At 41.8% G+C, this 115857-nt stretch overlaps 1 protein-coding gene across 1 annotated transcript; it reads left to right on the forward strand.

The window, feature by feature from the left end:
• The first annotated feature begins 26452 nt into the window (after positions 1 to 26452).
• LOC140203292 (cadherin-related family member 3-like) lies at positions 26453 to 103330 on the forward strand. The gene is made up of 16 exons (XM_072269305.1): positions 26453 to 26556; positions 29181 to 29377; positions 32901 to 33066; positions 42966 to 43060; positions 45547 to 45644; positions 46434 to 46538; positions 47287 to 47435; positions 50925 to 51114; positions 63871 to 64036; positions 73971 to 74073; positions 75317 to 75415; positions 84808 to 85046; positions 92567 to 92738; positions 95742 to 95989; positions 97133 to 97311; positions 103222 to 103330. The coding sequence occupies exons 1-16, from the start codon at positions 26490 to 26492 to the stop codon at positions 103328 to 103330; spliced, it is 2382 nt and encodes a 793-aa protein (XP_072125406.1). The 5' UTR covers positions 26453 to 26489.
• The last annotated feature ends 12527 nt before the right edge of the window (positions 103331 to 115857 follow it).

A 115857-nucleotide genomic window follows, 5' to 3' on the forward strand; every position in this document is an offset into this window, starting at 1 on the left:
GCATATCTCGCTCCTGTACGCCCTCTCATCTCCATCTGAGATTTTACCAACAAATCAAATACAAATAATGATTTTATCATCAGCAAATTTATAGATGGTATTTGAGATATGCCTAGCCACACAGTCATGGGTATAGAGAGAGTAGAGCAGTGGGCTAAACACACACCCCTCAGGTGCACCAGTGTTGATCATCAGCGAGGAGGAGATGGTATCACCAATCCGTACAGATTATGGTCTTCCAGTTAGGATTGTGGGAATGATGGTGTTAAATTCTGAGCTATAGTTGGTGAACAGCATCCTGACATAGGTGCTTGTATTGTCCATGCGGTCTAAGGCCATGTGAAGAGCCATTGAGATTGCATCTGCCGTTGACCTATTGTGACAGCAGGCAAATTGCAATGAGTCCAGGTCCTTGCTGAAGCAGGAGTTCAGTCTAGTCATAACCAACCTCAAAAGCATTTCATCACGGTAGATGTAAGTGCTACCGGGCGATAGTCATTAAGGCAGCTCACATTATTCTTCTTAGACACAGGTATAATTGTTGCCTTTTTGAAGTAAGTGGGAACTTCCGCCCGTAGCAGTGAGAGGTTGAAAATGTCCTTGAATACTCCTGCCAGTTGGTTGGCACAAGTTTTCAGAGCCTTACCAGGTACTCCATCGGGACCTTCTGCCTTGCGAGGGTTCACTCTCACTAAAGTCAGCCTAACATCGGCCTCTGAGACAGAGATCACAGGGTCACCGGGTGCAGCAGGGATCTTCACAGCTGTAGTTATGTTCTCCCTTTCAAAGCGGGCTTAGAAGGCATTGAGTTCATCTGGTAGTGAAGCATTGCTGCCATTCATGCTATTGGGTTTTGCCTTGTAGGAAGTAATGTCTTGCAAACCCTGCCAGTGTTGTCGTACGTCCAATGTCGCCTCCAACCTCATTCGAAATTGTCTCCTCACCCTTGAAATAGCCCTGCATAAATCATACCTGGCTTTCTTGTACAGGCCTGGGTCGCCAGACTTAAATGCCACAGATCTGGCCTTCAACAGACGACATACCTCCTGGTTCATCCACGGCTTTTGGTTTGGGAATGTACAGTAAATCTTTGTAGACACACACTCATCCACACAGGTTTTAATGAAGTTTGTAACAACTGCACCATACTCATCCAGATTCAAAGATGAATCCCTGAATACAGTCCAGTCCACAGATTCAAAGCTGTTCTGTAATTGCCCCTGTGCTTCCCTTGTCCAGACCTTCTTGGTCCTCACTACTGGTGCTGCAGTCTTCAGTCTCTGCCTATACTCAGGGAGTAGAAGTACAGCCAGGTGATCAGACTTCCCGAAGTGAGGGTGTGGATTAGCACGGTAGACATTCTTGATGGTGGTGTAGCAATGGTCTAGTGTGTTGTTTCCTCTGGTTTTGCAAGTGATCTGTTGATGGTAATTGCTTTGTGATTTTTTCAGACTGGCCTGGTTAAAATCCCCCAGAACCATGGTGAAGGTATTAGGGTGTGCTGTTTCATGCATGTTGATCCCATTGTTCAGATCATCTAAAGCCTGATTGACATTGGCCTGAGGTGGAATGTATACCGCTACCAAAATGATCCTGGAGATCTCCAGTGTTAGGTAAAAAGGACGGCACTTAACTGCTAGATATTCCCGGTCTGGTGAGCAGAATTGGGACAGCACTGATATATTTGTGCACCAAAAAGAGTTGATCATGAGGCATACTCCTCCACCTCTGCTTTTGAGAGACTCTATAGATCTATCCTGACGGTGTATAGTAAACCCGTTGATCTGAATCGTTGCTTCCAGTACAGAAGGGGTTAACCAGGATATGGTTAACACTTTAATAACATGACAACAACTCCTGCCTACATCCCAAACAAGACCAGTTTATAAACAGAGGGCAATTGTAATAAGCAACGGATATTTTACTTTACGCAGATAATAGTATCTACAGTCATAGAAAGGAGGACTTTGGTCCAGCTTCTCCATGTCAACCAGTTTGCTCATCCAAGCTCTTCCCGTGTGCCTGGATTTACCCCATATCACTCTCAACCTCTTCTATGCATGTACCTGTCCAATTGTCCTAAATGTCGTTACCGCACCTGTCTCAACTATTTCCTTTTTCAGCTTGTTCCATATGCATACTACTCTCTGTGTGAAGTTACTACACAGGCCCCGTTTATATTTTTCCTGTCATGCCTTAAAGATATGCCGCCTTGATCTCCTTCCCTGAGATAAAGACTGTGTGCCTTCACCCTATCTATGCCCCTGGTGATTTCACACATCTCTGTAAGGCCACCACTCGGTCCCTGTGCTCCAACGAATAAAGCAAGCCAGCCCAACCTCAGGCCTGCGAGACCTGACAACATTCTCATACACCTCTTTCCAGCTTAATCTTCTATTTCCTATAACAGGGTGACCAAAACCATACCCATTGCTCCAGGTGCGGCATCACTGACATCTTGTGCCTCTAACATAAATGTACATCCCAAAGCATTTCTGCTTGGTTCCTATACCCAAGAAGGTGACTCCATCTGAACTTAATGACTACAGACCGATTGTCCTCACATCTCAGGCGATGAAGGTGTTGGAGAGGTCATTCCTGCCTTACCTTGAACTGCAGGTGACATCTTCACTGGGCCCTCTACAGTTTGCCTACTAACCTCATGTGGGAGTGGATGATGCCATCATCTACCTATTGCAGAGAGCTCACTCCCATCTGGATGATGCTGGTGGCATTGTGAGAATCACAGTTTTTGATTTCTCTAGTGCCTTCAACACAATCCAACCACTTCTTCTGATCAAAAAGCTGCAAAGGATGGGCATAGACTATCTTCTGGACTACTGACTACCTGACAGATAGACCTCAGTTTGTATGGCTGGGTAGTTCTCTGTCTGAGATGGTGTTGAGTGGCACTGCAACACCACAAGGGACTGTCTTGTCTCCGTTTCTGTTCACACCTCAGACTTTCAGTGCAAATCTGAGACTTGTCACTTGCTGAAGTTATCTGATAACTCTGTAGTGGTTGAGTGTATCAGAGATGGGCAGGAGTCTAAGTACAGATAACTGGAGGCCAAGTTTGTGGCGTGGTGCTGGAGGAATCACCTGCTCCTGAATGTGGCCAAAACCAAGGAGATGGTGACTGATTTTAGGAGGAAGAGGACTGTGACGAGTCCTGTATACATTCTGGAAGAAGTTGCGGTGGTGGGGGAGTACAAATACTTGGGTGTTCACCTCGACAACAGTCTTGACTGGAAAACCAACACCAAGGCTGTTTACAAGAAGGGGATGAGCAGACTATTTTCTAAGGAACCTGAGATCCTTCAATGTGTGCAGCAGGATGTTGGAGATCTTTTACCAGTCTGTCGTAGCGAGTGCAGACTTCTTTGCGGCTTTATGTTGGGGGAGCCACATCGGTGCTGGTGATGCAAAAAGACTAAATACACTCATCAAAAAGGGTGGATTCATCCTTGGCTACAATCTGGACTCTCTGAGATAGTGGTGGAGAGGAGGTCACTAAACAAACCGTTATCCATTATGGACAATCTGGCACATTCTCGCCGTGATCTACTGAATAACCAGCGGAGCACCCTTTTGAACAGGCTCATTCAGCTCCATTGTCACAAGGATCATTACAGAAAATCTTACCAACTGCAATAAGCAGAACAACAGTTCATCTCTGTGCATCAGGAGAACACACATCACAGTACAATAGTCTCTGTTTTATTATTTTGTACATTATTATTGCACATTGGTAAATTATTGAATATTATTCTGTACTTAGTTAATATTATTATATTTATTGTTATTATTTATTATTGCTAAGTGTGTTTTAAATGTCGCTGCTGTAATGAAATAATTTCCCACTTAGTATCAATAAAGTACTTATTATTATTCTTATTATTTCACAAAATCATTATTGTATAAAATATACCATTCAACTACATAGGGAGCTATTAGTATAAATCACTAAAGGAAATAAGTTGTCAGGAAGTATTTGAAGGGCAGAGAGATGCAGTGAATTGTGAAGAAATTTCCAAACCTCAGGCCCACATTTACCAATGTTATTGACATCACTGGTGGAGAAATTAAATTTGAAGATGATCTAGATGTTGCAACAAGAGGAGTGCTGATATCCTGGAGGAAGAGATTACAGATACTGAAAGGAAGGGAGCCATAGAGAGAATTAAAGGTGTTGTTAAGTGGAAAGTAATGTAGATCTGCGAGCAGGTGGATGATAGAACATAGATGGGTACAGCACAGAAACAGACCCTTCAGCCCACAATTCTGTGCCAATCGTGATGCGAAATCAATCTAACTTTCTTCTGCCTGCACATGATCCATACCCTCCCATTCCTTTCCTGTCCCAAATTTTTGTATCTATTTTAGAAACCTCTTAAATGCCACTATCAGAGTCCACCACTGCCCTTGGCAGCCATTTCAGTCTCTCTGTAAAAAAAAAAAAAAAATCTTGCCTTACACATTTCCTTTGAACTTTCCTCCCCTCACCTTAAAGGTGTGTCATCTGGTATTTGGTGGGTGAACCAAACCTGGAAACTAAGTTATGGCTGATGGAACCTACTGAAGGTATATTGAAATAACTTAGCAAGGACTGTGCTGAAATTGATAGGGTTAGGCGATATAATGGCATGTCTGATGGTTTCAGACACAGGTGAGTGCAAATGGAGTAGGCAGGTGACACTTGGTGGATGTAGACACTCTTAGTGTTACTATGGATATGTTATCCAAAAGTCATCATAAGTTAAATATTTCACTAAAATTGCAAGAGTGATTCAACCTCACAAAGAATGGAGTCTTTGGAAAGGGAAAAGTCACAAAGGATGCCATTACAGACTTTAATAAAAGACATTTTGGTACTGTGATAAAGGCATGAGCAGAAATGCTCAAACAAAAAGATACAAGGACGATCCACAAACATGGAAAGGTATAAAATCTTGAAGACCTTGGAGAAGAAGGAAGGTACCTGTGCATTTGTACCAAAGTGTTGCACTTGTCCAGATATCTTGGTTCAGAAGGGATGCTTGTTACTAAGAATGAGTTACACTGAGAAATCTGGAATGTGGCAGAAGAGGTTAACTTTCATAGCATAGCAGTTAACACATCACTTTTCAGCTCCAGTTGTAAGATTGGGGTTCGATTCCTGCCACTGTCTGTGAGGAATTTGTACATTTTCCCTGTGACTGCATAGATTTTCTCCAGGTGCTCCGGTTTCCTCTCAGATTTCCTCCAGTTGCTCCAGTTTCCTCCAATGGTGTACGGTTAGGGTTAGTGAGTTGTGAGCATGCTATGCTGGCGCTAGAAGAATGGCGACACTTGTGAACTGCCCAGCACAATCCTTGCTGATTTGATTGATGGAAGCAGTGCTGTATGGTTCAATATACAGGTAACAAATAAAACTAATCTTTAAAATTGTTGGAGTTGAAATGTGGCCTGAAGGCCAAAAATTACGTCCTACCAAGCAATTCATTCTTAGTAACAAGCATGCCGGTTGAACCAAAATATCTGGGCAAGTACAACACCTTGACACAAATGAACAAAGAATGGAGTCTGTGCAAAGGGAAAAATCACAACAGATGCCATTAGGGTCTTCGGTAAGAGACATTTTGGTATTGTGATAAAGGACTAAACAGAAGGACTCAAGCAAAACTTGATGGCTGTAACCTGTCTTCTATTGGCATAACACTCTGCATGTATCGCTTAAGGCAGAGTAGAACACAGAGAGATGAAAAAACAGAATCTGAACAGACCTGGCAGCAGTAGGAGCACGTACAGTGACCAAGCTCTCATTGGAGATCCCACACAGAGTGTTTTGGGCAACTCAGAACCAGCTCCATTGGTGGCCAGCAAATAAGCATCCCCACTGAGCTGCTACTGGAGAAGCCACTAAGTTATGAAGGTCATCACCAAATTTGTCACTGGTTCATCCAGACATCCCACCTCTCCCGGAAGTTCCGGGAGTCTCCTGCATATTGATAGCGGCTCCCTGATGCCCGCAAATTATATACAATATCCCAGAGATTGATTTTTTTGAGAGCGAGAGAGAGAGTGCAAGAGCAAGAGAGAACGAGAGAGAGTGAGAGAGTGTGCGGGAGCGAGAGAGAGAGTGCCATGGCAGAGTGTTCCAAAAAAAGAAAATATAAAACGTACTTCACCGCAGACTACACTGAAGTGTACCCCTGCCTAATAGGGGTCAAAAATAATGACAGTGTTGCTCACTGCACTGTTTGCAACAGTGACTTTTCTATTGCCCATCGTGTGGGCACGTGGCCAAGTGCTTAAGGCATTGGACTAGCGACCCGAAGGTCGTGAGTTCGAGCCCCAGCCAAGGGAACGTGTTGTGTCCTTGAGCAAGGCACTTCATCACAAATTGCTCTGCGACGACACTGGTGCCAAGCTGTATGGGTCCTAATGCCCTTCCCTTGGACAACATTGGTGTCATGGAGAGGGGAGACTTGCAGCATAGGCAACTGCTAGTCTTCCATACAACCTTGCCTAGGCCTGTGCCCTGGAGAGTGAAGACTTTCCAGGCGCAGATCCATGGTCTCGCAAGACTAACGTGGGTTAAGATTGTAAAAGACATGTTGAGGTGAGTTTAATAGGTGTCATTCATTCATTAGCTAACGTTATTTAAACTAGCTAGCTAGCTGCCAAGGAGCTACTCTATTGCAGACATCCCTCCTCTCCCGGAAGTTCTGGGAGTCTCCCACAAATTGATGGTGCTACCTCCCTGAAACAAGTTTTTGCAGGGTGGGGGCTCATCAGATGAGCCAGCCTCCTGAGTTTGTGCTAAAGCATGACATGGACAATGGTGAGTCAGCAGACCATTTTGATCCTCTATTATTTTTTGATTATAAGCAAACAAAAATAGTGAGTTATGCAGAACAGGCTGCCAACTCATTACCCTTCTGATACTGGCCTGTTATTTCTCTGAATAGGCTCGCCAAATATTTGCACTGTACACGGAAACTTTACTGACTAAAGCTCACAGAATAAAAGATTGCAATTATTTTTTTAGTTTTGTCTATAAACAATGCACCCAGGTTGTTGAAACCAACTAGAACTTTATTTCGCTATATATTGCGAAGCCAGGACATGCACGGATGGGTCTGTGGTCTGTTGCTGGACATAGTTCTGTATCATTACACATTGTGCAAATAAATGAGTTCATTGTGTTAATTGCATGAAAGGAGAAGTAGCCTGATTTGTTTATAAGTCTGTGTCATAGATATTTGTGTGGATTTGAATAGAAGGAGATAGAGAAAAAGTACTTGTCGAAGTCACAATGTAAGTATTACAGACTTAAACTACAGAAAAGAGTAGAAATGACTATTGGAAGGGGATTATGGGGAAGAAGGGGAAGGATAATTGCTCTAATATTAGAAGACAATGTAAAATCAAGCTATAACCTGCAAAGGCCATATACTTGGAAAAATCGAGGTTTAGGAAGATATGTTGAATTCAGAATTGTACAGCATTGACTGATGTTCTCATATTGACTGCAAGCATGTGGTTAAATACATTGAAAACTAGGCTGAAAAATATGGGATTTTAACAGGCCTGAATTGACGTAGTGGTAGTAGTGAAATTTAGGTTTGACTCTCTTTTCCATTTCTCACTTAATTTGCTCTCTCATTCACTCCTTATTTACCATTCAGTTTTGTTTGGTTTCTTCTGCATTTGTTTTTTTCTTCATTCATTATTCCCTTAGTCTTCCCTCTAAGCATTGTTTGGCTTTGAGTCCTCTCTTTTTCTCTCCCTTTGCTCGCATTCTCTTTCCTTTACTTGTTTATTTCTAAATAATTCTTTTCTGAGTGCAAAGTAGATTTATTATCAAAGTACATACATGTCACCATAAACTACCTGAGATTCACTTTCTAGCAGCCATTCCTGGTAGATACAAAGAAACACAAAAGAATTGACTTCCCCTCATGAGTTTGTTCACTCCGCCCAATCCCACCATCCATGGCTCCCCCATCTTTATTTCCTGTTCCTTGATAGCCCCCTCATTTGGTTTCCCTCTTTTTATTCAGAAGTTTTGATGACTTTGTTCATTAACTGGTCATCATTCTTCATTGAGGGATATCGTTAATTAATGACGGGGAGAGTTCCAGTCCAAGCATCCAAGAGGTTGAATTTTCCAGGCTTGCTCTCCCTCAGTAGTGACTGCACACCTTAGTGCACAGGCAAGAGCTGAACGTTCATCTGCTGAAAAATGATCCAGTCACTTAAATCTGTGCTACAGCAAAGGATCTCACATGAGCCACAACCCTCCATTCCCTTTCATGTTCCCAAATTTTTTGTATTTATGTAAAAACCTCAAAAATTGGGGTGGCATGGTAGCCTAGCAGTTAGCACAGCACTATTACAGCGCCAGCGACCTGGTTTCCCACTGCTGTCTGTAAAGAGTTTGTACAGTCGGTCCATGAACATATGGGCTTTCTCTGGGTGCTCCAGTTTCCTCCCATGCGAGTGAGGAGGTTGATCAGTCACAAGGGTTTAACTGGGTAGCACAGTCTTGAGGGGCCAGTAGGGCCTCTTCCCATGCTGTCTCTCTAACTATCAGATCTGCTCCTCTGTGCATCTTCTGGTGTTTGACAGGTGAAGCCAATACGGGCAACTTATGTCACAATAAACTGATGGCCACGTGGTCACTCCACACTATCGGCTGCTTCGCTTTCTGCTGCAGCTCTGAGCTCATAAGGAATAGAAGCAGGAGTAGAGCACAGGTTCTGGACATAATTTCTACCATTCAATGTGGTTTGTTTTGACATGAGAAAATCCGCAGACGCTGGAAATCCAAACAACACACACAGAACTCAGGAGGAGCTCAGCAGGCCAGGCAGCATCTATGGAAAAGAGTGAACAGTTGACTTTTCGGGCTGAGACCCTTCATCAGGATTGGAAAAGAAGATGAGAAGTCAGAGCAAGAAGGTGGGGGGAGGGGAGGAAGAAGTACCAGGTGGTGGGTGATAGGTGAAGCTGGGAGAGGGGGAGGGGTGAAGTAAAGAGCTGGGAAGTTGATTGTTGAAAGAGATAAAGGGCTGGAGAAGGGGGAATCTAATAAGAGAGGATAGAAGACCATGGAAGAAAGGGAAGGGAGCGGAGAACCAGAGGAGGTAGGGAGATAAAGTGAGAGAGGGGAATGGGGCAATGGTGGGGGAAATTACTGGAAGTTCAAAAAATCAATGTTCATGCCATCAGGTTGGAGTTCTGAAAAAGCGAGATCTTCCGGTAGCCATCCATTCCCACTCCAACGTCAGTTCATGGCCTCCTCTACTACCGTGATAAGGCCACACTCAGGTTGGAGGAGCAACACCTTATATTCCGTCTAGGTAGCCTCCAACCTGATGGCATGAACATCATTTTCTCGAACCTCCCAGATCTTTACTACACCCCTCCCCCTCTCCCAGTTTCACCTATCACTGACCACCTTGTACTTCCTCCCTTCCCCCCACCTTCTTGCTCTGACTTCTCATCTGCTTTTTTCCATTCCTGATGAAGGGTGTCGGCCCAGAATGTCGACTGTTGACTCTTCCATAGATGCTGCCTGGCCTGCTGAGTTCCTCCAGCATTTTGTGTGTGTTATTTTATTTGAAACTCAGTACAATGAGGTGCAGGTGTAATGAATAACTTACTTTCAGCACATCACAGGCACATAGACCATAAGACCTAGGAGCAGAATTGGGCCATTCAGGCCATTGAGCCTGCTCTACTATTCCATCGTGGCTGATTTATTATCCATTTCAACCCCAGTTCAGAGGACGTGGAATATAAATTATATTAAAATGTAAATTGTTTTGTACTATAAATGCTTAAGGTGGCACCAGAGAGCTGTGACATTATGGAGGCAGCAGAACACTTTTATATTCTAATTCTGAACTTTAAAGCTCATTTGGTTGGAGAATTCCAAAGAACCATTACCCTCTGGGTGAAGAAATATTTTACCTCTTCAATTTGAAGCGGCTGACTTCCGGTTCCAAACAGCTGAGCCAACGGAAACATCTCTGTATCTACAATACTAGATCTGAGGTAGTCTTTTTCTCTGTCTGGTTTCTCAGAATAACAATATGTAAAAAAAAAAGGACATCTTCTATGCATGCCACAAATATGTCCTCTTTGCAATTAGTCTTGATATGATTTGCCAAGAACACATGTAGATTGAAATCCTCTCACATTACGTAGGTTAGGAAATCTAAGAGACAAATAAAATGGAACAAATAAATACTTAAATGATTTCAACCACCCTCCCAACCCACCCCCCCAGAAGCAATAAAAGTCTGCACTCCAAAGTAACTTAAATCACATGTGTTTTAGGAGAACCCACATACTTAATATTCCCAGGGAGCTGAGTTTTGAGCCAGCTGACAATAATTTCAATACAGAAATTCTAATTTGAATACTGTATGTTAAAATCACCATGCCATTTATCAGCCTATTGATTTGGCAGAGTGAGCAAAGAACCATACTTTAACCACAAGACCAGCAGTGTGAAGATTGCAAGATGAGAAATGCTGTTACATTCTTTACGAGAAATGCATGAAAAGACTTCTGATCTGAGGACATCATATATCATAAAGCTAGTGGGTTGAAGGTTATGGTTTAGTATTTACTACAGGTTGCATGGCATTGGGAGGGAAGCCAAGGCAATGTTACCCTGAAATTGGTTCCAGTGGTTTTACGCTCAAGTAACCATGACCTGGATAAGTTCAAATTTGTTTTATATCAGCACAAACAATGACTTAGCAGATCCTTTTGCTATTTGAGTGTGGAATACAAGCATGATGTTAAACAAGATGTTATTGAATCTAACACATACAATTTTTTAAGCACATTGTTCAGACACTCCATACCAAGTCAACCACTGGCTAAATAGATATGTTTCCAACATGAAAGGCACATCACCTAAGTACATTTAAACGGTGCCATCTGGAATGTGCGATCTGAAGCACAATGAACATTGTCAGATGAAAGATTTCTTGTTCCTGATCTGCACAATCCTTTCCTGGAGCAAATCGCTCCATGAAGAAATGAGGGGAGTGCAAATTGGTTTTCTTAACTCTAAAGGCTGGTAAAACAATTGGTTGCCAAACCTGCAACCCTACCTTCATAAAGTAAAGCAGGGCCTAGTCATGTCCTTCTTAAATTATAGAGAAAGAAGAAATTATCTCCAGGGAAGTTCTCTTTTCAAAAAGCCAGGGCAATGAGAATAAACAAGGAATGATGACAACCAATAACAAAAGGGAATATAAAGCAAGGGAGAGTCTTTAAAGATACCACAAGTTCCATAGAAAAACAAATGTTCAGTATAATCATATATATATATATATATATATATATATATATATATATATATATATATTGACTCAGCTGTGACTCATTTATGACCCTGCTTGTCTCTGAATCAAAAGGTTGCATGTTGCACCTATGAATAGCAAACAGTTCCAGTTTTATATTGAAAATATGCTACTTTTATCAGAGGTCTCCTCTTTCAGATGAGACTCTTTGCTCATGTATATGTGTAAGATCCCACTGCAGAATTAGAAGATATCAGGGAATTGCTCCAATATGCCTTGACTAGTATTTGTTCCTCAACTGAGGTCACTGAAACCAATTAACTGATCATGATCACATTACAATTTGTGGTGTCTAGGGTGGGAATTGGCTGTCATATTTCCCACATAACATCGACTACAATTCATATTGGCTGTATATTGGCTAAAATGCTTTATAGGACATCCTGAGATCATGACAACCATTAAGCAAATCCTTTAATGGGGTTCATACTGTTAGTTTAAAAACCTGATGAATATCTCCAATCCTAAATAGTGGTTGCTTTGAAAGTTAATTTCTGAATTGAGCTTCAGAAAGCAGAATATTGATGAACCAAAGCTGTAATGACCCTCCCCTCCTCTGTTAATGATTCATAGTAGACTAATGGGAGAATGATTTGATTGGGGTTGTCCTGGTTTTTATGGAAAGGGATTTTTCACTTTGACAAATGGCAATATTGCGGTTGTTCTGGACTAAATAGGTTGGAGTTGCAGCTAGTTCTGGAGCTAAATCCTCAGCACTTCAGCAAGGAATTTGTTTTGGTTGCAAGATTTTGAAGCATCTCGTGTGCTCACTTGATCTTGGGTACCATGTGAATTGAATCTGATTGGGTGAAGACATTTTTTAGTGTTGGCAAGGATGTAACCAAAGATGGATCATCATTTAATTTTTGTGCAGAAAAGGGCTGCAAAACTTTTAGCCTTATTTTGTGAGCTCAAGTGCTGAGATTCACTAAGACTTCCTTCTAGTGGTTGTTTAAATGTCTTGTGACATACATGTCCAGACACAGCTGGGCTGCAGAACATTTATCTTGGTTACAAAATCAAGTTACTAAAGAGCAGAATCATTTGCAACTTCATTTTCAGTCATTGAGACTTTATAAGGCATTGCTTAGAGCTCATTTGGAGTATTGTGAGCAGTTTTGGGCCATATATTTAAGAAAGAATGTGCTAGCATTGGAGAGGATCCAGAGGAGGTTTATGAAAATAATCCCAGGAATGAAAAAAATAACATGTGGAATGTTTGATGGTGCTGGGCCTGTATGATCCTGTGATTTCAGTTTCTGAAGCTGACATGAGAATATCCTTCAGGAGGGTGAACCTATGGAAAGCATCCAGCCCAGTTGGGGTACCTGTGCTGATCATCTGGCTGGAAAGTTCACTGAGATCTTTAACCTCTCGCTTCGGCAATCTGAGGTACCCACCTGCTTCAAGCAGGCTTCAACTATACCTGAGAAGTGACTGGGATCTGCTCCAATTTGTCTACTGTCACAACAGATCCAGAGCAGATGCCATTTTATTGACTCTTCGTTCAACTCTGGAACACCTGGACAGTGAAGATGTATACATCAGGATGTTTTTTATTGACTACAGCTCAGCATTCAATACTATTAACCTCTCAAAACTAATCAATAAGCTTCAAGTTTTTGCCTCAATACCTCCTTGTGCAATTGGATCCTTGATTTCCTCACTTGCAGACCCCAGTTTGGAATGGCAAATGCAAGTCCTCCACAATATCCATCAGCACAGATGCACCGCAAGGCTGTGGACTTCACCCCCTGCTCTACTCACATTATATTTATGACTGTGAGACTAAGCACAGCTCCAATGCCATATTTCAGTTTGCTGACAACACCGCCGTTGTTGGCCGAATCATAGTGGGTGACAAATTAGTATATGGGAGGTAGATTGAAAATCTGGAGTGGTGTCACAGCAATGACCTCTCACTCAAGTAAGACCAAGGAGCTGATTACTGACTTCAGGAGAGGGAAACCAGAGGCCCATGATCCAGTCCTCAGGGGGAGATCAGAGGTGGAGAGAGTCTGCGCCTTTAAATTCCTCGGTGTTATCATTTCAGAGGATCTGTCCTGGGCCCAGCACATAAGTGCCATTTCAAAGAAAGCTCAGCAGTACCTCTACTTCCTTAGAAGTTTGCAAAGATTTAGCATGACATCTAAAACTTTGACAAATTCCTATAGATGAACGGTGGAGAGTATGTTGATTGGCTGCATCACAGCCTGGTATGAAAACACCAATACCCTTGAACAGAAAACCCTACAAAAAGTAATGGATATTGCCCAGTTCTTCTTAGTTAAAACCCTCCCCACCATTGAGCAATATCTACATAGAGTGCTGTAGCAGGAAAACAGTATCAACCATCAAGGAACCCCATCACCGAGGTCATGCTCTCTTCGCGCTGCTGCCATCAGGACAAAAGTACAGGAGCCTCAGAACCCACACCTCCAGGTTCCAGGTTCAGGAACATTTATTACCCCTCAATCATCAAGCTCTTGAACCGGAAGGGATAACTTCACTCAACTTTACTTAACCCATCACTGAACTGTTTCCACAAACTATGGATTCGCTTTCAAGGACACTTAATCTCATGTTCTCAAGACTTATTGCTTATTCATGTATTATTATTATTTTTTTTTTCCTTTTGTAATTACACAGTTTGCTGTCTTTTGCACATTGGTTGTTTGTCCATCCTGTTGGGTGCGGTCTTTCACTGACTATATTGTGTTTCTTGGACTTACTGAGTATGCCTGCCAGTAAACAAATCTCAGGGTTGTATATGGTGACATATATGTACTTTGATAATAAATTTACTTTGAACTTTCTACTCTGTAAAGTGTAGAAAAATGGGAGGAGAATCTCATTGAAACTTACGAATATTGAAAAGCCTAGATAGAATGGACATGAAGAGGATATTTCTGTTGCAGATCATACACACACACACACACACACACACACACACACACACACACACACACACATATAAAACTTGGAAAGAATAGAAACAGCATGCTATTTTAAAAATTATTTACATGATAAACGCTCATTCATTGTCTCAAAACTTATTAAAAGCTTGAATTCTGCCGTTCTGAAAGAGCTGGTGAAAGATTTCTCTTCAGCAAAGCCAGATTCTGACCTAGCAACAACATAAAAGCAGAACACAGGGAGAAATCGGAAGTAAATTGGTCTTGGACCTGAACCGTTAGCTCTACAAGAAGCATTGAGATCTGACTTGATATTTCCAACATTTCCTGTTCTTATTTGCGATCATGAATTATCTTTCATGATCAAGTGAGAAATAAATGAAAGTAGTGAGGAAATTGTGACATCTTAAAAGAAGCCTCTTAAGCTGGTAAGCATTGTTGCTAATCATGATCTCTGGTCTAAAAAGGGAACAGGAAACTATTCTGTCTTATTTTTGCAAGTAATTTCACATTTTAACATGCTTTTACAAATTAGTACTTTATTGTGTTTATTTCTCTCTTAATTTATTCTCTTAATCTAAGCTATAATTCCTTCATTTCATTTTTCTCCTGTTCCTGTGTGACAGGAGTCCTTGACGAGGATGGCTTGAACCCAAATGATGGAGTATCTGAAGCAAGGATCGAGACACGGTATCAAACAGGATTGAGAACTGAGCACAAACAAACACTGGATTAAATCACTAGTAGGGCTTATGATTGAGCACCATACCCCAGTTCAGGTGTTCCTTAAATACTCAATTCTTGGTGTCCAAAGCATGATTGCCAATTAGCAGGACCATCTTGAAACCTTAAAAGGGCTGCACCAGCTATCCATACACCGGGGAATTAGAGTGTCTAAGTCCCAGAAGCTGGCGCGAATGCGTGCGTCTCATAACAGGACCCCCTCCCCTACGGTGACCCCTGACGGCCCTGGATGCTCGGAAAGGTGGTGATGGTAATCGTGGATGAGAACCAGATCCAAAATGTCTCTTTCAGGCACCCAGCACCTCGACTTGCATCCGATTCCTTCCTAGTCCACAAGGTATTGCCAAACACCTCGAATAGTATGCGAGTCCAAAAGTCTTCTCACTGCGAAGACCTAATTCCCCTTGATAAACCTGGGTGGGGGCAGGGCTGATGGTGGTGGGGCTAAGAAGCTGGGGCAGACAGGTTTTAATTTAGCGATGTGGAAGGTGGGATTGATCTTTAGGGTCTTGGGGAGCTGCAAGGTGTCAGGCACCGGGTTTACTTTCCTCAGGATTTTAAAGGGTCCAATGAACGTCAGCACCAAATTTCTAGATTCCACTTGGAGAGGTAAATCATGAGTGGACAGCCACATCTGTTGCCGAGGCTGTAAAGTGGGTCCCTGACTTCTCCTTTGGTTTGCCCTGATCTCCACTTTCTGGGCTAGAGGCCAGTAAAATCTCTCATACCCTAATCCATTTTTGCTTGCAGCTCTGGGTGGGGTCTTCAGCCGCAGGGACCCCAACCTTGATCTCTTGTTCCAGAGAGGTGGAGGGTAACCAAACTGGCACTCGAAAGGTGACATCCCGTACACCAAATGCTGTAAGGTGCTGTGGGTGACCTCTGCCCTCATCAGAAGTTCACACCACTCATCAGGTCTTTCCAAGGCCAGGCATCTTGGGGTAGGTTCTAAATCCTGGTTGGCCCACTCTACCTGGCCATTGGACTGCGGGTGAAACCCAAAGGAAAGAGTTGCTGTTGCCCCCTATCAGTTTACAGGACACCTCCAAAAATGTGATGTGAATTGTGGACCACAATCCAAGACAATGTCCACCAGGTATCCATGGATCCTGAAGACCTGCTCCAGGATAATTTCAACTGACTCCACCGCTAATGGTAGCTTCTCCAAGACAATGAACTTGCAGGCTTTCAAAAACCGACTGACAATTACTGACTTCCCCTTGGATGGCAGGAGACCCATGATAAAGTCCATGGAGATGTGTGACCAAGGTCTTTCCAGAACAGATAGGAGGTGGAGGGGCCCTTGAGGTCGGGTATGGGGCTCCTTGTTTTGGGTGCACATCTCGTATGTCTGCATGTACTGCCAAACCTCTTTTGTCATTCCAGGCCACCAACACCTATCTAAGAGTCTCTTAAAAGACCCTATTGTATCCGCTTCCGCCACCGCCGCAGGCAGTGCATTCCACCCACCCACCACTCTGTGTGAAAAACTTAACCCCTGACATCCCCTCTGTACCTACTTCCAAGCACCTGAAAACTATGACCCCTTGTGTTAACCATTTCAGCCCTAGGAACCGGGGTCACCACTGAATCTCTCTGGGGTTGGAAAATGGACTGGCACCACAGTGTGATCGACCGCCTCACCTGAACGACTTTGGCTTCCTCCCTGCAATAGCTGGCACACGGATCTCTAGGCTCTATCTTGTAACTTTCTTGCTGTGGTTGGCCACAGCTGCTGAAAGGCTCCAGTACCCCGCTGGGTCCATGTTGGCTCAATTGTACTGTGACAAGAGTCCTGGATGAGGACGGATTGGACCCAAATGCTGGAGTATCTGAAGCAAGGATTGAGACCCAGTATCAAACAGGATTGAGAACTGAGCGCAAAACAAATGCTAGACAAAGTCACAGTTAAAGCTTATGACAGAGCTCCAAACTTCAGTTCAGCAGTTCCTTAAATACTCAATTCTTGGCACCCAAAAGATGAATACCAATTAGCGGGACCGCCCTGAACCCTTAAGGGGGCTATAAACCCTCCAGGGAGGTAGAGCGACTAAATTCTGGAAGCTGGCATGGTTGGGAGTGTCTTGCAACATCCTGACATTATTCTTGTTGTCTATTTAATATTTAATATTTCAGTAATATTACAAATAAATTGAGTAAACATCCTTTGCTGTTTACATAATTCATTACGGGTTACATGTGCAAAGAATGTGAATGCAATACATCATTACATCACTACGTCATATTTGCACGGCTCGCTAAAGTAAAACAAAACTAAACACATGCATCCCGACTCTTGTGCTTTTCTTTCAATCAGTCTTCTGCTTTGATGTTATAAAATATAACATTGGCGACGAGTAAATTTTGAAATTAACCCGAGACAACTACCTGTTGAAGTGCAGCGTCTTTTTTCTTTGCAAGAGGAAAGACAGTCAAGTTTTTAAAAAACACAGCACAACTTCTAAAAGAAGGGAGACAATAGAGTTAAAAGAAAGGCAGAAAATGGACAAAGTTCTCAGATTCATAAACGGTGATAATGATAAATTTTAAAAAGCAAAAATGGCTGCCTACGTTGGAAAGATAGACCCGTTTGATTGCACAATACATAACTAGAATAAGTAGACTGAGTGAATTAAGCAGTATTTTGAAGCTAGTGAAATCGCCAATGCAAAACAAGTGCCAGTGCTACTGAGTGTAATGGGTGGAAAGCATACAGTCTGCTGAGAAGTTTAACTGCTCCAACCAAACCAGCCAAATAATCATTACTGATATCATGAACACAATTCAGGGACATTTAGAACCAAAACTACTGTTGACTACAGAACACTTTAGGTTTCATAAAACATAGAATATAGAACATAGAACATAGAAATCTACAGCACATTACAGGCCCTTTGGCCCACAATGTTGCGCTGACCATGTAACCTACTCTAGAAACTTCCTAGAATTTCCCTAGTGCTTAGCCCTCTATTTTTCTAAGCTCCATGTACCTATTTAAGAGGCTCTTAAAAGACCTTATCGTATCTGCTTCCTCCACCACCGCCGCCGGCAGTACATTCATTCCACGCACCTACCACTCTCTGTCAAAAACTTACCCCGACATCCCGTTGGTGCCTATTTCCAGGCACCTTAAAACTGCCCTCTAGTGTTAGTCATTTCAGTCCTAGGAAAAAGCCTCTGGCTATTCACACAATCAATGCCCCTCATCATCTTATACACCTCTATCAGGTCACCTCTCATCCTCTGTAGCTTGAAGGAGAAAATGCCAAGTTTACTCAACTTATTCTTATAAGGTACGCCCCCAATCCAGACAACTTCCTTGTAAATCTCTTCTGCACTTTCTCTATAATATCCACATCCTTCCTGTAGTAAGGTGACCAGAACTGAACACAGTACTCCAAGTGGGGTCTGACCAAGGTCTTGTATAGCTGTAACATTACCTCACAGCTCTTGAACTCACGGTTGATCAATACTAACACATCATACGCCTTCTTAACAGCACTGTCAATTTGCTCAGCAGCTTTGAGTGTCCTGTGGACACGGACCCCAAGATCTCTCAGATCCTCCACGCTACTAAGAGTCTTACCATTAATATTATATTCTGTCTTCAAATTTGACGTACCAAAATGAACCACTTCTCACTTACCTGCGTGGAACTCCATCTGCCACTTACAGCCCAGTTCTGCATCCTATCAATGTCCCACTGTAACCTCTGACAACCCTCCAGACTATCCACAACACCCCCAACCTTTGTGTCATCAGCAAGCTTCCTAACCTACCTTTATACTTCATTATCCAGGTCATTTATAAAAATCACAAAGAGAAGGGGTCCCAGAACAGATCCCTGAGGAACACCACTGATCACCGATCTCCATGTAGAATACAAACCATCTACAACCACCCTTTGCCTTCTGTGGACAAGCCAATTCTGGATCCACAAAGCAAGGTCTCCTTGGACTCCATGCCTCCTTACTTTCTCAATGAGCCTTGCATAGCAAACCATATCATAAGTGAAATCAAGATGAAGGGGAGTCCATTTCAGCATTGTTGGCTGGTGGCATAGTGGCATCAGTGCCGGACTCCAGAGTGAAGGCTCCCGAGTTCGAACCCAGCCGGCTCCCCAGGCACACTTTCCATCCGTGCTGGGTTGAACGCTGAGCTAGCAACTTGACCTCGTAAAAAAGAAATCATCTGCTACAGAAACATCAACAGCAAAAAGTTGATGGCCTATGCCTCTCATGAGTTTAAAAGGCAATTTCCTTTCCTTTCCATTTCAGCATATGTGGTTGAATTGGAGATATTGATGAGCATTATCAGCTCAGTGATGGGCTTACTGATGCATTGAGAGATCATTTAGTTTATGGAATATGGCTCCTAACTGAAGCACAACTCACATTTAAAGGGTGGTTGAAATTGCAGTATCAATGGAAATAGCAGACAGAGGCGCAATTGAATGGCAGTCAGGAATGAAAGTGAGACTGAACAAAATTGCAACATTTGATCAGAAGCCAGCCTGCCTGAACAAATTGTGCTACCATTGTGACAGGGGCTCAGGTACACCCAACCAAAGCAGGTTTAAAGGCGAAACTTGCAGAAAATCCAACCAAGTAGGAGACATACAAAGAGCATGTCAGGCAGACAAAAATAAACAGACTGTACAAGGAAGAGAAAAAGATCAAATGTCAAGTTGCAGTTTCAAAAAGAGCACAAATCTACATGCTGTAGATGAAAAATCAGATAATGAAGAGAGTGACACAGTACTGGATAGTCTTAAGATTTACAATATGAAAACTAATAATAGACAAGCAATATGGCTTACACTAAAAGTGAGCGGCAAGTTAATTAAAATGGAATTGGACACTGGCTCAGCTATGTCAGCCATTCCACAAAATGAGCTTGAACAGCATTTCAAAGATGCTGAACTGAAGCTTGTAGATATCCAACTAAGAACTTTTACTGGAGAAAAGATTATTTCTGTGGGAATGACATTCGTAACAGTGAAATACAACAACCAGCAAGCCACATTGGGATTGTATGTCGCAGAAACAGGGGGGACCAGCATTGTGGGGCCGTGATTGCCTGAGACAACTACAACTTGATTGAATATCCATCCACTATTTGCATGCCACATCCCCTGGAACTGAGTCAACCGAGAGTGAACTAATAAAGATACTGGATGATGCCAATCGTTTGCCTAGTGTTTGTCCTTCTATTCTTCTTTTTGCCTTCTCAGACTATTGCAGACATCCCACCTCTTCTGGAAGTTCCGGGAGTCTCCTGCATATTAATAGTGGCTCCCTGATGCCCGCAAATTATATACAATATCACGGAAATGAATTTTTTTGAGAGCAAGCGAGAGAAAAGAGAGAGCACGCGAGCGAGAGCGAAGGCAAGTGAGCGTGCGAGAAAGCGAGAGAGAGCGAGCGAGAAAGGAAGCAAGAGTGAAAGCAAGTGAGAGAGGGAGAGAGAGCAAGTGAGAGCGCTTGAGAGCGCGCAAGTGACCACAAGAGAAAGAGAGAGAGCGAGATGTGATTGACTGACAGAACCTTCTTCAATTCAACCATCCAACAGCAGCTGATTTGGTTTGGGCTCTATTAGGATGTTAGGAGGTTAAGGCCAAAAAGGAAAGTTAAATGTTGAACTGCCCTAAAAATAGCCAGTAGACATTTCTCACTGAAGCTTTGTTCAACTGGTGCAATAAACCAGAAGCATATGCAATTGGACCAAGACCATCATGCTGTTCTTGTAATAACACACTGGACAGTATATGACCATTTGCTGCTGCTTCCATGGCAGAGACAGTCATTGATTAGAACATAGAAATTTACAGCACATTACAGGCCCTGTGGCCCATAATGTTGTGCTGACCATGTAACCTGCTCTAGAAACTGCCTAGAATTTCCTTAGCACATAGCCCCTGTTTTTCCAAGCTCCATGTATCCATCTGAGAGGCTCTTAAACGACCCTTTTGTATCTGCTTCCACTACTGCCGCTGGCAGTGCATCCCACGCACCCACCACTCTGTGTGAAAAACTTACTCCTGATATCCCCTTGGTACCTATTTCCAAGCACCTTAAAACTACGTCCTCTCATGTTAGCCACTTCAGCCCTGGGAAAAAGCTTCTGGCTATATACACAATCAATGCCTCTCATCATCTTATTGGGGAACCAACATACTGGGGCTCTAACCAAAGCACATTTAAAATCAAAAATGGCCTATGTTTGATAGTCCAGTGCCAAGAGGTAATCTTTTTAAGTAATGCAAAGAGTGGTGATGTTTTCATGGAAAAACCATTGACATAGTTTTGACAATAACCAATTAACTCCAAAGATGAGCAGAGGGTAGGAACATGAGCAGAGAAGGAAAATTTAACAATAAATTGTTTGGCGACAATAAAGTATAAAGTATAATGTCCCGGCATTTCTGTCCAATGGCATGCTTCACTTTCGTGACAGGAATCTCCAAGTTTGAAACATGTGGGTTCATAATTTGAGCCCTGTTTGGGTAAATGTTTAACCTTAAGAAACACAGTAGTTGAAACAACTTTCTGAGCAAGGTCAAATGTTCTTCCTCCCTACCACTCTGTATTATTATGTCATCTACATAACGAAACAAGCACTGCAAACAAGAAAAAAGAACTTCCACCCTCAAACTGAGGGCGTGGCAAGGCTGAAAGTACAGCTGAGCCAAGATAAACCATTATCAATTTTATTTCCTTCTCGTTACTTAACCCATGCTGCACTTGCTGTTTGTCCAAAGCTTCCAAAAATTCATGTGGATTTTAGTACCACTCAGTGACTGAAAATGGGGCCTGATGATTCTCAGGGATTATCCTATCAGCCATATGGGGAACTTGTGCTTCTGCTTGAAAATCATTATATTCTCCTAATTTTTGGTTTACTTTCTCTATTTTTTTTCTGTGTTCTCTGCTAATTGTTTTTCTTGAGATTTTTTCTCTGCTTCAGTCTGATCCATAATCAAGTGTAACATATTCATTTTCTCTTTACTTTTCACCCTCTTCCACCAGGATTTATACTTTGAATTCTCATGCTGATATTTCTCATCTTGTTGCTTCAGTTTATAAACTTCTAGCTCTTTAACTTCTGATTCTGTTAACAAGCATACAACTGCAATTAATTTGTTTAATTCATTGTCTCTTCTACCCTCATTGTTTTGAGCCAGTTCCCAGAGCACATTCCCTGGGGATTCTGTCTTTGACAGATCTTCCTCAACCAAAATTTCTACCCATTTGTGCCACTTGTTATTTAAGTAGCTTGGCAGGACTGCTCACCACAATCTCTTAGCCTCCAACATTGCCTGATGCTTGTGGCCGTAATGTCATGCAAAACTATTCAAGGCCAGCAGCTGTAATACTCCTCCAACAAGGCAATTGTGATATAACTAGCCCAAGTTGGAATGCTTCAGATGGGCAGTTCAGCTCAAGATGTTTTAAAATCACTTCTTTTCAAATTCACCCAGGGACTGACAAACGTTCGCAATTAAATGCGGCACAAAACAAGCAGCACTAACAACTATTAACTATGAATTTTAGCTATTAGACTGTATTAATCGATTACTTCAATGCATGTGCATGTAATGAGAGCTGTATAACTCATCATTGATTACTTCAGACTGTGATTACTTCAAACAACTCCAATATTCACTACATAGTTTTAAACAAAACATTAGCTCTTCAGTTACTTGACTCTTCAGTTACTTAGCTCTGAAAGTTAGTTTCAACCCCCTAAAGCTCATTGATTCTATTCAGATATTATCAATATGGGTGGAGTTTGATGTGGTGAGTCTCTCTCCTAGACATAGACTTGGGGTTTTCTTCTGCAGTTGTTGGGCTTAAAGTTATTGCTGATGGTCATATCATGAAACACCTTTTTATGCATTTCTTTGTAAACTTTCCAGACATTGCTTTGAGTTTACAGTCAATTATACCACTATCAATTTCTTTCCCATATATATTTGGTGCTTTGATACTTACAAATTCCTGCTAGTTTCCATAATCAAACTTAAAGAGAAGAAGAATTTAACAGTTGTATACTTTAATAATGAATTAACCTTTGAATCCTTTGTAAGGGGGTTTCGTCTTTTATGTCTTTTAAGAGATGAGTTATACAGCTCTCATTACATGCACATGCATTTCAGCTCTTTGAGTGATAATGCAGAAAGTTTGAAGTTAGTATCTCATCTCCTTCTACCTTAGGCCACGAACTTATCAATCACCCCCGATGAGTTATTAACTGTATGCTTTTAAATCCAATGCACTCAGCAAAACTGGTACTTGTTTCTCATTGGCTATTCCATTTGCCTTAAAATACTGCTCAATCCATTTCGTATACAATATCCCAGTTATCTTCTGTGTAATCAAATGCATCAATCTTTCTGATGTAGCCAGCCATTTCTGCTCCTTTTTCTGATTATTATCACCTGGTACTCAGTATTTATGAATCCATGAATTATTCCGTTTTTGCTTTATTCTCCCTCGACGGTCTCTATCCATTTCTGAAGAAGCACGTGCTGCACTGGTTTTTTTTACTCAATCATTTTTTGCTGTGCTTTTTTTTATTTGAACATGCTGCACTTCAAAAAACCATGTTGAGTTCTTTTAAAACTTCCTCATCACCTCAGTCATGTTTCATAACTCCAAAGCTTTAAACTAATTGCAAGAAAAAGACAAAAGTCCAAGAGAATGGGTCTTACTGTAGTTTCATTGTTCCTTTAAGTAAAGTGCGTATGTATGACCTAATGACATCTTGATATATATGCAATTCATGTATTTTTACATATATCCCATATTGGGTTAGTTAAGTGAACAAGAATGCCTAATCAAACAAGATATTTAAAAGATTACTCAAGTATTTCTAAAATATTAAACGCACAACAATAACTGTTCCTGAACCTGGTGGTATAAGTCCTGAGGCTCCTGTACCTTCTCCCTGATGACAGCAGAGAGAAGAGAGCATGACTTGGATGGTGGGAGATGGTGCTTTCAGCTGTCTCAGCTGGAAAATGACAGCAGCTACATCCCCATATTGACACTAACCAGAAGTTCAAATGCCAATGTTACCCCATTTCACACTGTCCATTTATTTTCATGCTGGCCACATCTCTTTTGTTTTTTGCAGTTCTTCTACGTACACTCTTTATTCTCCTTAAATGTCTGCAGCACCCAGTGAAGTTGATCATCACCATAATGATTCTTCCAATTTTAACTGCTGATTGGATGCATACTTCAGACTTCAAATGCGCAATTGTTTTAACAGTCATAAGCCACTGGATGCTGTTTCAGTAACCAAATTTGATTTCTGAAGCTGACCAGTCAAGTATTGGTAGAAAGGTTGAGCATAGTACTTAGTTGAACTGCGTGATTCTCCAAGATAATAAGTAGCTCCCAGAAATCCCAATTTTCAGCATTGAAGCTGGAATCATGCACATGATGGCATAATCCACAGCATAAATCACAAATTAAATTTGTTTTCAGTGCATCGTTGAAAGCCAGATATAAATACCAAAGTCAATTTCAAAACATGCACAAATTCTAATGATTCTTAATGCTTTTCCATAAACTTGTGTGTTAAATGTCTTTCATGTGCTATTGGTGGAAAATGGGTGGTAATGGATCCAATATCGTACAAACTTTTGATAATAAAAGGGACATATAAAGCACAATTATTTCTTAAATACAAAAAGGAAAATGCACAGTAGACATTAAGACCTATTTGCACTGAGGGCTTCATAATGAACTATTGGCATATGCTTTACTTCAAAGAAACAAGTGAATTAATGAAAAGCTATTCTGTCATCTTTTTAACATCAGTTTCGCAGCAGTATCTCCAGAAGATGCTATAAATATTCAGCCGAAAAGGGCTATGTATTAGTACTAGTCAGTAATGTGGAGTAACATTGTAGATTACATTGCCCCCCATCTGTCATGCTGAACATTAGTAAGTGTGGCACAAAACTCTTGCATGTTAAATGCCTTTTGTTCAATGAGTTTCCCACTATTGGCAAGGTTTTGGAAATAGAAAAGTTTAGGAAGGCGGACCGAAAACTCAATTTAGAATTAGTCAGAAAAAAAGAAGAGAAGTTTTTGCCTCTTCTCCTCAGAGCTTCCAGCAGAAGCTACAGGATCACACCAGCAGGAAAAACAGAGCTCCATTGTACATCTTGAGAATCTGCTCACGTTTGGGGTTGAGATCCTGACCACATTGACAAATTTACCATGAATGTGCTACGTTCGATTGTGAAGTACATTACCAGATAGAAAATGAAGTGTACAGTTTCTAAAATAGGTTAATTATAATATTTTGCAAACAGTGACTTTATGACAACCACCCATACTTTAGCTGTGCAGTTGTTCTAGTTTTTACCTGTTATCTAGAATGTATAGTATGATAAAAACAGGTGCACCTTTTCTGGTAAATGATCACTGCAAACAATAGCCTGTACTTTCCCTGGCAGAGCTGAGCTTTTGAACTGCCCGTACAACCTGGTGATTTTGCAGTGTGAACTGATGGTGTTGGACACACCGTGGTGTGTATGGGTCGAATCGAGGTGGTGGGCTCTGAGACAAAGAGCAGCAAATGAGCCAATGTATGGCCATTGCTGGAGTGGGCTTGGAGGCAATTCAACGCAGCAGAACCAAGGCAAGGCAAGCGGAGGTGAGGCAGAGCCCAGGCCTGAGAGTGAGGAAAGACCCGAGGTTTGATCAATTTAAGCACCAGGCCAAATTGGAAAGATCGGATATAGGCAGAATTGAGGAGGCGGGGCTTGGGCCTGAGAGAATATTGAGGCAGCAGGGAACACCCAAGATTTCGATGATTTAAGCCCCGGGCCAGATTGAAAAGGTTAGGGTGTTGGGGCCGGAGGCAAGGTTCAGCTCACTACTTCGTGAGGTTTACTCATCTGTATGGTAAACTAAGGCTGTGGCCTGCAGCTAACGAGCTCCTGAAGCGACTGCAGTGACGCCTGGCTTCGAGTCTGTGACTCACTTCCGTGAACTTCAGTTCTAAATGCTATTTGCTTCCTTTAACTGTTTGCATGATTTGGTTTTTTTTCCCTGCACGTTGGCGGTGTTTAATGGTCTTCTTTTGTTTTAGTGGGGTCTATTGGGTTTCTTTGTTTTGTGGCTGCCTGTAAGGAGATGAATCTCTAGGAGGCATAAAATATACACTGAAAATAAGTGTACTTTGAACTTTTGAACAGCACCGATGAACGGTAAAACTAACATAAAGGAATTGAAAAGTGGCCAAGCTCATGGAGAACTGACTCCCTGATTAGGTCCTGTGGTTCACTGGGCTCACCCATGAATTAATTCAGACCAAATAAATGGGCCAAAAAGTCAGCACAACTCACAGGTTACTGGGGTTACTTCAGAGTTTCAGAGCAACCATCTCCAACACAAACACAAGGCAGAGGAAGTCTGGAGACCTGAGAATATTAACCATGAGCACTATTGCTAATTTCTTTATATTGTTCCTCGTTGTTAACTGCTATGTAGGAGAAATGCCAGGTAAGTTCCTTTCTGAGCTTTGCAACTATATTTTTTAATTTAAAATCTTCTAAAACCATTTTCCTTTTTTTTCCATTGAAATCTCTGCTGACCTTAATCAAGTCACTGTAAGTCACCAGCACTCAAGCTTGCTGCTGTTTGAGTGGTAGCCTGATTTTATAATTCCAATCTTTGATTTTAAATCCTTCCTTGAACTTGTTCAACTCAGTAAATTCATTCAGCCCTATAATTCCCATGATTTCTGTGCTGACTTAATGATAGCCTTTGGTTCATCCCCGATTTTAATTGACATTTGTGCTTTCAGCTGTCTGGGATTGAAGTTGTGAACTCGTTTCCTCAAACCCTCCATCTTGCTAGCATTTTCTCCGATAAAATATACATACCTCATTGAAAGGCTTTGTTTATATGTCCCATATCACGAAATGTAACTTGTTATAACTTTTTTTTCATGAAGTCCCTTGGTTTATTTTTACCCAGCTGAAAGCATTGAATCAAAATATTGTTGTGAATTCCACACTTGGAGAATTCATAAGGAAAATCAGAATGCAGTAGCTCCTTATTATTTATTTATAGATGATGGTTTCAACATAGAAATATACCTGCTCTCCACAATGGGTTCATAATGCTTGTACTTTGATGGGACAAGTATTAAAACTTGACAATATCAGCGGCGACCTGCACAGGCCAGTTCCAGTGCATAGTATGGTAGGCTACAGATGTGGTGGAAATCAATTTATCTTTACCGTTGGTTATAACAATTAATGCCAAATGTATCAATTAATGCATGAAATAACCTTTAGAGCAAACCATTATTCATGTGTAGATTTAAAACGTGTCAATTGTTAAGCTTTAATCCAGTTTATAAGTTAGATTTTATCCAATTGTGGGCTGGTCACAAAACTACACAGTTGACTGCTGGGATAAATATCCTAGTCATTTGAACATGGCTGCACTGAAGGGGGGAAAAAACCAACTTCTCATGATAAGCAACACACAAAATGCTGGAGGAACTTAGCAAGTCAACCAGCATCTATGGAAATGAATAAACAGTTGACGTTTTGGGCTGAGACCCTGCTTCAGGACTGGAAAGGAAGGGGGAAGATGCCATTGTGCTAAAACTACAGTCAGTAAACGGAAATACGGCGCTAGCCAAATTTAACATCTAGCAAAAGAGTCAAAGTCATCAAACAGGAATGCTCAGTCAACCTGTTAGATAATGCAGTGTCCTGCAGACAAGAGACCAAGCTGCATAGGAAATTTATCATACAATGCAAAATACCCTGACGATTCCTGCCTAAAGGCAGTGCTCTCCTCTGCACTGACGATTGGAAACCTGCTCTTCCAAAGATTATAAGAATCATACAGATTCTGACATTCTGTGTAAGGAAATTTAATCACTATTAAGAATTTATCAACATCTTGGAAAAGAGAAAGGCTGCACAAACACAAAGAAAATACACGACGAGCATTTATTAGAAACCTGGAAGGAATTAAAGAGCTGTGATAGAAAACAATCTACTGGAAGAATTCAATGGGTCAAGCCGCATTGGAGGAGGAAAGAAATAGCTGATATTTTGGGTCAAAACCCTGAATCGGGATGTTCGTCGATCCGCTGAGTTCCTCCATCAGATTGATTTTATGCTTCAGATTCAGCATTTGTGGCCTCTTGTGTCTTAAAAGCGCTGTGGTATCTTACTGGAATCTGTTCCCTGCACCAGTTGACAATGGGAAATGTTAATAAATGTCACTATATCTTATGAGAGCGCAGATAGGATGCCTTCCTTGTAGCAAGCAATAAGCTTTGAATCAGAATGCTTTGGAGTAATTTGTAAGAGTTAAAAAATGCAGGCTTGATGACAGCTATTCCTTCCATAATTAGTGTGGTGAAAATGAGATTAGTATTGGAAGTACACCATCTTGTTTTTCAGAAGGTAAAATCAACCACCCTTACTAAACCTCTCTACCACTTCTCTTCTGACAGTTCTCTTTGACTAAGATTCAAGGATTCCTTTCAAGTATCCACTGTTTTGTTTCAGATCAGAAGTTTTGCATTATGATGTTTCACTTTGTAGAAAGAAGCTTTCTAAGTACTTACCATCGTGGATGCATTGAAGACTTAACAGATGCTGTAATAAAGAGACTGACAAACTTCAAACTTTGGTCTGTACTTCAAAAACATATTTGTCCAAGGTTAAGTAGAAATCAGAATGTAAGCAGCAAACACACTGGTAGCATTAGTCAGATAATAATTTTTTTACACAATGCAGAATATGTATATAATCAATAGGGTACTGGGAAAGTATAGAAGTATAGTTTTTGGCAGAGTATATGCATTTGTAAACCATTGCGACTAAGTTCTTGCAGCAAGAAAGCAGCAATTTGGCCCAAATAGTCTCAAACCTGTGTTAATGCTGCACTTGAAATAATTGGACAATTTAGTCAATTTTTACAAAACACACCTTATCCCTAAGCAAAATGTTTTTTGTTTTGCTGGTCAGCGTGCCAGCATGGATACCATAATCTATTTAAAATACTGATGATTCAATTAATGTTAACAACTACACCAATGCTGAGTAAAGTAAGTGTAATGATATGTTTTTCTCAATTTTCCCGTTTCTCATGAGGTGTCAGTGGATTTATCAAAATTCTTCATCTACCTGCAACTGTAAAAACAGAAGAAGGAACACCTGCCGGAGTCTCTATCTTTAACTTTTCTGTGAACTCGACAATTAAAGATGTATCACTAGCTGCCAAAATAGCAGACAGCAATCCAGTCAACAACTTTTTTGCTGTCTCTGTAATGCTTGGTCTACAGTTGGAAGTAAGGAACTATTTTTAAAAGTACTTTTACACGAGATACTACAAGTGATGAAAGTCAGGAGTAAATTGATTTTAAAAAATTGTTATAAAAACATAGAAACATAGAAAACCTACAGCACAATACAGGCCCTTCCGCCCACAAAGCTGTGCTGAACATGTCCTTGCCTTAGAACTACCTAGACTTACCCACAGCCCTCTATTTTACTAAGCTCCATGTAGCCATCCAGGAGTCTCTTAAAAGACCCTATCGTTTCCGCCTCCACCACCGCTGCTGGCAGCCCATTCCACGCACTCACCACACTCTGCATAAAAAACTTACCCCTGACATCTCCTCTGTACCTACTGCCAAGCACCTTAAAACTATGCCCTCGCTGTCTTGCATTCTTTATGCTGGGACCAGGTTAAGTCTTCAGAGATCTTGACAGCCAGGAACTTGAAAATGTTCAGGCTCTCCACTTCTGATACCTCTATGAGGATTGGTGTGTGTTCCTTCATTTTACCCTTTCTGAAATCCACAATCAGCTCTTTCATCCTACTGACGATGAGCGCAAGGTTGTTGCTGTGACACCACTCCACTTGTTGGCAAATCTCGCGCCTGTACACCCTCTCACAACCACCTGAGATTCTACCAACAATGGTTGTATCACCAGCAAACTTATAGATGGTATTTGAGCTATGCCTAGCCACACAGTCATGGGTTTAGACAGAGTAGAGCAGTGGGCTAAGCATACACCCCTGAGGTGCACCAGTGTTGATCGTCAACGAGGAGGAGATATAATAACCAATCCGCACAGATTGTAGTTTTCAGGTTAGGAAGTCGAGGATCCAATTGCAGAGGGAGATACAGAGGCCCAGGTTCTGTAACTTCTCAATCAGGATGTGTGAGAATGATGGTGTTAAATGCTGAGCTATAGTTGATGAACAGCATCCTGACATAGGTGTTTGTCTAGGTGGTCTAAGGCCGTGTGAAGAACCATTGAGATTGCATCTGCCATTGACCTATTGTGGCAATAGGTAAATTGCAATGGGTCCAGTACCTTGCTGAGGCAGGAGTTCAGTCTAGCCGTGACCAACCTCTCAAAGCATTTCATCAATGTACTGTTGATGTGAGTGCAACTGGGCAATAGTCATTAAGGCAACTCACATTATTCTTCTTAGGCACTGGTATAATTGTTGCCTTTTTGAAGCAAGTGGGAACTTTTGCCCGTAGCAGTGAGAAGTTGAAAATGTCCTTGAATACTCCCACCAGTTGGTTGGCACAAGTTTTCAGAGCCTTCCCAGGTACTCCATCGGAACTATCTGCCTTGCAAGGGCTCACCCTCTTTAAAGACAGTCTAACATCAGCCTCTGAGACAGAGATCACAGGGTCACCGGGTGCAGCAGGGATCTTCACAGCTGTAGTTGTGTTCTCCCTTTTTTAAAAATTATTGACAACAGTGTCTATCACTGGATATACACCACTCACAAAATGCATTATAGTGTTTTGGAGCTAATTCCAGGATCTCTCTTTCACAATAATGCCTTGGTGATAAAAGTCAGGACACTGGCCAATCTACAAAAGGCAATTTCATAGCAATGTCAGAAGTACCTCGGAGGTACTTAATGAATACTTTGCTTCAGTATTCACCAGGGAAAAAGACCTTGGCAATTTTGGGGATGACTGACAGTGGACTGAAACTCTTGGGCGTATAGACATTAAGAAAAAGTATGTGCTGGAGCTTCTAAAAAAATATTAAGTTAGATAAGTCACCAGGACCAGATGAGATATACCCCAGACTACTGTAGGAAGTGAGGGAGGAGATTGCTGAGCCTCTTGTGATGATCTTTGCGTCATCAATAGGGACAGGAGAAGTATCGGAGAATTGGAGGGTTGCAAATGTTGATCCCTTGTCCAAGAAAGGGAGTAGAGATAATCCAGGAAATTATAGACCAGTGAGTCTGACTTCAGTGGTGGGCAAGTTGTTGGAGAAATCCTGAGAGGCAGGATTTATGAGCATTTGGAGAGACATAATCTGATTTGGGGCAGTCAGCATGGCTTTGTCAAGGGCAGTTCATGCTTTACGAGCCTGATTGAACTCTTTGAGGATGTAACAAAACGCATTGATGAAGAAAGAGCAGTGGATGTAGTGTATATATGTTTCAGTAAGGCATTTGATAAGGTTCCCCATGCGAGGCTCCTTCAAAAAGTAAGGAGGCATGGGATCCAAGGAGACCTTGCTTTGTGGATCCAGAATTGGTTTGCTCACAGAAGGCAAAGGCTGGTTGTAGATGCTTTGTATTCTGCATGGAGATTGGTGACCAGTGGTGTTTCGCAGGGATCTGTTCTCGGACCCCTCCTCTTTGTGATTTTTATAAGTGACCTGGATGAAGAAGTTGAAGGGTGGGTTAGTAAGTTTACTGATGACACAAAGGCTGGGGGTGTTGTGGATAGTCTGGAGGGCTGTCAGAGGTTACAGCAGGACATTGATAGGATGCAGAACTGGGCTGAGAAGTGGAAGATGGACTTCAACTCAGATAAGTGTGAAGTGGTTCATTTTGGTGGGTGCAATTTGAAGGCAGGATACAGTATAAATGGTAAGACTCTTGGCAGTTTGGAGGATCTGAGAGAACTTGGGGTCCATGTTGATAGGACACTCAAAGCTGCTGTGCATGTTGACAGTGTTGTTAAGAAGGCGTATGATGTGTTGGCCTTCATCAACCATGGGATTGAGTCCAAGCTCCGTGAGGTAATGTTACAGCTATATAGGACCCTGGTCAGACCCCACTTGGAATGCTGTGTTTAGGTCTGGTAGCCTCACTACAGGAAGGATGTGGAAACTATAGAAAGGGTGCAGAGAAGATTTACAAGGATGTTGCCTGGATTGGGGGGCATACCTTATGAGAATAGGTTGAGTGTACTTGGCCATTTCTACTTGAAGCGACGGAGGATAACAGGTGATCTAATAGAGGTGTATAAGATGATGGGGGCATTGATCATGCGGATAGCCAAAGGCTCTTCCCCAGGGCTGAAATGGCTAACACAAGGGGTCATAATTTTCAGGTGCTTGGAAGTACAGAAGGGATGTCAGGGGTAAGTTTTTCACACAGAGTGGTGGGTGCGTGGAATGCACTGCCCGCGGCGGTGGTGGAATCAGATACAATAGGGTCTTTTAAGAGACTCTTAGATAGGTACATGGAAAATAGAGAGCTCTGCAGTAGGGAAATTCTAGGCAGAGTCTAGAGTGGGTTACATGGTTGGCACAACATTGTGGGCCGAAGGGCCTGTAATGAGCTGTAAATTTCTATGTTCTATGTTCTATGAAATTCTGTGGGAATGTCATAACAGCTACAATGGTCAAATTGCTTTATTCTTACTTCAAGCCTTCCACCTAGTAAATCAGATTAAATTCACTTTTAGTTAAACTATGTAAAATGACCTCGAAGTTGTCGATGAGCTGCCTTCAAAATGCAAATTCTAACACTTAATTCAGTTCACTCCCAGTGAGCTACATGCGATTTAAAAAAAACATTTCCACTTGTTACAGGTGACAGTGTCACAAAATCCTGGACTGGACTACGAAACTCAGTCCACTTACGACTTACTGATCTTCGTTAAAGATAATAAGGGGAACACAGACTTTCAAACACTTACAGTTTTATTAGTTGATGTTAATGAGCCCCCAAGATTCCTGGATAATCTGGCAAATGGAGGTAGGTTGAGCAATTTTGACAACAAGGAAATGCGGAGTTCAAAGTTGCCAATCATGCAAGACAGGTACTTACAACATTTTTTCTAGGACATTTGAAGAACACGGCATTAAAGATATGAGGGAAGATTTTTGCATGAAAAAAGAACATCTTGCATTTATTTAGTACTTTTAGGAATCTCAGAGCGTTTCAGAGCTGAAGGAGTTTGGTCAATGCTGTAAGGTGGCGGACAATTTGCTCATGACAAGCAACGGGGTATTGCACAAATAATCTGTTTTAGCACTGTTGACTGGGTGTTAATATTTGATCTAGGTGCCAGAAAGAATTCTTCCACAACATTGGACAGGTGACCAGTGAAGTCCGAGATCCAGGCTCCATCTGACAGATGAATGAGTGGAAATGGGTGTCTGAGGTCGCCCAACAATTTTGGATCATAGCTATAAAGAACCAGCTAGGACAAGTGAGGAAAGAGGGGTGGCTGAAACTGATTGGAAGATTGGACAGAGAGTTAATGTAGGATGATTGGCTGATAAAGATCCAGACTAGCAATATCCTAATCATTAAAGTACAGTTCCGACCCACAGCTGCCAAATTGGTAGCACCCAGTTTGTGGGGTGGGAGATTGCTCTTGGTTGCTGCTTGAAATAGAAGTTTTGGGTACTTCAGGTACCAAGTGACAGACTTCTGTGAACGTTACAGTGAGCAAATTACCCAGGTCGACAGCTTAGGGAGGCTACCAATCTTAATTAGAGATTGCAGCGCTCCATCACTTGGCCAGCTGATAATTGGTCAAAGTGAACTTTAAAGCAATAAAACTCTTCAGATTTGCAAGCTGCACTTATTTCCACAGTGAAATGTGATCTGTGTTTCAGTGTTTCAAGTTGCTATTGATCCTGTGATTTCTGTGGAGCATTTCGGCTAAAATTCAGTTCTACATTGTGGGAGTGACAGCTCTCCAAAAATATTTCATTGGCAGTGAAAAGCTATCAAACATGTGGTGGTTGTGAGAGGTGCTACATCATTCTTCCAAAAGGAAACTAAGACCAATATAGCCTGCAAAATTTTAAGAGTTTTGAAAGTACGGAAAATTTGTGGAAAATAACTGGAAGCACTCAAGGAAAATAAAATAGGATTAATGCACAACTGTCCTTAATGGTTTGCAGTAAATCAGTTAACTCAAGGGCCTGTTTCCTAGCCATATGGCTTTATGACCCTCTCTCCAATTATTCTACCTAAGCTTAGGTCAAAGTTCAAAGTAAATTTATTATCAGAGTAAATTTGTTATCAGAGTATATACATATCACCACGTATATCCCTGAGATTCTTTTTCTGCAGTCATACTTGGTGCCACACATTATCATGAGCTGGGGGTAGGGTTTGGGGTAGGGTGAGACCCAAAAATCCATATTTGGAAAGAACGTGCACCAATTAATGGAAGACAAAGAAGGAAAGTGAATGTGTCTAGGTCTCCTTTCTTCCTTAGAGAAGGTAGAAGAGGACCCTTATTTGGTATGAAGTTCAGAAGAGAACTACAGCCATTAATTGTTTCCTGCTTATTCACCAGCCAATTGACTGCTCCAATTTGGTTAATGATTCGGTTTATAGTAGGAAGTAGATCCATTACCTTCAGTTTTGCTCAGTGCAAAATTTCAATTTCACCCAAGGGTTTGTAAAATTGAAAGCTAAAGTTCCCAGTCCTGATCGGAGATCAAATGGAGAAGACCATGGGGGAAAATATAGGTCTTTTTATGCATGGCTTCCTCAATTTTATTTGTGGGTTCATGGCAGGTAACACTTTCAGTTTAGTTCAGGTGAAGTGTGTGGAGATTTTTAATATAAGAATCTACGTCTATTCTCTTGGAAGAATTGATAAGATCTCAGGGCAGCAATTGAAAGGGCATCAAGAAAGTACTCGGGTGTTCTTTTATGCATCAATCAACATTACGAGAAATAGATTAGTTGATCATCCTTTATTTGTGGGGACTGATGACTGATATGTGCACATTATCTGTTAAACATGTAAGTTATTATACTTCACAAAGTTCCTCATTGGCTGTAGAGTGCTTTGTGACATTCTGGATTGTGAAAGATGGGAGGCAAATACATTAATTACTTTTACATGGACTCTGGATGGATCAGGCCTTGTATACTGAATGTGCTTTTACCTTTTGAGGGCATTATGCTCTGGTAGGCCAATGGTAGAAATAACTTCCAATCCAGTATTGTTTCCCTGAACAAATTGATTACTAGTCAGAGATAACATTGGTGCGTACTTGGCTTTGGTATCAGTAAGTGGTTCTGGAGTTGCACTGTGAAATAAAAGTTCCTCCTGTTTAAGGAATCTCACTTTATAATCTTTTGAATTATATTACCAGTTAATTTCAAGTTTTTTCTTCTTTTAATGTATTTTTTAAAGGAGAGGTCAAGATTAGAAATTGTGATTTGTGTGCAGTTAATTTTTGTCACACTTTCTTATAGCTGGAAATCCCAGCCTCTGAAAAATGTTTCCATCTGTTCATCATCCAAGCACTTAACCTACTGAGTTTCCTGTCCCTCCCAAACTGGTTCCATCTGCCCATCACTCCTCCCTTGTCTCATTCCAAAGATCATTCCCTTACTTATTAGACTCCAGCCTCTGCAGACTCTATGTCTCCAGTAATCACCTTTCACCCGCCATCTCTAACCCCCTTCCCCTCGCCTGGCTCCCTTGCTCCCTTGTTTCTCCGACCTGTTTCTTCCCTTTCTCCCACCAGCTGCAGCCCTTCTCTTCACCTACCTGGCTCCATCTGACCATCATCTAGCCCCTTCCCCTATCTCGCCCAGTTCCACCTACTTTCTGCCAGCCCTCGCCTCACCCCTCCCCCTCACCTCTTTATAGTAGTCGTCTCTACTCTACGCTCTCCGTCCAGATACAGGGCCTTGAAAACCTCTTTGTCTCACCAGAGCAACGTGACCTACTGAGTTCCTCCAGCAGTTCTTGCTTGTTCCACAAGACAGTATGAGATCAGAAAAAAAACGTGTTTTTTTTTAGCCATTAGTCAGTGTGAATGATCTTGTGATTAGTCTTGGCTTTATGCTGAATTATTTACTTGCCTGCGTGTTTAAATATTTTGTTGCAGCTACAAGACAAAGTCAGTATTTATTTGTCCTGCACCTTATTTCCAAGATATCTTGCTCTCCTCCCCTCCTTTCAACCATGTGTTTTCCTTCTGTTTGTTTTCACTGTTGTCCTTCCTGTTGTGTAGACACTTACAGTTTTAACGTTCCAGGGACCTAACAGTTGACTGGCTTCAACAGAAGTAAACAGTATAAAATAAATAAACAGAGATAACTGCACTCACTCAACCCATCATTGAAATGTTCCCACTATCAATGATCTCACTTTAAAACTCTTTATCTCATGATCTCATTACTTATTGCTATTTATTTACATTTGCATTTGCACAGTTTGTTCTCTTCTGCACTCTGGTTGATCTTTCGTTGATCCTGTTGTAGTTACCAGTCTACAGATTTACTGAGTATGCCCACAAGAAAATGAATCTCATGGTCGTATATGGTGACATATATGTACTTTGATAATAAAATTTACTTTGAACTTTAAGCGAAAGATATTTACAATGAAACACTTCTAGGTGCATTTTGAAAATATGCACGCTTTCAACGTGGCTGCTTGGTTCCAGATCTATACGGAGCGATTCCTAGTGCAGGAGCACTGAAAATGCAGTGCAGATTGTGAAATTTCATCATACATGTGTCATGCATCAACACATGCATGTTCCTAACCTCTCTGTAATTCTAGCTCGTTCCACCTCAAAGAATGTTTGCCTGCCACCTCTTTATTTCTTTCTTATTTTTCTTTAATAATCAAGCAACACAATAACCAGATTATCCAACGTTTAGTAACACATTACATACAAGAAGTTTAAAATTTCCTCAACTGCCCTACAATTTCACCTATCAGAGAACTTCCCTTTGTTACACCCCATCCCCTCCCCATATCTTCTCTGCTACCCTGTTTAACTTATTCCTCGTTCTCAGTTCTAATGAAGAGTCCCAAAACTGAGATATTAACTTTCTGTTTTTCCACAGGTGCCTTTTGACCTGCTGAGTTTTTTCAGCATTTCCTAGTTCCCCTTCAAATTTCACTTATGATACCTGTGGTGTTAGCCCAGAGCAGACATTTTCATTAATATTTGCCACCATTCCCCCATTTAGTTGTCATGGTATTCAAGATTCCTGCTTATGCATTTTGGAAAGTGGAAGAAGACTTGAACTTGTTAGTGACTTGCCACCAGTCTTTTCCTGACTATACTCTTTTATTAGCCTATTTAAGGTCCAGTTTTAGCAGTTCCCCAGCAAATGAGCTCAGGATCTGCTCACAGAACAGGCACAAGTATAGTCTGCACATTCATTTAAATGTAGGACAATGGACAATCAGGACGAAGGGTCTCGGCCCGAAATGTTGACTGCACCTCTTCCTATAGATGCTGCCTGGCCTGCTGCGTTCACCAGCATTTTTTATGAGTGTTGAGTGCAAAGTACAGATGTGCAATGAAACCATATACTCAAGGAGGCATTGTAGAGTCTTATAGCCACGGGGAGAAAGGATCTCCTGTGGTGTTCAGTGGTGCACCTCAGTGGAATCAGTCTATTACTAAAGGTGCTCCTCTGTTTGTCCAGTATATCATGGAGGGGGTGAGAGGCGTAATGTTCCATAGCTTCTGCAGCATCCTCCTCTCAGACACAACCACCAGGGAAGCCAGTTCCACCCCCAGAACAGAACCAGCCTTCCCGACAAGCTTATCGATCTTCTTGGCGTCAGCTGTTCTCACCCTGCTGCCTCAGCAGACTACAGCATGGAACAGAATGCTGGCCACCACTGAGTCGTAGAACATCTGCAGCCTGGTACTGCAGACGTTGAATGACCAGAGTCTCCTCGGGAAGTGCAGTCAGTTCTGTCCTTTCCTGTACAGAACCCCTGTGTTTTCAATCCAGTCTAGTTTACTGTCCAGGTGAGTTCCCTGAAATTTGTAGTCCCAGATGGCTTTCACATCCGTTCCCTTGATGGAGATGGGAATTCAGGGTGTTTTCATCTTCCTGAGGTCCAGCACCAACTCCTTTGACTTAGTGATGTTGAGCTGCAGGTGATTCAGCCCACACCACCCAACAAAGTTGTTCACTCAGCCTCTTGAAAAGTATAATAATTTTAACGTTTCAAACGTTTCAACATAAATAGATTTTGTCTGCAATATCCAGAAACGTTCTACTCTTCTGACAAGTCTGACAGCTTGCTAAGCCTGGATTATGGTGGAGCAGACTATCAAAGATTTATTTCCCAAATACCATGAGATTGGAGCTTGGTCTTTTCTCCTCATGGGATTGCATGCAAGGTCCTGCAGCCTTCATTTAGGGGGTTAATAAAAGCGCATCTACAAAGCCAATGTTGGAGTGGGTCAGAGTTAGAGTGGGAGGCCTTGGGTCAATAGGCTTCAGCCAGACAGCAGGAGGCTAACAGTGCTGTATCATTTGGAATCATTTGTTTGAATGTGGAACTTGGGCTTGGGAAGTTGGAGCCAAAGGTAAAACAAGCTCGGTGAGAAGAGGCTGAATAAGTGATCTAGGTGAATGTGCAACTCCAAGGTGTCAGAGAGAAGGCTCAGGCAAGAATGAGTAAGCTGTCTGCAATCCCTTAATTCAGTGCGTGCAGTGAAAAGCTCCTCCTGTAAGATATGGGATGGCAAGGTACCTAACAGCCTCCCTGATGATTACATCTGCAGGAAGTGCATCCAACTTCGGCACCTGACTGACTGGATCAAGGAACTGGAGCTGGAGGTGGATGTACTCAGGACACTCTGGGAGGCTGAAAACCTCATAGATGTGGCTTTCACTGAGGTGGTCACACCCAGAGTGCAGGATTCAAATAGTAGATGGGTGAGCACCAGGAGAAAGGAATAAACAGTCAGTGGAAGGTTCCCTTGTGGCGATTCACCTCAAAAAATAAACAGGTATACCCTATTTGATACTGCTGAGGGGATGACCTATCAGGGCATGGCGGTAGCAGCCAGGCCAGTGGCACTGTGGCCAACTCTGAGGCTCAGCAGGGAAGCATAAACTCAGGCAGAGTGATAGTGATAAGATACTGGATAGTTAAGGTGACAAAAGGGAGATTCTGTGGCTGCGAAAGGGACAACAGGATGGTGGTGTGTTGCCTCCCAGGTGCCACGGTCCAGGATGTCACAGAACGGCTGCAGAATATTCTCAAGGGGGAGGCTGAGCAGCCAGAGGTCGCGGTGCACATTGGCACCAATGACAGAGGTAGAAAGGGGGAAGAGCAGGACCTCCAAGGTAGTAATCTTGCTGGTCAGGGCAGGAATAGGATGATAGTATAGATGAGTGCGTGAATGAGGATAAAGTGGGGGAATTTTCTTGGATGTGGAGGATATGGGTGAGGTCCTTAATGAGTACTTTACATCAGTATTCACTGAGGAGAAGGATGTGAAGGATAGGGAGATCAGTGTAGAGCGTATTGACATGCTATGGCATTTCAAGGTAAAGGAAGAGCTAGTATTGGGACTTGAAGGGCACTAAGTTGCACAAGTCCCCAGGGCCTGATGAAATATACCCTGGGTCAATGAAAGAGGCAAGAGACGAGATTTCTGGGGCCTGGACCAATATCTTCATGTCCTTTCTATCCACAGGTGAGGTCCCAGACTATCGGCGAGTAGCTAATGTGGTTCCACTATTCAAGAAGTGAACCAGGGATAGTGCTGGAAATTATAGAACAGAGTTTCACATCAACGGTAGGGAAGTTACTGGAGAGGATTCTTATGGATAGGACTCATGATCATCTGGAGAACCATGGCCTAGCTAGGTAGAGCCAACATTGCTTTGTGTAGGGCAAAATCATCTCCTCTTAACTTGAATGAGTTTTTTGACAAGGTGACGAGGGTGATTGATGAAGGTAGGGCTGTGGATATTGCCTACATGGACTTTAATAAGGCATTTGACGAGGTCCTTCATGGGAGGCTGATTGGGAAGATTAAGATACATGGGATCCATGGTGTTTGTATTTGGAACTGGCTTGCCCAGAGAAGAATCAGATTCAGGTTTATTATCACTGATATACGTTGTGAAATCTGTTGTTCTGTAGCAGCAGTACATTGCAATACATAGTCATAAGAAACAATAAGTATATATAAAAATAAATTAGTAAGTAGAGTGAAAAGAGAGGGAAAATATTGAGAAGTTTTCATGGGTTCATTATCCATTCAGAAATCTGACCACAGAGGGGAAGAAGCTGTTCCTGAAATATTTAGTGTGTGTCTTCAAGCTCTTGAACCTCCTCCTTGATGGTAGCAATAAGGGAATATGTCCTGGGTGATGCGAGTCCTTAATGATGGATGCCACCTTTTTGAGACATCGCCTTTTGAAGATGTCCTCGATGATGGAGAGGCCAGTGCCCATGATGGAGCTGGCTGAGTTTACAGCTTTCTGTAGCTTTTTCTGATCCTGTGCAGTTGCCCCAGTAATGCAGCCGGTTAGAACACTCTCCATGGTACAGCTGTAGAAATATGCAAGTGCCTTTGTTTGAAGGAGCTTATTCTAGCTGGAGGTCTGTGATTAGGAGTGATCTGCAGGGATTTGTACTGGCACCTCTGCTGGTTGTGGTGTACCTAAATTAACTGGATGAAAATGTAGTTGGGTGAGTTAGTAAGTTTGCAGATGATATGGAGACTAGTGGTGATGTGGAAAGCATAGAAGACTGGCAAAGAGTACAGTGGGATAAAGACCATTTGCAGATATGGCAGATGGAGCTTAACCCAGCCAAATGTGAAGTGTTTCCCCTTAGTATGTCAAATGTAAAGAGACAATACACTGTTAAGGGCAAGATCCTTAACATGTTGATGAGCAGAGGGATCTTGGGGTCCAAGTTCTTGGCTCACTGAAAGTGGCTACACAGGTTGATGGAGTGGTTAAGGTGGCATTTGGCATGCTTTTTCTTATTAGTCAAGGCCTTGAGTTCCAAAGTCAGGAAATTGTGTTGCAACTTTGTAAAACTCTGGAGTGGCAGAGGCTGAGGTGAGATCCAATATGAGAGGCATAGATAGAGAAGGCAGACAGCGTCTTTTCCCAAGGCTTGAAATGTCTAATACCAGAGGCCATGTTTTTAAGGTGAGAGGGGGTAATTTCAAAGGAGAAGTAAGGGGCAATTTTTTTCACACAGATTGGTGAGTGTCTGGAATACACTGTCTGCGGTGGTGGTAGAGATAGACACATTAGGAACCTCTTAGATGGGCACATGAATGTGAGAAAATGGAAAGGTATGGATATTGTACAGGCAGAATAGTTTAGATTAGTTTAGTTGGCCATTTTATTATTAAAGTAAACGGTTTTGAACAACATTGTGGGCTGAAGGGCCTGCTCTATGTTATTAAGGGAAAGCTCATACTTTCTACAAAGGTCAGTGCTAAGTGTGGGTTGCTGTCTGCTAACTGGATTGTTTTGGGTTTTTGAATGTATTCTTACCAAAATATTTAAATAATTCCTTCTTAACTTCCGGGGCTAATTTAGCTGCCAAATAAGATTATTATAATGCAACCCTATTCTTAAAATACTCCAAGTTTTCTTTGTCTGATATGAAATCTAAATTTGCAGCCATGTTATTAGTTTACCAGTCCATTTGAATCTTCCACAGTTTACAACCTCAAACATGAACTTGTTACCCATGGTCAGATGTTGTTCCTTTCTGCCACTTTGTTTGACACCAATAAAATGAAAAGAAACTACTCCAAATGTAATAAAAACAATTCTCATATCAAAGTCAAAGTGATTACCATTTCAAGAAATGCAACAATACAACAAGAATTGACATCCAAACTTATCTACTCCCATGCAACATTGCAACCACTCTGTTAAAGTACAAGTTTTGTGCAAAAAGCTTCTGATAACAAAAAAGATTATTTTAGTTGGTATAGGAAGAAGAATATTGATAGAACATAGAACATAGAAATCTACAGCACATTACAGGCCCTTCGGCCCTGTGTCAATCATATTGTAATCTACTCTAAAAACTGCCTAGAATTTCCCTAGCGCATAGCCCTCAATTTTTCTAAGTTCCATGTACTATGTTCCTAAGAGGCCTTTAAAAGACCCTGCTAAGTCAGGTTAATGCTTCTCTCCAGCCAGTAGTTCCATGGACAATTACTAAAAACAACATTGTGTAAGTCATTGCATTTCTGATTTTAATGTTTCTTGGGAAAACTGTTAATGTCTGGAATGCAATGGAGCTCAAACGCCAGCCCTGTGGCACTCAACACTCAATCCAAGGCTGGAACTTAATTGTGCTGAGCAACGCCCTTTGAATTGGGTGCCAATCTGAACAGAAACTGGCAAGTAGGTCTTTACACACACAAGAGAAATATTGGAAATCTAAGCAACACACACACACACACAATGCTGGAGGAACTCAGCAGGCCAGGCAGCATCTATGGGAAAGAGTACAGTCGACGTTTCGAGCTGAGACCCTTCATCAGGACTGGTCTTTAATTTTAATTAATATAGTCATTGAGTCAGTATTAATTTTAACTAGATGTTTATAATTAATCTATGTTAGTTTAGATTTTAAATGAGTTTATTACAAATAATTTGTTGAATCATTTCAAACTGTTTTAACTGCTTAGTTGTGCCTGATCTGTCACCTGATGCCCCATTGAGACATGCTAACCGCTCTACCTCCAGGAATGGCTGCAGTAGTGAAATCCGGAGCTGAATTTACCCCTGGACGACTGCAAAAGGTTATGTCAGCTACAGAAATCGTTTGAGGAGGGGTGGTGAGGGCAAATCAAGCACCATGAAACCGAGAAACATGTCAGTGTGTTCACTTGTCCTCTGTTAATTTGCAGTTGTGTACGTTGACTTTCCTGAGAATTTAGCAGTTGGCACGATGATATATGAGGTTCAAGCAACGGATCCTGACCAAGATGATGATGTTCTCTCTGTAAGTCATTTCCAAGACAGTTAGAAGTGAATTCCAAAAAAGAGAAGCCTTGTTTTTTTTATATACATTGAAGTTGGGGATCTGAAGTTGAGATGTAGATTACCATCAGATACAAGTTCCACTGTGTGACAACTTAGAGTCATGGAGTTACAGAACACTACAGCACAGAAACAGGCCCTTTGGCCCATCTAATCCATGCTGAACTATTAATCTGCCTAGTCCCATTGACATGCACCTGGACCACAGCCCCCCATACCCCTCCCATACATGTACTTATTCAAATCTCTCTTAAATGTTGAAATCCATCACCTCCGCTGGCAGCTTGTTGTACACTCTCACCGCCCTTTGAATGAAAATGTTCCCACTCATGTTCCCCTTAAACATTTCACCTTTCACCATTATCCTATGACCTCTCATTCTAGTCTCATCCAACCTCAGTGGAAAAGTCAGCATGCATTTACCCTATCTATAATCCCTCTTAATTTTGTTTATACTTTTACAATCTTACACTCCAAGCCCAGGAGCAGTGGGAAAGGAAAGCTATGTCAACTGGACTTAACACCACCTGAACACCTGGATGGATTGTACACCATGCTACCTTTCTCAGTAAAGATTCCTGTCTGATTTCTCCAACCACCTTCTCCACCACCCCTAAAGAATGGAAAACCAGGGTGATTTGTTTCACCACTAATGTAGTCATTACTTTCCCTGTACGGTGAGGCTCAACGCTAGGTTACATCTGCCGTCTGTGATTCAGGAAACTCCTTAATACAAAGGGCAGGTCTTGTTAGCTGAAAGCAGAGTGCCTATTTTGCTGGGCAGAATTATTCAGGAATCCAGCAGCAAGGCCTGATCAGCATCAGAGTCTCTGGCAGAGCACTTACATCTCCTCCAAGACTATTGACAGGCATAACAATGCCCCAGCTTAGCTGGAAATAAAAGCTGGTAGAATTTTTGTCTTTAAATGTCCCTGAATCTCATATATTTATCAACATCTTTGCTATTCCGTTGGATTCATCAGCCGCGTGGAGAGGAGAAGCCAGCTGCATGGGCAAACACTTGCTCTCCAGATCGTACTGTCCTGGTTTGCATACTGGCTCGTCTATGACAGCAAGGCGCGACATCCAGAATCTGAATCAGAATCAGGTTTATTATCACCAGTACGTGACGTGAAATTTGTTAACTTAGCAGCAGCAGTTCAATGCAATACATAATCTAGCAGAGAGAGAAAAATAATAATTATTATAATAAATAAAATAAAACATAGTAAATCAATTACGTATATTGAATAGATTATTAAAAATGTGCAATAACAGAAATACTCTATGTTAAAAAAGTGAAGTAGTGCCCAAGCTTCAAAGTCCATTCAGGAATCGGATGGCAGAGGGGAAGAAGCTGTTCCTGAATTGCTGAGTGTGTGCCTTCAGGCTTCTGTATCTCCTACCTGATAGTAACAGTGAGAAAAGTGCATGCCCTGGGTGCTGGAGGTCTTTAATAATGGATGCTGCCTTTCTGAGACACCGCTCCCTAAAGATGTCCTGGGTACTTTGTAGGCTAGTGCCCAAGATGGAGCTGACTAGATTTACAACCTCCTGCAGCATCTTTCCGTCCTGTGCAGTAGCCCCTCCATACCAGATAGTGATACAGCCTGTCAGAATGCTGTCCACGGTACACCTATAGAAGTTTTTGTGAGTATTTGTTGACATGCCAAATTGCTTCAAAGTCCTAATAAGGTATAGCCGCTGTCTTGCCTTCAATATGATTACATCAATATGTTGGGACCAGGTTAGATCCTCAGAGATCTTGACACCCAGGAACTTGAAGCTGCTCACTCTCTCCACTTCTGATCCCTCTATGAGCATTGGTATGTGTTCCTCCGTCTTATCCTTCCAGAAGTCCACAATCAGCTCTTTCATCTTACTGATGTTGAGTGCCAGGTTGTTGCTGCTGCACCATTTCACTAGTTGGCATATCTCACTACTGTACGCCCTCTCGTCACCACCTGAGATTCTACCAATAATGGTTGTATTATCTCAACCAACAAATTGCAGGAAAAGCAGGGTTTCCATTCTATTCTGTGTCATACTATCAGAAAATTGCCAAGGCCAGGAGGACTTCTGCAAGCTTTCACAGCTCAGAGCAACCCCACTGCAATCTCTCACCCTCCACAATGTCTCATTGTAGTGAATTACATGTATACAGGCATAACTTCTATGTGTACAAAATGTCCACTCAGTTCCATTTCAATGTGCTAAGGCCAGCCACAGTATGATTCACAGTGACATCAATTCAATGATCACATGAATTCTGTGAGTCCCCCACACTGGGTCAAACAGACTCACGGTTTAATTACACAATGTAGTCCCAGCTTCTGTTTTCTAAAGTTATCCCATCTTCTCATTATCTATTTTTATATTTTTGGAAAATATTCCAGGGTATTTTTGGTTCAATACATAAAGTAATTGAGTGTTTTGGGTTTATTTCAGTATTCAGTCAATTCCTCTCTGGTTATCGTTAACCGTAGTGGAAAAAATGGGGCAATTCTTGCCGCAAAATCATTTGATTATGAGAAAGATCTGCACAGGTAATGAGTCTTTCTCTTTCTCTTTATCAGTTGATGTTTTGTGTTAGTTAAGTTGTATTTTACACTGAAATAACTGTCACGGGCCGAATCAAAGGAGGCGATGAATAAAACATGACTCATGTGAGATTAGTATAAATCTGTGTTTAATGGCCAATGCAAACATGGTGGGATGAAGAGCCTGTTTCAACTTTACAGGAATTTTTTAACACTACAAGAATCTGACCTTAGTTGCTGAAACATTTGTCCATGCCTAGGTTACACTGAGACATGATGATTCCGGTTGACTTCTAGCCAGCCTCCTCATTCTACTGTGGGGAGCCAAAGGTTAATGTAATGTCATCCTGTCCATCCTAGACATGTTCTTGCTGACCTTCATTGCTTAAGTCATGTATCAGTTTTAAAGTTCTCACTTTGTTTTCAAATCTCTCCATGGCCCTCCACTCACTTCACTACCTCAATCTCATCAAACTCCAAAAATATTCATTCTTCCAATTCAGTCTTCTTCTTCACCCCCCAGAGAAGAATTCCACCACTGCCATGTATACTTTCAGCTGCTGAGGACGTGACCATTCCCAACGTATCTTCATTCCATATCTTTACTTTTCCCTCTTTGACTTTCCTGAATATCCCCAGTTCTATGATCAAACTTTTTGTCATTTTGACTTAATTGCTTTGTCAAAAATTGTTTGATAATTCTCTTGTGAAACTCATGGGATTCTATACAGTGCTAAAGGAACTACAAATTGTTCTGTTATTGAATATCAGCTTTATTGCTTTATATTTCTACAGCTTCAGTGTGATAGTCACAGTAAAGGATGCAACAGGTAACAGCATCACAGGGATTATTGTGGTGAATTTAATTAACGTGAACGACAACTGGCCAGTCTTTAAGCAGTAAGTACTCATTTTTTACTTTTTCTGATGGTATTCGCCAGTAGCATGCGTTCGAGCAGAATTGGCTATGTGAAAGGCAACTTTGAAAATAAAAGTTCAAACAATAAAATATGAAACAAGAAAACATCAGTTTGCCTGGTTTATTCAACATGTGAAAAGTGAGTAATTGCAACAGGTTCTGAAGAATTAGTTCCAAAACTTTTAAAACAGTCACTATTCTTTCATCTTAATATTAATGTGTTATAGAGGTATGTGTCATATCTTCAATTGCCATTTTCTTTTGGACTTCCATTAGTAAAAAAATAACATCCTTGTATAATGACCCATAGACTCTGGAGGGCCATTCTCTTGAATATGGATTGATATGAACAAGTGGCTTACTATGCAGATCAGACATTTTCAGAGGAGACTTAAGTCAGCCACATCAGTGTACCAACCTTCCTATCACATCTTGTTAGATTTTATAACAGTTTGGCAAACCAGATACCAGCCCTTCATTTCTAATTTTTAAAAATGTTCAAGAAATTACTCAAAATTATTCAATCTTCAGGCTGTGATTTGAGCTCTAGTTCATTAATCTCATGACATTAGCAAAACAACTTGGCTTTTTTTTCATCTGCAGTTGCTGAAGAAAATGTGCTAGAGCAAATATCTTACATGATGCTTTGGGTCGAGCCTCAGCAGATAAGCTAATTGGTTTTGCTGAATTGTATGTGCCAGTTGCCTTGTCACATTTGTATTGTTCCAGAAATAAAACAATATTCAATGTTTTGGAAGAAAAGCCGCCAAATTCAGTTATCGGAAAGGTTACTGCCTATGATCCTGATGATGATGGTACAGCAGTCAGCTTGATTTATTTTATGAGTACTCCAAACCAATACTTTACCATTAACTCAGGTATGGAAACTGTAGAAACATTTACTACCCACAAGGAAGCCTTTTGTATCGGTGTCAGAACTACCCAACCTAACTTCCCTTCCCAGCTTCAGCCATACTGTCTTCAGGGGATTCTAGACTTTCCACTCTATTTCTTTGCAAGAATTTTGTCTTGAATCCTCTCTATGAAACTCTTCCACTGCCCTGAGACTCTCAAGAAACCGGTCCTTGTCTACTTTTGCCAACTCACTTTGCAGCGGAGTAAAATCAACTTAATCCCAAATGAAAATCTTTACTTTTCTTTTTCCTTCGTTCCTTTCCTTAACTTTGTCAGGTCTTGCTGAATTATGATTAGAGGAATAAAGATTTTGCTGCAATTAAATAGGACCTTGATGAATTGAAATTATGAGTGCAGATTTGGTTTCCTTTCCTCAGTATGTACTTGCCATAGACAGAGCGCAACAAAGATTCACGGCTGATTCTGCCCCTCTGAAAGACAAGGACCCTCGGCTGAAATCAATCCAGAATCTAGCACTTCAAAAGTTGCCAACCACAAAATGTGATACCGTGCTTAGAAACCAGGAGGATAGTTTGAATTCTAAAATAAGAAATAGGACCTGCTTATACTGACATCCTTAGGCTGATTTTGTCCTTAAGTTGGAAATAGCATCACCCAATATGGAAACCATAACTCCAGCATTGTAATGAATTACATCAAAGGCAGATCAGAAAGTACAGTCCCGGAGAACTGAAAGATTGCAAATGTCACTCCTTGCTCCGAAGGGGGCAAGGAAGCAAAAAGGAAATTATAGACCTGTTAGCTTGACATCGGTGGTTGGGAAGTTGTTGGAGTCGATTGTCAAGGGTGAGGTTATGGAGTACCTGGAGGCATATGACAAGATAGGCAGAACTCAGCATGGTTTCCTTGAAGGAAAATCCTACCTGACAAACCTATTGCAATTTTTTGAGGAAATTACAAGTAGGCTAGACAAGGGAGATGCAGTGGATGTTGTATATTTGGATTTTCAGAAGGCCTTTGACAAGGTGCTGCACATGAGGCTGCTAAACAAGATAAAAGCCCATGGAATTATGGGAAAGTTACATACATGGATAGAGCGATGGCTAATTGGCAGGAAACAGAGAGTGGGAATAAAGGGATCCCACTCTGGTTGGCTGCCGGTTACCAGTGGTGTTCCACAGGGGTCTGTGTTAAGGCCGTTTCTTTTTACATTGTACATCAACGATTTGGATTATGGAATAGGTGGCTTTGTGGCTAAGTTTGCTGATGATACAAAGATAGGTGGAGGGGCCGGTAGTGCTGAGGAAACAGAGAGTCTGCAGAGAGACTTGGATAGATTGGGAGAATGGGCAAAGAAGTGGCAAATGAAATACAATGTTGGAAAGTGTATAGTCATGTACTTTGGTAGAAAAAATAAATGGGCAGACTATTATTTAAATGGGGAGAGAATTCAAAGTTCTGAGATGCAACAGGACTTGGGAGTCCTCGTGCGGGATACCCTTAAGGTTAACCTCCAGGTTGAGTGAGTGGTGAAGAAGGCGAATGCAATGTTGGCATTCATTTCTAGAGGAATAGAGTATAGGAGCAGGGATGTGATGTTGAGGATCTATAAGGCACTGGTAAGACCTCACTTGGAGTACTGTGTGCAGTTTTGTGCTCCTTATTTAAGAAAGGATGTGCTGACATTGGAGAGTGTTCAGAGAAGATTCACTAGAATGATCCGGGAATGAAAGGGTTAACATATGAGGAACGTTTGTCTGCTCTTGGACTGTACTCCTTGGAGTTTAGAAGAATGAGGGGGGACCTCATAGAAACATTTGGAATGTTGAAAGGCATGGACAGAGTGGATGTGGCAAAGTTGTTTCCCATGGTGGGGGAGTCTAGTACGAGAGGGCATGACTTAAGGATTGAAGGGCGCTCATTCAAAACAGCTGCGAAGACATTTTTTTAGCCAGAGGGTGGTGAATCTGTGGAATTTGTTGCCACGGGCGGCAGTGGAGGCCAAGTCATTGGGTGTATTTAAGGCAGAGATTGACAGGTATCTGAGTAGCCAGGGCACCAAAGGTTATGGTGAGAAGGCAGGGGAGTGGAACTAAATGGGAGAATGGATCAGCTCATGATGAAATGGCGGAGCAGACTCGATGGGCCGAATGTCTGACTTCTGCTCCTTTGTCTTATGGTCTTATGGACTTACTAAGGGGCAAAGGGGAGATGGAGAGAGAGAACTACTTCTGCCGTTTGGAGGAACATTGGACTTCTGAACTCAATAAAATTACAACCGCTTACTCGTATATATGGGTTTCTATCAGCCATTCATAACCTGAGGACAATCTGCATCATTCAGCTGCTGAATAAGTCTTCAGCAATCCATTAATTTATCCTTTCGCTTTCACTTCTTTTGTCAATTTTTGACCAAATTAATAAAATTATATCTTCTTCTCTGCTCCCCGGACAGAGAAGGTATCTCATAAAGAAGTGACAAATCAATCTTGCTTTTACATTACAGTGAAAAATTGTGTAACATCGAAACACATTCAAATCTAAACACCTAATGCACATAGATTTTAATAACACTTTATCATGTGTATTTTGTGTGACTCAGAAATAACTCTTGACAACTTCAAAAGCACAACAAAGGAACATTAGAAAACTTAAATAGTTCTTCACTCATTGTTAGTTACTAAAATGACAGAACTACATTTTAAAAGGTCACATCTTTCCAAATGCAAGACTGGCATAAATAAAGGAATCATGGCTGTTGCAGAAAGAACATGCAGCAAAGAAACTGTTCATTTCAATTTTTAACTGCACTGGTCTTTACACACCACAGAATATTTCATCCCAATCTTTAGGCATATCTGACTATCCTGTTTTTCATCCAAGCACTTATCTAGTTTCCTGTGTTTTATTTTGGAAAGTGCTGAAGCTGGTTATGTCATTTATTTCCACAGTAATGATTCTAATCACTGACTAAAAGTTTTACCTTATGCCCCTAGTGGATTTATTGCTAACCCTGATCATTCTCTCCACAGTTATGCTGCTCACTTCATTCACAGTCTGAAAGATCCCTATTCAATAACATTTAAGCCTCTTCCCTAAAGAGAATAATCACAAAGCTGTTTTATTTTAAATGGATAGTTCTTAGTTTTGCCCCAACCTCAAACAACATGTCTAGTATTTTCTGCAATGTCCCTTTATATTCGCCAACAGAGAGGCACTTTTCTCCTTCATTTCTTGAATTGGACTGATACCTTGCTGGAATATACAGTAGTTTCATTAGGACCCACAGCTCTTTTATAATCCATTGGCATTTGATATTGTGGGATTGATTCTCTCATGAGGGAGGAGGGGGAAGGGAATAGAGAACAGTTGGGAGTTGAGTTCCTTTCCTAAAGCTCTAACGGATGTTGGTTCTTATTAATTTTCTGCAGCAGTCCAGAATTTATAAAGCAAGATACTTGAAGTGTGGTATAATTGCCTTTGTATTGCAGTTACAGGAGAGCTGATTGTATCAGCAATAATCGATCGAGATAATGGACCTTTCAGAAATGCTCCAACGCAAGAGTTTGAAATTGCTGCTAAAGACCATCCTTCTCAAGGGCATACAGCCTCAATGATCATTATAGTCAACATAATAGATGTCAATGATAATCAACCCTTCTGTTTCCCACGTATGCACAGGTAAGGTGTGAACTAATTCCTTTGTTACTGAAAACTAGAAGCTACAAGTGTTCCACAGGATAAAAATAGTTCCCATTATATGATAGGAGCTGGTTATTTATAGAGAAGATTTGTTCTATCTATCTGTGTGAAAAATAAGAGTGAATTTTCAGCTGATGATTTGTAAAATACTTATTTTCCAGTTCAATTATTGAAAGGGATAGCATATAGGGCAAGGTATGAAGGAATGGTGCTGAATGCCTGTAATTGGCACACACAAAATATGGAAGAACACATGGATTTTTTTTAGATTTAAATGCCTTCAAAGTACCCTTCCCAATAGCATCCAGAGTGAGGTGATATCAGATCATGAAGCATGCTAGTAATGAGAATTCAGCCCCTGGGACATGTCATCCTAATTATTGGGCAATTAGGCATGCTCTGTCCTCGTCACATAACAATATGTCGTACTGAGGAGGTTGCAGCAGTTATTTAAATTAACTCCACCTTATGCCATCTGAGAGCCAGACATATATTCCTGTCATTCAATCCACCAGCTGACAGCCTTTCATCCACATTAAATCTTTGAGTTGTGCATGAGCAGTCATGTCTCGTTGCAGACTGGGTGCAGCTTCAGTCTTTGAACGGCTGTCGATGGCACTACTGGGCATCCAAGACAATGTGATGCTGCTGTCAAGAGGTAGTTGCTAGTGGAACTGGATTACAGGAGAATGTGTTTACAAATGGTAACAACATACAACAAATACAGCTCAAGATAATTCTGACAAGTAACTTTCAATATCAATTAAGAGAAAAATATTTACAGAACATTTACCCAAAGGCAGAACTTTGAATATTTGCAGTTGATAACTGTTTTGCACTTTTCCCACTATTTATTCCTGGATTATAGGAGAAACTGTGTGGCACATGGCCAAGTGGTTAGGGTGTTGGGCTCACGATCTGAAGGTTGTGGATTCAAGTCTTGGCCAAGGCAGCGTGTTGTGTCTTTGAGCAAGGCACTAAATCACACACTGCTCCAGTCCACCCAGCTGAGAATGGGTACTGGCAAATGCTGGGGGTTAACCTCGCGATAGACTGGCGTCCTATCCCGGGGGGGGGGGGGTGTGGGAGTCTCGTACTCTCAGTCGCTTCATGCCACAGAAACCGGCATAAGCACTGGCCTGATGGGTCACAAAGGCTCGGGACAGACTTTAACTTAACTTTTTATAAGAGAAACTATCAGTCAAGTCCAAGAACCAGCCACGGGATACTGTACAGACCCTCCCATGGGATAGAGTTTCTGCTTGACATCACTGGTGTATGTTAGTGCCACTAACCCAACAATGTCTGGGATTAAGACTGCATCTTTGGAAACAGAATATTTTTGGATTGAAGCATTCAACATTTAGCATGTTAAGAGTAAAGGCTGCTGTTTAACAGAGGTCATTGAAACTGTAATGTACAGTGCTAACTCTGACACAGCAAAGGCTGCGTAATTTCCATTACCCCTGCAATGCGCTTCTATCAGAAATTATTCAGATTTTGGAATTTGAAGGAGAATGGCACTTAGTCCTGGAGTACCACTAGTATCCTACCTCTATTCGAAGGATCAGATTGGCAAAGTAAAGGTGACAATTGTGACCTGATTAGATTTCACACACTTTACAGATCACAGAGAATGAAAAAGAAAACTCAATGAAATACATGCAGAGCAAGAAACTCACATTTGTAGGACAAATATTTTGAGTCAGTGCATTTTGCCCAGAGCTTGGGGATTCACCTTAGCTTCCATCTCTTGATTCTCCTCAGCTGTGGTCAGTATTCACCTGTGCCCCTCCTCGAAACTCATCTTTGATGCATCCACAAGAGCTTGCATTTGTTGGACTGAGAGATGACTATTGCTGTTAGATGTTCAGTTCAGGACACACTGTGCCCTTCATCATTGCAGTAGCATTAAGAAAGAAAACTTCCATTGTTGTCTTTTTTAAAATTTCCAGTCCTATCTTGTAGATTTCCAATGGTAAAGAGGCAGAATGAGAACAAAAAAAAGGAATGAAATTGTGTGAAATTGTGAGACCTTCCCATCACTATCATTATTATTATCCATAGGTCTTAAATACACAAGGCCCTTTTGTTCCACACGTATGTTATGTGCAGGACTGTTCCTCAAGTTCACACAAAGCATACACACAGCAGCCATTTTATTGGGTACACTTGTTTATTAATGCAGATATCTAATCAACCAATCATGGGGCAGCTACTCAATATATTAAGGCATGCAGACATGGTCAAAAGCAAACATCAGAACAGGGAAGGAATGTGATTGAAGTGACTTTGAGCGTGGAATGATTGTTGGTGCCAGATGGGATGGTTTGAGTATCTCAAGAACTGCTGATATCCTGAGATTTTCACATGTGACAGTATTTAAAGTTTACAGAGAATAACATGAAAAAAAACATCTGGTGAGCAGCAGCTCTGTGGACAAAAACACACAGCTAATGATAGTGTCATGGTCCGGTCCGTGAAGTCTGCGTTCCGGTTCACGATCTGGTCTGTGGACTCCGGACTCCAGGTCTTCTGGCTGTCCCTTGTTTCAGCTGGGCTTAATGATAGGCACCTGATGCTCGTCTTGGGGCTGGGAATATAAGTGGCCCTGGGTTTGAGTGTGGTTGCTAGAGGGGAAGAGCATAAATCAACAGTGGCAGTAGTATTGGGATAGAGCAATAAAAGGAAGACATTTACATTCAATTCAGAACAGAGTAGATATGGGAAGAAGTAGAGGAGTAAAGCGGAAGGAGCGAGTAATTATAAGTAGACTGTGAATTGGGCACAGCAACCTTAATGGCACTCTGGCCATCATAAATAAGCATGCAACAGGTTTTTGTGATCTATCTCAGGAGACTGAAACAGTACAGCATATCCTTATCTCATGCTGGAAATTTGCACAGGAAAGGCAACAAATGTTACAACAATTATGCAAAATAGGACTGGTAGAGAACAGTGTTAAAGGTTTATTGGAATGTGGAGAGAGTGATCAGGGGAGGAAGTGGTTGTTTAGTTTTTTAAGGGTGAAGGGACTGGAAAGATGGCTTTAAAGTGAATGAATGATGATGGACAATAAATCCTGAAGATGGCAGTAATGCAACAGTGTGGATACCAACTGCCGTAAAAACTCGAAGAAGAAGAAGTGTGGTTGCCGGTTTGTCTTGTCAATATCCTGTCCTTGCCTCTGTGGGGTAAGTCAAGCTGACTTTGCTGTTACCCTGAGACTGGACTCTTCCCTTCTCTTCACCCTCTGCATGAAGCCTTGGCCTGAAGACTTGCCTGCAACCTCGCCTATGTCCTCGCCTGTATTGCTGTGAAGTTCTACTGCTGGAGCAAGACCGGAGCCTTGCTGCGTCTAGATAAAGAACTATCTATCATTGTTTGGAACTGTCTCTGTCCATGCCTTTACTAGGTAGGTCTGGCTGTTTGCCGCTACCTAGTGTTAGGAACCATCTCATCGCGTTCAGCATTCTGTGCAGAGCCCCGGCCCTAAGTCCTGTTCATAAGGAGGGGTCACGGCTCTGTGTTCCTGTCTCTCAAGTCCAAGGCTCTGCGTTCCTGCTCTCTCTTGACCAAGGCTCTGCGTCCCTGCTCTCGTCCTGTCCATGTTCCTCGTCCTGCCCTGGAGTTCCCTCGTCCTGCCCAGGAGTCTCTCGTTCTGTCCTGTAGCCTCACCTAGTCCTGTCTCCCAAGACCACGTCATGTCTTCGTCTAGTTCCGGAGTTCAAGCCCGAGTCAAGACCCAGGTTCTGGGTCCTTGTCCGGTCTCAGGCTTGGAGTCTGAACCCAAGCTTCATCACGTCCTCGCCTCGAAGTACCCAAGCCTCGAGGAACCCAAGCCGTATCCAGTCCTGTAGCCACGTCATGTCCTCGCCTAGTTCCAGGATCCGCGCCTGAGTCAAGACCCAAGTTCTGGGTCCTTGTCCTGTCCCTGGCTTGGAGTCCAAGCCCAGGCTCCTAGTTCCCAGTTCCTAGTCCTGGTCCTGCTTGCCTAGCCAATGTCCTAGCCCAAGTCTGTGTTCTTATCCCAGCTCTTTCTCCTAGTTCACGTCCCTAACTCTAGTCTCTAGTCCTGTCCTGTTCCTAGTACTTCAGTGTCTGTGCCTTGCAGTTGGGTCTACCACCTCAGTAATGTCCCCTTTATGACAGCTAGAGAGAGGAGAATAGCCACATTGACTCTAGCTGAGTGGAAGGCAACAGTAACTCAAATAACTACACATTACAACAGTGATGTGCAGAAGAGTATCTCTGAATGCACAACGCATAGAACTGAAGTGGGTGGGCTACCGCAGCAGAAGACCATGCCAGGCTCCACTTCTGTACCTAATAAAGTGGCCACTGAGTGCATAGCTATATATTTTAACAAAGAAACAACATAAAAATACTAGAAAGGTAAACCTGTTAAACAGCATAATTTGAAAATTCAGGTGTGCCTCCTTCACTGGAAATGGTGATAGGCAGAGAGTTTACAGAAAGGAATAATCAGTCATTTGAAGATCTATAAGTAGACAGATCAGCTCTGCATTTCCAACATATTCTGTTTTTTTGTTTAAATATCTGTAACTTGTATCTGTTTACTTTGGATTGAAGAGGGACAGTTTGGGTGCAAAGAAGATTTGAACAGGTGTGTGGCACTCAGATTCCTCACCCCAGTGGCTTCTATCAAGTATTCCAAAAACACAGGCATGCTGCCAACTTGTTTCATGTTCCCAGTATGCAAACTTTAATGGGCAATGATGCACAGGCAGTTGTGTGGCAGAAACACAAAGTCCTTGCCAAAATAAGCATGCCTGTGTGTGTACAAAGTAGGTGAACAGTTGTTAAATGAAGCTTGATTTGTGGTGCTACACCAGTACTGTTGTCATGAGGACAAACTGTGTAGTCAGAATGCTGCCTGATGATGGGGTTGGGGGTTGGGGGTTGGGGGTTGGGGGTTGGGGGGAGAACTTGGGTGTCATTTATTTGCTCCAGGTATAGGCTTAGGAAGCATGTAAAGCATGTACTGTGGCAGTAGTTAGGGCAATCACACATTTTCTCTCTTAAATACACACAATTATATACATCTGAAGATTCAGAATCAGGTTTAATATCATCAGCATATGTCGTGAAATTCACTAACTTTACAGCAGCAGTACAATGCAATACATGATAAATAAGTATAAAGAAGAGAGTATGGAATTGCCGTAAGTATAAATATGTCTATTAAATAGTTAAGTTAAAAATAAGTAGTGCAAAAAAACAGGACTAAAAGAAGTAGAGAGGTAGAGTTCATGGGTTCAATGTCCCATTTAGGAATTGGATGGCAGAGGGGAAGAAGCTGTTCCTGAATCGCTGAGTGTGTGCCTTCAGGCTTCTATACTCTGCCCTGGCAGTAACAATGGGAAGAGGGCGTGTCTTGGGTGATGGGGGTCCCTAATGATGGACGCTGCCTTTCTAAGGCACTGCTCCTTGAAAGTGTCTTGGATACTTCAGAGGTTTGTACCCCGTGATGAGCTGACTAATTTTACAAGTTTCTGCAACTCGCTTCAATCTTGTGCAGAACCCCCATGCCACTCAGTGATGCAGCTAGCCAGAACGCTCTCCATGGAACATTTAGAGAAAATTTCTGGTGTTTTAGTTGACAAACCAAATCTCCTCAAACTTTGAATAACATATAACCGCTGTCTTACCTTCTGCATAGCTGCATCAATATGTCGTGTCCAGGTTAGGTCCCCAGAGATACTGACACCCAGGAACTTGAAATTGCTCACTCGCTCCATTTCTGATCCCTCTATGAGAATAGGTCTGTGTTCCCTTGTCTTATCCTTTCCGAAGTCTACAATCAGCTCTTTGGTTTTACTGACATTGAATGCACAGTTATTGCAATGACACCACTCAGCTAACTGGTATACCTTGCCACTGTTATGCCCTTTCATCACCATCTGAAATTCTGTCAACAATGGTTGTATCGTCAGTAAATTTATACCTGTAGATGGTGTTTGAGCTGTGCCTAGCCACATAGTCGTAGGTGTAGAGAGAGTAGAGCAGTGGGCTAAGCACACACTCCTGTGGTGCGCTGGTGTTGATTGTCATTGAGGTGGGATGTTATTTTCCATCTGCACAGATTGTGGTCTTCCAGTTAGAAAGTCAAGGATTCAGTTGCAGAGGGAGGTACAGAGGCTTAGGTTCTGAAGCTTTCCAATCAGGACTGTAGGAATGATAGTGTTAAATGCTGAGTCAATAAATAGCATCCTGACATAGGTGTTTGCAATGTCCAGGAGATCCAAGGCTGCATGGAGAGCTTTTGAGATTGCATTTGCTGTAGACCTATTGTGGCGATAGGAAAATTGCAGTGGGTCCAGGTCCTTCCTGAGACAGGTGTTGATTCTAGCCGCCCTCTCAAAGCATTTCACCACTGTAGATAAGAGTGCTGCTGGACGATAATCATTGAGGCAGCTCACACTGCTCTTCTTGGGCACTGGTATAATTGTTGCCCTTTCGAAGTAGGTGGGAATTTCCAACCATAGTGAAGAAAAATTGAAGATGTCTTTGAATACCCCTGCTAGTTGGTTAACACAGGTTTTCAGAGCCTTACCAGATACTCCCATTGGGCCCTGCTGCCTTGTGAGGATTCACCCTTTTGAAAGACAGCCTGACATCAGCCTCCAAGACAGAGATCACGGGGTCACTGGCTGCTGCAGGAGTCCTCATGACAGTGGTTTTATTCTCCTTTTCAAAGTGAGCATAAAAGGCATTGAGCTCAGCTGGTAGTGAGGCGTCACTGCCGTTCACGATGTTGGGTTTTGCTTTGTAGGAAGTAATGGCCTGCAAATCCTGCCAGAGTTGACATGCATCCAATGTCGCCTCCAACCTCTCTCAGAACTGTTTCCTGGCTCTTGAAATAGACTTCCATAAGTCATACCTGGTTTTCTGGTATAGACCTGGGTCACCAGACTTAAATGCCACAGATCTAGCCCTCAGCAGACTACGAAACTCCTGGTTCATCCATGGCTTTTGGTTTGGGAGTGTACAGTAAGTTTTCATAGGCACACACTTATCCATACAGGTTTTAATGAAGTTGGTGACAATTGCGACATACTCATCCAAACTCGAAGATGAGTCCCTGAATACAGTCCAGTCCACCGATTCAAAGCAGTCCTGTAAGTGCTCCTGTGCCTTCCTGGTCCATATCTTTTGGTCCTGGTACTGGTGCTTCAGTTTTTGTTTGCCTTTATCCAAATGGTATTGTCCTCTGCAGCCAACCACTTGAAAAGAGTTTCTAAGGCTGCAAAGCCAAAACAAAATCAAGTTTTGCTGTGAGATAGCCATTCATCCATTTGCCACAGCAGGAGGACTTAAGGAATTTCAAGATGTCTTTTAAACATTATGGCTTGGGCCAGTCCATCTCATTGTTCCTTAATATGCCAGTAAATATTGATTTGCTGACCTCAATTTCCAGTGGGAGGTCCACTCGAATGAATTCCAAGCACATGGCACAGAGCAGCTGTCGAGACACTTCAAATGCATCGTGTCATTAATTGATTCAAAAGAGGCAGCCAGGTTGTCAACTCTTTCCAGAATCAAAACTGCAACATGATAAAAAAAGAGATTGGAGCTACAAACAGATTCATTCATTGTGAAACAGCTACGACCGTAGCACATTACCATCTTGTGTTAATGCAAACTGTCAAACCAGATGCCAAAAGTGATTTTTTAATTCCACAATAGTTCACATCTCCCAAAAAAACAGAGCATAGGCATAAAATGTAATGAGTGGTGTACTATGAGGATCAGAGCTGAGGCCTTAACATTTAACAATTTCTATTAATAACTTGAATCTAGGCACTGAAAATAGCTCATGAACGCCCTAGTGACACTAAGCTAGGTAGCAAAGCAAGTTGTGGAGAGGAAGTCAGGAAGCCAAAGGGATACAGAAAGACAGGTGGGCAAAAATCTGGCATGCATGGGAGAATATGGGAAAATCTGACATTCACCTTGGTAGGAAAAATGAAAGAATATTACATAGGTGATGAGAGATTAGAAATTCTGAGATATAGAGGCATTTGAGTGGCCTGGAGCATCATTCACAAAAGGCTAGTACGCAGGTAAAGCAAGTGATTAGGAAAGCTAACAGTGTTCTCTTAATGCCAGAGGATTTGAAGTGCAAAAATAGGGAAGTTATGCCTCATTTATATTGGGAACTGGTGAGTCAACATATGGATTTGTATCTTGTTTGTTTGTATATTGGATTGGTCTTGTTCATTAGGCCTATTTCACAGGTTTACTATAGTAAGTCCTGAAATGTGTGGATTATCTTATGAGAAAGGCTGGACGGACTAGTCTAGTATCTCCTGAAGTTTAATAGTAACAGGGATGACTCATGTAATATCCTGAGGGTTCTTGGCAGGGTCGATGTGAAGATGCTTTCTCTTGCACAGTTTAAGGAGTTGCCTGTTAAAGACAGATGTGGAGAATTTATTTTCTTTCTCCCAGAGAGTCATGAGTTTTTGGAATTCTCTTTCTCAAGGGTAAAGGAAGCAGAATATTTGAAAAATTCTTAGCATGGACATAGATTGATTGTTGTATGCCAAACATAGAAACATAGAAAATAGGTGCAGGAGTAGGCCATTTGGCCCTTCGAGCCTGCACCGCCATTCAGTATGATCATGGCTGATCATCCAACTCAGAACCCTATACCTGTCTTCTCTCCATACCCCCTGATCCCTTTAGCCACAAGGGCCTTATCTAACTCCCTCTTAAATATAGCCAGTGAACCGGCCTCAACTGTTTCCTGTGGCAGAGAATTCTACAGATTCACCACTCTCTGTGTGAAGTAGTTTTTCCTCATCTCGGTCCTAAAAGGCTTCCCCTTTATCCTCAAACTTTGACCCCTCGTTCTGGACTTCCCCAACATCGGGAACAATCTTCCTGCATTTAGCCTGTCCAATCCCTTTAGAATTTTATACATTTCAATCAGATCCCCCCTCAATCTTCTAAATTCCAGAGAGTATAAGCCTAATCGATCCAGTCTTTCATCATATGAAGGTCCTGCCATCCCAGGAATCAATCTGGTGAACCTTCTTTGTACCCCCTCTATGGCAAGAATGTCTTTCCTCAGATTAGGGGACCAAAACTGCACACGGTACTCTTGGTGTGGTCTCACCAAGGCCTTGTACAACTGCAGTAGTACCTCCCTGCTCCTGTACTCGAATCCTCTTGCTATGAATGCCAGCATACCATTTGCCTTTTTCACCACCTGCTGTACCTGCATGCCCACTTTCAATGACTGGTGTATAATGACACCCAGGTCTCGTTGCACCTCCCCTTTTCCTAATCGGGCACCATTGAGATAATAATCTGTTTTCCTGTTCTTGCACCAAAGTGGATAACCTCACGTTTATCCACATTAAATTGCATCTGCCATGAATTTGCCCACTCACCTAACCTATCCAAGTCACCCTGCATCCTCTTAGCATCCTCCTCACAGCTAACACTGCCGCCCAGCTTCGTGTCATCCGCAAACTTGGAGATGCTGCATTTAATTCCCTCGTCTAAGTCATTAATATATATTGTAAACATCTGGGGTCCCAGCACTGAGCCTTGCGGCACCCCACTAGTCACGGCCTGCCATTCTGAAAAGGTCCCGTTTATTCCCACTCTTTGCTTCCTGTCTGCCAACCAATTCTCTATCCACATCAATACCATACCCCCAATACCGTGTGCTTTAAGTTTGCACACTAATCTCCTGTGTGGGACCTTGTCAAAAGTCTTTTGAAAATCCAAATATACCACATCCACTGGTTCTCCCCTATCCACTCTACTAGTTACATCCTCAAAAAATTCTATGAGAATCGTCAGACATGATTTTCCTTTCACAAATCCATGCTGACTTTGTCCGATGATTTCACCACTTTCCAAATGTGCTGTTATCACATCTTTGATAACTGACTCCAGCAGTTTCCCCACCACCGATGTCAGGCTTACCGGTCTATAATTCCCCGGTTTCTCTCTCCCTCCTTTTTCAAAAAGTGGGGTTACATTAGCCACCCTCCAATCCTCAGGAACTAATCCAGAATCTAAAGAGTTTTGAAAAATTATCACTAATGCGTCCACTATTTCTTGGGCTACTTCCTTAAGCAGACCATCTGGCCCTGGGGATTTATCTGCCTTCAATCCCTTCAATTTACCTAACACCACTTCTCTACTAACATGTATTTCCCTCAGTTCCTCCATCTCACTAGACCCTCGGTCCCCTACTATTTCCAGAAGATTATTTATGTCCTCCTTAGTGAAGACAGAACCAAAGTAGTTATTCAATTGGTCTGCCATGTCCTTGTTCCCCATGATCAATTCACCTGTTTCTGAATGTAAGGGACCTACATTTGTCTTAACCAATCTTTTTCTTTTCACATATCTATGAAAGCTTTTACAGTCAGTTTTTATGTTCCCTGCCAGCTTTCTCTCAGAATCTTTTTTCCCTTTCCTAATTAAGCCCTTTGTCCTCCTCCGCTGGACTCTGAATTTCTCCCAGTACTCAGGTAAGCCGCTTTTTCTGGCTAATATGTATGTTTCTTCTTTGGAATTGATACTATCCCTAATTTCCCTTGTCAGCCATGGGTGCACTACCTTCCCTGGTTTATTCTTTTGCCAAACTGGGATGAACAATTGTTGTAGTTCATCCATGCGATCTTTAAATGCTTTCCATTGCATAATTCACTGTCAACCCTTTAAGTATCATTTGCCAGTCTATCCTAGCTAATTCACGTCTCATACCTTCAAAGTTAACCTTCTTTAAGTTCAGAACCCTTGTTTCTGAATTAATTATATCACTCTCCATCTTAATGAAGAATTCCACCGTATTATGGTCACTCTTACCCAAGGGGCCGCGCACGACAAGATTGCTAACTAACCCTTCCTCATTGCTCAATACCCAGTCCAGAATGGCCTGCTCTCTAGTTGGTTCCTCGACATGTTGGTTCAGAAAACTATCCCACATACATTCCAAGAAATCCTCTTCCTCAGCACCCTTACCAATTTGGTTCACCCAGTCTATATGTAGATTGAAGTCACCCATTATAACTGCTGTTCCTTTATTGCACGCATTTCTAATTTCCTGTTTAGTGCCATCCCCAACCTCACTCCTACTGTTAGGTGGCCTGTACACAACTCCCACCAGTGTTTTCTGCCCCCTAGTGTTATGCAGCTCTACCCTTATCGACTCCACATCCTCCCAGCTAATGTCCTTCCTTTCTATTGCGTTAATCTCCTCTCTAACCAGCAATGCCACCCCACCTCCTTTTCTTTCATGTCTATCCCTCCTGAATATTGAATATCCCTGAATGTTGAGCTCCATCCTTGGTCACCCTGGAGCCATGTCTCTGTGATCCCAACTATATCATATTCATTGATAACAATCTCACATTCAATTCATCCACCTTGTTACGAATGCTCCTTGCATTGACACACAAAGCCTTCAGGCTTGCTTTTACAACACTCTTAGCCCTTATACAATTATGTTGAGAAGTGGCCCTTTTTGATTTTTGCCCTGGATTTGCCAGCCTGCCACTTTTAATTTTCACCTTACTACTTTTTGCTTCTACCCTCATTTTACACCCCTCTGAATCTCTGCACTTGTTCCCATCCCCCTGCCACATTAGTTTAAATCCTCCTGAACAACAGTAGCAAATGTTCCCCCTTGGACATTGGTTCCAGTCCAGCCCAGGTGAAGACCGTCCTGTTTGTACCAGTCCCACTTCCTCCAGAATCCTTCCCCCTTGCACCATTTTTCAGGCCATGTATTCATCTGAAATATCCTCCTATTTCTACTCTGACTAGCACGTGGCACTGGTAGTAATCCAGAGATTATTACCTTTGTGGTCCTACTTTTTAGTTTATCTCCTAACTCCCTAAATTCACCTTGTAGGACCTCATCCGTTTTTTACCTATATCGTTGGTACGTATGTGCACCACGACCACTGGCTGTTCACCCTCCCACTCCAGAATGTCCTGCAGCTGCTCAGAGACATCCTTGACCCTTGCACCAGGGAGGCAACATACCCTCCTGGAGTCTCGTTTGCAGCCACAGAAATGCCTATCTATTCCCCTTACAATCTAATCCCCTATCACTATCACTCTTCCACTCCTTTTCCTTCCCTCCTGTGCTGCAGAGCCACCCATGGTGCCATGAACTTGGCTGCGGCTGCCTTCCCCTGATGAGACATCTTCCCCCAACAGTATCCAAAACAGTATATCTGTTTAGGAGGGAGATGACCTCAGGAGACTCCTGCACTACCTGCCTACTGCTACGCTGTTTAGTGGTCAAGGGAATGAACGGTTAATGGAGATAAACCGGAATGTGGCGTTGAGGTTACAATCTGATCAACCATTATCTTACAGAATGGCAGAGAAGACTCAAGGAGCTGAGCAGCCTAGTCCTGCTCATAATTTGTACGTTTGTCGTTCTGTCCCTGAGAGGGCTTTCACCTGAGTTTCCAATCCATCGTTTTGAATTAATTAACAAGTCAATCTGAGTTTCATATTCTGTGGGAAATGTTATGATCTTTGTATATCACTGCAATTTCTGCCCATGTTCCCTTATGTCTGGCTACGTGATGTATTTAGTGACATCTATTCATGAGATATTATTTCAAAGTCAGCAAGGCCCAAGCTGGATATATATGATGCAAAGTCATAAGAATAATAAAATTAAGAGCTCTGTAAAAGAAACAACTTCTCATTTTGGACCTTGTTTAGCGTTCAGGTACCAGAAACAACTGAAAAGGGTACGGCAATTGTTACCTTATCCTGCAAAGATAACGACGTGGAGCTTGCAAACAACCAATTCACGACTTCACTTCAGCCTGGTCTCAGGGCTGGTGGAAAGTTTGCTTTGAATGGGAAGAATAGTACTACTATTGTGGTAAGACAGTTTCTCTTTTCAGTATGCATACTGGATAAAAGCCAAATCAGCGGCTCTCTCTAGATACAAATACCTTTTTCAGAATAAGTGAATCTTCAGGACACAGAAAAAAAAACTTTGATTTTATTAAAAGCAATCTTGCAGCATACCTGAAGGTTAGCTGCTAAGTACACCTAGTGTGGTGCTGAGATGGCCTGCAGGAATGTTGCATTAATGCATTTCAATCAAGAAAGTACAGGGACTGTATGACACTCTTTGGAGATTTATCAGGCTGATTTCAGGGATGAGAGGATTGTTCTGTGAAGAGAGACTAAACAAGTTAGATCTACAGTATATTCTTTAGAGTTTAGAGTTATAGAACACAGCAGCACTGAAACAGGCCCTTCAGCCCATCTAGTTTGTGCCAAACTATGATTCTGCCTAGTCCCATTAACCTGCTGTCCTGAACCATAGCTGTCCATACCCTTCCCGTCCATGTATTTATCCAAACTTCTCTTAAATGTTGAAATCAAACCCACATCCACCACTTCTGCTGGCAGCTCATTCCACACTCGCACCAGCCTCCGATTGAAGAAATCCCCCCTCACGTTCCTTGTAAATATTTAACCTTTCACCTTTAGCCCACAACCTCTAGTTCTAGTCTCACCCAACCTCAGTGGAAAAGACAGCTTGCATTTGCCCTATTTATACCGCTCATGATCTTGGATACCTTTGCCAAATCTCCCCTAATTCTCTATGCTCCAGGGAGTAAAGTCCCAACCTCTTCTATCTTTCCCTATAACTCAGGTCCTCAAATTCCAGCAACATCTGTGTAAGCTTTAGAATGAGCAGCGATCACATTGAGAACATAGGATGTTGAAGTGGAGTGTCAGAGCAGACACAGATATTTTCATTCATGCAGAATGCTTCATATGAGGAGTATTTCATTTAAAACCAATGTGTGCAGACATCTCTTCTTGCAGCCAGCTATGAATCTCTGGTGTTCTGTGCCACGAAGACTAGTTGTGGCTAGATGATTAACAGTGTTAAACTCTAACCTTTTTTTATGTCATGGACCCTTGCCATTAATCAAGGATTCTTTGGACCACAGGCTGGGAATCCCTGTGTTAGAGTGAGTTAGCAATGAGTTGCGGACAAACAAGTCATCGGTTGCAAAAACTAAAGGCTGAATAATGAATCCTAGTTCTTCTTTCTGTCTTTGTCATGCCTAACCATCCCAAATGCATTCTAGTATTTCTACTGTTTTGTTTCAGGCCGGCTGAGTGCAATGTTAAATTAGGCCAAAATGGGCCCCATTGTTTACCTTGGTCAAATCAGGGGTTGATGAGAATGTCATTGTTCACTTGTTAATTACGTGAGGCCAAGGAACAAATTTTGGTTACCAGTTTAATTTTGTTAAAAACAATTCTTTCACTCCATGAAAGGTCATGCCGCTGTGCTAGAAAGCTGAGGTTGGTAATTAGCCTGTTGGGCCCTAGAAAGTGAATATCTATCACATCCCCCTCTTGCTCAGCAAAGGCACCTAGCCCAGCTAGTGCTGATAGAAACTAAATTTGAGATTAGACTCCTGCCAAAACTCCTCTTGGGAGCAGATAAAGCACTCTTCCAATTGTTCCAGTAGGCTACTGGTACTGGAGGATTTCTCCTTGATGGAGGAGGACTTACAGGACTTCTCAGTGTAAGGGTTTCTAAGTGATTTCTTTTCAGTGTATTCTTTTAGTTAACCTCAGCTGCACACACTTCTGAAACATCAAAGGATCGTTAGCATCATTAATAACTTACAAACATATGACAACACACCAATGTTCATATTACATGTCCATTTTAATCCATCTTTAACATTTTTTTTTCACAGAGAGTTCTTGCTGTTTTCCTGATCCAATTTTGCATCACTGCCTTTGTTCATCTGGTCATCGGCACGGTACTGTAGTGGTTAGCACAATGCTGAGCCACCTGGCTTCAGTTTCTGCCACTGTTCGGATGGAGTTTGTACATTTCCCCCCTTCAACGTGTGGGCTTCCTCCAGGTGCCTCCCACAGTCCAAAGCCATATGGGTCAGTAGGTAAATTGGTCACAGCAAATTGTCTTGTGATTAGGCTAGGGTTAAATCGGGGTTGCTGGATGGCGTGGAAGGGCCGGAAGGGACTATTCCACGCTGTGTCTCGATAAGTAAAAAAATGAAGTCTTTCACTGAGCTGAAGATGTTCATTTCTTTTAGAGGAATGTTCACACTGCTTTGGATGCTGTGCACTATTTTATTCAGGTTTTCTGTAAATGAGATTTGTAAACAAGTTATCAATTGTGTATTGCTGGCTTCTTTTGCCTAAGGATTAGTACTTTAGTTATAGAAAATATTCATCAGTTACACAATTCAGCAGTATGCACATTGGGTGAAAACTTTTATAGAGGTAGGTTACCTTTACATGTATAGTGATGTAAGAAAGGATACAGTTCTCATGTGGAGGGGTTTTGTTTGTCATTTTAATTCTGAGTGACCAGAATAAGGTGTCAGTACATATGGGTCAGTTATGCCCCTCCCATGGAAGTGAACATCTTTTGGTGCACAGCGGCGTGGCATTCTGATACCAAGCATACCATCGCCATAAGTCTCTTCCCATTTTGATAATTCTGAACTTTGAATATGATTGTCCAGGCTCCACTCCCTCCCCCCCCCCCCCCAACTTTACTTTAAGGATTTTTCCTCACTGGGTAGCAGTCACACACCTTCCCAGCTTTTATGTTTTCCCAGAAAACTTTAACTGAGTAAGGGCTACCCAGTTTATCCTGTCAGATCATGGGATTTTGTCAACCCATTGTATAGATGGTCCTTGTAACATTAAGTTAACACAAATGGCAGTTTTACTGGGGGTCTAGAGGCCCTAGTGGAGTCTGGTTCTTTCTCACTCTGAGAAGAGCAACACACAGTAGGTATGGGCAATCTATCTATGAGATCTTCCACAAGTGAAAAGGAACTTTTATGTTTCTGTTTAGATTTAAATATCTGTTTTATTTTTTGAATACATCTCACTCCTCTCCCATCAGGATGCAGGGGTTCTGTGGTGGACCCATCCAAAGAGCAACAACCACAACAATATATCTGTCTGGTTTTTGATAAAGCCTACATAATCCATTTTCCAGATATGCAGTGGTGGATTGGGTTTTGTTTATCTTTTAGGTAGTGGTGTTGTAACTGCTCCTTTACTATAACCAGACATTCCTTACAATTTGCAACAAATCACTTACAGCTACTCAACCTGTAAAGCCACCAGTACAACATAACACCAAAGTACTGAGTGCAAACCTAATGGAAGCATCTTAAATTAACTTTCCACATGATTCTGAGTAGTTTAAAACTTCTTTCATGCCTCTGCTCAGCAAGACAAAAAAGTTGTTTTCTCAGTGCATACAATGCTTTGACATTACCAATAGTATACATTTCAATTTTACACCAAAGTACTGAGTGGCTTGTTTCACACCAGGACTATGTCTAAATCCTTGGTGGACTCCTCAAATTAATCTTCCTCGCTTATGGACAGGAGGGATGTGCTTCCTATCATCATTAGGGTGGCATACCAAACCTTACCTCCACCATCAGCTTCATATTTATACCATGTTGGAAATCCTTTGGGATTGTGTTTAATAGTATCTAGGAGGATTCTTAAAACATCATTCTAGTTATTTCTTACCTGTTGCTTAGTTACTACCAAAACCCTGGCCTCCCTTACCGCAGTAAGATCCATCCTGACAGCTTGTTTTGCCTGTTTGTTGGCCAGCTGATTACCCTAGGTGTGTAAACAGCCTGCAGTATGTCCCAGGATGTGTAACACTTGTCTGAATGATCAAGTCAATAATAATTCATAGATAATTTTTCACATGGGCAAATGTAAAAACAGTTTACCTCTGTGTCTTCTTCATTGCTAATTGTCCGAATGGGAAGATCTCTTTCTACCAGAATTCCTAACATAATTAGAGTAAGTGTATATCAGGATTGGTTCTGTCATATTTACTTGTTTTAAACAAATTTCCAGGGCTTTAGCCTCTGCAAATTGAGTGAATTCCTTTTTCATGATTTTTATTGCTGACCCATCAAAGTACCATATTTGAGAGTAGGGTTTTAAAGGCTGTTGTGCTACATCATTTGGGTCTGGTACTAATTGCAATGGTCTGAGTCCAGCAGGTGTTACAGCACCCTACCCTGTTTTCTATCCCTCCATCATTCCAGTCTCTAACTTGGAGAATAAAATATTCATCATTTTCTATCTGAGCAGCATTGAGTATCTTACCCCATATTTCTGATATACTATTAACACATTCGTAATATCAACCAGCATTTGCCTGTGCAACTACTGAAACAAGGAGGTTAGCCAAGCTATAGTACTAGTGGAGTACCAAGTGCACTCTGAGTTGGTCTACCACTAATTAATAATTCTTTCTAAAGAACTATTTTTTGATAAAACATAACCATGTTGGGTGGAAGCAGTGATGGGATTAGGTTTGCTGTAAGCTCAAGAGGGACTTAAAGCCCTATCTATTACAGGTATTTTTGAGTGTCCTCACTATGGGGAGGTTATACTATATCAACCTACACTTCAAAGACTAGTTTGCTTCTCTGTCTAGTCTCCATAGCAAGGCCTAGCAGCCAGTCCCCACCAGTTGAGTGGTGGGTCCCCCTTCCTACCTAGGAGGAGATACTTCCAGCAAGCAAAGTAATTTAAACAGTTTATTTTATTTTTAATGATACCATACATATTTAAATTTAGTCAAATAAATTTTGACACACATTTGAAACTCAGACCATTTCTAACTTATAAAAGATTTCTGAATTACAAAAGATTTATAAACTAGAAAGGATTGCCAAACACTGGTACAATTCTTACAACTGAAACGCCAGACCAACATGTATGTCCTTTCAGTTTGAGTACATTTATAGGGACCGCTGCCATAAGAAAGCAGCATCTACCATCAAAGACCCCCCACCATCCAGTACTCTACAACCATCAGGCTCCTGAACACGGTTCCCTCTAAGCTGTGCAGGTACGTGGCCATGCAGTAACTGAAATGCTCATGCATACGTAACTTTTGTTGCTACACAGCTGGAATTTTCTTTTATATAATGTTCATATAATTTTGAAATCTATGTTAACATAACAGTGAAATAGGCTATAATTATGTTAATGAATATAATCTATAAATTTTCTAAATAATAAAATTTGCTTTGAAACATTTTAGAGCACCAATATATTTACTGCACATTGTCAGTGTTTCAAGTCACAACACTGTTACAAATTGTAATAATAAAAACAGAATGGAAGTTGGTAGCTCATTGTTAATAAACCACCGGCCCGCTAAATGCCATCACTGTATTTTATTAGTGGCATTGTGTCTGTCAGTTGTTTTGACTACCTGACAACATTTACTTGTGTTGTCAGTTCTGGTTTGTGTTTGTTTGATGTGCATATTACGAAAAGTAACATTTTAAAGTGCCATATAATTTTCAGACCATGTAGAAATTTCCTGCTCAGAGCAGCTGTAAGAAAAAATTGGAGGGAATGTTTCTCCTGAACCAGTGTGGATAACTTCTCTCTTCAACTCTGAACTGACTCCACAATCTATAGACACACTTTCAAGAACTTGACAAGTAATATTTTGAATATTATTTATTTTATCTTTTGCACATTTATTGTTTGTCAGTCTTTGTTTATGTCTAGACTTTCATAAATTTTTTCGTTTTCATTATTTCCCTGTAAATGCCGACAAGAATATGTATCAAAAGATCGTATATAGTGACTTCATGCATTTACTTTGACATAAGTTGCAGATGAATAAAGAAAAAAGCTGAGGAATTAATTCTAGTTCTTTGTCACCCTATTTTTCTGTCATTCCTATCCATCCTAACTGCATTCTAACACTAATACTGCTTTGCCTCTAATTGACATCACCTACATGTGACGTTTCTCAGTTACATTCATCAGACCAGGTGAAGGCAATGTTAAATTAGATCAACGTGGGCCTCATTGTTTTTCTTGGTCAAGCATTAGCCCAGGAGAACCTCATTGTTCCCTTGTTTATGACAAGACATTGGGCAAAGAATATTGGTTGCAAGTTTACCTTTACGAAAATAACTTTTTGACCCCCGGGAAGGTATTCTGCTATGGAAACACCATTATCTTTGAATGGAAACTCCTACAGGAAGTAGTGGATACAGCCCAATCCTTCACAGGTAAAACCCTCCCCACCATTGAGTACATCTACACAGAGTCCTGTTGCATGAAAGCAACAAGGACCCCCACACAGTCCATCCTCTTTTCTCACTGGTACCATCAGGAAGCAGATACAGGAGGGTCAGGACTCACGCTGCCAGATTGAGGAACAATTATTACCCCTCAACCATCAGGGTCTTGCACCAATAGGAATAATTTCACTCAACTTCTCTTGCTCTATCACTTAACTGTTCCCATAGCCTTTGAACTTACTTTGAAGCACTCTCCATCTCATGTTCTCAGTATTTATCTTATTAATTTATTATTTTTATTTCCTTTTTTCCTTTGTGCTTGCATATTTTGTTGTGTTTTGCACAGTTCTTTTGTCTGTCCTGTTGGGTGTGGTTCTTCATTGATTCAATTGTGCTTCTTAGACTTACTGAGTATGCCTGGAAGTAAGTAAATCTCAGGGTTGTACATGGTGTACTTTGATAACAAAATTACTTCAAACTTTGAGAAAGCTGAGGTTAGCAATAAGCTCTTTGGGCCTTGGAAAGGGATTGTGCATCATAATTTAACTAAAGTACCAGCATCCAATCAAATGTAGGTAAGAAACTTTAATACTCTCAATCACACCAATTGAGCAGTTGATCCAACATAAGCAGTTCATCTTTTCTACCCTTCAGCAGTATCCAAAAGCATGTATGACCTCAAATCTTAATAACAATGAGTTTTATTTCTAGACTGTTGTGAAATTAATTGAAGTTTTAACTCACTATGGTGTTTACTCAAGATTCAGCTTGTCCCTAGAAACCAAAAGGCTCAGTCACAGAGGAGATTTTCTGTCGAAAGCAATGTTGAAATCTGAATTGAAGGTTACTATTCAATTGTTTCCCAAGTTTATTCCTGATAAATTTTGTTGTTCAAAGAATGATTAGTTTGATGGTGGATTCCTCTCTACTTTGTCTCCTGTTGGGCTGCAAATACTGCTGTTGCCTGAAATATCATTGTCAGAGCCACTCTAGTTTCCATAGACTTCCAGTGTCTGAATTAAGTGTAATATAAACTGGGATTTATTTTGAGGGCGGAATTATCCCTTGGATATTTTTATGTCAGTATCGCAGCTGAACGGTTCGGAGAAGAGGCAGCAACTGTCAGCAGGCTGGATGGAGAGCGAGGTGTCTCCCAATGGAGGTTGGTTGTAGGGGATTCATACCCTGTTCTTTAGTTAGAGCCTTCAGCATTTTGGGCATCGAGGGAGAGAGGAAGAGGAGAGCCATCCTCAGTACCACCGATGCGGCAGAGAGGGCCTCAAGATGGCTGTGGCTCAAAAGAGGGGAGCCATGGAGTCATAAGTAGCTAGCCATCTGGACACAAGCTGAGGTCTGATCAGCCCCGGCTGGGTCACCTGGAGGAGGTTGTATGATGTTGAAAGACCCGAAACACCCGATGATTCCAGGAACATCACTGAAGATGTGTCCAGAAGCATCAATAGATGTATGTACACAGCTTATTCATAATACATTGTTCACAACTTGCTTTTCATTATTTTAGGTCATAGAAATGATTGTTTCTATGATTGTTAGGTCATCAAAAAAACTAGGTAATGATAGAGATTTAGAAAATAATAAGGCTAGCGGGAAGGAGCTTAAGAATGAAATTAGGGGAACCAGAAGGGGCCATGAGAAGGCCTTGGTGAGCAGGATTAAGGAAAACCCCAAGGCGTTCTACAAGTATGTAAAGAGCAAGAGGATAAGACGTGAGAGAGTTTGGACCAATCAAGTTTGACAGTGGAAAAGTGCGTATGGAACCGGAGGAAACAGCAGAGGTACTTACTGAATACTTTGCTTTAGTATTCACTACAGGAAAGGACCTTGGCGATTGTAGGGATGACTTACAGCAGACTGAAAAGCTTGAGCATACAGACACCAAGAAAGAGGATGTGTTGAAGCTTTTGGAAAGCATTAAGTTGGATAAGGCATCGGGACTGGATGAGATATACCCTAGACTACTGTGGGAGGAGATTGCTGATCCTCTGGCAATGATCTTTGCATCATCAATAGGGTCGGGAGAGGTTGCAGAGGATTGGAGAGTTTCAGATGTTGTTCCCTTATTCAAGAAAGGGAGTAGAGATAGCCCAGGAAATTATAGACCAGTGAGTCTTATTTCAGTAGTTGGCAAGTTGATGGAGAAGATTCTTAGAAACAGGATTTATGAACATTTGGAGAGGCATAATATGATTAGGAATAGTCGGCATGGCTTTGTCAAAGGCAGGTCATGCCTTACGAGCCTGATTGAATTTTTTGAGGATGTGGCTAAACACATTGATGAAGGTAGAGCAGTAGATGTAGTGTATATGGATTTCAGCAAGGCATTTGACAAGGTACCCCATGCAAAGCTTATTGAGAAAATAAGGCATGGGATCCAAGGGGACATTGCTTTGTGGATCCAGAATTGGCTTGCCCACAGAAGGCAAGGTGTGGTTGTAGATGGGTCACATTCTGCATGGAGGTTGGTGACCAGTGGTGTGCCTCAGGGATCTGTTCTGGGACTACTACTCTTTGTGATTTTTTATAAATGACCTGGCTGAAGAAGTGGAGGGATGGGTTTGTAAATTTGCTGACGACACAAAGGTTGCGGGTGTTGTTGACAGTGTGGAGGGCTGTCAGAGGTTAGAGTGGGACATCGATAGGATGCAAAACTGGGCTGAGAAGTGGCTGATGGAATTCAACCCAGATAAGTGTGAGGTGGTTCATTTTGATAAGTCAAATATGATGGCAGAATATAGTATTAATGGTAAGACTCTTGGCAGTGTGGAGGATCAGAGGGATCTTGGGGTCCAAGTCTGTAGGACACTCAAAGCTGCTGTGCAGTTTGATTCTGTGGTTAAGGAGGCATACGGTGCATTTGCCTTCATCAACCATGAGATTGAGTTTAAGAGCTGCGAGGTAATGTTGCAGCTTTATAGGACCCTGGTCAGACCCCACTTGGAGTACTGTGCTCACTTCTAGTTGCCTCACTACAGGAAGGATGTGGAAACCATAGCAAGGGTGCAGAGAAGATTTACAAGGATGTTACCTGGATTGGGGAGCATGCCCTGTGAGAATAGGTTGAGTGAACTTGGCCTTTTCTCCTTGGAGCGATGGAGGATGAGAGGTGAGCTTATAGAGGTGTACAAGATAATGAGAGGCATTGATCATGTGGATAGTCATTGGCTTTTTCCCAGAGCTGAAATGGCTAACACGAGAGGGCACAGTTTTAAGATGCTTGGAAGTAGGTACAGAGGGGATGTCAGGGGTAAGTTTTTTGCACAGAGGGTGGTGAGTGCATGAGCTTAGGAAAATAGGTGGATATGGGTAGCTCTAGGTAATTTCTAAGATAAGTACATGTTCAGCACAGCATCATGTATTGTGTTGTAGGTTTTCTATGTGTCTATGAAATACAGAAATAGGCCTCTAAGCCCAGAGTTACTTTACATGAGTCACGTCTGAAATTGCTCACAGGATTATTTTCTGGAAAATATCGATATAATTTGGTGTTTGAATAAATGAGAATTGACTGCTTCCACTCTCTTCCCCAAGGAGCTGTGCTCAGCAAAATATTAACAAGTACATTAATCACCAGGCACCCATTTTGTGCACATGAAATTGAAGCACAATTGCTCAGGCACTTTAATTGTTAAAGATGCTTCAGGAGCTTCCATTCCCACACCTCGCTCCAATCTGTTTTGGTAGGTCACGGGTGATCTGGACTTTGAGGCTGTTAATAATCTTGAAGATTACAAAGTCTACATGATGTCTGTAGTTGTTACAGATATCACACCACCCCATTACCAAGGTAAGTGATAAACAAATCAAATCAACTTAACAAATCAAAGCAACCAACTTCATTCAGAGTTCAATGATATTTTCTTCCTGCAAAATCATTACATAATGGCATAAGATTTGCAAAGACTATTATTTTGATTTTCAACTATTCTCTACGTATCTTCAACCTTTTCAGCAATAGTTTATAATTTTTCATGAAATCTCTCCAAATTTTCATTTGGAGAGATGAGATGTTAGGATCATCCTCTTCACAGTAGATTAAGAGAAGTTTGCATATGTGTGTAAATTAGAGCAAATTTTAAAATAAACGGAGGACATTTCTGCAGGGAGAAGAATAATAACCGAAAGGCACTATGTAACAATACATAACTGGCAAAAGCCAGGGGAGTGATTGGGAGAATTACCAAGTAATGATTTAGTGTGATCAGAAATGCACTGTTTGGATGAGTGATCAAAATATTGCTTTAAAAGCTGTAGAATATAACTAGAATCAAATTGTCTGGGAGCCACATTATCATTTTTAATGATATAAGAAACCTTTACTTACAGTGACCTTTTGACAGTGTACTCACCTGATCATGTTATTGATTCAGAGAATATAATCTTAGCTTTAGAGCAAATTCAAATATTGTTTACTGATTCCTAGTCAAGCTTTGTTTATGCTTATTGAAGTTAATTTTTCAAGTTTGTCTTAGAAGTAAACATTGCATTAATATTAAATTAAAGATCATTTATTTGATTTACTGAAATAAGTATCCCGGAGTTTCTTTTCAATGTACTGTGTATTTACACAATATTTTATTTCTCTATTTGGAGCACCGGGCATGAGCAAATAAACAACTTTAAGTATAAATGGCATGGAGCCTCTAAAGGCTTCTGTGCTCACTTTCAAAGCATTGTGGGGTAGAAGCAGGATACACTCACAAAACAGTCCACTGCCCTTTAATCATGATTGAAATTTCCTGCTAATTGTGGCCATTACAAATATTCAAAGTTAAACAGAATAGTTTGCCTAAAAAAATTGAAGTTAGTAAGTAATTGAATGGTGCCAAAATGGGGAACACTATTCCATAATGGGGAGGACCGAATCTAATTAGCGCTGGTGTCAACGAGAATGCACAACGTAGGTGGCCTAAATTCAAGCAACACCTTCAGATCAGTTTCCGAGACGTTTGCAGTCTAAATGTTGAATGTTTCATCAGAAGCTACGAACTCAATGGTTATGTTGTAAATGTTTGATTTCTCTCACCCAGATACAGTGACTGTGTACATCACGGTCACTGCAGTAAATGAGTTTCAACCATCCTTCACCCAGATTTCTTACACCTTCAATGTCCTGGAATTCAGTGGAAGTAAGTGAATACTTAGAGAAGCTAATTTTTTTTAAAAATTGTTCAATTCTTCCATTTCTGTCTAAGGTTCAGGTGAGGATAAGAATGAGAAATAACGTAATAACAGGGATGAAAATTAACATAATATGCAGAAGCTCAAACTAAATGAGGTCCTGGGGACAGAGTAACATTTTTTGCTCTAGGTTTCTCATTTTCTCACTAATGCTAAGGATTCTCCTTGGTATGCTATGAATGTCACGCATGACATTATCCTTGCCTTTACGATAGTATTCAGTCACCTTCTTGAATGCTAGCGTTTGTGTTCAATGATTTGATGCACCTAAGCACTGGTGATCTCAGCCCAGAAGAGATTGGTGATAAGGCCAGTTCTAAGAAAGGGTGTGCTTGTTGCCTTCGCTGTGCTAGCTGATGGAGGTTGTGGTTTCTGGGAAGGCGCCGTTATAATGGCTGGGGTGAGTCACTAGACGGCACCTGGTGATGACACCGTGCAGATCCGCTGTATCAATAGTGGAGCAAGTCAATGTCTGGCATGTGGGTGGGGGGTTACCAGTCAAGCACATTGCCCTGATGACACATTCCCAGTTACAGATCACAAACTCTGTAAAAGGCACCAGAACGCGATGAACAAGGAAATGCCAATCTGCTCATTTCATTAAATTGTGAGATGTATCTGATCGTTCCTGATCCCATGGTTCTAGCTTCCTAGTCACTTTCTGGTTTAAAATTAACACCACACAGAATTATTTGGTTTGCACAGATATTCGCTGGAATTCATTCCCACAGGCAGCTGTGGAGGCCAAGTCTTTATGCATACTTAAGGCAGAGGCTGATAGATTCATGACTGGTCAGGGCATGAGGGGACACAGGGAAGAAGACAGGAGACTGGGAATGAGAGAGAAAACAGATTAGTCATGAAGAAATGGCAGGGCAGACTTGGTGGGCCAAGTGGCCTAATTCTGCTCCTATATCACAGTTTTGTATCAAATTCATATCAGAAATTAATTTGAACAAAGAGCAGTACAACACAGGACAGGCCCTTTGGTGCACAATATTGTGTTGGCCCATATAAACCTACTGCACTATCAATCTAGCCTTTCTCTCCTACGTAGGCCTCAACCCATCACTTTTCTTGTATCCATGCACCAATCTATGCTCTAGGTTAATTGCCCTTATTGGTAATGCTTCTCAGATTAAATTAGAACACATTTCAACATACCCACTAACCACATTTATGCCCCATCCACTGCCTATCCTTCCTCTGAATATCTCTGCACACTGCATCTACCTTTACACCAACTGCTCCATCATCTGACCTACTACTCTATCCCTTTTCCAACCTAGCTTAATCCCTCCCTAACAGCTCTACCAAATTTACCTACAAAAGATATTGGTTCCTCAATGTCAGATGTAACCCATATCTTTTGTACAGATCATACTTGCCCCAGAAGAGATCCCAATGATCCACCAATCTGAACCCCTCCCCCCTCACCAACAATTTATCTGCGTTATCTTCCTATTCTTACCCTCACTGGAACATGGCACAGTCGGCAATCCAGAGATTACTAACCTTGAGGTTCTGATGTTTCACGTCCTCTTACCTCCCTGTATTCCCTCTTCAAGACCTCATCCTTTTCCCCAGCTATGTCATTGGTACCAATGTGTATCACAATTTCTAGTATCTCTCTCTTAAGAACACTGTGGGCTCAATACAAAATTTTCTAACCCTTTCATCTGAGAGGCAACATACCATTTGGGAATCTGTTTCTCACCCACAGAATCTCCTGTCTTTTCTCCTAACTAATGAATCCTTTATCACTCTCATTTTCTGAGAGACAGAGAACTGAACCAAACTGGCCCCTGTGGCTTTCCTCTGGCACATTGTGTCCAGCAGCCCCACTCCACCAACAGTACCCAAAACAGTGTACTTGTTATTGAAGGGAACAGCTACCCGAGTCCTACACTGAATGCTTATTCCTTTCTCTCTCCTGCCAGTCACACAGCTATCTGCACCTTGTAACGTCTGTCCGTCAACCCCTCAGCCTCCCAAATGATCCACAGTTTAACCAGCTCCAGTTCCTTAACGCTGGCTGTAAGAAGCTACAGCTGGGTACACCTCTCACAGGTGTAATCTTCGGGGACATTGGCGCTCTCCTTCATGTACCACATCCTACTGGAGGAGCATATCACCACCCTGCTTCAGGCTTGCTGCTCTACTTGACCCTAGCTTCTTTTTATTGACTGCTGCAATAGCTAATTACCCAATCCGTAATTAACTAACATTTTCCAAATGTGTCTCTTTTCAGCTCCTACTGAGTGAAAAATAATCAGCAAGTGGCAAAACATTTCTCATTTTAATAAGCAACGCTCTCTCAACTTATCACAAAATTATCCTTAACATTAAGAAGCATGTTAAATATTGAAAATCGGATTTTTAATTAAAAACCAAAATCTTCAAAGCCTTTTTATTCATAATTGAAAAATTAATGCAAGCTTAAGTAAATAAAAATAAAAACATGTCTTCCTACCTCAGGGACATAAAATTTCCACTCAGATGAATAAGCTCACTGTGAAACTTGGCTCACAGAATGTTAGCTGAGCTGGCTCCCCAGTGTCACACACAAGATGCTGGAGGAACTCAACAGGCCAGGCAGCTCGAAGCAGCGACTGTACTCTTCTCCATTGATGCTGCCTGGCCTGCTGAGTTCCTCCAGCATTTTGTGTGTGTTGCTTTGGATTTCCAGCATCTGCAGATTCCCTCTTTTGGCTCCCTGGCGTAAAAGCTTTGATTTCCAGCAAGATCATATTCCGCAACTGAACTCTGTGCATCCCAACAGTGAAAAATTGTGAAAAGTAAGAACCATCAGTAAGAACCAGTCTGTAAGATCGGGACTTATATGTTTTGAAAATGTGTTGCATGAATGCCTAAATTTGATGGCATTCATACTATTGACTGTGAAATTGCCAGTAAATCGCGTCAAAGGCCAGGGTAATGTATTCTCCAGAGGCAAAATGCAATCTGTGATTTGGTTGTCATATTTAACCTCCTATTAATCCATTGCTCTTCTTTAGCCACTATTATCTGTCAGTACTTTTAATAGAGGAAAAAGTTCCAAATCTCAAAAAGTGCTATACCACTGGATTCCCATGTTCTGGATTCAGGTTTATCTATCACGAGTACTGTACATCGAAACATGCAATGAACTGCCTTGTTTGCGTTAACAGCCTACACACCTGAGGGCGTGCTGGGGGCAGTGCACAAGCATCACCACACACTTCAGCACCAACAATGCTCCGCAGAACACAACAAAAAGTAACATGACAAGCAACAAAACAATAACAGCAAAGCAAGCCCCCTTCCTCCCTCCCACCAACTCACATGCACAGTCCTTTAAATCCAGTCTTCTTTGGCCTCCAGCCTCCAGCAGACTCAGACATGAACATTCACGGTTCCAACTCCAGCCTCCAGTGGACTAACAGAGATTTGTAGACTTGGGCTCCGGCTGATGGGCCTGGACTTCTGATTCAACCCTTGTGCCTCGATCTTCAGCATTAGTGGTGTGGGGCTGAGGGGAGTTGTGTAGCAGTTATATGTATTCTCTACTCAGTAGGAAAGGATCTTTTCTCCATCATAACCAAAGAATCACCTGCAATATTTCTCTTTCCAATCTTGAACTGTTATCCCAAAGGCCCATAAAGATCTATCTTTGGCTTCCTCCTGTTTGGCACTGTGCCCAGTTTTATTAATTAAGTCTCCCATGAGCTCCCTTAAGATCATGCCACTGCTTTAACTATGTAACACAAATATAAGTGCAAATATATGCACATTGGCAGAAGGAATAATGGTGTAGGTGAATTTTCTAAGTGGGGAGAAATTCAAAATCAGAGGGAGTCCTCATGCAGGATTCTCTAAAGGTTAACTTGCAAGTTTGAGTCCGTGCTAAGGAAGGCAAATGCAATGTTAGTGTTCATTTCAAGAGGACTCAAAAATAAAAACAAGGATGTAATGCTGAGGCTTTATAAGGCAATGCTCAGACCACACTTGGACTATTATGAACAGTTTTGGGCCCCTTATATAAGAAAAGATGTGCTGATATTGGAGACCATCCAGAGGAGGTTCATGAGAATGAATCTGGGAATGAAAGGGTTAACATGTGAGGAGTGTTTGATAGCTCTGGGTCTGTACTGGTTGGAGTTTAAAAGAGTGAGAAGGAACTTAATTGAAACCGATTGAATATTGAAAGACCTAAATAGAGTATATGTGGAGAGGATGAGGGGGAGTCTAGGACAGGGTGGCACAGCTTCAGAACAGAGGGATGTCCACTTAGAACAGAGATGAGGAGGAATTTCTTTAGCCAGATGGTAGTAAATCTGTGGAATTCATTGTCCCAAACAGCTGTAGAGGCCAAGCCAGTGGGTATATTTAAAGCGGAAGTTGCTAGGTTCCTGATCAGTCAGGATGTCAAAGTTTATGGGGAGAAGGCAAGGAAATGGGATAAGAAGTCACCCATGATAGAATGGTGGAGCAGATTGAATAGGTCGAATGGTCTAATTCTGCTCCTGTGTCTTATGGTCTTATAAACCATTATTGTTGCTGGGACTGCCCTTCAGTGGTGAAAGAACTAGTGTAGATTTAATAATTGGGGAAACCTTTTTCATTGGTTAAAAAATGAATTAACATGTCTTCTTTGTTGCAAGGTTGCAGATTTTCTATTGACATCTCTAATAATTCCCAGAAGCATTCAGATATTTTAAAGTAGAGAATTTTAGATGAAATATTTGGTCTTTGGTATTGGAAAACATCAAATAAAACTTCAAGGGAGCTTAAGACAAAAACTAACACCAATCCTAAGGCAGAGGGTACATTGTAATAATTGGACAAAATCTTGGTGCAAGATTTGTGAGCAAATAAAAAGATAGGGAGGCAAAAAGGGAGATAACTCCAGAGTTCCAATCCTAACTGAAGAAGCTCCAAAGATCGTTGGTTTTTGAGGTGGTGGGCAGGGGGAATGGAAGTGGTTGACAAGGGAAGTCAAAGCTAATGTAAAAACAAAGCAGAGAGCTTACAACAAAGCAAAAATTAGTGGGAAGATAGAGGATTGGGAAGTTTTTAAAAACCTACAGAGAGCAATCAAAAAGAATCATTAGAAGGGAAACGATGAATTATGAAAGCAAGCTAGCAAATAATATCAAAATGGACAGTAAAAACTTTTTCAAGTATGTAAAAAATAAAAGACAGATGAGAGTGGATATAGGACCGCTAGAAAATGAGGCAGGAGAAATAATAATGGGGGTCAAGGGGATTATAGATGAAAAAATGAGTATTTGGCATCAGTCTTCACTGTGGAAGACACTAATAGTGTGCAAGATAGTCATAGTCATAATCATACTTTATTGATCCCGGGAGAAATTGGTTTTCGTTACAGTTGCACCATAAATAATAAATAGTAATAAAACCATAAATAGTTAAATAGTAATATGTAAATTATGCCAGGAAATAAGTCCAGGACCAGCCTATTGGCTCAGGGTGTCTGACCCTCCAAGGCAGGAGTTGTAAAGTTTGATGGCCACAGGCAGGAATGACTTCCTATGACGCTCTGTGCTGCATCTCGGTGGAATGAGTCTCTGGCTGAATGTACTCCTGTGCCCAACCAGTACATTATGTAGTGGATGGGAGACATTGTCCAAGATGGCATGCAACTTGGACAGCATCCTCTTTTCAGACACCACCGTCAGAGAGTCCAGTTCATTCCCCACAGCATCACTGGCCTTACGAATGAGTTTGTTGATTCTGTTGGTGTCTGCTACCCTCAGCCTGCTGCCCCAGCACGCAACAGCAAACATGATAGCACTGGCCACCACAGACTCGTAGAACATCCTCAGCATCGTCCGGCAGATGTTAAAGGACCTCAGTCTCCTCAGGAAATAGAGACGGCTCTGACCCTTCTTGTAGGCAGCCTCAGTGTTCTTTGACCAGTCCAGTTTATTGTCAATACGTATCCCCAGGTACTTGTAATCCTCCACCATGTCCACACTGACCCCCTGGATGGAAACAGGGGTCACCGGTACCTTAGCTCTCCTCAGGTCTACCACCAGCTCCTTAGTCTTTTTCACATTAAGCTGCAGATAATTCTGCTCACACCATGTGACAAAGTTTCCTACCGTAGCCCTGTACTCAGCCTCATCTCCCTTGCTGATGCATCCAACTATGGCAGAGTCATCCGAAAATTTCTGAAGATGACAAGACTCTGTGCAGTAGTTGAAGTCCGAGGTGTAAATGGTGAAGAGAAAGGGAGACAAGACAGTCCCCTGTGGAGCCCCAGTGCTGCTGATCACTCTGTCGGACACACAGTGTTGCAAGCACACGTATTGTGGTCTGCCAGTCAGGTAATCAAGAATCCATGATACCAGGGAAGCATCCACCTGCATCGCTGTCAGCTTCTCCCCCAGCAGAGCAGGGCGGATGGTGTTGAATGCATTGATGTTGTAGTGTGTGAAGGAAGAGAAATGGGTGCAGTTACTATTACAAGAGAGAAGGTGCTCAAAAAGCTGAAAGACCTAAAGGTACAAAAGTCACCCGGACCAGATAAACTGCACCCTAGGATTCTGAAAGAGGTAACGTTAGAGATTGTGGTGGCATTAGAAATGATATTTCAAAAATCATTGGACTCTGGCATGGTGCCAGAGGACTGGAAAATTGCAAATGTCACTCCATTCTTTAACAATGGGGAAAGGCAGCAGAGAGGAAATTATAGACCAGTTAGCCTTACCTCAGTGGTAGGGAAGATGGAGTCAATTGCTAAGGATGAGGTGATGGGAGTACTTGGTGACTCAGGTCAACATAGGACAAAGTCAGCATGGTTTCCTTAAGGGAAAATCTTCCTGATGAACTTGTTGGAATTCTTTGAGGAGATTACAAGTAGGATAGATACAGGGGATGTAGTGGATGTTGTATATTTGGACTTTCAGAAGGCCTTTGACACACAAGGTAAGAGCCCATGGTATGTAGGAAAGTTACTAACATGGTTAGAGCATTGGCTGATTGGAAGGAGGCAGCAAGTGGGAATAAAAGGATCCTTTTCTGGTTGGCTGCTAGTGACTAGTGGTGTTCCGCAGGGGTCAATGTTGGGACCGTTTCTTTTTATGCTGTACTTCAATGATTTAGATGATGGATTAGATGGCTTTGTTGCCAAGTTTGCAGATGATGTGAAGATTGGTGGAGGGGCAGGTAGTGTTGAGGAAACAGGTAGGATGCAGAAGGACTTAGACAGATTAGGAGAATGGGCAAAAAAGTGGCAAATGAAATATAATGTTGGAAAATGCATGGTTGTGCACTTTGGTAATAGAAATAAATGTGCAGACTATTTTCTAAACAGGGAGCAAATCCAGGAATCTGAGATGCGAGGGGACTTGCAAGTCCTTATGCAGAACACCCTGAAGGTTAACTTGCAGGTTGAGTCGGTGGAGAGGAAGGCAAATTCAATGTTAGCATTCCTTTAAAGAAGTCTAGAATACAAGAGGAAGGATGTGATGTGGAGGCTTTATAAGGCACTGGTGAGGCCTCACCTTGAGTAGTGTGAACAGTTTTGGTCCTCTCATCTTTGAAAAGATGTGCTGGCATTAGAGAGGGTTCAGAGGAAGTTCATAAGGATGATTCCAGGAATGAAAGGGTTACCATATGAGGAACATTTGATGGGTCTGTACTCACTGGAATTCAGAAGGATGATGGGGGATCTCATTGAAACCTTTCGAATGTTGAAAGGCCTAGACAGAGTAGATGTGGAAAGGATGTTTCCAATGGTGGGTGAGTCTAGTACAACAGGGCACAACCTCAGGATAGAGGGGCGTCCATTTAAAATGGAGATGCAGAGAAATTTCTTTAGCCAAGGGGTAGTGAATTTGTGGAATTTGTTGCCACATGCAGCTGTGGAGGCCAGGTCACTGGGTGTATTTAAGGCAGAGATTGGTAGGTTCTTGATTGGACATGGCATCAATGGTTACGGGGAGAAGGCTGGGAAATGGCGTTGAGGAGGAGAAAAAGAAAGGATCAGCCTTGATTGAATGGCGGAGCAGACTCGATGGGCCAGATGGCCTAATTCTGCTCCTATGACATGGGGCAGGGGTGAAAATGAAGAAGATCACTAATGTGGAAAGTGCAGTTTTCTTGAAGGATTGCAATCTGTAGAAGGTTATAAAAGATTGAAAAACTGTAAGTGAAATTTGGGTGGAGAGTTGGTTAGCAGACAAGAAGCAAAGAGTGGGAATAAACGGGACCTTTTCAGAATGGCAGGCGGTGACTAGTGGGGTACCGCAAGGCTCAGTGCTGGGACCCCAGTTGTTTACAATATATATTAATGACTTGGATGAGGGAATTAAATGCAGCATCTCCAAGTTTGCGGATGACACGAAGCTGGGTGGCAGTGTTAGCTGTGAGGAGGATGCTAAGAGGATGCAGGGTGACTTGGATAGGTTGGGTGAGTGGGCAAATTCATGGCAGATGCAATTTAATGTGGATAAATGTGAAGTTATCCACTTTGGTGGCAAAAATAGGAAAACAGATTATTATCTGAATGGTGGCCGATTAGGAAAAGGGGAGGTGCAACGAGACCTGGGTGTCATTATACACCAGTCATTGAAAGTGGGCATGCAGGTACAGCAGGCGGTGAAAAAGGCGAATGGTATGCTGGCATTTATAGCGAGAGGATTCGAGTACAGGAGCAGGGAGGTACTACTGCAGTTGTACAAGGCCTTGGTGAGACCACACCTGGAGTATTGTGTGCAGTTTTGGTCCCCTAATCTGAGGAAAGACATCCTTGCCATAGAGGGAGTACAGAGAAGGTTCACCAGATTGATTCCTGGGATGGCAGGACTTTCATATGAAGAAAGACTGGATGAACTGGGCTTGTACTCGTTGGAATTTAGAAGATTGAGGGGGGATCTGATTGAAACGTATAAGATCCTAAAGGGATTGGACAGGCTAGATGCAGGAAGATTGTTCCCGATGTTGGGGAAGTCCAGAACGAGGGGTCACAGTTTGAGGATAAAGGGGAAGCCTTTTAGGACCGAGATTAGGAAAAACTTCTTCACACAGAGAGTGGTGAATCTGTGGAATTCTCTGCCACAGGAAACAGTTGAGGCCAGTTCATTGGCTATATTTAAGAGGGAGTTAGAAATGGCCCTTGTGGCTACGGGGGTCAGGGGGTATGGAGGGAAGGCTGAGGCAGTGTTCTGAGTTGGATGATCAGCCATGATCGTACTGAATGGCGGTGCAGGCTCGAAGGGCCGAATGGCCTACTCCTGCACCTATTTTCTATGTTTCTATGTTTCTATGAAATTGGCAACACCCTGCAGCACAATAGTGACTTTGTTCAATGTTGTTCAATTACTCTTTACAGTTGGAACAAAGATTGGACAAGTATTTGCTGAGGACAAAGATTTTCCAGGCCCGGAACTCACTTACTCACTTGTGGCAGGAGGAAACGCGCTGGGCTACAATCAGTTGTTTTGGATCAATCCGACATCAGGGGAAATACATCTTGTGGCCCAATCCGATTATGAGGCAACTGCCCAGTATCTGCTCACAGTGCAGGCTGTTGATTTAGATTCTGATGATCCAAAAACTGCTACAACAACTGTAAGTGCTTTCTAATGCTAAAGGTTAGTTCACCTACATGTTGAAATAAATATTAATTCGATATTATACTCGATCGCTTTGACTCAAGTATAACATTAGCAAGGTTCAGCACAAACAACTTGTTTTTCCATTTCTGTACTCAGGGGACTTAACTGAGTTCTAAAGTAGAATAGCTGAATAACCTGCTTGTTGATATTGACTGACGTAGCAGAGGTAATAATTAAATAAGTTAAGTTTAATATAAGAGAGGAATTTGTTTGGCATAGTTACAACAGACATATTTGACTCTCAGCCAGAGTGCATGATAAAGCACTTAATGAAGCTGAAAGGAACAGGGCTAAAGTAGTGTTGTTAGTGAAAGCGTCTCCCACAAACTTAACTACTTTAGACAGGAATGACATTGACAGATCATTTTTCACCTTGCCCTGATCTTGCAGGCTTTCTCTTTATATAGTATAGTTTTTGGCTGTGTTTCTTTACCATAGAGACTGTAATTAAAATCTATTTCGTAGGCTTTTGAGCACTTTGGGACATCCTGACATTATTCAAGGGGATATATAAATGCAACCCCCTTTATTTTTGCAGAATTGCATGAAAAAAATACCATGCAGTAGACTGGCTCTTATGATGACATGACTTGTCGAGCTGCACAGCTAAATCAAAAATCGTAACACCCCATGGAAGGACTGTCCATCTCATCTACTAGGCAGTGTGTCAGCGTAACTCCCCCTTCTCAAAGGCAATATATGTCCCACCTGACAAAGATGATAATATTCTGCAAATAAAACAAAAAATCTGTGTTAAAGAAGTAATTGTCACCTTGACATTATAAATTTAAATATTTCTGGGAAGCCATCTATCTAACTGAGAAGCCGTTGAATATTTAAAAGGATAAAACCAACCCGCCATGTAAAGCATGATTAGAGCCTCATGAGATTTCTCAACAGGAATGGTTCAGGTTTGATCCTTGTTTGATCTTCACCAGGGTATTTGCATAGCATCTGTATCGACTTCATTTCCGTGGGTTTAGTAGATGATTAAAATAAACTCTGGCAGAGCTTCCACTCCCTGAAGGCTGTGATCTCTTACCGGAGTGAATGAAATCAAGATTGACCATAATGTTCATTCATAAGATAGCTATTTAGATAGATAGATAGACATGCTTTATTGATCCCGAGGGAAATTGGGTTTCGTTACAGTTGCACCAACTAAGAATAGTGTATAAATATAGCAATATAAAACCATAAATAATTAAATAATAATAATATGTAAATTATGCCAGATGGAAATAAGTCCAGGACCAGCCTATTGGCTCAGGGTGTGTCTGACCCTCCAAGGGAGGAGTTGTAAAATTTGATAGCCACAGGCAGGAATGACTTCAATTTAATTTGTAGGTTAAACAGTCACATCTATAGGTTACTGGAAAGTCTTGCAGACAGCTCATAAAACTACTGTAGATTCAATTGTGTTTCTTCATTTTGTGGGTGCCTACAATAAGATGAATCTCAAGATTGTATATGACATATATATAGTTTGATAATAAATTTACTTTGATTTTGATACTGAAGGAATTAGTACATTGAAGTTTGGAAACTTGGAATAATTACATTTCACCAACTATGAGATTTGTCTGGGCAGAGGACTAAGCCACAATAATGATGTGCATCCATATCCAAAGTCAAATTGTGAGCAATATCAAGTTAGTTTATTGCCATTCAACTGTACACAGGTATACCGCCAAACAAAACAACATTCCTCTGGACCAAGGCGCACAACACACAACATATACAGTAACTCACACATACAGCAGATAAAGTAATAAATTAACAATTTACGTTAGTCTTCACTGTGGAAGACACTAGCAGTGTGCCAGATGTTGAACGGTGTGAGGGAAGAGAAGTGAGTGCAGTTACTATTACAAGGAAGAAGGTGCTTAAAAGGCTGGAAGACCCAAGGGTACGCAAGTCACCCAGACCAGATGAACCGCACCCTAAGTTTTTAAGAAAGGAGAAAGGCAGCAGAAAGAAAATTATAGAGCAGTTATAGAGACATCAGCGGTAGGGAAGATGTTGGAATCAATTGTTAAGGATGAGGTTATAGAATACTTGGTGACACAGGACAAGATAGGACAAAGTCAGCATGGTCTCCTTAAGGGAATATCTTGCCTGATGAACCTGTTGAAACTCTTTGAGGAGACGACACATAAAGGAGATGCAGTGGATGTTGTATATTTGGACTTTCAGAAGGTCTTTGACCAGGCTGAATTGAATAAACTTTATTACTTACATCCTCCATATACATGAGTAAAAATCTTTACGTTACATCTCCGTTCAAATGTGCAATTATAGTAATTTATAATAAATATTATGTACAACAGGACAGTATAACATAGAAATACAGTTGTGTCAGCATGAATTAATCAGTCTGATGGCCTGGTGGAAGAAGCTGTCCTGGAGCCTCTTGGTCCTGGCTTTTACGCTGCCGTACTGTTTCCTGGATGGTAGCAGCTGAACAGTTTGTGGTTGGGGTGACTTGGGTCTCCAATGATCCTTGGGGCCGTTTTTACACACCTGTCTTTGTAAATGTCCTCGATAGTGGGAAGTTCACATCTACAGATGCACTGGGCTGTCCGCACCACTCCCTGTAGAATCCTGCGACTGAGGGAAGTACAGATCCCATACCAGGCAGTGATGCAGCCAGTCAGGATGCTGTCAATTGTGCCCCTATAGAAAGTTCTTAGAATTTGGGGGCCATACCAAACTTCAACCATCTGAGGTGAAAGAGGCGCTGTTATGCCATTTTCACCACACAGCCAGTAACAGACTACGTGAGAACTTCGGTGACCTTTATGCAGAGGAACCTAAAGCTGTTCACCCTCTCAACCCCAGACCCATTGATGTCAATATGGGTTAGCCTGTCTCCTGTAGTCCACAACCAGCTCCTTTGTTTTTGCGACGTTGAGGGAGAGGTTGTTTTCTTGACACCACTGTGTCAGGGTGATGACTTCCTCTCTGTAGGCTGCCTCATTATTATTTGAGATTAGGCCAATCAGTGTAGCGTCGTCGCAAATTTAATTATCAGATTGGAGTTGTGGGTAGCAACACAACCATGGGTATACAGAGAGGAAAGGAGGGGGCTTAGTACACAGCCCTGAGGGGCACCTGTGTTGAGAGTGAGAGGGGCAGAGTTGAGGGTGCCACATATGAGGCTGCTTACCAAGTTAAGACTCCATGGCATTACAGGAAAGTTACTGGTATGGTTAGAGCGTTGACTGGTTGGTAGGAGGCAGTGAGTGGGAATAAAAGGATCCTTTTCTGGTTGGCTGCCAGTGACTAGTGGTGATCCACAGGGATCAGTGTTGGGACCGCTTCTTTTTTTGATGTATCAATGATTAAGATGATGGAATAGATGGCTTTGTTGCCACGTATGCAGATGATATGAAGATTGGTGGAGGGGCAGGTACTGTTGAGGATTCAAGTAGGCTGCAGAAGGACTTGGATTAGGAGAATGGGCAAGAGAGTGACAAATGAAATACAATGTTGGAAAATGCATAGTCATGCACTTTGGTGTAGAAATAAATGTGCAAACTACTTTCTGAACGGGGAGAAAATCCAAAAATCTGAGATGTAAAGGGACTTGGAAGTCCTTGTGCAGAATACCCTAAAGGTTAACTTTCAGGTAGAGTCGGTGTCAAGGAAGGCAAATACAATGTTAGCATTCATTTCAAGAAGTCTAGAATACAAGAGCAGGGATGTGATGCTGAGGCTTTATAAGGCATTGGTGAGGCCTCACCTTGAGTATTGTGAACAGCTTTGGGCTCCTCATCTTCGAAAAGATGTGCTGGCATTAGAGAGGGTCCAGAGGAGGTTCACAAGGATGATTCCGGGAATGAAAGGGTTATCATAGGAGGAATGTTAGCTCTGCGTCTGTACTAGCTAGAATTTAGAAGGATGAGGGGGGATCTCATTGAAATCTTTTGAATGTTGAAAGCCTTAGACAGAGTAGATGTGGAAAGGATGTTTCCCATGGTGGGAGAGTCTCGTACAACAGGGCACAGCCTCAGGATAGAGGGGCGTCCATTTAAAATGAAGATGCAGAGAAATTTCTTTAGCCAAAGGGTGGTGAATTTGTGGAACTTGTTACCGCAGGCAGCCACTACAGTGGGCTTCACGGCTGAACAGGTGAGAAGACAGCTGAAACGTCTCAACCCAAGCAAGGCTGCAGGACCGGATGGTGTCAGTATCAGGGTGCTCAAAGCCTGTGCCCCTCAGCTATGTAGAGAACTTTGCCATGTATTCAACATGAGCCTGAGGCTCCGGAGGGTTCCTGTACTGTGGAAAATGTCCTGTCTCGTCCCTGTGCCGAAGACGCCGCGCCCCAGCAGCCTCAATGACTACAGAACGGTGGCATTGACCTCCCACATCATGAAGACCCTGGAGAGACTTGTTCTGAAGCTGCTCTGGCCTATGGTCAGGCCACACTTAGATCCCCTCCAGTTCGCCTACCAGCCCGGACTAGGAGTTGAGGATGCCATCGTCTACCTGCTGAACCATGTCTACACCCACCTGGACAAGCCAGCAAGCACTGTGAGGGTCATGTTTTTTGACTTCTCCAGTGCGTTCAACACCATCCGCCCTGCTCTGCTGCGGGAGAAGCTGACAGCGATGCAGGTGGATGCTTCCCTGATATCATGGATTCTTGATTACCTGACTGACAGACCACAGTACGTGTGCTTGCAACACTGTGTGTTCGACAGAGTGATCAGCAGCACTGGGGCTCCACAGGGGACTGTCTTGTCTCCCTTTCTCTTCACCATTTACACCTTGGACTTCAACTACTGCACAGAGTCTTGTCATCTTCAGAAGTTTTCGGATGACTCTGCCATAGTTGGATGCATCAGCAAGGGAGATGAGGTTGAGTACAGGGCTACGGTAGGAAACTTTGTCACATGGTGTGAGCAGAATTATCTGCAGCTTAATGTGAAAAAGACTAAGGAGCTGGTGGTAGACCTGAGGAGAGCTAAGGTATTGCTGACCCCTGTTTCCATCCAGGGGGTCAGTGTGGACATGGTGGAGGATTACAAATACCTGGGGATATGAATTGACAATAAACTGGACTGGTCTAAGAACGCTGAGGCTGCCTACAAGAAGGGTCAGAGCCGTCTCTATTTCCTGAGGAGACTGAGGTCCTTTAACATCTGCCGGACGTTGCTGAGGATGTTCTACGAGTCTGTGGTGGCCGGTGCTATCATGTTTGCTGTTGTGTGCTGGGGCAGCAGGCTGAGGGTAGCAGACACCAACAGAATCAACAAACTCATTTGTAAGGCCAGTGATGTTGTGGGAATGGAACTGGACTCTCTGACAGTGGTGTCTGAAAAGAGGATGCTGTCCAAGTTGCATGCCATCTTGGACAATGTCTCCCATCCACTACATAATGTACTGGGTGGGCACAGGAGTACATTCAGCCAAAGACTCATTCCTCCGAGATGCAGCACAGAGCGTCATAGGAAGTCATTCCTGCCTGTGGCCAGCAACCACCCTGAGCCGATAGGCTGGTCCTGGACTTATTTCATAATTTACATATTACTATTTAACTATTTATGGTTCTATTACTATTTATTATTTATGGTGCAACTGTAATGAAAACCAATTTCCCCTGGGGTCAATAAAGTATGACTATGACTATGACAGCTGTGGAGGCCAGGTCGTTGGGTATATTTAAGGCAGAGATTGATAGCTTCCTATTTGGAGACGGCATCAAAGGTTACGGGGAGAAGTGTGGGGAGTGGGGCTGAGGAGGAGGAGAAACCATCACCCATGATTAAATGGTGGAGAAGACTCGGTGGGCCTAGTGGCCTAATTCTACTCCCGTCTTATGGTCTTTGGTCTAACAAAAAATAAGGTGCATTTACGACTCAAGTTAAGAAGTAAGCAGTATAATGCTATTGGTGTTTCATACATGTTGAGACCTGTGTGGTGACAGGATGTTCAGTAGCCTTGTGGCCCGGAGGAAGAAGCTGTTTCCCATCCTAACAATTAATTACACAGATGAGCTGAATCTGCAAATGTGCAATACTGAGGGAGGATTGAATTTAAGCTATTCGTCACCACTACTGATCTCTGTTCTCTCTCTGCTGAGGTTGGATAGGTTACAACCAAGATTTGCTAAAGGTAGAAATCCAATTACACAAATAATGGCCATCAAGTGTGCCTATCTCCACACACGCAGTGTTTCATTCCATTGATTAACGATGTCAATTCTATGTAGTTAGGTATTCTTAAAAATGTCTGTGGTTAAATATAACCTAATATATTTAAACATAAATTATAGTTTAATTATATTTATTTATGACCAAGATGTACTAACAAGGGAAGTACAGGATCTAAAAACAGAAAGACTCGTTGCAATGGGCTTATCTCCTCTGACTAGGATATTTACAAGGAGGAGGCCACAACTTCCAGTTATGGGCAAGACACTTGGGTGTGAATTGATAAGAAATTTCTTCAGTTAGAGGATGGGGAATCTGGAGGAGACCAAACCACTGAATATATTTAGGATGGAGATAAATCAATTTTTAGACACAGAACGCGTCAAGGCGTAGAGAAAAAAACAGGAATATAGTACTGAGATAGCGGGTCAGCTAAAGTTGTATTGAATGGGGAAGCAGGTTCGATGGGCTGAATGGCCCACCCTGCCTCTATTTTCCATATTACTATGTTTTCATGCCTGATCAAGTATGAAGTACATATGGAAAAGGGAGAAACACAAAGAGGATCTCTCTGTGTTTTTGGGGACCAAACTCATTGGTGCTTGCTACCCTATCTGTAAAATAGCACAGAACTTTTCCATGTGTGGAAAGGTGAGAGAGAAATTAAACAGATGCTGAGCAACAACTCAACTAGAAGTCCTTGGAATTCCAGCAAGTGTCCTTAAACTGTCAATGCTGCCAGGTTTGATCCTTGTTTGATCTTCACCAGGACAGTTGTATAGCATCTACATTGAAGCAACACACATCAAAGTTGCTGGTGAATGCAGCAGGCCAGGCAGCATCTCTAGGAAGAGGTGCAGTCGACGTTTCCATCAACTGTACCTCTTCCTAGAGATGCTGCCTGGCCTGCTGCGTTCATCAGTAACTTTGATGTGTGTTGCTTGAATTTCCAGCATCTGCAGATTTCCTTGTGTTAGCATCTACATTGACTTCATTTTGTTGGGTTGAACAGATGATTAAAATATATTCTGCAGGAGTTTCTACTTCCTAAATGAGGTCATTTCTTACCAGAGTAAATGAAATCAAGATTGGCCATGATGATCACTCATAAAATAGATATTTACAAATTTCACTTGCAAATTAAACTGCACATTTTCAGGTTACCAGATGATACTGGAGAAATTAGTATTATGAAGCTATGGGTACTTTGGGAAGCATTACATTTAGCCAACCATTGCTGAAGAGGTACAGATTAAATGGACAAGGTAAATCCAGGAATTGTTCTCACTGATCAGAGATTGTTGTGTTCCAGGTCACAGTGAATATTCTTCCAAACAATGATGAACCACCTACCTGTCAGCCAAAATTTTATTCTCTGGCAATTCTTGATGACACCGCTGTGGGGACCAATGTTCAAGACTTCCAGTTATCCTGTACAGACCGGGACTCTCCCCCTCAGTCTTTCCGTTACTTCATAATTTCAGGTACATCAGTGGAGGCAGCCATTTCTCCTTCATTGCCTTGATTTGGACATTTATCTTCAATACACTGCCTCCCTCCCAGGTTGTTTCTCCTTTCAGCTGTCCATCCTCAGTAGCCATTGTCCAGAACTTTAAAGTCAATGGTAAGTTATCATCAGTAAAAGTGTGCCCTACCGTTTGCCATCATCCCTGCGTGACCTTAGTCGAGACATTGGGAGATTCTTCTACAGAGAGGCCTTGTGCTTTATTGCTTTCTGTGGATGTAGAAATGGTAGATCGGAGCAGTCGAGACCAGCTCCACAAAACTAGCAAAGGCACTTACGAAGGCCAAGGGCACCCAAATCTTAGTATGGGTGGAGGCAGACATTTTCCGGCTGGGACAGAAGAATACCAACTAATATCTTTGTCTCCACATCTGTATATGTGTGATGCAGATATCCGCTACATGTGTGGAGATGTTACAGGGTTGGCATTTCAGTATGTATAATTATGCCTCACAATGGTGACCTACAAGAACAATGAATGAGGCCTCAATCAGATGTTGACATGTTGGTTTAAAAGTTCAAAGTTCAAATTACATTTTTATCAGTGTGTGTACTATACACAGCCTTGAGATTCATCTCCTTACAGGCAGCGTCAAAACAAAGAAACCCAATAAAACCCATTTTTAAAAAAAGGCCATCAAATACTCAATGTGCAGGAAAAAAAACAAATCATGCAGACAGTAAAAGTAAGGAAATAATATTCAGAACTGAAGTTCACAAAAGTGAGTGCACAGCCACAAAGCCAGTCACACCCAGTCAGGAGCCCGTTAATTGCAGGCCACAGCCTCAGTTCAGCACAGAGATGAATAAACCTCGCGAGCAGCAAGATGAACCTTTGGCCCAGACACCCTGACTCTTTTCAGTCTGGCCAGGCACTTCAATTGGCCAAACAGCGGTCGTTCTTCACTCTTGCACCCGGGGCCTGCCACTTTGATACACTCTAGGTCCTGGGCCTCGCCACCTCGATTTGCCTCTTACCCAACTTTTCCAATCTGGCCTGGTGCTTAAGCCGCTAAATCAGTTCAGGGGCCTGCTCACCCTTGTTGTCATACAACTTGCTCACCCTTGTTGTCATACAACTGGGGTGTCTTCACCATGTTGTGCTCACATTTCCCTTGCTAAATCAGTTTAGGGGCCTGCACATCCTTGTTGTCATACAACTTGCTCACCCTTGTTGTCATACAACTGGGGTGTCTTCACCTTGTTGTGCTCACATTTCCATTGCTAAAGTCATATCCCCTTTGTTGCCTTAGTGCCCAGTTTCCTATAACTATCTGGCTGACACCATGCCCAAGCCCCTGCTCTATTGAGAAGAGAAAGCCCCTTTGAAATCCTGATTAGCGTCAAGGAGGGAAAGATAAATTTGGTCATATCATCACATCAGAGGAGTCTTGGAGGATAATAGAGAGGAAAATGTCTCCTCTCATCATTTCACAGGTACACCTATGAACTTAAGATGTCTTCTGCCACTCCTTGGTCTCAGCCAGTTCACTTTCAGCATGGGTGTCCTTTGCCCCCATCCCTGGACAGTGTAAGGGCCTTTTGCTACCAGCCCATTCCATCACTACTCTCCTATACCAGACTGAATAACCTTCTTGTACTCTATTCACATCTTTCAGGTCAAGGATCATGTGTAGGTTATGTCAGGTCCTTTGTCAGAGATATGGAGAAGTTTTGGTTTCAGTCTTCCCCAAGCTTCCTCCCTCATCTCTCTTTCCACTGCGTTGATGACACACTGCCGCTGCTTCCTGTTCTCATGCAGAACCCTTTCACTACCTCTTTCATTCTTTCACTGCCTTTGCTGTTAATTTCCACTCTGTCCTCACACTTACACTCTCGTTCTTTGACTTTTTCTTTGACCTCTAAGGGGATAATGGACAGAATACATTGGAAGCCATTACATTCTGACAGCCAGTTTGAAAGTTCTCCCTTCCACTCTGCTTCCTGCAATAACCCAATTCCATTTTTTCCTTCCTCTGCTTCTCTCCATCACCCTTGACTAAGTTCTATTTCTTTCAATTTGCTGTACTACATGGTGTAGTCATTGGTGAGTCTAAATGAACATTACTTCTCCAATGTGGAACACCACTTTTCAGTCCAGAAGGGTGACCATGAACTTCTAGTTGTGAATCAACTTATCTCCATCCCACTATTCCAGTGAAGAACAGCATGTCATCTTCTCTTTGGACATGTCAAACCAGAAGACTAAGTGCTGAGCTCAGCAAATCATTCTTGTTTTGTAGCTCCAACATTCAGTTCCATCTTCTCTGCTCTTCCAGCACCCAAGATTTATTTGTCATCTGTTATCTGCACTTTCTCCTTTGTGTTGGCACCACTGCAGATTGTATCATTCCCTCTCTCCAGATCCCTGCCCTTTCACAGTCAGCCACTTCTGTTTTCTCTCTGCCTCCACTCCCCCACTCCTTTCTCTGCAACTTTAGAACTTATTTCTAACTTTCTTTGATGAAAAGTTATCAACATGAAATATTATGCTATTTCTCTCCCACTGGATGTTGTCTGACCTGCTGAAAAATTCCAGCTTTTAAGCTGAATTATCTATTTGTTGTCTCAACTAGCACAATTAATAATACCTAATTTTGAAACCATGACTGCTATGGCTTGCATTTCAAAATCTCAGATAAAATGCAGATATGTCAGTACATTATTATTAAATAAAATCTATGAATCCTATCACAACCTTAGTTTGATTATAGCAACAATTTCTTGACAGTATGGTGCATTTAATATTTTTCTGTGATTACTGACCCTTGACCCTTCATAACATTTTAAATAGTTCCAGAAGTACAAATGAAATAAAATCCTGTAACTTGGGAAGTCTATCAAAATAGTTCTACACGTATAACTTTAAAATAATGGGTTAGATTACCTTTAGGAATACCAACCCTTCAAGCAATATTATTAACCTGCAAGATATATTAACAAGTTTACTTTTTTGTGCCAGGTAATATCAACAACCACTTTAGTCTCTCTCCAAGTGCTGGATCCAACATCACTAAGCTGATACTTGCTGTTCCTTTTAATTACAAGCAAGGGATTGATAAAGTCTCTGACTATAATCTCATTGTTCAAATAACTGATGATAATCTTCTGGCTGGAAGCACAGGGAGAGAAGTTGTGCAAACAGGGAGAGTAATGATCAATGTCAGAATTATTATCTCTACAACCAATACTCAACAAACAACTACAACCGTAAGTAGATCTGGGTATCTGGTGATGAGTGACATCCATACAAACTAGAACACACACTTTGGTAATTATAATTCGGTTTGTGAATCTTCTGCTGAATTTGAAACAAAGTTCCTGGCTTTAACTAAGAGAAAGATCAGAGTTCTAGATTAGTAAGTTCACAACATAATAGCAAGCATAGTCCCAGTTTAGTGTTTCATTGTCAAAATTAAGAGTCAGTTTTTATTATACCATATGGTTCTTTAATTACTGCTGAAGCTAAGCCTTAAATCATAAAGGTCTCTGCCACAGAGGTGTGAATCCAACCAGTTGAAGGAAAGATCTACATAATAATAAAAGTTGTATTTATAAATTAAGCATATAATGTAGAATCTTACATTTTGCCACTGGAAATTAAAAGTAATAGCTGACTGGCCGTTAAACTACCTGGAAGTTAAAACTATAAGACATATGAGCAGAATTAGGCCATCTGGCCCATTGAACCTGTTCTGTTATTCAATCATGGCTGAGTTATTATACCTCTCAACACCATTCTCCTGCCTTTGACACCCTTACTAATCAAGAACTTACCAACAATTACTTGGCCTCCACAGCGGTCTATGTCAATGAGTTCCACAGATTCACCACCCCCTGACTAAAAAAAAATCCTCCTCATCTCTGTTTTAAAAGGTGGCCCTTCTACTCTGAGGATTTGCCCTAGACTCTCCTATTAATAGAAATATCCTCACTAGACCCACTCTGTCTCTGTTCAATATTCGGTAGGTTTCATTGAAATCACCCCTTAATTCTTCTAAACTACAGTGAGTACAGACTAGAGCCATCAAACGCTCCTCATATGTTAACCCTTCATTCCCAGGATCATTCTCATAAACCTCGTCTGGACCTTCTTCAATATCCGCATGTCCTTCCTTGAACATAGTTCACACTTTCAAATAACATAATCAGATGCCAACAGAAAGAGAGAGAGAGAGAGAGAGAGAGAGAGAGAGTAAGAGTGCTAAACAAGAACTGAAAGCTTCAGTGCTCTGATGATTAAAAACTAGAATCTCATGTTGAACTTGAAAGTTCGAAATGTGAATGAGCAATTTGTCTATTTCTAGCCACTAGCACTTTCTCACGAATTGCTTCTATTCCATCTGTTCGCAGCCAAATATAACCTATATCAGACAGTCTCAAAACACCTATGAAGCAGATGCTTGGTACACACCATTTGTTATCACTATGGGCTGTGTGCTACTGCTAGGACTGCTGGGATATTTGGCCTACCTCCTGGCTAAGTATGTCCGCTCCATACCAAAGTCATCAAAAATCAAGAAAAAGCCATTGTAAGTTGTATTTTTTTATTTAGTTCATTCCAACCAAGTACTTGTTATGCATTACTTCAGGGATTAGTTTAAAATTTTCTGTGTGAATGCCTTTTATTTACACTTCTATGGGTTTAAATTCCTCTGGTGATATACCGGCTAATGCAATTACTGTATGTCAAATTCTTCTGTGTTCTACATACTGCAATTGGTAACCCGTGAAAAGCATATAAATAAAACAACCTAGACTACAGTACTGTACTTCACCAAATTCTGTTGAGCTGAGTGACAGTATTTCCAGCACAAATTCAACATGGTGGAGCACTGATTCACTTGAGAAGGGAGGACAAATGGTGGTAAACAGGAGGCAGCTTCCTTATTCGTATTTGGCCTTGTCCTCTGACATTTTGTGCTCTTTGGAGTAAATTTTGTATGAATTGCATATCACTCTACCATCACATCTGGTGAATCTGGTCTCCTATTTTGACAACTTTGTGTTGGGGGAGTCTGCTATTTGTCTGTAAGTCTGATAGTGTGACTATGACCATGTCAGACTGTTGCTTGACAGGAAAACAAATAACATTGCGGATGCTGGAATCTGAAACAAAGATGGAAATACTGGATGCATTCAGTCAAAATCACTCACTTAATGTATTCTGGTCTCAATATGAAGTCAAATACCAGCATCGACTTATTCTGTGTCAATCTCATCATGGCTCCCAGTTCCACTCTATTCTTTGCCTCATCTGTTGCTCTAACAACTTCATTTCTTTCTGATTATAAAAGGTGGCCAAGTCTCTCACCAAGCTCCTGATTTCCAATATCCCTCCTGAGGTTTCTCCCTTTTCACTTTCCTCTGACCCCATATCTCCAACTAGTTCCAACCCTCATCACACTATCGCCAATTCCCTCCAATCTCCCCCACTCTGACTCTGTGCAATAACTCCTCAGCAACAGCCTCAGTTTTACAACTGCAATGTCTGCACCTTAATGAATTGCAGGAACAAAGCGATGTCGACCCTTTCCTGACTGGCTGAGTTTTTCCAGCACTTCTGTTTTCTCTGTGGACTTGATCTTCCCTTTCCTCAGAACATTTTGGGTAGTTTACTGTTCTGAATGATTTGCAAAAACATGAATTTTTAAAATAATTTTCAAAGACTATTAGAAATTAAAAGGTTACTTACTTGAATAGGACAGCTGGATGAATTCAAATCCCTAATACCAACTGGAGCTGCAGCTCGATGACCTTCGTCTGGTCAGGGAGAGTGAAGAGTTGATAGAGAGGAGTTATAGGCAGGTGGTCACACCGGGGCCACGGGAGGCAGACAAGTGGGTCACGGTTAGGAGGGGAAGGGGAAGAGTCAGGTAATAGAGAGTACCCCGGTGGCTGTGCCCCTTGACAATAGGTACTGCTGTTTGAGTACTGTTGGGGGGGACAGCTTACCCGGGGGAAGCGACAGTGGCCGTGCCTCCGGCACAGAGTCCGGCCCTGTAGCTCAGAAGGGTAGGGCAAGGAAGAGGAGGGCAGTTGTGATAGGGGACTCGATAGTAAGGGGGTCAGATAGGCGATTCTGTGGACGCAGTCCAGAGACCCGGATGGTAGTTTGCCTCCCTGGTACCAGGGTCCGGGATATTTCTGATCGTGTCCAAGATATCCTGAAGTGGGAGGGTGAGGAGCCAGAGGTCGTGGTACATATAGGTACCAATGACATAGGTAGGAAAAGGGATGAGGTCCTGAAAGGAGAATATAGGGAGCTAGGAAGGGAGTTGAGAAAAAGGACCGCAAAGGTAGTAATCTCGGGATTACTGCCTGTGCCACGCGACAGTGAGAGTAGGAATGCGATGAGGTGGAGGATAAATGCGTGGCTGAGGGATTGGAGCAGGGGGCAGGGATTCAAGTTTTTGGATCATTGGGACCTCTTTTGGCGCAGGCGTGACCTGTACAAAAAGGATGGGTTACACTTGAATCCTAGGGGGACCAATATCCTGGCAGGGAGATTAGCGAGGGCTACTGAGGTGACTTTAAACTAGAATGGTTGGGGGGTGGGAATCAAATTCAGGAGGCTAGGTGTGAGGAGGAGGTTAGTTCACAACAGGGGGATGGGAACCAGTGCAGAGAGACAGAGGGGTGTAAAGTGAGGGTAGAAGCAAAAAGTACTAAGGAGAAAAGTAAAAGTGGCAGGCCAACAAATCCAGGGCAAGCATTAAAAAGGGCCACTTTTCAACATAATTGTATAAGGGCTAAGAGAGTTGTAAAAGAGCACCTGAAGGCTTTGTGGGTCAATGCAAGGAGCATTCGTAATAAGGTGGATGAATTGAAAGCGCAGATTGTTATTAATGATTATGATATAGTTGGGATCACAGAGACATGGCTCCAGGGTGACCAAGGATGGGAGCTCAACGTTCAGGGATATTCAATATTCAGGAGGGATAGACATGAAGGAAGGGGAGGTGGGGTGGTGTTGCTGGTTAAAGAAGAGATTAGCGCAATAGAAAGGAAGGACATAAGCCGGGAAGATGTGGAATCAATATGGGTAGAGCTGCGTAACACTAAGGGGCAGAAGACGCTGGTGGGAGTTGTGTACAGGCCACCTAACAGTAGTAGTGAGGTCGGAGATGGTATTAAACAGGAAATTAGAAATGTGTGCAATAAAGGAACAGCAGTTATTATGGATGACTTCAATCTACATGTAGATTGGGTGAACCAAATAGGTAAAGGCGCTGAGGAAGAGGATTTCTTGGAATGTATGCGGGATGGTTTTTTGAACCAACATGTCGAGGAACCAACTAGAGAGCAGGCTATTCTAGACTGGGTTTTGAGCAATGAGGAAGTGTTAATTAGCAATCTTGTCGTGAGAGGCTCCTTGGGTAAGAGTGACCATAATATGGTGGAATTCTTCATTAAGATGGAGAGTGACATAGTTAATTCAGAAACAAAGGTTCTGAACTTAAAGAGGGGTAACTTTGAAGGTATGAGACGTGAATTAGCTAAGATAGACTGGCAAATGACACTTAAAGGATTGACGGTGGATACGCAATGGCAAGCATTTAAAGGTTGCATGGATGAACTACAACAATTGTTCATCCCAATTTGGCAAAAGAATAAATCAAGGAAGGTAGCGCACCCGTGGCTGACAAGAGAAATTAGGGATAGTACCAATTCCAAAGAAGAAGCATACAAATTAGCCAGAGAAAGTGGCTCACCTGAGGACTGGGAGAAATTCAGAGTTCAGCAGAGGAGGACAAAGGGCTTAATTAGGAAGGGGAAAAAGGATTATGAGAGAAAGCTGGCAGGGAACATAAAAACTGACTGTAAAAGCTTTTATAGATATGTAAAAAGGAAAAGACTGGTAAAGACAAATGTAGGTCCCCTACAGACAGAAACAGGAGAATTGATTATGGGAAGCAAGGACATGGCAGACCAATTGAATAATTACTTTGGTTCTGTCTTCACTAAGGAGGACATAAATAATCTTCCAGAAATAGTAGGGGACAGAGGGTCCAGTGAGATGGAGGAACTGAGTGAAATACATGTTAGTAGGGAAGTGGTGTTAGGTAAATTGAAGGAATTGAAGGCAGATAAATCCCCAGGGCCAGATGGTCTGCATCCTAGAGTGCTTAAGGAAGTAGCCCAAGAAATAGTGGATGCATTAGTGATAATTTTTCAAAACTCGTTAGATTCTGGACTAGTTCCTGAGGATTGGAGTGTGGCTAATGTAACCCCACTTTTTAAAAAAGGAGGGAGAGAGAAACCGGGGAATTATAGACCGGTTAGCCTAACGTCGGTGGTGGGGAAACTGCTGGAGTCAGTTATCAAAGATGTGATAACAGCACATTTGGAAAGCGGTGAAATCATCGGACAAAGTCAGCATGGATTTGTGAAAGGAAAATCATGTCTGACGAATCTCATAGAATTTTTTGAGGATGTAACTAGTAGAGTGGATAGGGGAGAACCAGTGGATGTGGTATATTTGGATTTTCAAAAGGCTTTTGACAAGGTTCCACACAGGAGATTAGTGTGCAAACTTAAAGCACATGGTATTGGGGGTAAGGTATTGATGTGGATGGAGAATTGGTTAGCAGACAAGAAGCAAAGAGTGGGAATAAACGGGACCTTTTCAGAATGGCAGGCGGTGACTAGTGGGGTACCGCAAGGCTCGGTGCTGGGACCCCAGTTGTTTACAATATATATTAATGACTTGGATGAGGGAATTAAATGCAGTATCTCCAAGTTTGTGGATGACACGAAGCTGGGTGGCAGTGTTAGCTGTGAGGAGGATGCTAAGAGGATGCAGAGTGACTTGGATAGGTTGGGTGAGTGGGCAAATTCATGGCAGATGCAATTTAATGTGGATAAATGTGAAGTTATCCACTTGGGTGGCAAAAATAGGAAAACAGATTATTATCTGAATGGTGGCCGATTAGGAAAAGGGGAGGTGCAACGAGACCTGGGTGTCATTATACACCAGTCATTGAAAGTGGGCATGCAGGTACAGCAGGCGGTGAAAAAGGCGAATGGTATGCTGGCATTTATAGCGAAAGGATTCGAGTACAGGAGCAGGGAGGTACTACTGCAATTGTACAAGGCCTTGGTGAGACCACACCTGGAGTATTGTGTGCAGTTTTGGTCCCCTAATCGGAGGAAAGACATCCTTGCCATAGAGAGGGTACAAAGAAGGTTCACCAGATTGATTCCTGGGATGGCAGGACTTTCATATGAAGAAAGACTGGATGAACTGGGCTTGTACTAGTTGGAATTTAGAAGATTGAGGGGGGATCTGATTGAAACGTATAAAATCCTAAAGGGATTGGACAGGCTAGATGCAGGAAGATTGTTCCCGATGTTGGAGAAGTCCAGAACAAGGGGTCACAGTTTGAGGATAAAGGGGAAGCCTTTTAGGACCGAGATTAGGAAAAACTTCTTCACACAGAGAGTGGTGAATCTGTGGAATTCTCTGCCACAGGAAACAGTTGAGGCCAGTTCACTGGCTATATTTAAGAGGGAGTTAGATATGGCCCTTGTGGCTACGGGGATCAGGGGGTATGGAGGGAAAGCTGGGGTGGGGTTCTGAGTTGGATGATCAGCCATGATCATAATAAATGGCGGTGCAGGCTCGAAGGGCCGAATGGCCTACTCCTGCACCTACTTTCTATGTTTTCTATGTTTTCTATACAGCAAAAAATGATGAATTCCAGCACGGTAATAATACTCCCACAATATAAAGTACATAATGAAAACTAAATCTGGCTTCCTCCAATTCTGGCACCTTCTTCTCCCGGCAGTTTATTAGTCTACTCTTGTATCTGTGCCTTCTGATGCCAAGGCCCCAAGCTCTGAAATTTTCTTCCCAAAATTCTACACCTCTCTTACTTTCTTTCAGACGTTACTCAAACCTACTCTTGGAAATCTGACCTAATATCATAGCAATTAGGGCAGTGACCTAACAGGTGTGTCTACCTCAACCATTATCTTTGATAATGCATTTAAGAAGCACTCCGGTTTTTTGTCATTCCTTTTTTGCCGAAGGCACTTTGTAAATGGAAACTCTGTTGGAGAAGCCTGAAGACACACTCTCAGCAATTCAGGAACAGCTTCCTCCCCTCTGCCATCCGATTCCTAAATGGACATTGAGCCCGTGAACACTACCTCTCTTTTTTACTATTTCTGGTTTGCACTATTTTAATCTATTTAATATACATATATATACTTACTGTCATTGACTCACTTATTTTTTTCTTTCTGTACTATCATGTATTGCATTGTACTGCTTCAGCTAAGTTAACAAATTTCATGACACGTCAGTGATAATAAACCTGATTTTGATTCTGATTCAGTTTTGAATGCTGAATGCATAGAGGAAAGTAAATGTGTCATGAAATAATCAACTCTATGTGTTTAATTTTAATCTTCTTTTTCCCTTCTTGTTTTAGGATGGAAAAACGAGGTGAGTCCTTAAGCTTTTTCAGTGTTTTTTTGATGTTAATAGAACACATGTTTTTCTGTCATTACAATGAAGTGAGTGATTGTGTCCTTTTTTAAATACAGAATCCAAGATGAAGAAGCAACACAATGTTATTGTGGTAAGTTTCTAAACAAGTTTGTTTTAATTTGGCATTTTGCAAGTGGATGGTCAAACTCTGCTGTTTTAAACTTTCTTTTTGGAGCCAATATCTTGCCTACTTTACAATTCCAACAGAATTTTGAAACACCAAGGCTCCTCGCTATCAGTAGCATTTGAAATTTATCTTCCAACTACCTCTCACTTATCTATATTCCTAGACCTTGGCCTCAATATCTCCTTGTGCAGCTAGATACTGGATTTCCTTGCTTGCAGACGCCAGTCAGTTTGGATTGGCAACAACATCTCCTCCATAATCTCCATCAGCGTAGATGCACCACAAGGCTGTGTGATTAGACCCCTCGCTCCACTTGCTTTACACTTATGACTACGTGGCTAAGCACAACTCCAATGCCATATTCCAGTTTGCTGACGTAGGCCGAATCAAAGGTAGTGATGAATCAGCATATAGGAGGGAGGGAGATTGAAAATCTGGTTGAGTGGTGTCATAACAACAACCTCTTAATCAATGTCAACAAGATCAAGGAGCTGATTATTGACTTCAGGAGGAGGAAACCAGAGATCCATGAGCCAGTCCTCATCGGAGGATCAGAGGTTGAGATTCGTTATGACATCTAAAACTTTGACAAACTTCTATAGATCTGCAGAGGAGAGTATATTAACTGGCTGTATCACAGCCTGGTATGGAAACACCAATGACCTTGAATGGAAAATCCCACAAAAAGTAGTGGATACAGCCCAGTCCATCATGGGTAAAGCCCTCCCCACCATTGAGCACATCTACATGAAATGTTGTTGCAGGAAAGCAGCATCCATCATCAAGGACCCCCACTACCCAGGTCATGCTCTCTTCTCACTGCTGCCATAAGGAAGAAGGTATAGGAGCCTCAGGACTCACACCACCAGGTTCAGGAACAGTTATTACTCCCTAGCCATCGGGATCTTGAACCAAAGGGTGAGACTTCACTTCACTTCCCCCATCATTGAAGTATTCTCACAACTAATGGGCTCACTTTCAAGGACTCTTCATCTCATGTTCTCAATATTAATTGCTAATTTATTATTATTATTTCTTTATTTTTGTATTAGCACAGTTTGTTGTCTTTTGCACACTGGTTGGTCACCAAAGTTGGTGCTGTTTTTCATTGATTCTGTTATAGTTATTATTCTATGAATTTATTGAGTATGCCCGCAAGAAAATGAATCTCCGGGTTGTATATGGTGACATATTGGTACTTTGATAATAAATCTACTTTGAACTTCTGAACTTTGGATAGGATCTCATTGTTGACTGTGGCATTCTGACTGTGTGTAAATTAGCTGATGTATTTCCCACATTATAACTATGACCGTGTGGGCACGTGGCCAAGTGGTTAAGGCATTGGACTAGTGAAGGTCATGAGTTTGAGCCCCAGCTGAGGCAACGTGTGTTGTGTCCTTGAGCAAGATACTTAAACACACATTGCTCTGTAATGACACCAGTGCCAAGCTGTATGGGTCCTAGTGCCCTTCCTTTGGACAACATTGGTGTCGTGGAGAGGGGAGACTTGCAGCATGGGCAACTGCTGGTCTTCCAAACAGCCTTGCCCAGGCCTGCGCCCTGGAGAGTGAAGACTTTCCAGGTGCAGATCCATGGTCTCGCAAGACTAACGGATGCCTTTATTTATTTAACTATGACTATACCTCACTGGCTGTGGATGCTATGATACTTTTCACTGACCCAAAGTATTTTATGACCAATTAAAACCTGCAGTCTAGTCAAAGTTGTAATGCAAAAAAGCAACCAATTTATGATCAGTAGATTTCTATACAATGATTGGATATTTTCTTTTTAATGATACATTACATCAGGGAGCACCTTGTTCTTCTTTGAATAATGCCAATGGTTCTTTGAAATTCACAACAGTGTAGATATGGCCTCAGCTTAACATCAACATTTCTAGCAGGGGAGCACTTCCTTAATATTTAATTGGAATGTGGGCCTAGATTTCATGCTCCTTGTGGTTTGACCTGACATTCTTCCAAACAAGTGAACTAACAACTGAATCGCGCTGAACATATGGGAGGTTGAGGAGTGCTTACGGACAACTTTGAATCAGTGAAAGGAAGGAAAGGTAGGTCGCATCTGGAGTTTCTCTGGTTAGCGGACGATTTCCCTCCATGCCTCTCTGACGTAGTGGGGAACCGCGTACGAGGCAAGTTACAGCAGTGGGTTGCCATTGCCTTCTGCCAGGTGAGTTTCCAAAGAGATCACCAGCTCGTAACCCAGCACGGATGGAAAGCGTGCAGGGAAGCCGGCTGGATTCGAACTCGGGAGCTTTTGTCCCAAAGTCTGACGCTAATGCCACTACGCCACCAGCCGGGTCCTAAATCAGTGCACTGGACCATATTCAGAGATTCATCTTCAGACCTGAATAAATATGTCAGAGTTGTCAGCGACTTCATCAAGGTAGAGTGTGTGCCTTTGAGAACTCACCGAACGTACCCAAACCAGAGCCATGGATAAAACACTCTAATGAAGGTTAGATCTGTGCTGTTTAAGGTCAACAATCTAGAATCCTACAAGAAGTCAAGGTGTGTCCTGTCAAAGGCCATTGTGAGAATAAAAAGGCAACTCCATGTGAAGTTAGAGACACAGTCAGGTGCATGACAGTTGTGGCTGGACTTGTGTGCCATTAAGTCTTATAAGGCAAAACCTAAAAGCATAACTGGTTATGATGCTTCCCTCACCGATGAGCTCTATGCCTTCTCGCACACTTTGAAAGGGAGAACAAAACTACACCAATGCAAATACCTGCAGTATCTGGTCATCCTGTGACCTGCCTTAGAGGCTGATGTCAGAACATCCTCCTAGCAAGGCACCAGGCCCTAATGGTGGATCTGATAGGACAATGAAAACCTGTGCTGCCCAACTAGACAACTTCAACCTCTCACTGCTGCAAATGAAAGTTCTCAACTGCTTCAAAAGGTCATCTATCATACCAAAGCCAAAGAAAAGAAGAATTAACTCCCTCAAAAGCTAACGCCTAGTAGCAATCACAGGAAGTGCTTTAAGAGGTTAGACATGGCTAGAATTAACTCCTGCATGAGAAAGGGCCTGGACCCCCTACAATTTACTTACTCCAATAACAGATCTACAGTAGGTGGAATCTGACTGGCTCTCCACTTGGCCTTGGATCACCTGGATGACGACAATACCCATGCCAGGCCGCTGTTTATTGATTACAGTTCAGGGTTCAACACCATCATCCCAGCAATACTAATCTACAAGCTCCCAAATGTGGGCTTCTGTACCTCCCTGTGCAATTGGATTCCTGATTTCCACATTGGGAGACAACAGTCAGTGCACACCAGCAATGACATCTTCTCCCTCACTGACATTCAACCCAGGCACAACTGAAGGACGTATGGATCACCCACCGCTTTACTCCTACAATCACGAATGTGTATAGGCACAGCTCAAACACCATTGATAAATTTGCTACTGTTTTTGGTCGAATATCAGATGGTGATGAGGAGGTGTACGGGAGCAAAACAGATTGGTTGGTCAAGTGGTGTCACAATAACACCATTGCACTCAATGTTAGCAAGACCAAAGAATTGATTTTGGAAAGGGAGGTCAGGTGAACACATACCGATCTTCACTGAGGGGGTCAGCAGTGGAAGTTCCTGGGCATAGACATCTGAGTGGATCTGTCCTGGGCCCGCTGTATTTGGGCAATCGTGAAAAAGCCACACCAATGGCTGTACTTCACTAGGAGCTTGAGGAGATTTAGTATGTCACCAAAGACTCTAACAAATTTAGTCATAGAACACTACAGCACACAAACAGGCCTTTTGGACCATCTAATCCATGCTGAACATTAATCTGCCTACTGATCCATTGTGGAGAGCATTCTGACTAGTTGCATCACCATCTGGAATGGAGGTGCCAATGCACAAGATTGTAAGAGACTTCAGACTGTTATTGACTCCATCAAGGGTACAAACCCTCCCCACCACAGAGGACTTCCTCAAAAGGTGGCATCCACCACGAAGTGCCCTCACTATCCAATACATGCTCTCTTCTCTTCATTACCATCAGGGAGGACGTAGATCTATGGACCTGAAGATTTGCACTCAATGCTTTAGGAGCAGTTTCTTCACTTCTGCCATAAGATTTCTGAATCACACATGAGCACCACCTCAATATTCATCTTTTGCTCTAGTCATTTATTTTTATAGTAATTTGTTATACCTGCACGGTACTGCTGTCACAATACAACAAATTTCACAACTTATATCAGTGATTTTTAAAAATTGCTTCTGATTCTGACAGGAAAGCTGAATAAAAAACTAGTCCTGTTCATGCATGTAATTATTATTTGAATTTGCCTATTCTGACTTTTTTTAAGCACAGACATTTGGAAAAGTCGATTGTTAAACAAGGACGTTTCAGTGACAGGGTGATTATTTGGCACATCTGTATAGAAATTAATTAAATACATCGGTAGGTCAGCAGATGAATGCAAATTAATAAGATTATACAGATAATATTATCCATGGCCTTTGCTTAAACTTAATTTGGAGCCCTTTCCAAAAACATTGTATGAAAAATATAATTTCCTATAGTTTGGCTATGAAGACATTCATTTTCTTGACCTCCACCTTACTTCACAATTTCTATTATCACTCAGCCACAGTCCATCGGACTAACCCTTCAAGCATCTGTGTTTCAGGAAATGATCAAACGCAATGCAATCTTTAATGGAGAAGCTGTTGATCCAGGTAAGTAAACAACTTTAATATTGCCTTAGTATTATACATGTGCATGGATATCTTTTGAGTGAAACTTTCTCAGTTTGCTTTCTGTTTGTTTGTCTTTCCGTTTCCCTGCTGGAACCTAATTTTAATTTTATACTGTCCCAAAGTTTTGATAGGTTTTATTACTGTCTTTATCATCTCTTTTTACCATTGTCATTCTTAGAGAAACTTTTCCTCTGACTGTGCCTCCCCTTTCTTCTCAAATTCAGTCTATTCTCCGCAACAAAGTTCAGCTCAGATTGAATTTTCTTTGAGCTACATTCTCACATTTCCTCTCAATGCAAAGGATTGACTTCTGGACTTGAAGAATCATCAGTTATGAAAACCCTGCAAGAAAGCAGCCAAAATCCAGATTAGTGATCACCTTAACGTTAGGCTCATGATACTTACTGTCCACTCATGCTTTTATTTCTTATGTTTAATGTTTTATTATGTCATTTTAACCTAACCCATATTAAAATTGTGAATGAAAATCTTGATCTCTTAATCTGCAAGTTTTACTCAACACTAATTACTTTCTAGCAACATATTTTTCAGAGAATTAAATAAATCTAAAATATGCTACATTCATTCTAAACGTTTTTGCTATCATGCAAACAATTCTGACAATTTTAGTTCCCAGGCATAAATATTCTAACATTTAGTTCATGTTTTTAGGTTTGACAGAGTGATTCTTTACTATGAGGCCCATCCGTGCTTATTTTATGACATGAGAGAAGGCCACTTAGAAGAATGAGAGAGGATCTCATTGAAACCTATTGAATGTTGAAAGGCCCAGATAGAGTGGATGTGGAGAAGATGTTTCCTATAGAGGGGAAGTCTAGGACCAGAGGGCACAACCTCAGAATAGAAGGACATCCATTTAGAACAGAGATGAGAAGGAAGTTCTTTAGCCGGAGAGTGGTGAATCTGTGGAATTCATTACTGCAGACAGCTGTGGATGGCAAGTCATTGGATGTATTTAGGGCAGAGATTGATAGGTTCTTGATTAGTCAGGGTGCAGAAGGTTACAGGGAGAAGGCAGGATCAAGAGGGGAATGGATCAGCCAGGATCAAATGGCAGAACAGACTTGATGGGCCAAATGGCCTATTTCTGTTCCTATGTCTTATGGTCTTATTCAGCCCATCAAGTCAATGCTGGCATATAATAGTGATCAAACAAAGCTTGTCTACTTGTGTATGGGATAATTCCTTCCTTCCTTGCATATTTGGTTTGATAGAGTTTAGGGAAGGGGCTATGTTCTTCATGCTTCTAGTGAAATTCAAAGAGTGAACACAGGCCTATGGGTGAGCAATTTCAACCATTTTGGAGCCTAGTAAGGGAGCGATAACTCTAATTTGGATTTCACACTATCTGAGGTAAACTTCCTCTTACCCTGCAACAAAACCAATTTACTATTAATTTTTCCTAATTTTTTTTGTTAGTAGTGCTCTTGATTTGTATGTGTGTTGCACTTGGGTAAGAGGACTGAGGATAGGACTTTCACAATGAGGCAGAGCTCTTGGGGACTGTTGTAGAATGGCAGGACCTAGGAATACAAGCACACAGTCGCTCCCTGAAAGTGCTGCTGCAGGATGGTGAAGGCTTTTGGCAAACTGGACTTCATCAGTCAGCACATTGGGTATAGAAGATGAGATGTTGGCAGTAGTATAAGAGACTGCAACTCAAACATTGTGTTCTCTTTTGATCTCTCTGCTATAGGAAAAATGCCATGAAGCTGGAAAGAGTGTAGAGGAGAATTTCAAGAATGCTGCTGGGACGCGAGGGATTCAGTTATGGGGAGAGGTTCAGTATGCCGCACTTTTTCACTGGAGTGTATGAAAATGAAGGGAGATCCTATGGAGGTGTATAAAATTATGAGGGGGATAGATAGAGTGAATGCACTTTGGTGTATTTTGCCCAGGCTTGACGAATCTAGAGCTTGAGGTATGAGTTTAAGGGGGAGAGATTTGGTAGGAAATTAAGAGGCAACATTTTCCACCCAGGAAGTCAGTATATGGAAAAGGCTGTTTGGATAGTTTCATTATTAGGAAAGGTTTAGGCCAAATGTAGGTAGCTTAGATGGAAATTTTGGTTGGTTTGAATCAATTGGACTGAAGGACCTCTTTCATTGTTATGTGACTCTCTCTGTAAACATTTTTTGGTCACAAAACCATAACAGTCAAATTTAGATACTTAACTTCCAAACAGGAACAGAGACGTCCAGTCTACTTCAGCAGGTAATAATTGAATTGACTTTATTTCTTACATCCTTCACATACATGAGGAGTAAAAATCTTTGTTTGTCTCCGTCTGAATGTGCAGTGTGCAAATTAGTAATTTGTGATAAATAATATGGCAAATAGAATAGAATTTGTAATAATACAGCAAGATATACAACAGAACAGTCAATATAGCTTAGAAATACAATTGTGTCAGCGTGAATTAATCAGTCTGATGGCCTGGTGGAAGAAGCTGTCCTGGAGCCAGTTGGTCCAGACTTTAATGCTGCGGTACCGTTTCCCAGATGGTAGCAGCTGGAGCAGTTTGTGCTTACGTACAGACCAAGTGAGGTCTTTGGTGACGTGTAAGCCTTTACATCTGAGTACTCTGAAATATTTTCTGATGTTACAACCTATTATTGTGACATACCAGGCTATTGGACCCATTGGATTGTTACTAGCACCCAACGGTGCAATCCAACCAGTCCTAATCCCTTATTTCCCTGTTTTCGTTGATGGTTATTCTCTTCTGCCACATGGCCATCATATTGAAAGAGAATAAAACTTTGATTATTTTCATGCGTTTATGGCTGTTGTACAGCGGTCAATTAATTTGCTGGCACACATTTGGGAAAGTGGGAGGGAATTGGAGGACATGGAGGAAAACCGCACAAACAGCAGCCAAGGTCAGAATTGGCAGAGAGCACTACTAACACCGCCATGATGCTGCCAATTATTTGGAAAGTATATTTATCACCTTTTAAAAACGGGAGCTAATCCTGGACTGACCAAACCACTCATCATTTTCAGATAAAAGTGATGTTTTCATCATTAATATAATTAAATTTTTGTACCTTTTGAAATAACGGGCTTTTAACCAGTGTTCTAAACAGCCTCAACAAACTGCTTTGCCAAAACAAACCTCAAGCCATGGCAACTAACTGCTTTGCCAAACCAAGCCATGCCACCATGGAGCAACTTGTGGTGTGCAAGTAGCTCACAACACATCAAATTACAATCATTTGAATGCCTAAGAGTTATTGAGGATAGAACCAGAAAAATGCCAGTTGATGGCCTTGTAGAAATCTGCTCCTGTTGATTGTTTCCATTTCTGTTTCAGTCACAGGCAATGTGTATCAATATAACACAGACTCTGGAGCCAGGCGTTGGAAGGATACAAAGTTACCCATGAAAGACTATGGGAATGCTGAGGGTGAAACCCTTAAGTTTAAGCCCAATATGATCAAAACCAACGAGATGAGTTTTATGCAGCAGGACAACTTGGAGCCCCATGAAGGGAAGAGTGCAATGCAGAATATACCCAATGGCTAAACTTCTTCAAAACCTCCTCCCAAACTTGAGAAGCAGATCAAAATTGCACCACAGATATCAAAACCATCTCAAACTCAAAATTCTTTGCCAGATATTTAGGTTTTGCTGAAACTTGATAAGGAACACCAATATTCTGCAAGTACATTCCATGACTATCTTTTTATTGCGGAAATTATTGCAGCCACATCATTGAACAGCTTTGCATCCCACGGGTTCGTAAAGGACACAAACAAAAATAGCTGGTCTTATAGGTTTTTCCTTTTCAAATAATGTGAGTGGTCTCAGCAAGCCATGTTTTACTTTTGTAGGAGTAAGGTCAGAAATACTTCAGAAGTTGAAAGTCTTATGCTTAAGAGCCAGCTAGAGAACTTCATTGTTGTTGCTCTTTAATTGAAAGATATTATAGATGGTATTAGTAAACAACTTCTATTTCAGTTCACTTGTTATTAAAATTCAAAAGTTCAAAATAAATTTATTATCAAAGTACATATATGTCACCATATACTGTACAACACTGAGGCTCATTTTCTTGTGGGCATACTCAATAAATACAATAATCATAATAGAATCAATGAAAGAGTGCAACAACAGGGCGGACAACCAGTTTGTGAAAGACAACAAACTGCAAATACAAAAAGAAAGAGAAAAAAAAGAAATAGTAACAAATTAATAAGCAATAAATATCGAGAACATGAGTTGAAGGATCATTGAAAGTAAGTCTATAGGTTGTGGGAACAGTTCAGTGATGGGGTGAGTGAAGCTATCTATCCTCTCTGGTTCAAGAGCCTGATGGTTGAGGAGTAGTAACTGTTCCTGAACCTGGTGGTGTGAGCCCTGAGATTCCTGTACTACCTTCCTGCTGGCAGCAGCAAGAAGAGAGCATGATCTGATTGGTGGGAGTCCCTAATTTGAAAATCAAGGCATTTTGTTTATGTCCGATCTAAATTTCTATCAATATTTCTCAGTCTTCAATTATCTTTGCAACCAAAGTGACAAAATCTCTATGACTCATCAATAGCTCCACCCACATATACTTAGGGCATTCTTGTTTTTATACAAAATTATTATGTTGGTTGTAGGCAATCATAAATCTATTGGGTACTTAGATCCCAATAATAAATCAATAGAACACATAGCATTCATGAAGATGAGGAGTTTTCTACTTCTCCGCCCCCCCCCAACCCCTGTACTCCCCACACCCATCCCAGTAGGAAACAAATGAAGAAGGTCTTCACAGTTACAATGGAACAGGAAATTTGCTCAGTGTCTGATCACCCAATTTGGCCAAATGCAATCTTAAGTTCACTGTCTGCAAATTCATGTCCAAGAAAGGTCGATCCTTTTGTCACTGTGAATTTAATTAAAACTCATTAACTTCATGGAGGAGATTCAGAGTTAGTCTTAGTTGTAACCTCATGCAAACTCATCATCAAATTCAAAACCTTGACCTCTCTAGTTCCCTCTGCAACTGGATACTCGACTTCCTCATCAGCAGTCCTCAAGCAGTGAGGACTGGAAACAACATCTCCTCACTAACTATCAATGTAGATACACCTCAAGGCTGTGTGCTTAGCCCCCTACTCTACTCCCTATACACATATGACCAGCTCCAATGTTATTAAAGTTGCCAATGAGACTACTTTTGTTGGACAAATCACAGATTGTGATGAGTCAGCATTCAGGAGCAAGGTAAGTCACCTGATAGAGTGATACCATACAAACAACCTCATGCTAGGTGTTGACTTCAGGGAGGGAAGAGGGACAAACATATGCCAGTATACATTTCAGGACTAGCGGTGAAGAGAATCAGCAGCTTTAAATTGATGGATATTAACATACCAGGTGACCTGTCCTAGGCCCAACACATAGATGCAACTGTAAGAAAGTGTACAGCAACTGTGTACTTAGTGGCACAGGACAAGATGGAGCAAAGTCAGCAAAATCTTGCCTGATGAACCTGTCGGAATTCTTTGAGGAGATTACCAGTAGGATAGATAAAAGGGAGGTAGTGGATATTGTATATTTGGACTTTCAAAAGGCCTTTGACAAGGTGCCACACACGAGGCTGCTTACCAAGTTAAGAGCCCATGGTATTACAGGAAAGTTACTAACATGGTTAGAGCATTGGCTGATTGGTAGGAGGCAATGAGTGGGAATAAAAGAATCCTTTTCTGGTTGACTGCTAGTGACTAGTGGTGTTCCGCAGGGGTCAATGTTGGGACCACTTTTTATGCTGTACTTCAATGATTTAGATGATGGAATAGAGGGTTTTGTTGCCAAGTTTGCAGATGATACAAAGATTGGTGGAGGGGCAGGTAGTGTTGAGGAAACAGGGAGGCTGCAGAAGGACTTAGACAGATTAGGAGAATGGGCAAGAAAGTGGCAAATGAAATACAATGTTGGAAAATGCATGGTCATGTACTTTGGTCAAAGAAAGAAATGTGCAGACTATTTTCCAAATGGGGAGAAAGTCCAAAAATCTGAGATGCAAAGGGACTTGGGAGTCCTTGTGCAGAACACCCTAAAGGTTAACTTGCAGTTAGATCGGTGGTGAGCAAGGCAAATGCAATGCTAGCATTCATTTCAAGAGGTCTAGAATATAAGAGCAGGGATGTGATGCTGAGGCTTTATAAGGCACTGGTGAGGCTGCTCCTTGAGTATTGTGAACAGTTTTGGGCTCCTCACCTAAAAAAAGGTATGCTGGCATCAGAGAGGGTTCACAAGGATGATTCTGGGAATGAAAGGGTTATTGCACAAGGAACGTTTGATAGCTCTGGGTCTGTACTCACTGGAATTTAGAAGGATGAAGGAGGATCTCATTGAAACCTTTCAAATGTTGAAAGGCTTAGACAGTGTAGATGTGGAAAGGATGTTTCCAACGTTGGGGAATCTAGTACAACAGGGCACAGCCTCAGGATAGTGGGGCCTCCATTTGAAACAGAGATGCAGAGAAATTTCTTCAGCCAGAGAGTGGTGAATTTGTGGAAGTTGTTACCGCAGGCAGCTGTGGAGGCCAGGTCATTGGGTGTATTTAAGGCAGAGCTTGATAGGACACTGAATCAAATGTTATCGGGAGAAGGCCGGGGAGTGGCGCTGAGGAGGGGAGAAACGATCAGCCATGATTGAATAGTGGAGCAGGTTCGATGGGCCAAATGGCCTAATTCTGCTTCTAGGTCTTATGGTCTTCTTTACTCAATGAGGTTAAGCTTGTCTTTGAACATTCTAATAAAATTCTTCAAATGTACAATTGAATGTATTCTGTTGGTTGCACCATGGTCTGGTACGGCAATTCAGCTGTGCAGGGATGTAAGAAGGTGCAGAGAGTAGTGAACTTTGTCAATATATCATGAGAACATTCCTCCTGCCACACAATTGGTTGGCAGCATTGTTAGGAGCTGCTGTCTTAAGAAGTCAATATCTAACATCACAGATGCCCACCATCTGGGTCATAACATTTTTTTCACAGCTATCATTGAGCAGAAGATACTGAAGCCTGAAGGTCCTCAGCACCAGGAAGTTGCTTCCCTACAACCATTCGGTTCTTGAACTAACCGGAAAAACTTTAATCACCACATTTTAACAACACCATGACCACTGCACTAAAACTAACTTTGTTTCCTTTTGTTCTAATTGTGATATATTGTTTAAAAAAAAGTGTAATTAAAAGCGACACACACAAAATGCTGGAGGAACACAGCAGGTCAGGCAGCATCTATGGAGATGAATAAACAGTTGATAGCTCTCCACTTGTCTGTTTGTTTATGCAATAACAATGTGAAGGAAACCCTAGAAAATGCACATATGATCAATAATTTCCTGTCCCTCAACTTCACTGCAGTTCAGTGAGAAAGACCCAAGTAACTGTTAACCAAATGCCTTGCTTACACCAGGCGTGAAGGGGAGTGTTTGTGGATGTCTGTGCACAATATTCAGCTATTTCCTGCTCTTCAGAACTGAAGCCATCTACGGCCCACGTGACAACTTCTGAGCAATAGGATTGAGGTCTTAAGTCACAAGTAACTTCTCTGCCTCATTATGATGATCTTCAACAAGAGAGATGAAAATCCCTTTCCCATGATAGATAAGGTACCATCATCTTAACCCCCTCCATTGATATGCTCAAACTCAATGTTTAACTGGACTAGCCAAA

Source organism: Mobula birostris, chromosome 9 (genome assembly GCF_030028105.1).
Source record: "Mobula birostris isolate sMobBir1 chromosome 9, sMobBir1.hap1, whole genome shotgun sequence".
NCBI lineage: Eukaryota > Metazoa > Chordata > Chondrichthyes > Myliobatiformes > Myliobatidae > Mobula > Mobula birostris.

Excerpts from the sequence above, each read along its gene's own strand:
- LOC140203292 (XM_072269305.1), top strand. The coding sequence starts at position 26,490 with ATGAGCACTATTGCTAATTTCTTTATATTGTTCCTCGTTGTTAACTGC. Across the intron at positions 26,557-29,180 it reads CTATGTAGGAGAAATGCCAG|GTGTCAGTGGATTTATCAAA; the intron begins GTAAGTTCCTTT and ends GTTTCTCATGAG. Across the intron at positions 33,067-42,965 it reads GGATAATCTGGCAAATGGAG|TTGTGTACGTTGACTTTCCT; the intron begins GTAGGTTGAGCA and ends GTTAATTTGCAG.